The sequence below is a fragment of the Nesoenas mayeri genome (genome assembly GCF_963082525.1).
Source record: "Nesoenas mayeri genome assembly, chromosome: 1".
Lineage (NCBI taxonomy): Eukaryota > Metazoa > Chordata > Aves > Columbiformes > Columbidae > Nesoenas > Nesoenas mayeri.
The window spans coordinates 190,063,783-190,207,961 of record NC_137541.1 but is presented as its reverse complement, the minus strand read 5'-3'; the positions used below and the strand labels follow the sequence as shown (position 1 = coordinate 190,207,961).

At 40.3% G+C, this 144,179-nt stretch overlaps 2 protein-coding genes across 3 annotated transcripts; one reads left to right on the top strand and one right to left on the bottom strand.

The window, feature by feature from the left end:
- Positions 1 to 27,908: 27,908 nt before the first annotated feature.
- Positions 27,909 to 50,567, bottom strand: HSPH1 (heat shock protein family H (Hsp110) member 1). Of its 2 annotated transcripts, XM_080353884.1 has the most exons (18): positions 50,278 to 50,567; positions 49,440 to 49,497; positions 46,416 to 46,556; positions 44,812 to 44,934; positions 43,529 to 43,628; positions 40,337 to 40,470; positions 39,603 to 39,847; positions 38,466 to 38,694; positions 37,450 to 37,556; positions 35,963 to 36,096; positions 33,638 to 33,843; positions 32,706 to 32,837; positions 31,815 to 31,952; positions 31,499 to 31,624; positions 30,885 to 30,992; positions 30,672 to 30,791; positions 29,275 to 29,436; positions 27,909 to 28,774 (listed from the first exon to the last, which is right to left on the bottom strand). In XM_080353884.1, exons 1-18 carry the CDS (start codon positions 50,382 to 50,384, stop codon positions 28,574 to 28,576), a joined length of 2,571 nt encoding a protein of 856 aa, XP_080210010.1. In that variant the 5' UTR covers positions 50,385 to 50,567; the 3' UTR covers positions 27,909 to 28,573. The 2 variants fall into 2 exon arrangements, with proteins under 2 accessions (XP_080210010.1, XP_080210011.1); XM_080353885.1 differs by lacking the exon at positions 32,706 to 32,837.
- A 17,235-nt stretch (positions 50,568 to 67,802) lies between these two features.
- B3GLCT (beta 3-glucosyltransferase) lies at positions 67,803 to 129,479 on the top strand. The gene is made up of 16 exons (XM_080363267.1): positions 67,803 to 67,990; positions 76,365 to 76,426; positions 79,542 to 79,581; positions 86,320 to 86,429; positions 99,099 to 99,175; positions 102,627 to 102,738; positions 108,057 to 108,193; positions 109,523 to 109,586; positions 114,250 to 114,381; positions 115,330 to 115,399; positions 120,612 to 120,725; positions 122,080 to 122,179; positions 123,159 to 123,278; positions 125,350 to 125,494; positions 128,841 to 129,021; positions 129,271 to 129,479. The coding sequence occupies exons 1-15, from the start codon at positions 67,903 to 67,905 to the stop codon at positions 129,006 to 129,008; spliced, it is 1,539 nt and encodes a 512-aa protein (XP_080219393.1). The 5' UTR covers positions 67,803 to 67,902; the 3' UTR covers positions 129,009 to 129,021; positions 129,271 to 129,479.
- The last annotated feature ends 14,700 nt before the right edge of the window (positions 129,480 to 144,179 follow it).

Sequence of the window (144,179 nt, the reverse complement as noted above, 5' to 3'; positions counted from 1 at the left end):
TAATTCTCACTGCTGCAAAAGATAACAAAAAAATCTCAGTAATGCATGAACCACACACCCGCTGACTATTTCAAGCTCGGCTATGTTGACAAGCCATGACATTGTGCTGCAGGATGGTCTCATGGGTGACCTGGAACACCACACCTGCCATATGGACTGCTGCTCCATAACACAATTTCAGAAGGATGCTCACAGGCAAGATTTATTGGAGGCAGGGACCATGTTCTGCCAGTTGTAATCTCTGCTCAAGCATGTGTTAGTGATTTTTTTTTTCTTTTTTCTTTTTTTTTTCCTGCATGCTGGAGCCTGGAAGAAACAAGTTGTTTTCTGATTATAGGGATAAGAGCTACACACACGTTGTTCTCAGTTACACAGTGTGTTTGATTACTAACATTGTGGAAATGGCAGACTCTTCTTCTGGCAAGCCCAATTCTTTTCTGCAATTTCACAGCATGAACGTTGTTGTCACTTGAAAATGACTTTTTCAAGACTGTGTTTTATACCACAGTTTTCTTCTTCCCTGAAATCATCTTTCTACTGTGTTTTTCACAGATGCAACTAGAGCATGTGCTGGAAAGCTCCAACCAGGGCATCACTCAGTTGCTTTCAGTATAAAGCATGTTCCTGTTCAGAGGAGCTGCTGTGATAGGCAGGAGCCCTGACTCTGGAGCAGGTTCCCACTGAGCAAGTGACTCTGCAAACCCAGAAAGTGCGAAGTTACACCATGAGAGTTTACAGCTGCAGTATACATAATAGGTGTATACAAAGTACGTGAGTACACAAAGTCTGTATAATATGGGAAAGGAGGAGATATAAATAAGGCTATCTTATTGAACACGGCAGAGGGTGTTCTTGGCACATGGGCAGACTATTAATTTTGGTCAAGTTTTTTAAGCGGTTTGTAAAGCTGTGCATTAAGATGTGAGTTCTTTGGACATACTGATCCTTTTTTTTGTGCTTGTGCTGTGAGGCCACAGTTGCTAATAACTGGAAAGAAGAGCAAGGAAGTAGCTCTATGGGTGATAAGAGGGAGCTTTCCTCCCATGGGAAGGGTGTTAAAGAGGAAGTAGTTGAATGAAGAGAGCTGGTATCTGAGTAAAGGCTGCAGTTCAATATTCGATATTATTGTGTTTGGGGCCTCCCAGTTCAAAAGAGCTATGGAACAACTGGAGGAAGTCCAGCAGAGGGTTACCAAGGTGGTTGGGTCCTAGGGCACATAACCCAGGAGGAGAGCTTGAAGGACCTGAGCTGGTTTACTCTGGAGAAGTGGAGGCTAAGGGCTGATTTAGCAGCTGCCTAATACTGCCTACAATTGCCTAAAGGGCTCCTGCAAAAACCTCGGAGTCATATTCTTCTTGGTAATGCCAAACAATAAAAGCAGGACCATGACTTGTGGCCTGGGAGTTTTAGGTAGGAGATAAAAGTTTAACAGGAGGGTAAACTTTGTGCTGGAGCATTACCCAGAAAAGGAGATCCCTATCCTTGGAGATTTTCAAGGCTTGACTAGACAATGCCAAGGCAGGCCTGATCTGGTTTTGGTAATAGTCTTGTTTAGAGCAGGAGTTTGGACTAGAGACATCCAGAAGTCCCTTCTAGCCAACATGTCCATAACTGCAGCCACACTCTGCTTGCATCCAGAGATTCAAAATAACTTTGCTGACAAACACGGCCACTGTACAGCAGAACCCACTGCTGATGTAGGGAGTGAACTGCCTCACCATCACCTTCCCAAAGGGTGTCTTCTGGTTTTCTATCTCTTTTCTTGGATTACCTCTCTACTGCCAAATAAACGAAGGGTAGGAACCAAGCCACATATTCTCCTGCAACTGGCTCTGGCAGGGGCTGGCCAAAATGCATGGGCCACTGGCCACAGGACATTCTACACCTCAGAGCACTGTGGCTTGGCTAGGAATCCTCAGGCTGCAAGCTGCATCTCCTTCTGCCAAAAGCTTCACAAAAGCAGCCCAAGAGGATGGCTCTCACCTCCCTGAATGGCTGTCAAAGGGGTAACTCCCTCGGGTTCATGGTAAATGTATCAGAGAGTACAAGTGCTCAGCATCACTTCAATCCTGTGAAGAGCCTCTGGAAGGGAAAGGTGTGTTGAACACTGCAGTGTGCCACCCTCAGATTCTAAAATATCTCTCCTGGGAATAGGATATGGCAAAGAGGACGCAGACAGCCCTGCACAGAGCTTTTAGTAGCAGCGGAAATACCTATTCGACCACCAATGTGGAAAAAACCCTGTTTATGGCATGCTGAATTACATGGCTAGCTGTTCAGGTAGAAGGCAGAGTATGAGCCAGATAAAATCAAATCTGAGTGGACATACAATTCAGACTTCTGATAGTCCTAGCTACTGGCCCTGCAACAGGCAGATCTGATCTGGCAGAGAAATCAAGCCTTTCATCTTCATAGGCTGAGCTGCCCAAACACAAGTTTGCTGCTCAGGCAAATTATTCCCAGACACCTGCCTGCACCAGCCGGGCCACAGGCTGACAGTGAACCTCACCAAGTGTGGAGCAGAGGGAAAACTTATTTTCCCGGCAGAGCTCAGCCTCCAGGTGATGGAGGAGAAAACACAAGAATGTGTAGGTGGGAAGTAACAATTTGAGAAAGAGAAATTGGGAAGCTGAAGCCTACAGAACTGCGTGAAGTAAAGAAAATCTAATGTGATGTGAAACCTCTGGCAGTAGATGCAGATAGATAGGCATGGGATAAACACAAGATTCAATTAACTAGAGGAAATTTCTGTCCATGAACAGTGGATGATTCATCTTCTCAGTAGGTCTGGGTCTCTGAGAGGACGGGGCAACATGAACTGCTTCTCAGGGAATGACAATGCTGAGGCTGTGTGCGGGGCCTGAGTATGCACAGTGTGAATAACAGATTTCCACAAGCACCACCACTCTGAATAAAGAAACACCTTCTCTCTCATCAGTCAGTTATTTATTCACTTCCAGAAAGGCAGGATGGGGGGAGAGAGAGACTAACAGCAGGTATTGGTATTCAAGAGCAGGATTAGAATTTTAATCTCTGTCTGCTACATGGGAGGAAAAATTCTCAATATAAATGCTAAGTATTTCACACTCTTATTGTGATGGCTGCATGAATATGCATTGTTGTTGCTGGCGTGGGGACTGTCTGGTCGTCCTTTGTCTTTGCCACAGTCTGAGTGTGTAAGAGGGAGGTGTGAGGAAGCCAGCCAGCAACTCCACATGAGGGCACTGGCAAGAGAAGCAACCGAGGCTGGGATGGCTATAACAGGAGGTTAAAATAGAGTTAAAGTCACGTCTAGCTGAGATCTCCCAGTGCAGGGGAAATTCCTCTCCCTGCCCATGTTTTGGCAAATGGGAACCCGGGGCTCACCCTCTTCCTCTCCCGTTCCATGCTGTGGTGGGGACAAAAAGGGGAAGCCAGCTAGAGGTCCCTGATAACAGGAGCAGCAGCTGGAGCTACCAGGGCTGGGCTCTCCAGTCACTCGGAGATGGTTGTACAGCCCTGCAGGGACCACCTGCAGGGCAGGGGAGAGCTTGTAGCAGACTTGCATCGTGTCCAGTATTGCCCCTCTTTCCTCCTGCTCTCCTCAGCTCTCTTCCCATTTGCTGCTCACACATCTGCCTTACTTGTAGAATTTGCTCAGCATCCAGTTCACTCAATTAGATCCCAGCTCTGAACTGATCCCTTGCTGATGCCATCAGGAGTATGTATACTGATAACAAAACAAAGCGCTGCTCTGTCCCACCACTTACAATCTCAGAACCTTATTGATTACTGCTGCTAAAGGAGCATTATTTATGTGGTAAATTATTGTTGAAGGCAGCTCTGTGAAGATCTGAAAGTGTTGTCTGTCATTCTGTTGAATGAATAATAGTACGTGGAGCAGAAACATCGTTTCTCCCTAATCTGAAGAAAGGGAGGAGAAAACTAGAAAAAGGTACTTTCCTTGGATGACTGTAAAGGTACAGAAAATATTTTGTTTTTCCATAACCAAATTTGTTTTACTAGGAACTATATAGAAATTAAAGAACATAGTGAGCTCCCAGCAGCTATCACGAGAAGATACTTAGCTTGCAATGAGGAGACAAAAGAATTAAAAATAGGATGCTCCCTTCAAAGTTAGTGTTGATTTCTCATTGTCTTCAGCAGGTGGAGAAAAGATTTTTATTTAGAGAATATGTATAAATGGGATCATGTTTGCATAGATACAGCAAACAGTGCATTTATTTAAGAAAATAATCTGAAACAAAAAGAAGTGTCTGCTAATTAATTCAGAGCTGTCTCTCCTAGAAGCATGCACTCCAGGCACATAGACAGTCCACTGGACAGCATTACTGTGACTGTAACTAATAGCGCTGTGGGTGACTTTTTTCTTTAACACCTGCTTTCTTTCGTTGCTTTGCAATGTTGAACAACAAATGACTCTTGAAGAACATCAGAGGCTGAATTCTGAATTTCAGGTATGGGTTTTCCAGCTAATTGGTTCTCTATACATGTGCATGGGAACAAATGCCCTGAGTGGTGCAAGGGCAACGTTCCCAGTGCCTGGATCCACTGAGGTCAGCAGGACTGTGCCAAGCCCTTGTGAGAGATGCAGCCCCTCAGCTGGAGGGATCTCTTTAACCAGCACGAGGTTTGGGCAGGGGCAGGAGAGTCTCCCCAGCACAGACCTGCTGCCCAGCCTGTGGTTGCTGGTGGCATGAGTGCTTTGCTGGTGATAAATGTACTCTCCTTCAGCCTGATTCTGTTATCTCACTCTGGAGGAGGAAGCAGCTTGGGAAGGGGAAGGGAAGAGGGATCTGTGCTCTGGGATCAGTCTCCAGCTGCTTTTGAGAGCTTGTGACAGGGAAGCAGCCACGAGCTGTCAGAAGGGAAGTATCTTTTCTGCTGGAGGAGGAAACCTGGTGCCTGCTTAGAACGGCAGATGTAGGCTGGGCAGCCCACACAAAGGAGGCTGCAGCACAGCAAGGGAGGCAGGACTATTTACTCACCCTCCAAAATGTTTGTAACGAGACAGCTAAATGCATCCCTTCTCCTGCTGCTGTTCATGAGACGACAGGCTGGAGTGGCTCCAGGGGATGCGGGTGGCAGGGAGCAGGAGTGAGTGAGGCCTTTGCCTCTGCTCCCGCCTGTTCTCCAGCTCAGGATGCTGATCCAGCAAGGCAGGGATAAAAAGAGCAGGTTTTTTAGGTTGACAAATCGCTTTCTGTGGAGTCACGGGTCCCGCTGCAGAGGGAGGTGTCTCTGCAGAGGAAGCACCTGCCAGCAGCACCCTGGGGGTGCTCTGCAGATGCTGCAAGATGTTGGCAGGAGGCTGCTGAGCAGGGCAGTGAAGCCATCAGAGCTCACAGAGGGGCAAAACTTCCTGGCTGGCTGGGTTCAAGCCTTGGAAATTGTGCTGTGACCCTTAAAATATTAAATAGACAGCCCTGGATCTAGATAACCCGACGTGATCAGACCTCCTGAAACTGGGCCACTGAGTTGTGGCTCAGACTGCCCTGATGGCCATGAGAGACAGCAAAGAAAGGAGGAGACAAGAGCTGTGTGAGGAGGTGACACGGGTCAGTCAGAGGGCAGGGCTGAAAAAAGGGGACACAGAGCTCTCCGGGCTTTTCCCCACTTTTTCCATGGGAGTCACTCTGTGGGCTGGACTCTGCAACAGGCAGACAACATAGAAGAGAGAGGAAATGAGGACCTGCATGGGAAAAAAAGTAGACCAGATCAGGGGACCAGGGAAAAGAGCAAGCCCAAGCAGCCGGAGAGGAGAAAGTGTCAGAGGTCAGGGAAGATGTGCAAGAAGGAAGGAAATCAGTCAAAATCAGACAGCAAGCTTTAGAGATGGCAAGAGAGAGGAAAAGCATGGACATGTTGATCACTTTCAGGTTAGAGTCTCCTGGCAAGTGCATTTTCACATTTTCAAAGCAGGGTCAGCAGCAGCAGAGCCACGGCTGCCATGGGGACACAGGCCAGCACTGCCAGACAGCTGGGGATGAGGCTTATTCACCAGCCACAGTGTGAAGGCCACTCTCTACCTTCTCCTGGCAAGCCCAGGGAGGCCAAAGGGGACATCTGTCTCTGCAGACGCTTCAGAGGAAATGCTGTCTTGCTGCCCCATCCACTGCCCAGCCAGATGGCAACCACCAGCTGTCTCCATCCTAGCGCCCTTGCCATCCTCTGCTGTCCGGACAGACAGCTCAAACATGTTATACCCTTCTCAAAACCAGGGAATAGATAATCAGGATGTCTTAATTTGACTCTGCAGCAAAAATCTTGATCCTCCAGGCCTGAGCACCTTTCAGATAGATTCACGTTGGCTCATCAGAAAGGAGTGATGGAGATCTCCATTATGGAGGCGACAAGAGGATCACTTTTGGGTATCCAGGAAAAACTGGCCCACAGTTGTCCTTGGTACACACAAGATCCATAATTTAACCTGATGCATAGCATTTTAAAAGCACTTTTCCATACTTACATAGATTTTTCACATGCTCCGAACTATGCTTTTCTCAACAATATATTTCTAAGGAGACTGAAATTACCATAATTTGTTTTGCAGTGCAGAGGAAGCCCTGGGCTTTTTTCCTGGCTTTTGTTTTTCTTTGTTGTTTAACAATAATTAAACCACTATATCCAGATGACTAAACAGTAACCAAACAGGTTTCCGTTTTATTAAATAGAATAGCCAGGCTGCAAAACATGTGCAATTTAAGCTCATTTATCATGGTTTGCTGGAGTCAGGTGACAGGATCGAGCCCAAGGTGCTAATGTGAAGCTAGATTTTCTCAGCTACTGGAATAATGAACTCTTGCTGCATTTAAGAAGATTGTTTGCATTGAGTAAAATCTGTAGGACTGTAGCATAACTCTGCAAACAAAACTGAACTATACTTGGGCCACATTAATTTTTGCTCAGTCATGATGCATTTGGCATTTTTATGTAAAATGAGCCTATAATTGGATTAATCTGATCCAAGGTTGCAAAAAACGTGTTATTACTGAACTTCTGATATTCAAACCAGTACAAAAACAAAGACTGAAAACCCTACTATTTCCAGCTGAGTTTAAATATGTTATGAAAATAAAGCATATTAATTCAGTTACTCTTCACGTAACATGTTCGTCTCAAAGTTTTGTCATACATTCAGCCATGAGCAAGTCGAAAATCTTTTAATGAAAACAGATTCTGCTGCAACAGGAAGAATTCAGTGGGTAAGTGTGTATGGGGGGCAGCTTCGAGGTTTTTGGTTTTTTTTCTCACTTGAAGAACAAATCTTTTAGCCAAGAACAGGAGTAGGAACAGCAGCCTTGGAAATTCATCAATAGGGTTTAGGTCATGGTTTACAGTTAATTAAAGAGATGAAGTATAAAATGAGATTCAAATTTTCACATTAAAATTCTTCTGGAAAACACACTTTTTCATTCTGTTTTAGACAAAAATTTTCTTGCTTCAGGATCCAAGCTTCCTTTTGAGTTTTGTACAAATTGAGCAAGAAGTCAGGAAAACAACCCTAATACTGTGCAAACTGACCCAAAGGTACTTCCCACACCAGTGTCCTTGCTCCTCTCCATGCCCAGCAATAAGCACGTGCTGGACACTCTCCCAAAAACCACCTGAGCCTCACCATGCCACTCCCAAATGTGGCCATATGTTGTGAAGACATGAGGGAAGGGTCAGCCCCACCAACAAAAAAGGGTATTGTAGAATAATTGATTTGCCACTGTTATAGGAGACAAGCAAGAGGCTCGTCCTGGGAGGGACCTGATGGCTCTTCATTCTCCATTACATGTCACAGGGTGCAATCTACACTGCCCTGAGTCTAGTGGGGGTCACATATTTGCCTTCCATCTCTGCAAGGTGTCTGATGTTCCTTGGAGACACCAGGTGGCAACCACACACAGAGCCCAGACCTGGTAGCACCACCTTGTCTTCTCATGAAGCATGGGGATGGCAACATCCTTGCTTGCTTTTTAGGAGAAGTTGATCAAGGAAAAGCCTAAGTGGGTATTGAATTTCATTGTCACGACACAGTACAACATGCTTCTCCTGGGGAGCGCATGAATGGTTCCTGCTTGTGCTGTTGTAACTCTCTGGCCTTGACAGCAATTAGAGTCTCGCATGATGTTTCTCCACAATGTCTTGTTGGATGTACAAAACTATATCATTAAATAGGTCACTTTGTCTTTCTTCATTATAATCTTAATTTTATTACTCTATCCACATTATGCACTTGGGTGTTTATTCAGCTTAAAGTCAGACACAAATGATAGTGTATGGGTGCATCCTGTCCTTGATGGTGAGTGAAGGTGAAATGTAGCTAATGCCTGCTGAGGATCTGCCTCCAAAATATTTGGCACTAAGAAATGCTCAGTACAAATTGGAGATGACACTGATTGACAAAGCCATGCAGTCACCAGCTCAGCCAGTAGCTCTAAAGCTTCCATGCTTCATGCATAGCCATCTACTGCTTTATACAGAGGATGGGGAAAATTGTGCTACATTTCCCAGAGAAAGGCATTTTGCCTTCTGCTGCAGGAATTAGGGGCTGTTCGCCTGAGGAAAGTGTTCGGTGAATAAGTTTAATCCCGCTGCCTTTCAAGTGCCAAAAAGCAGGGCTGGACCCAATGTGACAGAATGTCCCTGTTAACTACTGTGTAGCATATCAAGCAGCCTGCTGTTGCAATAAAATATTTACAACTAATCATTTTGTTAAGTGAAACAGGTACTTTAGGGTACCTTTTATAATTAACAAGTCACGTTCCAGTTAATTTTGCACAATGTTACACAGTTTATTACCAGCTACTACAATGATACATAATAAATATCTACAAACAACTGCCCATATTAAGCTGTAGCATTGCAAACAAAAGCAATTAAGCTCCTGGGAAACTTAGCATGATTTGTTTATAAGCAAATATAACCGTAGGAGTTTTGCCAAACTAAAGGTTGGTTTAGTGGGATGATAAAGCAATAAATCTGGGAAAGTATGAAGGTGTCATTGTGGAGCTACTGTGGTGGAGTGATGAGGATGGTCTAGCAGAGACTTTGACAAAGGCAGATTTTGTTGACCTATAATGTTTAAAGATACTGGGAGAGTCAAACTGGTGATGAGTTAGATGACCTGTATGCTGGCATTAGCATTAAATAATGGTTCGTGATCTAAGGCATTCTAAGTGGATTATGGCTACATGAACATACCTAGGAACTATCATTAAGTTGTCTAATTTGTAGAATAAAGACTAAAAGAAGATGCTTAAGGGGTTTGTGCTGAAGTGAAACCTCCAACACCTGTCATTCATTCATTCTGTTCTCAACAAGCCAGAGGTTCTGGATATAAGGAACTGTTAGAGATTCATTCTGATCTCACTAGAGAGCTGAGATATCACATTCTTAGTTCACTGACTTGATCACAGGAGTTCAATTACTACACAACTGACTCAAATCTCAAGGGGGTCAGATCCCAAAACTCTAGAGTGATGGTTCGAAATGTTCGTCTTTCTGCTCTGTCAAAGTGGGGACTCTCAAGGGTACCCAGATGATCACCTACCAGGTCGATAAGTTGTCTCAGTCCCTGGGGAATGTGCCTTAGATGGCCAATCTAAGGAGGAGAGTCTTCGACTACAACCCACTGCTCTGAGGAAGATCCACTCGTAGGGGGCTTCTGGCTGGCTCCATTTATACCCTGGTTGAATCTGAGCTGTGGTAATTTATGGTAGGTGTACAGAAACTTCTCTCACCCAAGGTGTTTCACTGGTCAAAGGTCCTGTCTGTCGACCAAGGGGTATATGCATGACCATAGTGTCCATGAACCTAGAAGTCGGGGGGAGAGCACATCTGCCACACCTGCCCTTCATCACTGCCTGGCAGAACAAGCATGGTGAGCAGGGGAGGATGAAGCCTGGTCTGGTGCACCTGAGCAGTCCTCTCTCCATCAGCTCCTCCTAATACAAACCCCAGTGCTTCCTGGGGAAGGACAGAGTGGGAAATTCCCCTCTGAAGCATACAGACACCTTTCGTCCCTGGAGCCACGAGTGCTGGCCTGGACAGTCCACGCAAAACCTGTGGCAGGGGGACAAGGTGCTGTGGAGACACCAATGCCATGGGGGTCAAGCCAAGGAAAGGCCAGGGACACTGCATGCCCACTGCCAGGAACATGCCCAAGCATTGGGTCCCAGAGCTGCTCACTGCAAATGTGGCATTTTCTGTGTTTGAATACAAAAGGCTGGGGCTGGCTCTGCTGGTTATTCAGAAACTGGCAATTCTCACGTATTCATTACTTCTATTGGTGCTCTGGGTTCAATTTTTGTAAATTGCTGAGCAGATTTGCAAATCCAATGCATGCCTTCAGCTCTCACTGGCTTGATTTCTCATCCTTTGGTAACTAACATCTACAACATGAATTAGCCATCTGCAAAATGCTGCCCTGCTGTATTTGTGCCAAACCCCCATACCCTTATTTGAGATCAGGAACTGAGGGGGGGAAGCGAGTCTGTGTCTACAATTTTCTTAAAACCCATTTCTTGGCCATTTCTTTTCTAAAGCTGTGTCAATATTTGGATCTTGTCCTCTGTAGGAATACTCCTAAGGTAAGCATTTATATTTTTAATATAATGCAAAACCAGGTGAGAAATGAAGGTCTTTAGTGATGCTCAGTTTGAACACTGGTAAAGTTATTGTGAATTTTGATGGTGTTTTACTTTCCTCTTTTTGCCCTATATTATCCTGGCCTGCCTGCAGGGTAGCTGATGTTCCCCAGACAGTCTAGCTCTGGTTAGGATGCCCCAGACAAGTTGTTCCATTTTTATGTTGCACCAGTTTCTTTGTGTTTGCCCTAAAACCAGAGGCAGCACAGACGAAGAGAGCAAAAATTCCTGTTTTCCCTTTGCATGCTGAAGCCAGCAGATGGTGCTTACCGCCTTTGCATGCTTCTCAGAGAAACCCTGCACTATCTGCTAGTTTATTTATGGTATTTAGCAGTGAACACTATAAGGCTCACAGCTACTTGTCAGTTTTCAGAGAGCTGAAGGATTGGGCTCTGAAAGCAAAACACATCCCACAGTGTTGACAGCTTTAAGATTTCAAACCCCTACGAGTGTGGTTGTTTTCATGGAATGTTTTCTCAAAATGCTGTTTTTCTACCATCATAATCATTTGGGGTTTTTTTGTTTAAAATTGGAGGGTGGGAAGAGGTGAGCAAGTCGTACCATCTCCTTGGACAGGTTTCAAAGTGAAGTTTGCAGAAGTGATCTGTACAAATCAGCTTATGCCTCTGTTGCGAGTTTGGTGAGGCCTGGGGAGCCTGTGTGACTTGGGATGATTTGCAGGGAGTACCGAGTACCATGTGCTTCCAGGAGGGATGCTCTGAGATCACTTCAGCCCAGAGGAAAAGGGTGGTGAGCTCTCAGAAAAGGACCTTCCCAGTCCATTCCCAGCAAAGGTAAGGCAGCGCTATCCACCCGCACTGCCACGGGGAGGAAGCCATCAGGTTCCCACATGTGCTTGGAGAGACCTTTACACCTTGAATTTTTTCCCAAGATGACTACAGCTGTTCTCTGTCCCAGTGTGACTTACAATGTGTCTGCTGCAAGATTCACAGAGACTGAGTTACACAGGTTAAAAAAAAACACAAAAAACAAAAAAATATATCAGACCTGCACTGTCATTTGGTGATGGAAAGTGTGAGCAGCAGTGTGCTGAGGATAAAAGATTCAGCCACACATTTACACCATTAACTTCCATGCAAAGACTTTACCTTGTTCTTATCTATTTACTTATGTGTTTCCTTTCTACAGACACAAAACCAGAACAGAAACTTGTCCACAGGCTGCACCTTCCTGTGAGCACATCTTTTATTCAGTATTATTCTTTTTCTCACTCTTGGTACCTGAATTATTATGACTTCGTTAAAGCAGTGATTTCTTCCTTCAGCCATGAGTCTACATATTTAGTAATAATTATCAATTTTGCTTAAAATCAGTAGGAATTTCTTCCAAGACGATGTGTGTCTGACCAGCTCTTCCTGCTTCCAGCCCCACCACAGTGTCGGTGCTGCCTGTATTTTTAGGAGTACCCTGAGATTTAAACTTGTCCTTTGATGATGGATGTAGAAGTAGCATTTCCTTTTTGTGTTCTTTTTGTGGGTTTATTTTTGATGGATTTCCTGATATGCAAGCATGGCTAGGCTTTCTACAGGGGAGGGCAATTTCTAAATCCATTGAGGCTGGTTAGAGAAGGTGGCAGCCTTGCACTGGGCTGATTTCCTGGCCACTCTTACCAGTTTTGGCATCTAAGCCAGAGGAGCGAGAGTTGCAAGGAACCTGTGCGGCTTGGTACTCTACTCCTGAAGCCTGGACCTACATCCTCATGTTTTTCTCCAAACAACCTTGTTTTCTCCTATCTGCATATTTACACTGGAAACTTGGTAAAATCTGAGAAATATCAGTGTTTTCTTGAGACTGCCAACTAGTTTTTTTACTTCACTGGAAATAATGTAAGATAAAAATCTCTGATGATTAATATCTGTATGATTGGATCATATGTGGGTAGTGCGAATCTAAATGATACAGGAGAAGAGTGTGTCTAGGCTTGAGCAGAAGAACCAGTGGGGGTGAGTCTGGCTCAGTCCAAGCCCTTACTGGGCGATTAGTGTATCTCAAATACCTGGAGATGATAGCCAAAGCATTAACACTTTGCATTATAGAGGTAATAACACAGAAGTAGACATATGGAATAACTTTTTAGTTCTCAGCTGTGTTCAGGAGTGCTGAGCACCAGCCCTTTGATCTATTTTTTTATCAATGACTTACTAAAAAGATATCAAAACCAAAAACTAAGTGGTTACTGAGGTATTACCAAGCTACTTAATTTTTGATTTAAGTGATGTGCAGGCTGATTAACTTCAGTCCTTAAATAACCAGTCTACAAGAAGAAGACTCGCATATTCTGTTCACTTTCTGTCTTGTTTCTGGGACCACAATGCAAGCACGGGTCTTGTTGGTCAAGGCAGAAGGTGCTGAGCAACTCCATGGCCTCATATTGGCAAAGCACACGCAGTTGCTAAACAGCAAGCTCCATGGGAGTTGTGCAAATGTGCTTCCTTTCTTTGATGGATTGAAGACATAGGAAAGTCTCTCAAATCTACTTTGCTCCCAAAGAACTGAATTGCAGAGCTCCTATTGATTTCAGTGAGAGAAAAAACCTCCTTCAAGGGTAAGTAAATAACTGTATTTCACTGATATAGAGATCAGCACTCACACAGCTTTGAAATGTGAAATGCTGAGCATCCCTGGCATCACGGTGAGCGCTGTGCTGCTTTGCTCCAGCGTGCGTTGTCATCCAGCCCAAACCTTCCCCCACCCACACTGCCTTCTTCTGCCCACAGGAGCAGAGCAAGAGGAGTCACGTCTTCTCCAGGTCACCTTGGGTTTCCATAGTGACTATTTGAATGTGATTGTCTTATCAATCAGAACCTCCTTTACTCCCATAAGCAACTATAAAGCCTTTTCTTGTTCCTATAGCAACCATCTTTAAACGCCTATATTTGTTTTCTCCAGGCTTAACTGAATTGTCGAAATAGTGCAAATTAACTGCTGGTGCAATATTTCTTATGTTTTTTCCCTTAAGCTATCCTTTTCTGTCATCCAGAACAACAGCTATGATGAGGCTACTGTCCTTTTGTTGAGTTACTTAGAGATCCTGTTTGCTGCCCGACCATGTGAGCAAAGCCTCTTAAAAATCGTTGCTTTCATGAGGAACACTGAAAACCTGAAACCTCTGGAGTTCAGTCTTTCCCTTTCAAATTCAGGCCCCTATGTCACGCTGTCCCCAGGCACTTAGAAGAAAAAAATGGTGCTGTTTTATTGTCCTAAATCACTTCTTGTAGCAGTATGCAAGAACAGCACCTTCCCTCTAGTAACCTCAACACAAAGTACAGTTGTTACTTAACAGTAACACTATGAGTTATTAAAATTTTTTATCAGTATAGTATGAAGAATGTGCACAAGGTTAATGGCTCATGTATATTGCAGACCCAGTAAATGTCAGGAAGGTGATTTTTCTTTCAGCCTAAATGTGGTAGCTGCAGACATGGCTGATATCACACTGTCCATAGTTTCCTTACACCAGACAGCAGGCAGACAGAGTTATCTAAATGAGCTGAGACTGGCACAACCACAACTACGCTTTTACTTCATGATCTGACTATAAATAAGCAATGCTTTTCAGTGCCACAAAGTTCACTTCTCCTAGGTAGTTAATAAGTGGACAATGTGCCTAATTCAGGTTTATAAAATTAGGAATAGGTAATTATTCTGCTTTGAAACTCCATGGCAGCATTTTCTGGGATCCTCTTGGTAGAAGTAGATAGCAGCCATATAATCAAAAGCCTGGAACACCTCTCCTATGAGGACAGGCTGAGAGAGTTGGGTTATTCAGCCTGGAGAAGAGAAGGCTCCGGGGAGACACTATTGTGGCCTCTCAGTACCTAAAAGGAGCCTATAAGAAAGATGGAGACAGACTTTTTAGCAGTGTGTGTTGTGATAGGACAAAGATTTAATGGTTTTAAACTAAAAGAGGGGAGATACAGGCTAGACATGAAGAAGAAATTTTTTACAATGGGGGTGGTGAAACACTGGAAAGGGTTTCACAGAGAGGTAGCAGAGGCCCCATCCCTGGAGACATTCAAGGCCAGGCTGGACGGGGCTCTGAGCAACCTGATCTAGTTGAAGATGTCCCTGCTCATCGCAGGGGTTGGACTAGATGAGCTTTGAAGGTCCCTTCCAAACCAAACTATTCTGTGATTCTATGATTCTGTGCAACTTCCAGGCTGCATGGAAAGGTAGTTGAAAGCGAAGAAAGGACCTGAACTCCATTTGTGGTGCTGGTCTTCCCCTGCATTAGGAAAACAATCTTGGGTTTAGAGCAAGATGATGGAACTGTTTGCATTTCTCTTAACTTCTGCCTTTTCTTAGGAATCATCACTTGTTTACTCCAATGTTTTAATTTGCTCCTTCTTGCCCAGAGCTGGCTCAGGTGCTGGCACAAAGCGTGTTTGTGGCTGTATGCAATGGAATGAGCAGCACAGGCAGTGACCTTATTAATGTTTATAAATATATAAAGGGTGAGTGCCATGAGGACGGAGCCAGGCTCTTCTCGTTGGCAAACAATGATAGGACAAGGGGCAATGGGATCAAGCTGGAACACAAGAGGTTCCACTTAAATTTGAGAAAAAACTTCTTCTCAGTGAGGGTGACAGACACTGGAACAGGCTGCCCAGGGGGGTTGTGGAGTCTCCTTCTCTGGAGACATTCAAGACCCACCTGGACATGTTCCTGTGCAACCTCACTTAGGCATTCCTGCTCCAGCAGGGGGATTGGACTAGATGATCTTTTGAGGTCCCTTCCAATCCAGAACATACTGTGATACTGTGATACTGTGATACACTGGCAAAGCTGCAGTCATTCCACCTTGCTCCTTAGGAAAAGAGTTGCTGACAGACTGGAATTGGTTCAAGGAAAGGTGAGAAAATAGCCAGGGGGCTGGGGTTGCGGTCACCTATTAGGGAAGAGCCAAAGAGCTTTGTGTCCATTAATGGAAAACTCAAGTAACTGTCATTGAGGATTAGGAAATCTTAGGGGTATGAGAGAAGGAATACATTGAGATTATAAAAAGGACAGGAGTTGACTGCTTCTACAATTAAAAAAGATGGAAATGTAGTGACTCAGGATCATTATGCTGAAGTCACAAAAGGTGGTTGGTGCTGCAGGGGCTTGGACCCCCCAGCTGCCCGGCTGTGGGAGGTTTCCATGTTTTTCTAAGGTGCCCCACTGGTGCTGCTCACGCTGAGCTGTCGGTGCAGGAGGAGAAGGGGCAGGGGAAGCCTTGAGGGGCAAGAGAGGGCAACTGGCCATGGGAACTCCTCAAGGAGAGCCAGGGGACACCGGGCGGTGTTCAGAGCCCACAAGGGACCAAAAGTGTTTGCATTAAATAAGAAACATTTTTAAAAATAAATGCTTGGCAGGAACACAGAGTGTTTTCAACAGGAGCTTGGCTGGAGCTGTTCCTTATCTCTAAGCTCCCAATCCCATAACAGTTTCTGTCCAAAGAGGTGCCCCCTGGATGAGCAGGGCCTTTCTCTTTGTGCAGGGTGCTGCCACATCACTATACACTCCCAATGCTCTTTCAAACCTGCTTAGAAACCTGCCAGGCTCTGCTCAGACAGGATGCCAGGAGCCCAGCTGACTTACAGTCTGCAGGGCAGGTGACAGCAGGCAAGGAGTGGCAGGGAAGCCACAGAGCAATATGAACTAGCAGGAAAAGTTGCTTTCTTTAAGCAAATGCTTGTGATATCTCTGCCTTCCTTTCAGTGAAGGGTTGTTGTTACTGGCTAAACCTTCCTCAGAAAACTTGCACAATTTTGTTGTCCAAAAAACAAGTGTTGATAGATTTGGGCACATTACAGTTGACTTCACTTAATAAGAAACTCACAGATGGATACTGCTTAACATTGAGCTGTTCTTGCCTAAATTTCAGCCGATGCACAGGCAAGCTCAGAAGCCATACAGCACCAATCATTTACCTCTAGATATCCGAAGAAGATGCTAAAACTTTTTCTGTGTCCACTGATAACATTGTTGAGGTCCATAGAGGCTACTGCTAAAATACTCCATATTTCCATAACATTCTGATTCTTTCTATGTACATTTGCTGAAATTGTCTAATTTCTGAATGTGTAACTCCTACATAATCTGTGCAAAGTAAACAGCATTGAAAGAACATTTACAAATCTGAAGTCAAATACTCAGTAACTGGGAAATGCCAGAGTCGATGCTATCTTTGTAGTTCTACCTTGTGTCCTTTCAGTGAAACACTCAGAAGCAGCAGGTCACTTCTTGCAGCACTTCCCACCTCCATTCCCAGCCAGGCTGAGCTTTTCTTCCTTTTCTTTTCCTCATGGATTTGGGATGCTGAGGACCAGAGCTGCTGGTTTTTGGCTTGCCCGAGGACAATCAGGGGTGAGCTCTCTGAAGGAGGGCATTTTGCATAGTGGTTTCCTCCCAAAGCCTGTGGTGGGGCAAGTGTGAGGCCTGTGAGAGCACAGCTCATTAAGGATTGCAGGAGTACCATAATGGGGGCAGATAGGGAGCACATTGCTTGCAAGAACGAAAAGTCACATTCTCCTTATCTTGGTTTTCAGAGCCACTGAAGCCCTGCATCTTTCTTTCCCCTGCATGGCTGGTGCATCAGGGAAGCGATGCAGAGCAGCTCCATGTGCTCCTGCATGCCCTGGGGCTCCCTCCCTCAGCAGCATGATGGAGTATAGGCTGTGCAGGTTTAACACCCCACTCCCTACACGGTGTGTAGGTGCTCATCCCAGTCATCTTCTCAGTAGCTGCCCCCAGGAACATGATTTTGTTATCTATGCTGCCCCCTCTCCTGCTCCCATGCCTGTCGCAGTGTGTGGGTCCAGAGCCTGTGGTGGGTTTTCCCTTGGGTGAATGACTCAAGTGGCAATAAGCACCAGCAGCTGTGCTGGATACTGCCCCAGCAGAGTCCCTCCGGGTTAGTCTGGTGGAACAGCAATCCAGCAGACTGGTGCCAGGGTTTGGCGTTGCACTCACTGGGCTCTTGTGTCCTGCAGGGTGGCCTCAGTGCTTCACCCTGGAACCACTTGACTTCCAGCCCTGAAGGCATCTGAGCATCTCCCACACAAATATGAGCAACTTCTGTAGGAGGGACTGTAGGTAATGACTAGATATTGGGTGAAAACACGGCTGCCAACACTACCGTCTCCATCACTCAATTGAAAGGGGGTGGCATGTGCTCTGAGCACAGTCACAGGGCAGGTCCTGCAAGTGAGGTGATAGTTGTCCTCTCCTGTGACTCCCACCAGCAGGCAGGGTGACACAGCCTGGACCTGGGATGCTGCGTGCATGCCCAGCAGTGGCTGCTCAAACACAGGTGCTGGGCATCCAGATCCAAGTTCACTCAAAGGGACTTTGAACTGAAGCACACTCAGTCTTGTCCTCTGGCCTCCACTGTACTGCTGGTGAGATATCTCAGATCTTGGTAAAAGGGAGCAGAGGACATGCCTTTGCCTTATTATTAAACAGAAAAGAAAGCTGGGGCATGAAGGTGGGGACAAAGGGTGGGAATTGAAGTGGGAAATTTGAGCTACTTTTCAGAGTTCAAACATCCTTTGTCTTTTTTTCTTTTCCTTTAAAGACAGCTGAAGTGTGGGATCTTGAAACACAAAAGCAGTTATTTGAGTTCACCAATGCTCAGGGAGAGGCAGAAACCACCTGTTTGACTTTTAATAGCAGTGGAAGAAGCTGTATTTGTTTTTATGCTTGTTACAGTTCTGCAGACATTATTGCTGGTGCACACAGCGGAGAGCGCGGTGTTTGAACCCAGAGCCAGGCTGGTTACAGGATGCAGAGACAGGCACCTGAAGATATGGAGTTACAACAAGTTGTGTATGCCTGCTCTGAAGAGGGGCAAGTGGTTTGCAAATTTCTGGAAGACTGGAAAATATTTAAAGGCCACAAATGAGAGTGGACTGCGCTTTTATTTTTATTTTTTCCCCGCAGAAGGAAAGCATTATGAGATCTGCAACTGCACCTATGCGGAGGTGAACAGGAGCAAGTAAGGTCTTCCCCGGCATCGTGTGAGCCTTGTCCCAGGGCCAGATGCATTGGGTGGGAGTTTATGCTGCAAGTAACCATGCTGTTCTGTGGGAAGTTCCTCCCCTGAGACGTTCCTCAGGGATTAGTCAGACTCATATGCTTCTGAAAGAAACGTGCTAATGGTTCTGGATGGAAGAGAACAAAAATAAATCTGAGCAGATCTGTAGTGCAAGCAGATGGAGCTGCCCAGCCTGAGCAAGCCGGCTCGGGCTGTCCATGGCTGGGTCTGCACACCTGCAGAGTGTGTGCAAGTCAGATGGTGTTCTAAAAAAATAAGTTTTCTGTGCCATTGCTCTGCTACATCATAGACAACACACAGGTGCTGTTTGTTGTATAGTGTCACACGTTAGTCAGAGCCTATTGCGCTAAGCATAGGACCAAGTATATTGACGAAATATTCGGTAGTTTCCATGAGGAAGAGTAATTGTAGAGTGGAAAATTATTACCATCCCATCCTTTTGGAGAGAAGTGGGTAAATTTGCCCATGTTTGAATATTTGAGCTAACCATGTGTAAATACCACATCTCTTTCTAATTTTGGAAAAGTATGTTGATAAATCAAAGAGTGCCCTGAATGTTCTTCAAGGTATATTGTGGCTAGACAGCAGAATTAATGTTTGCTTTGCAAGTAACAAGACTGCATCTAAAATACATTATCTATTAACATAAAATAATATGACATTGTTTTAAATGAAACCTGAGCTCAGTGTTTAGATCTTGGTAAAATAGTAGAACAGCAAAAATCACTTTACCATTACTAGAACCTGGTGTCTGGGCTTGTAACCAAAAATGTGCCCAAGATATACAAAGTCCTGGGGACCTTTTCACAGGGGAAGCCACTCACCCCCCTCCAGCCCCTTGGGGAAACACCCAGTTTCTTGGCTGTGAGCTCACTTTGGGAGCCGGGAGTAATTTCACTGAGGTCAGATTGACTCACCAGCTGAAAGAACCAGGTGTGTCTGTACATCTTTGCAGAAGCACCACAAGGTTTTATTGTTCTCTGAATGCAGTCTTGGATCATTCATTGTAAAAAAAATAATAAAAAAAAAAAAATCTGTATAAAGCGGCATTTGCCAGTGATCAGAGAAACATTCAGCTGCCTTTTTTGGAAAGCCAAATCAGGGTGGCAGTGGCAAAGGCTGGATTTGAAATGCGGAGAGGAAGTTCTCTTGTTACTGCTGCTGACCTGAAGGGCCTGCTCTTTCCTTACAACATCCAGGATTCCCTTCAGAGCCCCACAAATCCCACGAAGGAGATTTTCATCATTAAATGGTCACTTGTTGAAACCAAATGTATTGGCTTCAACAAACTGGGTAATGTTGGGATTTGGACTGAATAGTAAAAGAAAAAGCTTGCAATTAGCTGCTGGCTGTTCTGGGACGCTCCTCTTGCTTGCTCTCTCTTTAAAAGCAGTTATCCAAAACTGGGGGGGAAAGGTCAGAAATGTCTTTACCATCTGTGACATGGATTTTCCATTTTCTGGCCAGCTCCTTTTGCCAGTGGAGCCACGTAACTTGCACAGGGAAGACATTCCTGTCCCATGAGCACAGTGTGTCGAGGGCCAAGGAAGACAAACCTCTTCTAGCAGTGGCCAAACCAGCCTCTCCCTTGCTGGTCTCTTCGGTCCAGGACTCAGCAGATGAGCTCCATCATGCTCAGAAACCTCAGCTCTTTGGCAAGATGACATAGTAAGGAAAACACCTCCAGTCTGTATTTCAAATACATTCTTTCATAAGAGCAGTAAGTTATGGCAGAGGGTAAGTCAGCATACCACAACAGATAAATATGTGGTCTCGATTTAATTCAGGCAAATGAAATTTTCATGTTAAGCTGCTCACTTAATCTTAGTATTGCATGGTCCTCAGTCACTAGTTTTCATAAGGTCTAGAAGGAGAAGAGAAATAATCTAAAACCGGGGAGGGCTAGGCAGCTAAAACTGCATGGTTGTGAACTGAGGTGAGAGGTAGAAGCTTGCAGCAAGGTCAGGCTTATGTGTGTGGTCTGACCAAGCCAAAGAACCTGCTAAATGAAAGGGGAGGATTAACACTCTTTCTTTAATGGCCTTTCTCTGCTTCCATCCAGCCCTATAGCCACAAAAAGGTATCCTGTGTGATGGCTATCATGCACCGGCTCTCATCACCTCAGCTGGTTACAGAGGTGACACTGTAGTTCGGATCACGTTCTCCAGCTGCAACAACCACAAACTTCACTTGTAGTTTCCCACCGAGTGCACTGCAATTCTTAAATTCTCTTGAATTTAAGCAGGTTTACAGTGAACATACATATTTTTTTCCTTCTCTTTGCTTTCCCAACTGCAGCCACAAGCGGCACCCAAGCGGTATTTCTTCAGTCTTGCATGGCTGAGTGGGGATCTGGAGCAGCAACTCTCATTTCCAGAGGGCCTCAAGGTGGGGGTGAAAATCTTGATGTGGTGCATGTCCCAGCACGTGTCACAGCCCTGTGGTGTAGGGGGTAGTTTTTAAATTTATTTGTACAGTGATTTTTTTTTTTTTTTTAAGACTATGCTTGTGTTTTATTAATAAAACCATGAATCAGTTGTTTCCCAGTTTGCAGTTATAACTAATCTTCCCTCTCCCTCTACTTTTAATGTGTGAGCATGTATACGGAGTTTATTGATTTTCAACATCTTAAAACACATTCCTTAAATTGCCGATGGCACAATATGCCTCTCTCCTGCGTACTAAAATCTGTGAGACCTCTGGCTCTGGCCTGACACAGTGACCCATCCTATGGGAGAGCTCCAGTTTCCCCTGATACCAGGACTTGCTCTAATCCCTTTTAACTGGTTTAGGGTGTTTTGTTTTTTGTTTTTGTGTTTTTTTCCTGAAATGTGGATATTTTACTGATCCCTCCCTTTCTTTATATTAAAGTTTTGAATGAAAGCAATCATTTACTTAGAAGTCAAATACCCAGAGAATACTTGAGGTGAATAATAAAAATGACAAAGGCAGAACGTCACAAGAGCACTAGTAAATGAACACCTTGTAGGCATGATGATCAGTGGAGGAAGGTTTGGGATCACTGCTTGCAACTCTAATTTCATTCCCTGTGCGTTCCTCTCCCAACAGACTCACATTCCACCATTACTGACAAACGGTTTTGCCACCACTTGTTTTTCTGCAGGTTACAGTCCCCACAAACATGGTGTATGTCCATTAGAATGGCATATGCTACAGTATATTATCACGGACTTAAAGAGTAGCTAATCACACAACTGGCCTGGATGCCCATCTCTGTCTGGAGCATGGTGGCAGCTCCTCAGCACAGCCGTCACTGCCCACCAGCAGCTTCTCTGTGGGGCCCATGTGGATGGGTGTACATGCACAGACAGCAGCAAGGACGACGCTCTTTGCAACCCAGAGCAGGAGCCACCAGAATGTACATTATATGGATTGTATGTGATATGGATTGTTTCCTACCTAGAAAGGGTTGTATGTATGTACGTCTGAGCAAACACGATAAGCGAAAATAAGGATTTAAATGAGCAAAGTCCTGGCTGTGATTTCTAGTTATATTAAAAACCAAAACAATAAATCAAACAAATAAAAATCCCCTCTCCTCCCTCATGTTAATCTCTTCTCTCTTGTACATTCTTATAAATCTGTCCTTGGTATTGGAGTGCCTTGTTTTCAGCATGGCTAAGTTCACTCCTCTGCTGCATTTCAAGGAAAACAATTTAATGGCCCATTGGCTAAATGCTGACAACCCTACTTTGAAGTCAGTAGAAAGTAAGGACTGAGTAAAATCCCAGCAATGACTCTGGCAAACCACCCTGTGACACTCACATCCTTGCAGTTAGTGGGAGCTGTTTACCCACACAGGTCTGTTTTGCACTCCGTGTGAAAACTGTTTTAACATTTTGTTGCATTAAAGCAGCATTACTGAGGCATTTAGTTCTCATTTGTTGGGCTTTGTGTTTGGCCCTGCTCAAAGCTTTTCCTCCTTGCAATGTCATTCAGTGACACATTCTTTTCTGTTGATCTGTATCCATGTATTACCATGATTCATACAGGATATTACAGATTTATTCTTTATTTTGCTGTACAGATATATCATCAGTAAGCATACAGAAACACAGTTGTATTGTAAGTGTGGTCTTACGTAGCTCAGCTCAGGCTATGGAAATATCCACAAAGTACGCAGGTCTACAGCAGTTGCTTTTCAACAGTAATGTCATTAGGTTACTTAAAATAATTACTATCCTACTGGCAACAAGAGAAACCTCAGCTCTTTCCTCTGTATGGTCCAAAAGTCGCCAGCAGTGACCACTTCTCAAACCACATGAAAGGCTGTTCATGGTCCCATTTCTACTTCAACATCATTCAGATGTGTCTGACCCACCCTGGAGCCTCAGCCCCTCAACACAAGCAGCTGGGTCACAACATCAGCACTGGGCACAGTGCCACCACAGCTCCTCAGTCAGAGGCTGAGGTACCCCCAGCCCCTCGGTAGTCTGATCCCTCAATTCCCTTTCTATGTCTCTCTTTGGGGGATCCCTCCCCTCCCCATTCTCTGAAGCAGGATCCCAAGAGGAATGGTCATCTGTATGTTGAAGTCAATCTTCAAAGCCATCTGCCATTACTGACCACAGAGTTAACAATGGGCAGCACAAGTCAGTGATGCTGTCACAGGTTTCCTGGCAGGTACCTGTGTGCCGACATGCTGTCCTGCCTCTGCTTTGAGAGGTCAGAGGTGGTGGATGAGGAGAGTCCTGCTGTACTCATCTATAGCGTGCACGGCTCATCTCTGGGGTCTGGCTGGAGAACAGAGTTGAGCAAAAGGAACAGATGAGCACACAAATGGCACACAGCAGGTGCACAGGGAAGAAACACCTGCAGGAAGCAAAGGTGACCTTTCCTGATCACCCTACTGGTGGAGCCATGGGTGGGTGAGCCCCCAGGGCATAGATTCAGGGACTGGGTTTAGACCTATGCTCTTCCAACTTGCATCTTCTGTTTTAGTCTGCATCCGTATTTTAAATCACTACAGGTTGCATTTAAGTGACAGGATGTGGTTTCTTTATTCCACAGGGAATATCTTTAGGCTTTTTCTGTTTTCCCATATACATCCTACATTCCAAGGAGGAAGAGGATGGTCAAACAATATTTAAAATTTACTTCCTTCAGCTGGAAGAACAAGAGGCCAGCTTTTAAGACACTTCAAAATCTAAAATTGCCAATGTCAAGAGATTTTATTATACCTGTTATGCTTTCTTAAAAATTAATTTAAAAAATCTGCTTAAATCCTGTTTCTTCTATGCAGTTTTGTCTCCTTCACCACTTTTGAAAGTCAACTGAAAATTATCTGAATTAACATCCATTAAAATCAATACCAGTCTAGGGTACCAATCAAAGTCCATGAAATAAATAACACCTGACTTTGGAAGATTACCTAATCATGTATCTATTTATTTTTGGAATATTTTTCAAAGAGCTGTGCTGTGGCTTAATCATGGGGAGATGCAAAATACAGAAATACATGTGTAGGACACACACATTATCTGTACCAGAAGAGCAGACAGCCTGGCAATGAGGTGCTCAGTTGTAAGAGAGGAGTTAAAACCTCCACTCAAATTTAGTAACTCACCTGGCAATCTCATACCCACACCTACAGAGTTAAGAGAACCAGTAGCCCAAATTCACATCATAAAGAGCGAGGAACCAAAGATCAGTCACAGCAATGCTTCAAGTCTCTACTTCCTTTATAGCTCATTTAAAACAGCGATACTTTTTTCTGAGCTTTGTTACATGTGTGTTTGACCCTGCTTTCTGCTCCTGCTCCCCCAGAAGCTCGCTCAAGACTTCCTACCACCTTCACAGCTGGTATGGCCCTGAGCTTAGAGGCGAGTCCTCCTTGTGCGCCTCTTCACAGCTACCTTCCTTCTGACCAGGCTGAACATCAGGAGGTTTCCACCTCAGCCTCCTGGAAACACCCCTATGAAATACTGACAGACCTGCAAAGCCTGCCCATTCCCCTAATGCTCAGAGGGGGATCTTCTATCCTGCAGGTCCTCAACTCAGACCAGCACCTCAAAGCTCGAGGGAAACCTGTGCCTGAGCAGCAGCAGCTCTTGTCTGTGCAATGGGCAACAGGTCTTCAGTGCCTGCACTCGGTCCCCTCCAGTGAAACAGGCGATGGAAACAAGGTGGTTGCACCGAGGACATGGCTTTGCATTTCCTACAATGGGCTAAGGAACACGAGGATGAAATTCAGCATGAGATGTATTAGACTATCATCTCATAAATGAAAACTTCATTACACATGCAGCAAGTGCATTTGGTATTTCAGAGAGATTATCTTATTTAGGCTCTATCATTTTAATCACATACATTCACAAAGTAAAACCTATTGCAAAAATGAGAAACGCAGTGAATAATAAAAGGAACATTTCACTGAGGAGCAAGACACCTGACCAAGTGTTAAAATGTATAATTTGAACTTTAACAGTGGTCAGTCTATGCACTGTTTTTCCATCAAAACATTCTACATCAAACCTTTACAAGAGAGGTTATATAATAGATAAAAGTAAATTTAAGATTTTCACCTTTTAAAAGAAGTTATTTTGTTGTTTTCCTTTTGTGGTTCTAAGCTCTTACTGGCTTAAAATACTTCATAAATTTATTACAAAAATGATTTCTCAGACTATGCATAATTTCACAATTTTTAGTTCAACTAAATCTTTCAAAAATGGCAAGGTAAAATACAACAGTTCTAGTAACTCGTGTATTTTATGCAAGTTTGAATCATCTTAGATTCAGAATTACAGAAAGACTGAATTTCAGGCAATTTGATGTGTGTTGTGAGCTTATAAACTTTATTTCACAAATCTGTTACGTAGGTAAGATAATAGCACTTAAAGAATATGGAACTAAAGTTAATAATGACTCCATAAGGCAATCTGTGTAAGTGCTTTTTGACCATTTTCCAGTCACATCCTTAAACATTTTTAGTGGGGATTTGACCTCCTTGTATACATCACACAGATTTCTGGATAAGAAATAAATGTTCATATTTGACACTTTCCTTGGATCTTTGAAAAGAGTCCAAAGACTATCAGAACACAGCTTGAGAAAACCATAACTCAAAATAAAAATACATGGAATACTGATGTAAGTTCTCCCTATTAGTAATGCCACTAAAGTAAAACAGTTGTAAAGACTTAGATAAAATTGGGAACCCTGAGAAGTGCATTGTAAGTAGATGTAAAGACTTAACACACACTATCCAAAAGAATTTCCAAAGCTTGTTTTAGAGTAATCAAATTCTCTTTTTTCAGGAAAGGAAAAAAAATACAAACTTTTGTGCAATATTTAGTCAGTAACACAGTAAGGCCACTGCACCCCCACACCAGTAAGATTAAAGGGTCCAGCAATCCATGCCTGGCACTGCTGAGTGTTGTTCTTCTGGTAGTTGCAGCATGAAGGAAACTGCCATCCTGAGCATCCTCACCCCCCTACGGCTGATGCCAAGATCAAAGTGGAAACACACGACTTTCACATGTGTCTGGTAAACGGGAAATTAGAAAGCAAGAGATTCATTAAGCTGGGGGGAGGAAGAGAAGTTGAATCACCAGTCTGTAGATTTGTGCTTTCATTTCCCTGTACCTCAGCTTAAAGCACAAGCACTGTAAGAATTAAAGTAAGCCATTTAATAGTAATGGAATTAATCACTTACCACACCATTAGCTGCTATGAAATAGTTAACGTTCTAGAAATCTGAATTTTAAAAGACTTGTCTGCTCTCAGTGCAGATTTCTTTTATGAAGGTTCATTAGAGGAAAATTAGAGCAGTACCTTCTGCAGAGGTAACTGAACAATCCATCACTCCAGAGCCAGCAAAGCTGCTTTTTGTAGATCTAGGACTAGATGTTCAGACAGAACTCTACTTTAAATGCCTCTATGAAGTTTTACTCTAATCAGGCTAAGCTTCCTGCTATGGCATCCAACTGATTTTGCAATATAAGCTCCTATCTTTTATGGTACTGGAACCAGAATTTCCATCTCAGCAATACTCTAAGCAAGCAATAGTCTGTCACAGAAACTTAACCCTTGATGCTACCAATCTACCAGGACCAACACAGAGTACTCTTCCACACACCAAACATGGCTTTGAATTCTAGTCTGAATTCCCCTTCTTTAGGTCTAGGAAAAGGATGGGGCACAATCAAAGTATTCTTTGTGTTGCCTACTGTACACAACTGTCTAATGTACCAGAGGTAAAGAACACACAGCTCAAAGCAGCCAATAACAAGGATCTCCAGTTTGTTAATCCAGTTTATTAGTCCATGCAGAAAGTTGGGCACTACTGTAGGGAGCTGCACACACTGCAGTATTGTTCATGCCCCTGGCTGTGAGACTTAGGGTGCTACCAAAAGCCCCAACTAGAAGAAACACACTTGCCAGGAGTAGGATTAGTTTGCCCTAGAAAGCACCAGTCTTCTCTCAAATGTGTACCCCCTCTTCAGTAGCTCTAGTGGGACTAATTTCGCTTTTCTCCTTTTGGTTTTGTTGTTGCAGACTGCATACTGCTGGAGTCACACCAGCTCTTAGATTAAAATAACCAACTCTGCACTTAGTGACAATGATCTTACATATCTGGTATCACAACCTTATATACAGGGTCTATATGCTTCCAAGGAAAATCCTTCCCTCAGTATTTCAGGTGCCAAAGCAGAGTATATAAACATTCTTTCAGCACCCTCCAAGTATCTAAAAATAAGCTTCTTCAATAGACTACAGAGATTTACTTGAGAGAAATTCTTAGTTTTTAAAAACTTTACCATGGTCTAAGCAGAACCATGTGCTCAGCAGAACAGGCTGAAGTCTCAGTTTTACCATTCAGTTTTGGCTGTAACAAGAGGCTGCAAAGCCTGGCCTAAGCATTCAATCAGGTTTAAACATCTGATTCTGAAATGCAAATTGTCTCTAAAACACAGGGTTCTGTGTGTTACAAGTTTTGTTCTAAGCCTTACCATCTATGAAGTTTCCAGGTTCTTTCAGGTGTGTACAGCCCTCAGGGTAAAGGAAAGAAAGAGGCATAAACTTGTTAAGCCACTTGGTTACTTTCAACTCACTGCACAACTGTTCTAAGTGTTCGAGTTTTAAGCCTTTTTACAACTCTTCGCACAGGAACACAAAGCAACAGCCTGTCACAAACCATGAAAAAGGCAACACCAGAAATATTGAAAACAGCTAAACCCAACAAGTCAGGAGATATCAGTAAAGTGAACTTTATTTTAAAGCTCATTAAAAAGCTTCACAATAACACTAACAGAATTAGCATTTCCTTCATTTTATGTACCCCACATGAAAAATGTATTGTTTAGCAAGAGATGAAACGTAAGCGTTTCTGCATGCTACTAACACATTTCACCATCTTATTATCTGATAAGCACTTTGGACTGCAATAATCAAAAACCTTAGAAGAGAAGGGTTTCTTCTGGAAAGTCCTTATGAACGGGACAGACACCAGCTTTTTATTGACATACCCAATTAGATGTCCAGACAAAAGAAAACTACCTTGGCATCTACAAATGCCTACGAAGGTTTTGATTACAATCTTTTGAAGGAGCAGTATATTTCAGATCAAAGGCTTCTTCTCATCTTTAGTGATGCAAAAGGTTAACATACTGCACAGAAGCTTAGTATGAACTCACAATTCCACAGGAATCTGAAAGTTACCAAGGCAATTTTCCTTTTAGGATAGTCAAGACCAACACTATTACTATTCTTCCTCCCATAACACAACATATCCCAGACAAGTTTTAAGAAAAAAATATAAATAGCTCCCAAAACAATGCATTCCCACCCTCCATCACATACGACACAAAAATATCTTCTGTCACGGGATGAAATAACTTGCTGCAAATGCAGTGGTTTAGTCCAAGTCCATGCTAATGGTGTTTTGATCACTTGGATGACATTCGCCATTTTGTTGAGGCATTTCAGAACTTTTGTCATCTTCTCCCATGTCTTCAGTTTTATAATCAGCCCGTTCATGTAGTGGGTTTTCTTCCTTAGGAGAGTCAACTTTTGGTTTTGGCTGTGTCACAACAGGCTCACAGACATTGATTAACTCCTAAAAGAAAGGGAAAAGATGTGGTCAGAATATATACATTAAGGAACTATCAGCTTCATTAGTGTGAAGAGTCCCATGCCCAAAAGACCATTTGAAACTTGCTTCTGTATTTGTTTCTCCAGTCCAGACTGACAAGTACTTATCGTATCCTGAAACAGATTAACTGGTCTAGTTTCTGAAGTTCTGTGGCAAAGCTCTTCAACTCAGTATTTTGGATCTCACATAGGTGTTTTTCAAGACTATTCTATGCCTACCAGTAACATTGAAAAACAACCCAAATTTTTAAGGTGACTGAAAGACAAAATGTCAGTAAGCTCCACAGAATTACATACACTATAGTACAGCTCCTCTGCTTTCTACTGATTCTCCTTCTGTCCAGACTTCCTAACCACCCTTTAAGAACACTGGAGTGGCAAGATGAAACTGGAGGAGAGAGAAATGGACAGCTACCAGTCTAGCTTTAGCACCAGCCTCTAAAATTAGTTTCTTATGGTGCTTACCTGTAGCTTTGCCTTAATTTCACTTGAATGCACAGCTGGATCTTGATCTAAGCTCTTCTTAGCCTGTGCACTCACAGCATTATTCATCCACTCTACCACTTCACCAACACACTTCTCTACTTTCATCATTTCCATTTCATCGATGTGGATATATTTCTCATCCTGCCCAAATACAAACATTTCCTATTAGTTAATTATTTAAAGTTTACTGTCAAGTTATGTCAACAAGAGTATCCTGATTATTTACAACTTACAATCTTTACCAACTTTCAAAATAAATAGAAGTTGGCAACAAGCCAGATCTGTTATAGTAAGAGACAAGAAATATGTCAAAATAAAGCTTCCTTTGCCCAATTATCAAACAAGAAACTTAGTTCACAGAAGAAACAGAAGTTTCACAAACAGGTCATGCAATATAATATAACATTATTAACAGGGTTGATAAAAAAAAACCAAAACACATTCCCTTCCCTTCTGGAGAGTCTTACATGGGCTCAAAGTAGTTTAGACAGTGCCATGCCACATACACAGAAATGGGAAGGATCAGTTGTTAAACTATAGGAGCATCCCCTATAGTGCTGCAGTTACGCAATTAACTGGTATCAGGAGAAGGATCTAACCAGCAACACAATCTATGATTTTAGTTAAGAATTGTAAATATGGATTCACGTCTCAGATGTACTATTTTCAATTATGCTAGTTATTCCAAGACTCTGTAATAATACTAAAGGACTTAATGATAAATTTATAATCTATAGCTGTGAGGACATAATTGTTTCTGATGCAAGTTTCAATCTCAAACTGAACTAGCTTTAGTATTGTGAGCTGACCTACGAAAACTCATTAAGTTGAAACTCAAGGATTAAATTTGCAGAAGGCAGAGATGCATATCAAAGTAATCTTCAAATATCAATGGCAAAGAACCCCACAAACAACAAAAACCAAACCAAAAGAAACCACAACCAACCAAGCCCCCCCAACCAAAAAAAAAACCCCATAAAAACCCCACAAACGCTGATACAGAATAAAAACCCCTAGATGTTTATCCTGAGTAGCTTTTACACTAATGCTTCTCACCATGGCACACTTGTTCCCAAAGAACTGGAAGAAGAACACACTTCTAGAGATGTCAGATTACCATTTAAAAGGTCAAGAATTAGACCACAGTCTAACCATCGTTCGTTATAAAAATGTACTTTTTGGCCTGCAAACCCCCAGAAGTATCAAGTATCTGAAGATATAACACACTAGGCAATACTGAGCACTGGGAAACATTTGTGGTGTTAAATTTGTGACCTATATAACATGCAGCTCATCTGAAAGTGAATTTGAGGCCTCTGACAGCTGGTGAGCCTCAGTGAAACACTATGTGGTAAAGGTACTTTGAGGCCACTTACTTTATTCCTGAATTCCCCAGCTATTGTAGCATAATACTGGAGCCTGTGTCCCAGTTCTTCTAACAGCTTTGGTCGTTCTTCTGCTTCTTGATAGCGCATTTGAATTGGAGTACCTAGTTTCTAGAAAAAGCAATTCCTATGTGTTATGTGATTCATTAACATGGCTTTGTGTCATTTGGAAATTTTGCAATTTGAGCATACTAACAAACCTACCTTTAAATCCTCCAATTTGTCTACATACACCTGCTTAGCTTCATCCTCACCCTCTTCATACAGCCAGCCTTCTGTTTCTGTCAGGAGCGCAGAGAATCCTTGCAGATCCTATGTATCGATATAATTCAAACATTTTGATGTCAAACATCAAAATATGCACCAATTGACTGTGTTTGTCTTGCAGTAACAGGACATTGGTAAATACCATTAATTCTTAGCTTCCTAAATAAAAATTGCATATTTACTGCAGCTTTTGCCTAATCAAATCAATGAAACCACACCAGCTTCTGAACCTGGAAACACACACATCTACAATATCATCCCTTATAGCCTTTTGGCCTTGAATAGGCTAATGCCTGCGGTGCAGCAACGCAGCTTCTCCTATTTACTGACACTATTTGAAATCAAAACTTTACTCCATTTGCAACAAAATTTATTTTCAGGGATATAAACTATTTGCTAAGCCTGAACCTAATTCTACATCAGTCCAAGCCATCATTCAAATAAGTCACAGTTCTCAGCTATTTCCAGGATGGCTGCAAGAAAACTTGACAAAGGAATACAGAATATTTGATATCAGTATTTTCAGAGAAGTTCCAGAAACCACTACCTACCTTTTCACAAACAAACTTTTCATATGGTCCTGACAACTTGTCTCTGAACTCATACACATATTCCTCCACTGCATTCTTCGCATCATTTCTTTCTTTCTCCAGTTTGTCCTGCATAATCATCTTTCCCTGCATAACCACAGAAAATATTTTAATTACAAAAAATACTTATGTTCAAACACATTCTACAAAGCACAGCTCCTGTAAAACACAGTCCACACTCCAGGGTTACAGTCAAAGATCAGAAGTTGCCTTTAAAACCAAACAAATGGTTAATAACTGCAATTAAGAAAGCAGCCTAAACCACACTCTAACTCACCTCTGTTTCAATATACATATTGAGGAGATCTTTTCCTAACTGCCAAACCAAGTTAGCTTCAATAGGGAGTTCCACATTCTTCACTTTTATCTTGGGTTTTTTAGCTTCTGGGGGCTGATCACTTTTCTTCTCATTTGTCTAAGTTGGAGAGAAGAAAAATAAGATTATTTTCCTGACTTCCTTCTGATGAAGTAGAACTATGATGAAAGAAACATTCACAGGAGGAACAAGCAGAGATTTTCTGTGTCTTTTTCAGATTCTTCAAAATACACTTGAGGCACTTTCCCTTCAGGGATTCCACTTGCTATCCTAGTGTGCTTACGGTCTATTTCATGGGCAATTACTGAGCTACAGGAAGGACTTTTCTCAGATATATGGTGTATTTGCAGGTTTTCCAGAAGTGCCCATCTGTAGCTTTGTCAGCATCATCAGTGAAGTGCAATGTCAAGATCTTAACCCAAAACATTTTTCATCTTATACAAATGAAAGAGTAAACTGCCAGCAGTATCATGCAGGCATATGTTTTTCAGATAGATATATATTTCCTCTTAGGTTTATGAATTCCTGATCCCAGCTTCTCTGAGCAGGCCTAATAAGCTTGGCCTCTAACAGCTCTTGAACAAAAGATGTTATGTTTGCAACATAAATTAGCTGTACAATACAGCATAAAGACAGGGAAGTGGTAGAGAGAGACTTCTTGCAGGAATTCTGTTGCAGACTCTTTACAGAAATCATCCTGAGATCTACATGTTATTTCTCACAATAGAAAAGGTATCAAAGTGAAAAAGGTTCCAAGCACCAAGTTCCTTAATTTTTCCTGGAATATGTTACCATTTTAAATGTCACCATTATAGAGCATAACATTTTCAACAGAGTTAAAGGGTCACTCACTTTCTTGACATCTGGGATTTTGTTTTCTTCAGAGGGAGGTTCTGATGAAGGGGGAGACTGTGACGTTTGCTGACCATCAGTTTGTACCTGGGACTGTGTTCCAGCCTCACTGTTCTCTTGCTGGATATTTTTCTGAAATGAAAGCCCAGGCACAAAGGATGTAGAAGGCATGTGCACTTGTATTTAATAAAAGTTATAGGGCACTTCACTTCTGACGCACGTACTGTACAAAGTGCCCTACAAAGCATTCTGTGCACACGCAGAAACACACATGCTTTAACTAATGGAGATACACACTAGGTGCAAGTTCAAAAGGATTTAGTAAAAATGCTACCAGTGCCAGGCTTGCAGCATAATACTCGTATGTGTGTGTGCGCACTACCACTTTCTCTTACAAAAAGTGGCTCTTAATTTGAGTCATAGCTTTTAAGCTTCTTTTCCCCCCTCAGAAAACTATGAAAACATCAAGTCCACCATAACAATGCTGCACTATTCCCCAGTGTTCTGCTCCCATTCAATGGTAGCGATTCCCCTTCCAGCTTTCCATTCCACAAAAAGTTCATAAATTTTACTAATGCAACGGATTACACACAAATCCTTTTCACAAAGAGCACAGATGACTAATAATCCAAACCAAGTTTTCCTATTTGGAACACTCGGACAACAATGGCAGCTGCACACAACCCCACCCTCACACAACCCACCTGCTGCCATTTGGAACTTTTCCCAACAATTGATTTTGAAGTACACATACTTCCACAATAGTACTAATTTTCTCCTGTTCTTACAAAGACATTTCCTGACAGCTACACACATCTTGAAATTAACCTAATTTTGCTTCCTTAGAAGCAGCTATTTTTCTTCCAGAGTATGTAACAGCAGAACACACTTTCATCAGTAAGGACATCCACACACAAGAAAAGTCAACTTACATCACTTGAGTTTTCAATAGGCCTCTGGTCCTGAGATTCCACTTCAGTCTCAACACTGACATCTTCAGTCTCATCACTTTTAACTGGTTCTACCATGGATGCAGTGGACACACTGAAAATACCATGAGTATTGACACGGACTTTCACTTTGACTTTAGACTTCTCTCCATCTTTCTGGGCTGCCACATTCTGGATAACATACCTACCTAAACACAAAAGAATCAATATCACACAGTGGAATTAAATAGATAATATTTCAGAACCAGGAAAACACCTCCCTCTTTCATAGGGGATACATTTTCTAAATATTTGATGAAGCTTCTGTGCTCATCTCATGGTGCCCAAAGTGAATGCTACAAAAAACAAAGAGTATGCTGCTTTTCAGCCAACTCCCCCTTACAAAAGGGAGAACATTTATTCTCATCTCAGGTAGGTTCACCTGCCACTAGTAATACACAGTAAATACAAGAAGTTCACTCCCCCTTACTTGTGCTGCTATTAGTGAGGTGAAAAAACCCACACAAATATTTGGAGTAATGCCAAAGTTAAGTGGTATATCTTAATACAAGTTATTGCCCAACACAGAAACAGTATTTCTAGAAGTGTTCTTTTCAGCTTCTAATATCTATGTAAGCCTGCTCCTGCCTTTTACTCTAGGGCAGAACATAATTGTTTTGTATTAGTAACTCCTATAATACTTGAAACAAGCTTTGTGAAAGTAAGGAACAGACGGACGACTAGTTAATAGTATATGAAGAATCAGATCTCCTTGACAGTAAGAGCAGACATTTTTCCTGCCTACTACATGGTTATTTATATATCACCAAAACAGTGACCTGGAGATTACTATGCTCATATAGCTGCAAAGTACAAGTGCACTGATTTTATCACAGACTGGATGTACACATGCTCACACACACCATTCCCTCCTCAGTAGATCTAAATCACAGGCTTTTACCTGCTTACTTTACAGGGTACAGAATGTAATCCCCCTTGCTTCTAAATCCACTAATACTGGAGTTGGGACTTGTCCTTTTTTTTTTTGCAGTCTTACCAGAACCATTGCCTCACCTATTAGGACTTTTAACAACTCTGTCCTGAGCAAAGAGTTAATTGGTGAGCTGAAAACAGTCTGATTTTCAGTTCAGTTCTTAACAGTTTCCAGAACAGCATTTAAACACCTTCTTGTTTCTTAACACCAGATCGCACTATCAGTCTTTATGGTAAGAGTTAACCTGAAAGGCAGCCTGCTCGTTCTGTATCTACAAAATATTATGCTGGTTTCTAAGACACATGGTATTTAAACTTTGTGACTATGTAAGAACCACAATTTGCTTTGAAGCAGAGAAAATAACTGATGTTTTCATTTAGAATAATAGGTTTTGGTAATTTTGCAGTGCATTAGGTACTAGCTGAAATACTAGTAAATCAATGGAGGTGATTTTGCCCCATATATTCTCCCACTCATTTAAAAAACATTTATAAAGCTTATCTTTAACACTACAGTTCTGTTGACAGTGTATTTTAAGTGCATTGTTAACCAACAGGAGAGGTGTGTGGTCCAGTACTTAACCAAGATTTGTCATTTCTTTACCACTCTGAAAAAAAAAGAAAGTTGAGCTTTCTAACAAAACCAAGCAATTACTTCACAACTACTAATAGCTTTGCATGTAATATTAAGATAAACATACACCAGTTAATTATATGCTTAGAACTAAGAGTAATTAATTGGCCCATCTTTACCATCACAATCTTCTTCTAACTAACCACACTAAGTTCTTTTTAAGTGTCAACACTGTCAATGTTGTAACTTGTTGAAAAGGATGAAAGAGCTGCTTATGAATGTTACCTAGCAAATTTAAATCAATAGCGTAGTTCTGTAGCTGCCACTATTTCAGGTTGTCTTGATTAAAACTTACCCAGCATTATGTCAAATCCAGAAAGTACCGGAAAAAACAACTAGTCACTCAAGGTGTGTTTATATGCAGGATGTATTTTTCAAGTATTACTAGTTTGCTTTAGCGATAAGCAGAAAAAAAAAGATTTTAAAAGCTAAAAAGTTATCGTTTGCAGCGATAACTCTATTCTAGTCCTGGGTATTCAGCTATAGTTTCCCCTTATTTCTTCTTCATCGGATGGAAGCAACTTTAGAAGCTAGAAAAGAAACTCTCCAAATTCAGTCACCTATGTAACCGGAGAATTCAAAACCCAGCCCTCCAGACACAAAACACTAAATATGCTATATAACCATACTGTAATACAGTTACAGAACTGATTTAAGACCAAATGATGTGAGGCAACACCATTTCTAGGACTACTACTTACCAATTTTTGACTCAGGATATGGGACTCCATTGGCATCAGAATAAAAAGCTTCTAACTCAAATGGACCTTTCCTATAGAATGTAAGAACCTTGGAGAAAGGTGCTGGGTGATTTCTGCTGAACACCTCATGAACCCTATAATTAAGAGAAAAAAATACCACTTTTAGTAGAGTATTTGAGCCCAAAAACTTTGATCGAAGATCAGAACTCTTCCAAGAAACATCATCATATTTTGACACCTTTACCCTTCTGAGCAATTCCAAGAAGGATACTTCACTACTGTACTGTATGGAAAAAAATATTACTGTTGTGTACTGTAATGGGAAATTGTCCTATTCCACAAGCAAATAAGTTTAGATGTAGGTGGCAATTCAGTGACAGACTATCAGCAGACCTCCAAAATTTGTTTCCTGCAAAGACATCACTCTGAGCTTAGAACAGCATAATGTAAATCATAATTTGCACCCTTCATCCAATAGTCTCAAAAGGCTAATTATAGCCATCAACTCCTTCCTCATTTACTTTCTGTGGCTTAGTTGAGAACTCTGACACCAAATTATTATTCATTTTTTGATATGACAAAGACAACCAGCTTTATTTTATGTTCTTCCTCTAGGGTCTGTCTGCTATTATGCCAGTCTGACTCTAATTTCCAAGTGAGTTCTGTCTCCTAATAATTGAAGGATGTCATCTGAAAATCTAAATGGGAGAAAATAAGAGTGCCACCTAGAATGTGAACCAACAGGTTTCTCTCAGAAGGATCTGACAGAACAATTATGTTCTGCATCTCCACAGAAGACAGTCAAAAAAGAAAAGGCTGAATTATAAGTATGAGAAAGGTATGAACAGGTCCCTGTAGAACTCCTAACTTCTCAAAAAGTTAACTCAGACCTCTTTACATCCTAGACAGCAATTGCATTTCCTACAGGCATAGCAATAGCTAAAAGCAGAGGTCCAAATCTTAAATTTATTGCAATTACAGTTTCTTATCTTGAAAATTTTAAGAGTTAAATCCTTGCTTCTGTTTCCAGCCAGAAAAGTATCATCCATGCAAGCTAACAATATTTACATAGTGCATAATGTTCCTACAAGAATCCAGAGAGGTGTTAGGAACATCTTGAGTAAAAAGAATCCAGCAAGGAAAGCGGGATTAGGATCCAACAGCTGTTCTAGTTCATTTTGTATCCCAAAACCTGACAAGCAGACAAAGGCAATGCAAGACAAGATACTGGTTGGTAGCTCATTCAATCACTTTTTTTTTTTTCCCATCTCTTTTTTTTTTTTTTTTTTTTTAAACGTATGAGGAGTTACAGTTAAAATTTCAACACATGCCTCTACACAATCTCCATTGTCAACTATCTCTGGTACATGGCCTACGGGTTTTCTGCACCAGAATGTCAAGTTCCTAATTTAAATGCAACCAAGATCATCATCCTTGAATTATGAAGGCAAATATAGTTTCACTGAACTGTAGTGAGAGGTACCTACCCTTCAGTGTCCTCTGCTTCTGTGTTCCACAATAGAGATATTGCAAAAGGTGTAGCATCTGTCACAGAGAACTCTCTCACTTTAAAAGCCGGAGAAAGAATTGCACACTAAACAAAAGCAGACACACAAAGTTGGTTAACTGCTCTGCTCTACCCACACAGAACAGCTAAACATCTTCAAACAAGAAAAAGAACTGTGTTTGCTTTGGTAAGTTGCTTGATTTCAGTGGAATATGATATGAACAAAGAAATCTCATGCAGAAGTGTTTATACCCTTTAGGTTAGCAGGACTTTTGGCCTTTTTCTTACCATAGCTTGTAAAAAAGGGTAACAGTCTAAATGAATACCAGGACTGTAAATAATTGGGAGTTCTGTGTTACTTGGTCATAAAAGCAGCAGTGTTTATCTCACAGAGCCTGCTTCTTTCCCTGGAGACAACTGATTGCTAATGATAGAAAGCAATTAATGAGATGAGGTAAAGAAACAAGTCAAAGAGGGGGTGAAATAAGACAATAAGGAGAAAAGGAAGAAGGCAGTGGTTTGCTTGTAAAAAATAGCTCACTAGTTGGAAACTGTAAAATGGGGGAAGATGCAAAAGAAGTGTGTTTCACACTGATGGAAAGTTGGATATCAGAAAATGCAAACCTGCAGTGTTTTGGGCTTTTCACAGATAACTTCTCATACACTTGGTTGATTAAAAATCTCTTCCCTCAGCTTCACAAGAACTTAAATTTTTCTTATTAAAGACACCTAGATCTTGTTCTTCAGAAGATAAGAGTGGACTGCTTACATAATACACACAGCATCAGCACCTTTGAGTAAAGTACTGCACTGCAGAGGAGCACTCCGGACTTTTTAAACAGCACAAGTCCATAAAAAGACCCAGTAAACATGTATGTTCCCTTGTGTGCTTTAAAATTTACCACTTCTGCCATTTCTCATAACTGCTTGGCTAATTCTTCAAAAAAGTGTTCTCAAGGAACATTCTAAATTTAACAAGTGTTGCCAGTACCATACCTGCAGAGCACAGCCCCTAGCTATGGCTTCATCCGCATTCAGTGTTGTACTAATATCTTTGCCAAAGAATTTAGCAATCCTCTCTTTAACAGCAGGAATGCGGGTTGCTCCTCCTACAATCTCTACAGCAGTGACATCTTCCACTTTCAGTTGTGTTTGTTCCATTAATGAAAGCAGAGGCACTTCTATCCTTTGTAGCAAGTCAGCACACAGTTCTTCAAATTGTGACCTAAGGAAAGAAATTAATTAACCAATGAAGGCCTGTCCAACCCCTAAGATTTCTTGGTATTCTTGTTTCCAAACTGATGCTGATCGGGTCTGTTAACTACACTGCAAAGACACTTAAAGCTAAACCCATGTGAACAGGCTGAAGTGACAACCATACACAAGGCAGAAGATGAAGAGCTGCTTACAGATTTTCCTACGCTGCTATCAATGTAGTTTTGTAAGATAAAGGTATTGTTTGAGCAAGTGCTACATATGTGCCTCTCAGCATAGGTTACACATAAGAAAACACTGATACTTCCTTTATAATGAAAAACTATTGCCTAAATACTGGAGGGAAGAAAAAACAAATGCACACCCCTCTCTTGGCAGTAGTTACAGGACTAACAGTGACTACAATTAAGTTGTGGTTGTGCATGTGTGCGAGAGAGAGAAACACACACACAGAACTTCATTTACACTCAGGACATAATCAAGTCATCTCCCATAAGCACCATTTCTGTCCTCTTATTTCTCTGCCAATATCCACAGTTACAATAAGAGCAGAAAAAAGGAACGGAGTTTCAGTTGTTGCTATCTTGAGAGCAGTATGGGATTTAGGTTACCTAAAATATGCAGGAGGCCTAAATATGCAGCCAACCCCCCTGGGTCTGGTTTGCATGCATCAACCTATGGTTTTAAGAATGTGTCATTCTCCAAGCTTCTTATGCATGATTATTACACTGAAACATTGTTCAGTTAGCTGAATATTACATTTCACAGCCTTAGTTATTCTAGCATTATAAAAAAGCCATAGCTATTCAGCACTTGTGCTTAATTTTAGCACAGAAAGTTTATTTCAAACATGGAAAGAAATACTTGTTTTAAGAAATACGACCACCAAGGCAACTGCCTGTCTTGCATAGAACTCACCTGTTCATTTTTCCAGATACATCAGTATCATTCATGAAACACTCAATATTTAGGGGAATGTCTGTGCTATTTGAACTCATTAGTTTCTTCAGCTTCTCACATTCCTGATACAGACGAAGAAGAGCTCGAACTTTCGTTTTTGGATCCAGTTTGTACTTTGCCTTTATTTCTGCACAAAAGTAATCTACTAGCTTTCCATCAAAGTTTCTTCCGCCCAGGAAAGGGTCAAATGCTGTGCCAAGTACCTGGTTTGAAAGAACACAATTACTCAGTCTTACCCCCAGTAAAAATCAAATGGAATAGCAGTCCTCCCATGTCAGCCAGCCTTCGCTTCAAAAAGGCTGGGGACAACTTGGCCTATCTTAATGCACACGATTAAGTACTTTAATTAACCATATCAGCCAAGAATTGCTCTTCATTTTTAACAGTGAAAGTAAGACTAAATAACTAGGTGACAATCCTAAACATTCAAAATTTTAATACACACACATTTAGATAAAATATTTTAAATTATAGCAGTTGTGTATCTTACATTGGTGGACTACAAGGAATTTACACAACCTCTATTTGAAACCATCCTAATGAAATGAAGGACACTGAAAAATCTTCACCTTTTGATTTGTTGCCTCTTCCCATGCATTAAATGATTTCAGAATTTTCAAAACAAGGAAAGTTTACAGGCTATTTGACCATAATGTCTCAGAAGCCCTTTTATTTTCATTTTATCTTACTACCTTAAGTTTACTCTTGTTGAATGCACAGGCTGATACTTGAAATGCAGAATGTCCCATATCAACAAACACAACTATCCGTGGCTTCTCTTCAGGAGCTGGAAGGTCTTGTTTATAAATTCCATAATTCAGAGCCACTGTAAAAAAAGTATCAGATATTATCAGTGCAGTGTCTAAGTAGTTTCCAATTGCATGCCATCACAACCCTGTGACTATTAAGCTACAGGATCAAGTGCAGCAAAACAAATCCAGACATACACCTATGCAAGGTCTTACCTACATGGAACATATGTTGCAGGATTTGAATGGCAAATCATCCTTCCTCAGTCATGTATATACTCTTTAAATGGGCAAGCACGCAAAACTAAGTAGCAATAGCCCTGTTTGGGGTTTCCTACTTTGTTCTGTTTATTAACAACTCTTTTTTTCCTTTGCATAGTAATCAATAACACAGAGCATCTTTATAACAAAACCTAAACTCAGTTTCATATTTTCAAAGGGTATCTCCAAGACACAAAGGTTGTGTCTGAAATTTGCATAAATGGTCTGCAGAGGTTGCAAAAGGGAATAATCACATACTATACAGAGTATCAGGAAGGGACAGTTTATGAAATCCATCAAACGTGTAAAACAGAAGCCAGTGTGGCATGTAAACACTGGATAATGAAGTCAAAGGACAGAACACGGTTTTGCAGCAGCAGCAATTCTGGATGGACAGCAGTGTTAAAGCTAGCAGGAGGCTGATGCAGTAATTGAACATAAATAAAACCCTAGAGAGTCTTGGCTACATGGTTGTGTAGGGAAGGCTGAGATTTTGGCACAAGATAGAACGTGCAAGAATATACATTTGCATATGATGAAAAAAAATCCCCAAATGAAGATAACAGCCAGGCTACCAGACAGATTGTCAGGAAAGAGCATTAGAGAAGGTGGTAAGGAAGGCTGGGAATACATGCTCTGAAGAGAAATGTTTTACAGTCACACTGACATTCTCTCACTTGAGGAGCAAAGGACATCAGCTCCCTCTCTCACATCAAAAGCAGACCATCTGGAACAAGGACAGTCAAGTTTCCCACTGATCAGAGAGCTGAGATTTATGGGTTCCAGTGTCTAATAAAGTTCACCTGCAGCTGGTACACTCATTCTCATCTGCATGGATTCTTTGGGGTCTATAAAAACCCAATACCAACATTCAATCCCTCCCACTAGCAGTCATTAAGAGGTATAATTTAAAATAGAATATCTGTTTCACAAAACATATCTGTTATATCCTCAAGATCTAGATTTGACTTAAATTGTGTATTAGAGTGTTCTTTCACATAACATTTGTATTTTTGAGCAGACTGAATATGTTGGCCTTGTTTCCAAGCTAAAAATAAATTTATGAACAAATCTTGATAAATCGCAGCAGCATTTGTCTCTTGTTAAAAAAAAATAAAACTATTTTTCTTTTCTGCCCCACTGTATCTCAGGACCCCTTCCTAAAGATATAGTAAAAGTTTCTTACATTGAAAATATTAGAAAAACTTCAACACTACCCATTCACTTTGCAAGGTAATGAAAGAAAACTTGAAACACTGTGTGCTACACAGTAATGAAATGCTATTGGTGCTGCTAAGGGGATGAAAGAGCTTTCTGCTTTTCTGAGGGCTGTTCATTCCAAAGGCAAAACTTCTAAAGATCCTTGCTAAAAAGTCCTGAAAAACTCTCAGGGCTGTTGCATGGCCAAAGACTGGGCTGATGTGTTCTGCCAAATAAACAAAAAGGAAGTGATAATGCTTTTAGTTGCCTTATATCACATCACCCCATCATGAGAGGTCATTTCTGAATTGGGTGTGAAGTGTTTACTCCTGCTTCAGTACAGAAAGGGGTTGGAAAGGTACTCTTTTGACTGCTAAGGTTGGAAAGTGCACTTTTTTTGAGTGCTAAACTAACTTTTTTCTCTATGGATATAAATTTTCTTCATAAGCATTCTGAAAATTGAATTTGAAAGTTAAAAAGAGAGGGTCAGATGTTTGCCCTTCTTCCTCCTCTCTCCACAGTCACCCTAGAGGTGTTTAAGCCCTGTTAACTCTGAAGAAAACAGACAAATTGTACCTACCATGGGGTCCACAGTCAGTTCAAGAATTCACACTATCACATGTTCTCTGAAGCACTCTTTGCAGAGAATTAAGCTAAAGCTAGGTGACAGAAACATGCACCTATGGATTTTGCAATGATGCAGTCAGATTTGCTCTTCACTAGGTGCAAATACATCGTATTCAATGTAAAGATTGTAATACTGATGAAATCAATACATCTACTAGAAATCCTATACATTACTATGTAGACACTCATCTGAAAACAATTCTGGAAAAACACTTTAAGATACCACTCCATCAATGCATATTTAGATTACTCCTTAAAATAAATAAAATAGAAAATACAAAAGTATGAATCCAGCTGGTGTACACCATAAATGCTTATATAGAACATTCTTCTAAAGTTAACTCTTTCCTACTTATCTAACTACTGTGGGCAGTGGGAGCAGAAAAGTAATTGTCTTCTGGTACAGACCTCTACTTCCAACTTCCTAGGCCTTCCCCTAGGAAACCAACACTAGTTATTATGCTTCTTAAAACCACAGAACAAAGGCTCTATCAGCAAATGCAAACAGAAAAATGCAGGAAGACAGGGTAAGAATGCTTGTTTCAGGAAAGACCAGATAAATTCTTGGTTCTGCCAATGTGTTTTTAGAGTTCTGAACAGGTTAGCAAACGGGATTGCCTTTTTTTGTGTGTGTATTTCAAAACCACAATTACACTGACAAAAGCCTTGGAAATCAATAAGCATTGACATTTAATCAAAGACCTTCCTTTAAGAGTGCCTGAAGCCCACAACTGTTCATCATAAGGTTTCTTCCTTATGGAAAAATTTTACTTCCTCTGGACAGCAAACTAAATGGGCAAGTAGTCCAGGCACATGTGGCAACTCCTAAGTACGTACTCAGGTAGATAACTATCACTAAAGCTTCATCTCTTCTACCCTTTCACACAAAAGACATTAAAATGAAAGACTGTAAATCAAGAGAAGAGCAACAAGTTTTCAGATGTTGAAGTCTCATGTCTGATTTTTCAAGTCAGCCCTGCTTCTTAGAGTAACTAAACGCACTATCACATCTTTCATTTGCAGAAACTGCTATTTTACCCCACTTACCTGCTGTCATGTCATTCATTAATCTAAGACAATTTAATCCAACAATCTGAGCTGCATCCAGAACAGACCTCCTTTCAGCATCTGTGAAAAATGATGGAACCTAAACAAAACAGGCAAGAATGGGAAGTTACTTTCAGAAAATGTGACATCACGCTGTTTATTTGAAAGTCTTCATTTTAAAATTGCATCTATTTCTCCTCTTCGAGGAATACACTTGCTCACTACAAGTCTTTTCATATGCAGCTACTGTACTGAATAGGCACTTCATATATTCTACTGAATCAAGCTGAGATGGAATTAAATGAGCAGCTAGTTTACATGAGGACACACTAGCAAGAAACAAATCAGTTTATTTGTATACAGATGCTAGAAATATTAATTACTAGTGCAAAATACAAAACTGGGTATTACAGAGACAGACGGAATAACATTTAGTCAGAACTTGTGGATGTATTCCTGCCCAAGAAAGTGAACAGGGGAAAAAGTAACATAATATTACAGACGTGAGAGATATAAATAACTAAGAGATAATGAATAAGGAGAATGTTTTGGCCAAAATGACTTCCAGAAAGAAGTGGTAAGAGATTCTGAAGGAATATTTTGTTGAAAATTTGCTACAGATCTCTAGCACTGGTGTTAGACGATGACCTCTGATCCTCAGGGACAAAAACTACACCATTAGAAGACACTAACTTTCCAGGTATCAACTAAAAAACAAACTTTATTAATAACAGAACTAAATTTTCCTAGATGCAACATGAGACAGAATTGTTCCAAGAGTCATTGAGAACACAGAGGCAGATGTTATTTTATACTCATGCTTTGCAATGGAATGACTGTTCTTCATCTGAGGTCATTTTCTGTGCAGTCACAAGTTGGGAAAAAAAAATTAACTTACTGAGAGTATGAACATAAGACAGAAACTAAGATTTTCAGCTGCCAGAGGGCAAACTTTGATAAACAAAGGTGTCTTTAATGAGTAATTAGTGTGCTTAGTCATAGAAACAAGCTGCAGCAGAAGGGTACATTCCTGGATCCCAGAAATACTCTGGGTCTGAAAGTTCAGATATCACCAAGAAAATAAGTTCACAAAGTGGGTCAGGGTCTGGAATACGGAAGCAGCCCTGGGATTTCTTTAAGTCAAAAGCTCTAAAGCTAGTTAAGATTAATCCCTTTGTAAGTGCTTTTGCCATGTTCTTTTTCACTCTACATGAATAGAAACAAAATGCCCTCAATAACTGAAGTTAAAAGACATCATGTTCCTGTGCACTACAATTACTTACAGAAATAACACAGTCTGTTACTGGCTTTTTCAGGTTACTTTCTGCAGTCTCCTTCAATTTAGTCAATAACATTGCTGAAATCTGTTCCACACTGAAGATATGCTCCTCATCCATGTACATGACCTGGACAGAAGAAACAGGTAGAATAATTCCATTCTTTCAAATGGAGGAAAAATTACTTTAAATGTTTTCTGATACACTGCTAACTAATACTCTGTCAATCATGACATGCTTAATTATTTCATTATGGTACTTCACTTTACAATTTGATTTCCCAGTTGAGTGCCTACAGAAGCAATAATCCCATTTTCACAGCCTTAAAACATCAAGAACCATATGAACTCTATAGAGGAAGGAAATGGCTAGAAAGTGATTTAAAAAGTGACACAAGTCTAAAATGTGACTAAAGCTAGACATGCTCACATAGCATTATGAAAAAAAAAGCTAAACACACCCATCAATTTCCAAACTGCTGCCAATTGCAAAGAAGTCCAGAATGACTTGCAGACTATTACTGCAAGGTTAAGATGAAGCTCAGCAAACAGTTTGTTTGTTGCTCCCTTACCAAGAAATGTTACTTACTGAATCAATTCTCAAAACTTTTTAGCAACAGTTAAGTAGAAAAAAAAATACTCATTTGCTCTCCAAACTGTCTGAGAACGAAGAAGAAATACCAAGTAGCACTGTTCTCCCAATACTAGACCTTCTCATATAGTAAAAGACCACGCAATTAAAAGAAAACTTTAATTTCTGTCTGAATTTATTCATTACCCTCACAAGTCACAAACAGCATAAGAAAAAGCATCCCCTCTTTTGTAAAGCTTGACTACTTTTCCAGACAGAATTCTTTCTAGTGTACAATCTCTTCTGTAATCTATTCATTACCTAGGCCTGATCTATACTGAAGTTTTGAGACATTAGTTCAAGGTTCAAGAGTAACAAACTAAACCAAGCTAGAGTCTTCATTAGTGAAGCAGCACGATCTTTTATGCCAGCAAGGCTTCATTATCAGTATTTTCATATACTTCTGCAAATGAATACAATGTTATTAACTGCACCTATTCTAGGAAAAGCTGACATTGTATCAGAAAATTCTTTGATATGTAAGGAAGAGTCAGTCTGCAATGTGGCTCAAAATAAGTTTGCACATCTGTAGCAAGTAACGGATAAACACGTCCTTCATTTATAGCAATTACTCTAAAGAAAAGTTGCTGCTACTTTATAAGGAATTTGTAATCACGTAATTAGACTGCTGCAATGCATTCCACACAAGAGTGACAGAAAGGTTAATGCTTTGAAGGAAAACCATATGACCCCATAATTATCTTAGCAGCTTTTCTGCAGCAATGTTTGAGCTGGATGTGCAATTTGCCAACAGGGAAGCTCACATTTCAGCAATTACTCACAAATGAACCTTAATTTGATAGTTAACATCCACTATTTAAAGATGAAGCTGTCTATTCATAGAAGGGCTCTTCTTTAACAGAAAAGTTAATGGAAACCTTTAAAATAATCAAATTAAACCCATATTTTCATGACGAGGTGCTGAAATGTAAACTTTCAAATTTAGCTATGAACCCCTAAAAGATACACTGCAAATTTACCTTTACTCCAACTCCACCGTTCTTCATAGGAACCAAATCATAGCTCAACTTTTCTTTTTCCTTCTGAACAAAAGGATCATTAAATGCACGGCCATGGAATCTCTTGAAGTTAGATACCGTGTTGTGGGCATGAGTAATTTGCTGTAAAGAAATACAGGATATTTAGAAATCCACTCTTACTCAGCCTGTAATGTTCAGTGCTGCTCTGTATGCTCCCAAGCATCAGTCAAGTTCTAAAACAACTCCTCACTCACTTGTCACATCTGTTTCTGTAACACCTTTGTATCACCTCGTTACTGCAGAAGACTGTATGAGTCACAGACCACTAAGCATTATAAGGATTATACAAGTATCTCTAAAACCTTGAAGTAAACAGGTAGAGCAATAACAGGATCTGTAGGGCCTGCTACTTTACACACCTAATTTAGGCACAAGTAAAACAATAAAAGACAGGAGCCAGCTTCATAAGTAGTTACAATGCTTGCGAACTGGCACTTCAATTCCAGCCAGCTCACCTCCAGCTGTTCACTTCAAACCCCATTACACTATCTGCAAACAACTGGTTTTGCAGTTAAGTTTCAAGCTGACAAGTCTCCCCATAGATTTCAATACCCAGCATTTTTTTCCCCCTGAACTACTTTTAAACGATGTAATTTCCCTGTTCATGTTTACCTAGCAGCCACTCAAACTCTGGCACTAGACCAAAGAAGGGTACAGTCCATAGACAACAGCAGGAAACATGATGCTCTTTTTTTGGTAACAATGTCAGCCTAAAGTACAAGCTGAGCTACAGTGCAAGCTCCCCACAGAACCAACTGACCTAGAGAAAGCATTTCTTTATCAGGAATCCAATGGAGAATGAAAATTATACAACCAGACGGGCCTAGAAGAGATACTGAAAGTATCTTGAAGTAGAATGAATTCTCTTCTCTTGGAGAGAAACCATAGAAGTGTGGTGTTCTCTCCAGAACAGATTTAAACAGGCACCAACAGATTGCATAATATAATAACTCGGATGACAAGCATACTGAGGAAGATTTCTAGCATTCACTACCCTCAAAGGAAAGCACCAGTTTCTTATTGCATGCAAAATTTTCCATAATCGAATTGAAGAATTTGAGCTACATCTTATCTTAGAAAACTATGCAACTATGACAGTTCTCCAACAGAAAAGATCCCTGACAAAGCAGCAGGCCATACCCATACTATTAAGCAGTAACTTTCAGAAAGCTGTGTGCGTGGAGAGAAAGATGTCACACACAAGTTCCCTACTAGGAATCATCCTTGGTTTATTCTAATTGCCAAACAGCGCTCAGTATGAGTTAGTTCAGGTCAAAAATCATGCCAGGAACAATTCCAGTACTTTAATGCAATAGAGTATTTAGGTTCCTGTGTCCAGCTTCAGAGTATTTGAAGGCTACGTAATTCACAGCTCTAATGTAGAAGAACATGGAAGCAAAAATTATTAACACGCAGTAGGCAGAGAAGCACACTCTGATAGCTTTTACAGCCTAATTTAGAATTAACCTAAGAGCCTTTTCTAAGAAAACAATCTTAAGATATTTTTAGAGTAATTGTATGCCATTAGGTCTGTAGCATGTTTTAATATCTTCCTGCTTAGTCACAATCAAGAAAGCTGAAATTTATGGTCTGTTAATTAACATACTGCTCTCATCTCCAATGCTATAAGACCTGCCTAAAGGAAACAAATTCTCTGTAAATCTGCTCCAACAGCAGCTCCTCAAGTGTTAAAGAGATGAGCTCTCTCACACACACAACCACATTGTTGAAGTCACTATAGGATGATCAGGGGGGTGGAGGAGGGGTTCGTTTGTTTTTAAAATAAAGTCATTCAAATGAAAGTTCTACTCCTTGATTTAAATAGCTACCACACCCTAGGACACTGAAAAAATATAACTCTAGTTGTCCATGTCAAGAAACTACTTCATTTACAAAAGCAACATGATTCACATCTCAGGTGGTCAGCCAAACTGGACCACTGGCAGCAAGCAAGTACACAGGATTCAGGTCACTTGCTGTTTTCAGTATCAATACATTTCAATACACTGATGAATCACACTACTTTCCAACTCACAATAATGGAAGCAGTCAAATAAACAAAAGCAATGCTAAAACCAAACATAAGAAAAAACCCACAAAAATATGTATTTACTTAATCACTCCACCTGTATCTGTAACCACCTTAATCACTTAAGCTGTATCTGAAAGCGTGTATGTGCTTATGAACATGTAATCTAACATATTTCCTCAGCTGTCCAAAATTAAGAGCTATGACACTGGCATAAAAGTCTCCTTTAGTGCTCTCTCCATGGAAACCTTCTGCAGCCCTTTTACTACATGGAGGCCCCATGCCCTGCTCCTCCGGCAGCAGTTATGTAACAATCCACAATATGATACCATACCTGAGGATTTATTTAGCTGCTACATCTAGTTATCCTAACATTTGTCAGAATTAAGCTCTCCTTTTAAATAGAAAAATACTACTTTAAGGAAGAAAACATTCAATCTTTCAGAGCATCTCTATTAAAAAACCCCAACAAAGTAAGAACTTATACCTTCAAAAACACAGGCATACAACTTTTCAGTGAAATCAAACATATTGAGCTATCTAAATAGCTTTAAGAATTTGAGTGAAGACTCTTCCTTTGCATCTCATTTTAAGAAACTATACACAGCATTTGAAGTGCTTTCCTTCAAGTGTAAGGAAAATCCTACATACAAGCACTATGAAAAAAAATCCCCCAATGACCTTAACTTGTCAGAAAAGGAACATGTTCAACTGGAAAACATTAGCATTAATGAAAGAGAGCAGTAGCATTCTAACAAAACCAACATATACTGCATTTATCTGAAGGAAGCACGGCAGAATAATGCAGCATTTCTAAACGAAAAGATGTAACAAGGAAAATTAAGTTTTTTGGGTTTAACTACAGCTCTTTTCACACTCACTGGTACTTGAACACTTCGCACTGGCCAATTCACAAATGCCAGGAAACGACCTACCTGGTTTTTAGCCGAGACACCAATAGCTCTGTTTTTTGATCCAAATGAAACCACCGATCTGAAAGAACAACAGGCTAATTAACTCAGTGCTACAAACAACCGTGACTGAGGACTGTCACAGAAACATTTTCTGCAACTGCGAGTAAAACACCAAAGTCTTTCTGTTGAAATGCCGTCCTTCCAACTTGCTGTAAAACACTACAATAAGACTCTTATCCATTTTAACGTCTTGGCTCGAATCCAGGACTTTTCACAACGGTTTATCCAAGCAGTTAAACACGATGATCACAATTAAGATCTCCCATCCAGACTACATCCTACCTGTCAGTGTTCGGCTGCTCGTAACTTTACAACGAACTCCTGCTTTGAGCCCAAGGCTTTCTATATCTGACTACAGACTACCGCTCCAGAGCAGCTCTAAGAGCCCACGCGAGCACAAAGGCGCGGGGGGGTGTCCCATTTAACGCGGGGTGTCCCATTTAAGCCAGGCTGCCCCGTCGGGGATCCACCAGGCAGCGGCCGGCTCTCCCAGCCAGACGCGCAGCCGAGAAACCCGCACCGCAGGCCGGCCACACGTGCAGGTCGGTGCCGCCGGACACGCTCCGGCCCCGGCTCGGGGGATCCACAGAGCGGAGCGCCGACCGGCGCAGCCTCTCCGCCGCCGAGCGCCTGACCCCAGCCCGCCCCGCAGCCTCTCGAGGGTCCGTCAGAAGGCGGCGAGTGCCGGGGACCACGCAGCCGACATCCCCTTCACCCACCCGCTTCCAGTGCCTTCCGGCCCGGACCCTCCGCCGGCCGCTAACCAGGACCCGCCGCGCCCCCCGCACTCCTCACTCACGGCGTGCACCGGTCGCTGAACTCGTTGGCGACGGTCTCGATGCCGCCGGCCCGCGCCACGGCGATGTAGCAGCTCTGGAAGCCCAGGTCAAAGCCCACCACGGCCATGGCCCCACGGCCCGGGGGAGGGGAGGCCCCCGCCCTGCCCCGGCTCGCTCCCGGCGCTGCGGCCGCCGGCCCCGGTGCTGCGCGCGGCGGCCCCGTGCGCAGGCGGGAGGGAGGAGAGAGAAGCCGGCGCCGCCGCTTTAAATATGACAATGAGACGAAGTTTCCAGAAACTGCGGCAACCACTCACCGGCTCCACGTGCGGCTTCCGCTTCCGCCTTCGGCGGCGTTCTCGAACAATTCCTGCCAATCAGCGGCGCCGAGGCTCGGTGACGTAAGCCGTTCTCATGGCGACCGGGGACGCCGCCGCCTCCGCCAAGGGAAGAGGCGGGGGCGGGGTGCGCCGGCCGGTGTCAGAGCCGGCGGGGCAGGGGCGGGGCCGCACGGGGAAGGCGGCGGGGGCGGGAAGCGCGCGTAGGCGGTGTCTCGCGCCCGGCTCTTGGTGGCGGTTAAACGGCTTCCCCGCGCGGCGGGGAGCGAGTTCTGGCGCTGCTTCCTCCGCACGTCCCCCTGCTCCCGTCGCCTTCCTTTCCCGGCTCTTTCGCTCGCAGCCTCCCCTGTGCTTCTCCGTTGGTCGCTGCTGCGGTGGCCATAGGGCTTTCTGCCCGCCCGAGAGCGGAGGCTGTGCGGAGAGCTCTGCTGTTGCTCTCTGACGAGATGGGCGCTGGGGGGGTGACTGAGCGCCGGAGCGCTGCTGAAGCGCTACAAATGGCGGTACGCGCCTGTGGCGGCTGGTGTGCCGGCAGCGGGACGGAGCCAGCCTGGGGCTGGCGGGGAAGGGCTCCAGGCGTGGAGGCCGGGGCTCCAGCTCTGCTCTTCAGCTTGTGTTTTGTTGAGCCCACATATGTGAGAAAATGGAAGATAAGCAGCTCTCTGTGGCAACACAGTATCACAGTATCACAGTATGTTCTGGATTGGAAGGGACCTCAAAAGATCATCTAGTCCAATCCCCCTGCTGGAGCAGGAACGCCTAAGTGAGGTTGCACAGGAACATGTCCAGGTGGGTCTTGAATGTCTCCAGAGAAGGAGACTCCACAACCCCCCTGGGCAGCCTGTTCCAGTGCTCTGTCACCCTTACTGAGAAGAAGTTTTTTCTCAAATTTAAGTGGAACCTCTTGTGTTCCAGCTTGATCCCATTGCCCCTTGTCCTATCATTGTTTGCCAACGAGAAGAGCCTAGCTCCATCCTCATGGCACTCACCTTTTATACATTTATAAACATTAATAAGGTCACCCCTCAGTCTCCTCTTCTCCAAACTAAAGAGACCCAGCTCCCTCAGCCTTTCCTCATAAGGGAGATGCTCCACTCCCTTAATCATCTTGGTTGCCCTACGCTGGACCCTCTCCAGCAGTTCCTTGTCCTTCTTGAACTGAGGGGCCCAGAACTGGACACAATATTCCAGATGGGGTCTCACCAGGGCAGAGTAGAGGGGAAGGAGGACCTCTCTCGATCTACTAACCACCCCCCTTCTAATACATCCCAGGATGCCATTGGCCTTCCTGGCCACAAGGGCACAGTGCTGGCTCATGGTCATCCTGTTGTCCACCAGGATCCCCAGGTCCCTTTCCCCTACACTGCTCTCTAATATGTAATTTCCCAACCTATACTGGAACCTGGAGTTGTTCCTGCCCAGATGCAGGACTCTACACTTTTCCTTGTTAAATTTCATTAGGTTATTCCCCGCCCAACTCTCCAGCCTGTCTAGGTCTCGCTGGATGGCAGCACAGCCTTCTGGCGTGTCAGCCACTCCTCCCAGCTTAGTGTCATCAGCAAACTTGCTGATAGTACACTCTATTCCCTCGTCTAAGTCGTTAATGAATATATTGAATAATACTGGCCCCAGTACTGACCCCTGAGGTACTCCACTAGATACTAGTCTCCAACTAGACTCCGCACCATTGACTACCACTCTCTGGCTTCTCTCCTTAAGCCAGTTTGTAACCCACCTCACTACTCTATTGTCTAGACCACACCTCTGCAACTTAGCAACTAGGATGCTGTGGGAGACTGTGTCAAAGGCTTTACTGAAGTCAAGGTCAACCTTATTCTAATACACTGGGAACCTTTCGGTTGAGTCGACTGTCAACATTGTTACAGGTGTCTCCCCACTGTGCTGTTGGGGTGCTCTTAGGGCTAGCAAAAAGTAATGGAACAGGTTAAATATATTAGTACTACAGATCACTTGCTCTCCCCAAAGATGACTTTTCTCTCTGTGTCCAGTGCCACAATCCACTATAAAATAAATGTCCCATTTCCTCCTGTCTAGCTGTTTGTTTAGGACCTGATCCTCTGCTACAGGCAGGACTTAACCTCCTGCAGTCCGTGTGCACGCATGGCAGTACATAGATCTCGATTGTGGTTGTCAGTGGTTCATCTGTTAGATGCTGCCCTTCTGGTCCTGGCTGCTACAAAGGACAGGGAAGGACAGCATTCAGAGTCCTGAGTGTCCCTGTGTGGAAGTGGCAAAATGTCAGGATTTTGCCCCTACTCCCTTTCTAGATACTGTGCTCTAGCAATGTATCTCCACTAAAGCTTTGTTTCAGAGTTGAGTAGATTCAGCTTTGTGTTGGATCTTTACTCCTAATGAGTATATTGAGGGAGGAATTGCTTGCCTCTTTCAGAGGAGCCATGTAGCTGAAAAATCCATTGAGACTGTTACTAGCTGAGGATGTAACTTCTAACTGCAGAATAAGCTGACAGGTTGGCCAGACACTAAGGTGTATGTTGATGAGGTTTCCTGTTCCTACTTGTTGTGGTAAATACTCCTGATAATGCACTTCCAATTTAAAATGAGGAGGTAGACTTCTTTAAAGTATTTAGGTGCTTAAATATCCTGCTTTTTATTGGGTGTTAACTGAAATGCTCAAAATTCCTCTGCTGCCTTCATGAGTGTCCAAAGTCTTTGCATCCTGGATAATACTCTAGAAGGTAAAAATCCAGTCCCTTTGTTACCGGTTCATCTTTACATCAGCTGTCACCCTATCCGACAAGAAGCTGAGTGCCTAGTATTTTCAGTGATTGTTTCAAAAGCCCTGCTGTGGCAAATGATAAACATACAGAATACACACTAGTTTAAGTGTCACCATAGATGATAAAAGTAGATACCAAACATTCCTTTTGCTTTTTCTCCTTTACTGCAAATTGTTTATCCTTGAATAGAAACAAGAAAAACTTGACTGTTTGCCCAGATTTGCAGCTGGTCTCTAAAGGGAGAAAAATGTTAAGCTCAGAATTGGAAGTTACTTTGGCACCATCTGTCTGGTAGCGCCAACACTACAGTGTTGTGCAGCGCAGTGGTTGAGCTATGGCTTCTGTGAACTGAGATCCCAGTACAGGAGTAAATTTTTTCTTACTTGGCCTAGAGAAGAAGCTTGTATTGATAGTGACTGGCTCTCTGTGAGGTGAATTCCCACTGTGGAACTGTAAATGGTGTTGAGGGAAGGGGAGGAGTAGAGGGGAGATAAGAACTGCTGAGGTTAGTAATAGTGGTAAGGTGATTGCTCAAGATGTCCCAAAGGCTGGGCCTGGGGCAGCTGAAACAGTGGTAAGGGTCATTCTGAAAGAGGAGCCAGGGCTGTGTGTTACCAGCTGGACACCTTGTGGCTGTGGACACAGCCTATGTACAAGTATTTTGTGGAGAAACAAGTTTGACCATTACAATGTGAATAACAACCCCCTGTTTTTCATCACTGATGAAAGCCAACAAATAGAAGATCAAAGGGCTCGCAATAAATAATTATGATGTTGATTGGCTAAGGTTAACACACTGGTGAGGCCTGGCAGCGAGAAGGTTTGCATCTATCTGGCTAGACTGCTACTCTGGATAGAGCCAGCAGTGTTGGAATCATTAAAACTGTAATTAAACGAGGGTTGTAGAGATGAGATGATACACTTTATTTAGCAAGTCAAGGAAAAACAAACAAACAACTCTTGGTTCTTTCTCCCCATGATGTGGAGACTCTGGGTGTTGCTCCTTTCTGAACTAGAGATAGTATGGGTTACATAGGGACAGTTAACTGTCTCGTATGGGGGGTGGGGAAAACTGTAACTGAGTGTAAACTGCTGGGGTTCACTTGTGTTGGAAAGCTTGTGAGTTTAGGAACTGAGAATAACTGCTGCCATTGCCCTTGATAGAGGTATCAGCCTATGCTGGGTGGTCATGTGGAAAGACATGCTGGCCTGATAAGAAATTTCAGTTAATGTTCTCCTTGGTACCTGCCAAGTAGTCTGGGATCTTAATGCTGCTGGGAAGGGAAGAGGAAGGTTCTGCTGTTCCTGCTTTCTCATTCTTCAGTGGGATATTGGATTCTTATACATGGATGCTCTATTTCAACCTCTCTGGTTTTGCAATGCACCAACTATTGCAGCTTGTTACCACAATATAATGATTGACCCATATTTTTCAACTTTTTAAGATTGCCTTGCAATTAGGATGGGTGTTGCTAAGTCTACTTCTGGGTGTTGCTATTCTGTCTATTTACCTGTTTAGCTTATGGTAAATAAAGACATGGTTTTGTGACCAAAAATAAAAGTATCTGTTGTGGATTTTCCTTTTATTCCTCAGCGTGTATGGGGAGTTCAGCTGTGTAGGTGCTCTTATTGTCTGTGACAGTAAAGGGCTTCTTTAAACATGTCCACATTCTGACTTAGAGAAAAGAGCAGTCTGGCTTTCATCAGTGCAAGCAATGCTTTAAAATGGTAGCTGCTCAGGCCTTTAAAGAATTATTTTAATGATTGGTACTGGATGTTCTGTGTTGTGGCCTCTACCAGAGCATTAAGAAGGGTGTTAAGAAACTGAATTTGACCGTTACCTCATCTGCTAAACCAATCCTAATGTGGGTACATTGTCATGGGGTCTGGAGGTACAATGACATTAGTGTCTATCCAGGGAATATTACCATTATAAAACATGACCTAAGTGAACTAAGGAGGACTGGCAAATGTCCCTGTGGAACGCCAGACATCACAGAACATAACAGAGGAATCGAGCACTTAGCATTTCTGCTGTGTTGCCAGGGGCCCAAGCAGAGAGGTACAGGAGCTCCACTGGGACAGTAGAGGCAGCATTCTTTGTACATAATCTTCATATTTTATTTAAAACAGAAAACATCAAAGTCCACCTGGCATAGGCAGGCAACATCTAGATGTTGCATTACAAGTAAATAGGTGTCTCTCTCATTTTTCTGGGGACTTTAAATATGTTTTCACTTTCCATTTGTGGGTTGAGCTGTGTTCCAGCCCATGCTGATGTTCTAATCTCTTTGGAGGTTGCCTATGCCAGCTTTACTGCAGTTGGTCCTTGTGAAAGTGCATGATGGGCATGCTGGTCAGTCTGAGTTTCTGCACCATTTCTGTCTCTCATCATTTGAGAAGGCCTTTAATGCAAACCTAATAAGATTAGGGTTCATTCGTTCTTGGGTTCCAGGACAAGTTTTAAAGGGTAAAGGGCATTTGAGATCATTGCTTATTGCAAATGAAGACGGACGTTCCTATCAAATCGTGTGTCTCTGGAAATATGAATTAATTCACTAAATAGCTCCGGTAGTCTCACCCTTGCTGTGTGGTGGTGTACTGCAGCTCTTTATTTTATACACTATTTTTTATATCATTATGTTGCCACAATATGATATTTACTTTCATGTATATAAACAATTTGTAAATCAAATTAAAAACAGGATAGTAATAAGGAAAATAATAAGAAATGCCAAATGTTTATTCAACTATATGGTGCAATGGGTAACACATTATGCTTGTAAAATAGATAATATTTTCATTTGACCTTTTTTGGTCTTCTGTATAGAAAGTGTTAATGATGATGTGTTACAGTATTCTCTCTGTTAATACCTCTATCCGCATACTTATCCTGGAGAAACAAAGAATGAGGAGGATATGCCACCAACACAGTCGTGTAAGCAGTCTGAAGCATAGCAACCAAGGAGCACTGCTTTCTGAAGGTTTGACAACTGAGCTGTATTGTTCAGAGCATCCCTACTGGGTGGAATATCCACTTTAAACAAAATGCATGGCCTCTTGGGTAAGGCGAATAAACATCACTTGATAGATTTTTTTTTTTTTGCATGTTTCTTGATAAAAGCCTCAGCACTTGGCAAATTTTAATGTGATTCTTCATGGCTCTGCCCACATTTCAGCACGCTTTAATACACTGCATAGCATGGATCTGAATCCCAGAGTAACCAAAGGGGTGATGCTTTATCTTCCTGACACTCTGAATATAACTCTTAACCCAAAAGTAACTTTTCAGTCTGAATACAAGTATGTCCTTATTCTGTGGTTTACCTTTTTTTTTTTTTCTTTAGTTTTCACACTTGTGAATAGATCTATTTGCTTATAAAACATGAATCAAGATGGAGTAGGCTTGGCTTTTGAGGTTAACATGAATTCCTCAGAAATTGTAACTGTGAATGGTTGCTTTGATTTCTAGTAAACTACCACTACTGTCTGATATTGATTAAGCATTCTTTGGATTTAGAAAAACACAAAATTATGACTGAATCTAAATAATGCAGAGGTGGGGAAGATAAAAGTTTCAGTGCCAAGTTTATTGTAATCTTCTTAGTTCCGTTCACTTAGATGTACAGATATTTTCATCCTTTCACTTAAGCAACTGGATTGTCCTACTGGAAAATGTGAAGATTTTAGGAAGAAGAACACTTAAATTTTATTTACTTTGTATTTAATAAACTTAGTACAGCAAGATAAGTGTAGCATAAATGCTTTAAGATACAAAATTATGGAGTTCAGGAACAAACGAATAATGCTAAACCTTAATCTCAAAGACTTTAACTTGAGTAATTATGTGTTTATAAGTGTTTATAATTCCCTCGTAACCTTTTTTTCCCTGTTGCTTTGACACAACAAGTGTTTTGAATATCAGACAATAGGATTATGGCACAAAACAAATTTAACACAGGTGACTAGCTGCACATCACTAATTGGAAGGAGTGAAGAGTTGAACATTTTTTAAGTAAATATAGAATTAGATTGCATAAACTCTACATAAGTTCAATTAATAAAATAAATGCACTTGTAAAAGCAAAAAGATTGCAAAATAGGAGACAGTCTGGATTAAAAAAAAATGCAAACCATCTGGCAATATGCTGCCAAGTCATTATGTATCATTTATATGACTTGCTGCTAATTAGATGTGCACGGATTATGCAGACTCCTTGTGCTTTCAGTGTTGGTAGAATGTTTTAAAACTAACACTTGCAATATTAGTATGACATGTACTTGTTATGAATTTCTGACAGTAATCCAAGCCATTTTTCTCTCTAGAAAATATCCAAAACACTTCAAGGACTGTTCAAATTTTGCCTTATGTAAAAAAAAAAAAAAAAAAATCAGTATCCTCTGTACAGACACCAAGAAATTAATTTCTTTCTCTTTCCTACTGACTTACTGAAAATATACTGACTGAGCAATTAGGCCTGAACGGTACGAAAAGGTAACTAACTATATATATGTATGTATATATATATATATATACACACACATTATAGCTTATAGTAAACTTGCTTTGAAAGAGCATGTAATACATCTTTTAAATGTGTGTGTGCGTGGTGTTTTGCTGATGCATATACAAGTCCACCACTTAAGTATTTTTTTCTAAGAAGAGATATAGGTGTGTTTTTTCTCTGCTTGTGTTGCCATAAAGTCAACAGTTGCCACAAATGGAATACTATAAAAGTTATACTTTGAGTGTTTATAGTGTGTCTATATCTATACTTAGTATAAATTAACTATTAGAAATGTATGACTGTCTTATACATTCTGCCACAGAACTCTATTAATAAAATGTATTTTGAGAATTTAAAACTTCAAACTGTCTTCATGTGAAAGCTACAAAAAGCTTTTGGGTAGAATATCAAATATTGAAAGTTAAAAATTGACAGGGTGAGTAATTACTCTAACAGATCAAATTGCTCCCTTCTCAAGAAATGTCTCAAAGGTACATACAAAACGATGCTAATTGTTCTTTTGAAGGAAAAGAAATTTAATATGCTTGACTAAGAAATACTATGTGTATTCTGGAAATTAAGGGCCTATGAAGGGAGCTTTTTTCTATATTAGATGACCATAAGATTCAGTTACGAGTATGGTAAAAATAAGGCAGCACAAACCCACGGTTGTATAAAGGACTAACAAGTGGGAAGAAAGAAGTAATACTCGAAAAACTAGCAGAACTTTGTACTACATGGATATAGATGACAACACAAGACTACTTTTAGTGATGTGGATGCTTGTGTAAACATAAGTGTTAATACCTGTGTGTAGCTTATTGTATTGACAGATTATTTGGAAGAGCTGAAAATAGTTCAAAGAACTGGCAGCATGTTTTATAGTGTAGAAAGCATGTTCTGCAAAGTGGTATAAATAACCCATTTTTTTTATTTACTTATAGACTTAGAATTATTTGTACAAGAAAGAGGCATATGCTTATCAGAGCATTTTTTTTTTTAATTTAGACATAGTCACACAATGTTCCTCTAATAAAAGGTTGAAAGCAAGGTTCAAACCAAAAATGAGATACATGTATTTAACAGTGATTGTCATTAATGATCTCCTGGTAAACATTTCCAATATGATAAAACTTGTTTGATTTCTTTGTAGTTATGGATGGTTGCCTTTCTAAAAAGTTACCGTCCTTTGAATATTGTTTAGATTCAAGGCTTTGTGAATGAAAACTGGATTGTCATGCAGGGACACTTGATTTTAGTAGTGTCATAGTACAGTCCATGCACTGCTTGGAATATGTTGAAGACTGATTCCTATGAGAGGGCCCAAAAAGTGAGAAACTAAAATAATGTGCACCTTGTAGGAAAATGCTGGTAAATGTGTTTTGACAACTTGTCTGTATTTACCCAACGTATGCTAATATCCATTTTACAGAGAATTCAAGCTGAAACTAAAGAAATATGAAATATTTCCCTGTTTGGAAATGTACCACATCTGTTAATCTTATGTCTGAGCCAAGCCTTGGCATACAGGTATGTTTACTAATAGGCATTACATACAGCCTGTTGGTTGGGTTTTTTTCTTTGCTTGGTCTTGTATAACTTGTAGACATTGGGTGGCACCATTGCCTCACATAAGCCACCACATAGATGCCTTCTAGCTTAAGTCTTACAGTGTTGGCTCAGCTCCTTTTTTTCCTTTAGCATAACTATATAAGGTAAGTCAAAAAGCAAAACTACTAGCTGGCTCTCTTTTTTATTTTTTTTCTTTTCTTTTTTAGCTTGATTTCAAGTAATCATCTTGCTTTAAATGGCAATGGATTTTTGACTAAGAACTGGTGTTGCTTAGTTTAAGGAACTGTTGTTTGATTTCAAGTGCTGATCTACATACAGATCTTCTGTGAAGCTCTTGACTGAAATAGAAAGACATTCTTTGCTGCCAGTCTGCTTTCTCGTGCCCCAGCCGGCCTGTAGTGAAGCTGTGCACTAATGTAAAAAACAGGAATCACACCTGTGTGTTTTATTGTGTTAAATAAAACTTCAATTTTAAATGATTTTTTAATTACGAGCTGATTTACATCAGTGACATGGCTGCCATACTGGATACCATTATATGTTTCTGTAAATGCAAAATACCCTCTAAGTTTACTTTTAAGATGTATTTAGATCTTTTTTATTTGGATCTGGATCTCCTTGCTGGCATGTACAAAATTTGTTCCCAATCAGGAGACGTTTGAGTGCCACTTTCAAATTTAATGTATTACTGTTATAAAAACATATGATAGGTATCTCTTTTAGCTACTGATAACATTTTTGTAGGTTTCATTAAATTTAGTGTACATTTTCTATTCTTCTCTTTACCATCTCAGGATAATAGACTGACCTAGGGTAGGAAAGATTTTTTGAGGTCATCTGGTCCAATGCCCAGCTCTAAGCAGGGCAACGTCTGAAGTTGCTCAAGCTGCTGTCCATGAAGTTCTGACTGTCTCCAGGGATGGAGATTCTTCAGCCTCTTAGAGCAAACTTGTCTCAGTATCTAATCTGTGACTTTTTTGTTATATTCATTTAGAATTTCCCTTACTGCAACTTGTGAATGCTTATTCTCTTGCTGTGCACTTACTGAGAAGAATCTCTACCTTTCCCTCTATAGGTAATTGCTGGCAGCAATTAGATTCCCCTTTAGTTTTGTGGTTTTTTTTTTCCCATCTGTCTTGAACAAACTCAGTTACCTTGGACCTGCCTGGTACACCACATGTTCCAAGTCCTTAACCAACTTGGTGGCTGTCCAGAGGATTTGCTCCTGTTTGACAATCTCTCTTGTGCTGTTGGGCCCAAACTTGTACAGAGTACCGCAGGTGCTGCCTTCAAGTAGTAAGTAGAGGGTATTAGTCACTTATTTTGGCCTGCTGATTATGCTATTAATAATAGAGCCTGTTGTGTAGCTGTCCATCACCATCTCAAAATGGCACTGCTTTCTAGTACTCAGCACCAGGACTCCCAGGCTTCTTCCAACAAAGCTGCCTCTTAGCCAGCCAGTCCCCAGCTTGTTGGTATTATATGAGATTATCCTGACCCAGCTGCAGAATTTTGTTTGTTTTTTTGAACATCATAATGTTTCTGTCAGCCCATGTTTAAAGCTTGTCAGGGGGCTTTTGAAGGCTAGCCCTGCCCTCTGGGTTTTTGACTGTCCCCCCATAGCTTGGTGGCATCTGCAAACATGCTGAAGGTGTCCACCCCAGAAATTGTTCGGACAGTAATAAAAAGGCCAGCAGCTTCCTGTATAGTCCAGACCTGTTGGTGCGAAGGCAACTGCTGTATTTTATCACTTTATCAGGTAGCTTCAGATATCAGGGCAGAATGTAATACTATGGCATTGTTATCAGAAGCCTTTTGAGATCTATGAGGTTTGCACTCCTGTTTTTCTAGGCTATATCAGTAAATGTTCCTGGCTGATGATGGCCATGAGATGATTCTTCAAATCACTGGCCTTCTGTTAATCAGTCCGCGCAACTCACTGGCTTTTTGACGCCCGACGTGCTGGGATGCTGTGAGAGTATCCATGTTCCAAAGCTACTCCTACAGTAATGGCTTTGCTATTTCTAATCTCAACTAGAGATGCGATGTCTCTCAACTGCTATTAAGATAAGAACAAAGTATTGATGATACATAACATGGCTACAAAGGTTTATGGAAACACAGATGACAAAATGAGAAAACAATGCCTAATCTAGTTATATTAAAAGAAAATGCAGAGACTTACCAGCTAGTGAGCATTTTCCAACCCTACTTGTTCAGGGCCATGAATCAATGAAAGCTGGTTCACAAGAGAGCTATTTCAGCTGAAGAACCTAGCTCTTATATTTCTGCCATTGCTTGGAGTGTTGGGATTACTGGCATGAAAAGCTATAAAACAGACATAGCCCAAAGTCTTTGGTGTTTATAGTGTGTCTATATCTATGCTTAGTATAAATGAACTATTAGAAATGTATGACTGTCTTATACATTCTGCCACAGAATTCCATCTTACAGGATGGAATTTTCCAGGATCTAAAATCTAGTTCAGGTGTTGCACATTGTTTGAACATATCTGCATGTTACTGTGACTACTTGTCTCTTCTATTACCAAGGATTATTTTAATAATAATAATAATAGTAATAAATAATGTTCTTGTTGTTGTTGTTTTTTACTGTCAAGTTGGGATGTCATAATTACTTTTGCGTTGGTTTCTGAACTGTCACAGTTTACAGTGCATCTGTAATAAGGTAAAACAAAGTATGTGGAAGCCATTTGTGAGATACAGGACATCTTGAGAGAGTAATCCCAACAGCTGATTGGGTTAGTCAGTGCTTGAGGAATCCCATTACTTACAGCCTATCATAACAGCAGAAAAGTTAGAAGCAAATTCATAGGACGTTATTTGACTATCGACTCTGGTGTTCCTTGAGCAGTTTACCTTGTTTTGATCCCTGCCATTATGAATTAGTACACAGTGGAGAAGGGTAGGTGATTCTTTATACCACTATTAAAAGCAGAGGAAAGCAGGCAATATGGCCACTAAGCTCTTTAAAATATATGGAAGCATTCTATTCCTACATGGTTTTGTTCAACTAAATCCCTTGCTGTTCATCTATACTTTCACTTTCAGCTACCAAGGTAATATTTTCATATATTGATAAAAAGACTCTCAGGTAGTTTAGGACTAATGTTTTGTATTTTCAGATAGCTACGCTTCAGTAGGGAAAAAATAAAGAGCTCAGATACGCTTGGTAGAGGCAATTCTGTGTCAGATGGAAGCAGCAGGAGACACAACGGGAAAGAGTATCAAGTCTGACAGTTCTTTAGGCAAGCTGTTCATTTGACCAAAGGAGTGGGCAATATGCCCTTGGCTTATAATTGAGACTGAAAAGTTTCAGTCCTTTGCATCTGCCTTTAAGAAGTATTACCCTTGTTTCTCCTTGACTGTGTGCAGTACAAAGACAGAAGCGTAAATCATCTTCCTCTCATCACCTGACAGTAGCAAGAAATCAAAATAATGTATTTCCCCCATAGTTTTAATCTGGCAGCTATTTTTCTGCAGGTACTGATTCTGAAAAAAGTTCATACTATAGCTTTTCAGGAATGTTGTACTAAAAATAATTCATAACTGAATCTTCCATCAGTATCATACAGGATTAAATAATTTCAGTCAGTTCTGAACATAGATAAATTTCTAATAAAATTATTTTATTTCAAAAGTAATCTCATAAAGTAAAATTGGAGACAACACTGAGCTTCCCAAAGTGGAAAAGGAAGGAGAAAGTCTAAACTCAGACTATGCTGTGGTCTACCTACAAGGCTTGACTGGAGTGCTGATCTCCGTCAGTGGTTTGGTTATTGGGTCTACAGCATGTGTGTGTTTTGATACTGCAACTTTATCAATTCTTCTGAGCAAGACAGGGCAAGTCCTAGGCCAAGTGGCCGTGACCGAATTATGTCTACAGTGCTCAGGGCTTTCCCCATTACTGTGGAGTTCTCCTGAGGAAAGCTATTTAGAGTGGAACAAGTAGGACAAGGGAGTGTAGTTAAGAGCTGAGCAATGCAGACTATCAGAGTTCCCCTGCTCAAGGTCCCTGCCTACCATTTGACAAATGTAGATGTGCTCCCAGGGTATTAGCTGGGCATTGTGGTATTATTAACGGAATGGAACTATCGTTGAATTACTGTCTTGAGTTGCTGAAAGCTGAGAAACTCTGTTTCCAGATGCATGTTGTGATTCAAAAACTAGTTGTATGATTCTGAACTCATTTGGATTGGTTTTGTTGATTTCTGTAGGACTAGTCATAGCTTAAAGTTATACCCCTGCTTATGTAACTTGCTGAGCAGGACAGAGAGGTCAAACAGCAGCAGCTTGTGGAAGAGCTGGAACAGAACTCAACTTGTGTGATTAACAGGCCTGTGTCTGCTGAGAAGGCCTTTCCGTCCCATCCATTGCAAGAAACCATACAAGTACGCTGTCATTCCTGGATTAGTTCAACATTTTTCAAACGGCTAATATAACAAAGTAGTTCCAGTCAAGTTCTTTAACGCAATGATTGCCATTGTGTCTGGTTCATAATTTCTCTCTTCTTCTCCCACATTATAGTCCTTCTATATGAACAGATGACAGAGCCTGTGAGGAGTATCCTGCATCACTGCTGGGCTGCCTGCATGGAAGGGCAAACCACTCTTGAACTACATGCTAGCCTGGCCAGCCTGAAGTGGACACTGTGGTCATCTGCCTCCGAGCTTCTCCCACTGTTCCCTTTGACATGGTGATCTCAGCATTCTGTTCTGGGCTAGAAAGGTTGGCTGTCCCTTGGTTTATGTAAAGGGATGGGTGAGTAACACATTAGCCCAAATGGCGCGGTTGGCATACAAGTAGGGTTTTTGTATATAATGTGGAAGTTTATGCTTGGTAAAATAGAAACACTTGCCAGATCTTCAAGCTTTTTTGTCCATTGGGACTCCAGATTAATTTACTTCTTGTAGACATTTAATTCATGAAAATGTTAAAATAGTGACACTGGATCTATGAAAAGGTGTAAGGACTTAATTTTACCACATGAATGGTCCTGTTGACTCTAATTGCTTATGCACAGAAAGTGTTTTCAGGACCAAAATCTTTGAGAAGTTGTCCCCATTCAAATCACTGACAATTTTCAGTTGGTGAACTATTTCTCTGTTTCTCACATCCAGTTGCCAAGCTGAAGTAAAGCAGCAAAGCTTCCACAAATTGGTAAGAAAAAACAACCTCAGAAATTCTACAAGTCTTATAACCCCACAGCTTATAATTCAATACTTAATGTTATTAACTAAGACATAGTAACTTGGATGCAAAATTGCTGTGACATACATTCTGTTATAAATATTTCAAACGACATAGTAATTTATTATTTTGTTTTATTCCCGCCCACCCCCCCCCCCCCCCCCCCCCCCCCCGAAAGTCCACGTTTGCTTTCCATTCTGGAAAAAATGCTGTTTTTTTGTTTTTTTCTAAAAAATATCACTTCTGATGAATAATTAATGTTAAATGTTTACTTGTATTTAATATCTGTAGAAGATATCCTACCAGGACAAAATAAATTTGATATTCATAACTTTCTGTATATATATATAGCTGACAGGATTTCTCTGTATTTGCAGCCCCTCTTTTTAAATCTGAGAGGTGGGACAGCAGCAATGCTACATTTGTATTATATATGAATGTAAGATATATATAATACTATAAGGAAAGGAAGCTTGGTGGTGTTCTGAACCTCTCTGTTTGTTAGCAGAAAATTCATTATTTTCATCCTTCCTGAGACAGAAATTCTCAATGGGGTAGTTAGAACAACAAACAAACACAATCTGAGTTTGTATGTAGATTAGAATTCAAGAAAAAGATTTATTTCCTCCTTCCTCCTCCCAGCCCCAAATATAAGATTTGAAAACATTTAAGTGCTTTTTTACTTCACAGCTGGAGAACATTAGGTTTCATGGTAGTGTTCTAGGGAGGTTGTTACAATAAAATTTCTCTTATATTTGTGAGAAGCCAAAACATAGATTACATTTCAGCCAAACATTGGTTTTGTTGTTGTTTTGTTGTTGTTTTCCTTACTGACTTGCTGCATGGGGAAACATTTGAACATTAATATATCTTAACCATTTTGAAAGTGAGAAGTCTTATGTTTATCCTAGCTGTTGTGGGCATGATCTTTGTGACATGAATACTTACAGAAACCAACATGGAACAGAGAAGTGGGAGAAAGGACAGGAAACATTGCTGAAACTTTTAAGGAAATACAAGCAAAAGCAGATAATGCAGATATACATGTTATGCAGAACGATTCACACCTTTTATATTGTTATAGAAATGGAAGGATAGCACTTTTTTTTTTTTTTCCTGGTAATGAGCACACTCATAGGATCAGAGAGAGAAGCATAGTATGAAGGTTTCTACTTAATTTGCATCAGAATTATTATTCTTGAGGCAGTAACCTCATAGTGAATCAGAATGTCATAAAAAGGAAGTTGCTCTGTAAGGCAAATAACAAGCTGTGGTTGCTCACACTTGTGTCCCATTTTCCCTCTCTCTTCAACCCCCTGCAATGCAAGGTGGGTAGCAAATACATAAGAAAAGTCTAAAAGCCCAAGGAAGTCTGGCTAATATATCTAATATATTTCTCTTGAGATAGTGTCAAAGGAAAATGTGAAGTCTGCTACCAAGTTACAGTGATAAAGATGTTCTTGCCTGAACTTGCAGTGAGAACATTTATCACTGTGAAAAGATTTCAGTTCATCTTCAAAATCACCTCTCTGGCATGCTTCAGGTACCCTGTTATAACCTCTTGATCTGTCAGGAAAAGAATGCAGTAGATCTAAAAAGCTGCAGAGTTTTGGGGGAAGGTCCAAGTTGGGTCCTATGCTATTGGCCATAGTGGATTAAAAATATGGCAAGTTTATGGCTGACATTGCACCATTTGTCTCCAGTGAGATCAGCGTGTACTGAATGGTTGGGTTGGTAGGAAGGCACTATGAGGAAAATAGTTGAAGGGAAAATATGTACATATAGACCTGGCCTTATGTGTACCCAGTGTGTAAGGAATCATTACCTGGGCACCAATTGCTACGCTCAAAATCGTGCTTCCAGGCCAGGAGGAAGCATGCCTTATGTGTAAGTAAAGCCAGGAATTTCTTGTTACTGATGTTGAAATGTGAAGAATCTAACTATTATTAATACAGATCTAATTGCTACAGAAAAAGAAAGAATGATAGTGCAGTGAAAAATTTATACACACGGCTGGGTTTCTACTGCTTTTCCTGCTGACCTTTCTGTGGCTCCCCTGGGTCTGGAGGTTGACAGTTTCATTCTGGGGTGTACGGGAGGTGTTCCAGCAAGCTGTTGGCTTGTGGAGTCCTTCACTGGGACAAACCTGATATTCATGTGGGTGGTTTCTTCTTCCTTGCTCCAGGATCCACATGGGGTCGTGTTTTTTTGCTAGCAAGTTTTTATATTTTGATCTTTCTTGGTTGGTCTGCAGCTGTGTTACATCCAGTTTTACTGTCTTTATGGTGCCATTTACACGTTAGATACCACTTTGTTCCCCATGTTGCCCCTAAAACCCGTTTTGTGCAGTTCCAGGTCTGCATTTCTTTAACTGTGTGCGAGTTGTTGGCAGCTGTGGAGTCTTCAGTGCCCAAGTTGTGGCCTGCTGGTGTCCCATGCCTGTACTCTGGCTGGCACCTCATGTCTCCACGCCTGGTTACACAGGTAGTTAGGAAATGGCTGGCTGGAGGTGCAATGTGCTCTTTTGGGGTAATGGTTTGTGAGGGTTGTTTTAGAGTTGTACTTGTCTGCTTGTTATGGCAGACCAGGTTCCTGTCAGAGTGTTGGATATCACTTAAATGACAATATTTAAAGTTGTTTGTGAGAGGAGGATAAAGCTAATAACTAAAGAAAAAAAACCCTCTTTTTGTCTAAATTGGACAACCTAGAAATGTCATTGGAGGACTTCCAGTGGAGTTAATAATTTAGCATTAAGAATTAAAGATATTGCTGATTGGTTTTGATAACAGCCACTGGATGATCAATAATGGATACAGACAGCCACGCTTACCGGGATTATTAGGGGTTGGATGTTTAGTCCATAACTGTATACAGGGCTGTAGGACCTCCGGGTGCCCCCGGGGAGCTTACTGCGCCGACGGCCGGCCCGAGAGGGCTGGGAGCCGCGGTCCCGGGCTGCGGCGGTCCCGGGCGGCCGGAGCCGGCGGGCAGGCGGGGGCCGCAGGGTGCCGCCTCTCCCGCTGCCGCCCGCCAGAGGGCGCCGCGGCCCCGCTCCGCCCCCGCCTCCCGCCGGCGCTGGCGCCCGGTCCTGCCGGGCCCTGGCGGGGAGGGCGGGAGGAGGGAGGGGAGAAGGGCGGGCTGGCGGCACCGCCACCGGCCGGAGGCCGCTCGCCCGCGCTCCTGCGGCAGAGGCGGGCAGCCGGGCGCACCGTGTCCCTTCTCCTCCTCCCCCCGCCGTGCGCCTCGGCGGCCCTCGCCAAGATGTCTCGGGAGCGCGGCTGCAACCGCTGGCTCCTTCTCGCTGCGTGCGCCCATCTCTTCTTCCTTGTCCCGCCGCTCCGCACCTGGGGTGAGTGCCCGGGCCGGGCCGGGACGCCATGGCGAGGTGAAGGGGGGACACCGGGACGTTCGGCCGCTCCGCGGAGGTGACGAGGGGAGGAGGGCACGGGACAGCCGGAGAGCTTGGGGGGGCGCCGGAGTCGCTGCCGCTTCGTCACCCGCTGTCCCGCCCCGGAGGGGAAGCGGGGGGAGGCAGGACGTGCCCCTTCCCCCGAAGTTTGTTGCGGTTCTGGGCTGGAGAGCGGACGGGGCAGCGCGGGCCGAGCCGGTTCGGGCTCGTGTTTGAAATAGCGCCTCGCTGACTGTTGCCAAGGGGCGGTGGAACGGGAATACCGCCTGGTTAAAGCCTCAGCACGGAGGAAAAAGAATTACCTATTTCTTAGTACATTTTAGAGACGCTTTCAATGTGTCTGAGCAGGTGGGAGATTAAAAGGGAAGGGTTAGTAGTATGTTAGCAGTCGGATTGCTACAAGCTCTTGGAGTTTCGAGTTGCTGTGAGTGTGAGAGACAAATGTTTACATCTGTTATGTTTTTCATTATTTCTGTTCCTCAGTGTTTCCATCTCTGTCAGTGTAGGCTTGTCAGTTTGTTCTGAACCTTTGGATTTAATGCTCTTCCACTAGCATGGCTTGCAGATCAGAATTCTGCAGGGGAGACCTGATACAAACCAATCCTATTTTCCGCAAAGTGAGACTCTGCTGTCTTGATTTTTCTCCTGTAAAACACTTTTCCTTTCACCTGTGCATTTTGGTTTTTGGAGGAGTCTTCATACTTTACTGCTCTGCCCAAAGCTGTATTTCATTCTCTTTGGGATGAGTAGATTTGCTCCAGTGCTTCAGTGAGGAATTAAATAGCACCTGTAACCTCAAACGGATTGTAGTCACGGTCAGAGAACAGCAGCTTTATTCTTCCCCATGTTTGTATGTATATTTATTTTACATACATACATACCTACATACATACGTCCAGAAATGGAAAAAATGGGTCACTGCTTGTGCAGTTACCTCTTGTTTAGTAGGTCTTGATTAATCCTTGTATAGAATTCATTCATCTGAAGCTTATTGCAATGTCATAGCTTTATTGTAGTTTTTAAAATATCCTTTTGTCATGAAGTCTTTTCTTACATAAATATCCTATGCATTGAGATGGCCCGGATAGTAAGTTTGCAAAACACTCAGATATGCTCTTGGAAAATGGAAATAATTTGTATTGCATTTCACAGGAGAAAACACCTTGTCTATTGGTAGTTCAGTAATTTCATGAATTCTGGCTTGATGGTGGCGGCTTGCAGAATGGGAAAACATATTCAGATTATTTTGTTTGGTCTAACTTCTAGACAGAAGGAATAATGATGATGCTTTTCTTCTGTTTTTATTTGCTTGCTTTTTATAAAGACAGGGGTGTACACAGCACTCATTTAGACATTTCAGTGGTTCACAGTGGTGTTTTCAGCTGACTTCTTCCAATATGTGCCATTAGCTTAAAGGAATTTAGTAAAGAAATAAAATGAGTTGCTTTTTTTTAATGAAAAGCTTCAGATGCTGGAAATTTGCTTTTATCACCCCCTCCTCCACCTCTTCCCTGCTCTCTCCTCATTTTGGGTTAATAAATTTCTAAGTCTTCATTCTTACCTAGCTAGATCAAAGTCTTTGATGCTGGTAGGGTAGCAACAATGAAGAAATGTTATAAAACCCTGCATAAAAATACGTGAAACTAAATTATTTTGTTTGCTAGTGCTCTCAGGCTGTCTTATTATGGAAGATCCTGTCTCTTTGACTGACAGTGTTGGTGCAGATTTTCTCTGGAATCATATAAATCTATAGAATCTTATGTTATTGGAAAACTTGGGAGGGGGTGAAAACCCAGCCAAACCAAAAATGGGCCTTTCATTAAATGAAAATACAAAGAAATTGTATGTTAAATATTTTGTCTATTGTGTATGGCATAATCAGTAGCTTCTGTTATTTGAAGTCATGGTTTTGCCATACATAAGTCATAGACTCGTAACTTTTATGTAGATTGTTCAAACTGACCCACAGTCTAGTGGGGTGATTGGAATGACCCTGGGGTCAGTGAGCCTGGAATCAAATCATGAAGAGGAAGATAACAGAAGTGTGGCCTTTCTGCCTCAAATGGATTTTCTCTATGAAACTGGAAGAATTAACTCCTCAGTTATTAACCTCCTTTGCATTTAAAGGACATATAATTATAAACATTTGGAAGTTGTTTGCACTCAAAAGACTTCAACTGAAGAAGGGAATACTTCTACATTTTTAATGTGGTATTATATCATTGTATATATTTATACAGTATACTGTGTTTTAATACTACAGTATTTACACCCATTTTCCTAATAGTTTGTTGGGATGTATTCCTGCAGTTCAGTTGCTGAACAATGAAAAGAAACTATTAAGATTTACTTTCTAGTATTATAAGCCAGTTTATTTACTCACCAAAATTTTAATGGAAGTAATGGAATACTTGAGAATAATCAATAGGAATTGAAGCTGCTTATATTACATTATCTGATTAAATTTCCAGGTTTTGAATGGACCCAGAAATGTTGTCTAGCTTTTTCAGTGGATTTTAGTGCTGCTTTCAAAAGAAACAAATATAAGATTGATTAAAATAAAGAGCTTTGAAGTATTTCTGAAATTTCTTTCCTTTTCTTATTTATCCTTATTTCTTGAGCATTTAGCAGAAGCAGGGGAGGACTGGCAATTGACACGTTCAGCCTCTGTCTGCTTGTGCCAAATGATGTGAATAGCTACATGTGTTAACAAACTTGAGTACACAATGCATTAAATAATGAAGTGACAAATACAAAATTAAAGGTTGCATTTAATATAGTGCCTTGCTGGGGTTTTTTTCGGCTTTCGACAGCTTTGTTTGCAAAAAAATGTGCACTTAATCACTCTAAACGTTTTTGGTTACTGGGGTGCCACAGTTTGAACTGTTACCAGCCAGTCAGTTTCTTCTTGCAATATATTTTCTCTGTGCTTTATGGTAAGTCAGTGTTCCACCTGAGCAGTGCTTGCATTGCATCAAGAAACTCAAAGGGACTGAAGGAGGTTGTGGAGTCAGCAAAGGCATCTCTAGCTCGTGACTGATGTGTGTCTTGGGGGAGTTCTCTACTGAAGAAATCTGTTGCAGTTGTCTGAATTAATCATCACGTTTGGGCATGAAAAGTGACTGTTTTGTTATAGTAGCATCTGATAGCTCCCAGACATAGGTCATGCTTCTTTGTGCTTGTGTACTTCATACACAACAAAAATATATTCTTGCCACAAAGAGTTTCTACCTGTGTTGTACAACTGATCTGGTCATGACCTGCATGTGCTAGACGTTTTCTATCTGTGGCCCATTCCTGGGCACACCTTCTTCAGAAGCTCTTGGAAGGGAATAGTGGATGCAGGAATTAATCTTAGAGATGTCCACTTGCACCCAGGCACTGTATTTCCTACCTGCCCTGTGGCCCCTTTGTTGGTAAGTCATATGCCAGCTAGATTTACCACATTCTTCCTGTGCTGCCCTTTTCCCAGCAGATCCTTAGAAGATGATATTTATTGCCAAGTGGGGAGGTCAGGTTGCTTAGCCAGAGCAGTCTTGGTCATATGTTAGTAAGACTTGAATTTACCACACAAGTGCATCCCAGTTTACTCCTGAAGACTGCTTTTCGCATATCAACTTCTATGTGCATAAGAGGTTTGCTAATCAGGTAGTAGAGGGGCCATGGTGTATTTGTGGTGTGTCATGCTAAAATGAATAGAGTCTGTGTGAGTGAAAAGCTCAGTTACTGTTGGGTGAAGACTCTTGAGGCTTTTTTGTGATGTCTTCAGGGGTCTGCTAGTCAGTTCAGTGAATGGTTCTTCAGTAGTTCAAAAATAAATGGAGCAGTTCTTCTCATTAATATGTATTATCTGGAAAAAGTCATCCTGGAATATTTAATGTAAAAGATACAGAGTAATTTTAATATATTTATTTGTTGGAAAAAAGGGGAGGCTGCATGTCCAAAATCACTAGAAAGAATAATAATGGTATATAGTGAGACTTAAACTTTCATCACAGATATTGGTTTGTTTAATGAATTATGTGTGTGAGTATTGAAGTTGCACTGTATATCAGGGCAGCTGCAACAAAAGTAATTTTTAGCCAGGCATATTTGGTCTACTCCTGTCCTCACCAGTACAGAGAGATTGATATGGGAGGTGGTCTGGGAGAGCTGGTTGATTTTCAAGGTTCACCCTCTGCAAGCTCAAGAATGGTCCGTCCGCACATGCAGGAAGGCAAGCAAAGATGGCAGGAGGCCCACATGCATGAACAAGGAGCTCCTGACAAAACTAAGACATAAAAAAGAAGCACACAGGGGATGGAAAGAGGGTCACGTCACCCCAAGAGTAATATGGAGACACTGAGAGTGCAGGTATGGCATTAGGAAAGCCAGAGCCCATCTGGAGTTGAATCTGGCAAGGGATTACAACTTGTGAAAGGCAAGAAAAACGGCTTCTACAGGTGTATCAGCAGCAAAAGGGAGACTATAGAGAATGTGGGCCTGCTTCTGAGTGAGGGGAGTGACATGGTTCAAAGAAGGACATGAAAGAGGGCGAGGAAATCAAACCTTTGCTTTGCCTTTGTCTGTACTGTGAGACTGACCTTCAGCAGTCCCAGGCCACTGAAACTCATGGGAAAGTCTGGGGCAAGGAAGAGTTGCTCTCACAGGAGGAGGACCAGTTTAGGGAGCATTTAAACAAAACTGGATATACAGAAGTCCACAGGACCTGATGGGAGATACCCACAAATGCTGATGGAGCTTGATGATGTCAGTGCAAGGCTACTCTTGATAATCTTTGAAAGGGTGAGATTCCTGAAGACTAGAAGAGAGCAAATGTCACCCCTGTCTTCAGGGAGGGCAAGGAAGAAAATCTGGGGCAGCTATAAGTTGGCCAGTGTCACCTCAGTCCATGTGAAGGTGGTGGGTGAAATAATCGTGGACACCATTGTCAAACAAGGAAGGACAAGACGAATGTATGAAGGACAAGAAGGTGACTGGGAGTAGTCAACATGTTTTTATGAAGGACAATCATGCTTGGCCAGCCCAAAAGTCATCTTTGAGATGACTGTCTTTGTGAATGTGGGGAAAGCAGTGGGTGTTATCTCAGCTTTAGCAAGGAGTTCAGTGTTGTCTCCTATAATGTCATACACAAACTGATGAAGTATGGCCTAGGTATATGGACAGTGAGCTGGATAGAAAACTGTCTGACTTGCTGGGCTGATCGACTCTGATCAGTGGTGTGGTGCATTCCAGGGACTGATAATGACTCCAGTAGTGTTTAGGCTCTTCATTAGTGACTTGGACAGTGGGACAAAGTGCACCCTCAGCAAGTTTGCAGAGGATACAAAATGATCTGGAGGGGCTGATGCACCATCTGGTTGTGGTACCATTCAGAGGGACCTCAGAGGCTGGAAAAATGGGTAAACGTGAAACCTGGAAAACTGAGTTCAGCAGAGGGAAATGCCAAGTCCTGCTCCTGGTGAGGAGTCACCCCATGCACCAGTGCATGGTGGATGCACGCTGTCTGGAAAGCAGCTTTTCAGAGAAAGACCTGAGGGTCCTGGTGGGCAACAAATTGATCATGAACCAGCAGTGTGCCATTGTGACAAACATGGCTGGCAGCCTCCTGGGCTGCATTAGGAAGACTGTTTCCAGCAGGTCAAGGGAGGTGATCTTTCCTCTCTACTTGGCAGTAGTGAGACACACCTGGGTGTTGTGTCCAGGTCTGGGCTCCCCAGTACAAGGGAGACATGGACTAGCAAAGGACCATGAAGATTATTAATAGATTGGAGCACCTGACACATGAGGAGAGGCTGAAGGAGCTGGGGCTGTTCAGCCCGGAGAAGAGCTGGGAGGTTCTTACAAATGTGTTAAATACCTGTTGAGGGGCATTAAAGAAGACAGAGCCAGACTCTCTGGTGCCTAACAGGACATGACATTTGACAGAAACTAAAATACAGGAAATTCTATTTAAACATAAAAAGTACTTACCCCCCCACCCCTCAAGAGTAATAGAACACAGGAATTGTAGAATAGTTTGGGTTGGAAGGGACCTTCAGAGGACATCCCCCCTGCAATGAGCAGGGACATCGTCAACTAGATCACGTTGCTCAGAGCCCCATTCAGCCTGGCCTTGAATGTCTCCAGGGATGGGGCATCTACCACCTCTCTGAGCAACCTAGGCCAGTGTTTCACCATCCTCATTGTAAAAAAATTTTCTTCTTCATGTCTAGCCTGAATCTCTGCTCCTTTAGTTTAGAACCACTACCCCTTGTCCTATCAGTTTAAAACCATTACCCTTTGTCCTATCAAGGGGACAAGGTTACTTGGAGAGTTTGTGGAGTCTCTGTCCTAGGAAATACTCGGAACCTGACTAGGCAAGGTCCTGAGTGTCCTGCTTTGTAGGGAGTTTCACTAGATGATCTTCAGGGATCCTTTTCAACCTCAACAATTCTGTGGTTCTGTAATATGAAGATGAAACAGGTTGTTAAAATAGTTCCCTGAAGAGCTCTCAAAGACGTTGTATGAAATAAGTCCTTTTTTTTCCAGATTATTTTGAGTATTGTTTGATTTTTTTCAAGGATCATGTGCATTAATATTTTATAAATCTTAGAAGCAGTGCGGCATGATTGAATGTTATGGCGAGAGAAGCAGCATCTCTTGTCAGTCACAGTTGTCTCGGGTCTTGTGTTGCTTATTTCTCAGCTGAATATTAAAAACTGAAAGCCATGAAAATTCTGCTTGCATTCAGATCTGTGAATAAGTTGAATTTATGAGGTGATAGTTTTTCAGGTTAATACTATGTAATTAGTACATTTCCTGGAATGTGGGTGTTTTGTGTTGATCTTGTAATTCAGATTGTGTCACATAGATGTGGATCTGGTTTGTGTAGCGGAAGATGCTCCTTATCTGGAGCTCTAAGTATTGTTATGTTGCAAGAGAAGGAAGAAAATCATCAGAACATGCTGTCAGCAAGGGATATTATAGGCAAATCGAGGTATTCTCTAGGCACTTTGAAACTAGAAGCACAAGACATTTACTCAAAGACAAGATTGAGGGGACATTCCTGCTGTGTTCTTCTTCCTGGCTAAATGCCTTATTGAAATGTGGCTGTGGTCAACAAGAGTCTACTGTGTGAGAATGATTTTGGGATGTCTGCACCTAGTGAAGTGATTTGAGATTCAGGTTGTCAGGACCTGAGATGTCATTGTGAAACGCAGCTCCTAGACACTTGATGAAATTTGGTCTCGAGTTGAAAGCACAGAAGTACAGGTAGTCAGAGATGGAGCACCACAGGCTTTGGAATCTTGTCTTCTTGCTTTCCTGCATTCCAGCTTTCTAGCATGTCAAAGTAATTGACGTTTGCTAGCAATTCACTTTGAAATCAATATCAAGCAATAGCTAATTTAAACCTGTGGTGAGACACTCCACTTGAATCTATTGATTTTTTTTTTTCTGCCTCAGTTTTTAAGAAAACCATCTATTTGACCATTATGAGTAGTGTCTTGAGTTCTTTCCAAATTATGGCAATTTACTTGCATTTGCATCTCTTTAGTACCTCTCAGAAAAAGTCTTCTTAGGAAGAATCTTAGGAAGGCTTTCTTATGTTAAATCGATCAACTTGTACAAATGAGCAACCTGAGACAAAATGATTAGATGACTACATCAACAAGAAACAAACAAACCAACCTATTTTATTTTCTTATTACAAACTGGAAGTTTATGCATAGGATTTAAGATAATGCTAGGCATGTGCAAATAAGCTCTTTGGGGTCTCTGTTCGTTTTGTAAACACTTTTTTGGGTCTCTTGTACATTAAGAAGTTTGACCATTGCTCAAAGATGGCATTCAAAGCGTATGACAGCCATCTTCAAGTTTGATATAAACTTCTGTCAGCTGCTTTCAGTGTCTGTGGTTGCAAGTGAAGCTTTGGTAACCCCAGCTTTGACCTGCAGATAGAGTGGAATACAGGTCTCCCATGTGATAGCACATTATGGTGTTGTCAAGTGAACTGCTGGACTGAACAGATCAGCAGATCAGCTCTTTTTTTTTTCTCTTTTTTTTTTTTTTTTTTAAATGAGATTTACTTGCCTTGAAGCCAAGATAAATTGGCTTCCCATCAAAGAGTGATGTTTTCAGCAATGTACAGGAATAGAATTGTCAGGCAGCAAATGTGTAAGAACGGACTGTCTTATGTTCATGAAGATCATTACCAATATAGTATAATTTAATGTGAAAATGTACCTAAATGTTTTTTTTTTCTTTTGCTGCAGAGCTTTGCAAGCATGAAAATGAGTTCACATAATATTAAAAAGTCTGCTTTTTCTTTCAGCTTTTGCTGTAAGTGTAGTTCCTGAAGGTGCAGAAGATGAGACTGAACTACCAGTGCTGCAGGTAATAAATTTTAATTGCCGAGTAGGAACATTTTACAGACATTATAAAATCATCTAGAAGAGATCAGAGTAGAAAGCCTAACATCTGTGACATTGATTGTTTTGATCATTGACTTCAATGGTACTAAAAGTCAAATGGTGTCGTTTTTTGTCGCATATAAGAGGCATTTAATGGGACACAAGTTGCATGTAGCACTGCTGTGTCAGTATTACTAGGCTTTTATTTTATCCTATGGATTCTTAAAATAAACTTGTTCTTAGCACTTTTGATTTATTTTGTATGCTGGATTTCCTGGTTTATGTTGACATTGTATTAAGAGAATCAGGTTTTTTTTGGGTTTTGTTATATTCTTTTTCCCAGGATCAGCTGAAGAGTGCATTAGAAACTTTTAGTGAAAAAAAACCCCAAAACTTGTCCATTTTGCATAGTTTCTACAAGTTGATAGTGTTATTGTTGTTGAGTACATAACCTTTATTAGTTCAGAGACAGGTTTTCCTTTCCTCTTGGTGTTGCTAAATATATAATACATTGGGAGAGAAATGGCTGCCTCTTTGCTAAATTAGCATTATTACATATTGCTACCCAAGTCACAGCTCAAGTAAAGCTTGCATATGAAATTTCAGATTAGCGGATTAGAAGAACTAATGGTCAGAGCTCATCCTCCCTCTAAACAGCATGAGGGGTGTTAGATGTGTATGAATGTATGTCTTTTAACAGACTTCTACCTACCAGGTTTTTATATGTATATATTTGTAACAGATATTTGTGTATGCATAAAAGAGGGAGGAAAATAAAATGTTCTGGAATGAATCAAGAGTTAGAATATATAACTGCTAATTAGATCTAGTGATCTCACATCAAATGCAATGGAAGTATGATTAGAGATCAGTGTTTCTAATAATTTTGGGGGTTGATGATGATTGCTGTGTCTATAATAATTTTCATAAATGAAAAAGATGCCTATTGCAAACTGCTGATCTGCTGCAGTGTGTCTGGGAGACTAGGTAATGTCATTCTGTTTTCATTATTTATAAGTTGCTGTTTGTCAAATTCCATTACTGTCTCTATCCAGCTGCTTAATGTTATCATTCTTATATATGATATAATTTGTGAAGGCTTTTCTGCTATGTTAGAGTTTCAAAACTTTCCCTCAGATGAACTCTTCAGGCCAAAATCCTGGGATGTAACGGGCAACAATTGTTTTGTTCTGTGTTTTAATAAAGATAGGTGTAAAATATGGCTGCTTCATCATGCTGTGTACTACAAAACACATACTTTTTTGTTTGTATAGAAAATTAATCTTCCCATGTTGTTTATGATACAAGTTGTCTTAGAATGTGGTGTGTATTACACTATAGGATGGTAGCACTGTGTATAGTCATCAGAGTAACTTGGTCTTATAAGAATTTTTTTAAACTATATTGACCAAGTCAAAAAAAAGGGTCATAAGCAAGCATGCAAAGCAGTCATTCTTGAAAAGGTTTTACAGCTGGCTACCAAGGAAGTTGGAGCTTCTACATTTCAGTGTAAAAGTCAGATCTGGAAAGAGGGAGAGATCGTCTAATGTGAGTAAGACTGAAAGGATTAGATGTATCATGGAGTCAAAGAATCATTTTGGTTGGAAAAGATCTTTAAGATCATCGAGTCCAACCATAAACCTAGCGTGACCAAGTCCACCACTAAACTATGTCCCTAATAACCTTATATATGTTTCTTTTAAACACCTCCAGGGATGGTGACTCATCTACTTCCCTGGGCAGCCTGTTCCAATGCCTGACAACCTTTGGATGAAGAATTTTTGCCTAATATCCAGTCTAAATCTCCACTGGTGTAACTAGAGGCCATTTGCTCTCATCCCATCATTTTCTACTTGGGAGAAGAGCCCAATACCCTCCATGTTAAAACCTCCTTTCAGGTAGTTGTAGACAGTGATAAGGTCTCTCCTCAGTCTCCTTTTCTCCAGGCTGAACAGCCCCAGTTCCCTCAGCTGCTCCTCATAAGGCCTGTGCTCCAGACCCCTCACCAGCTTCATTGCCCTTCTCTGAACTTGCTCCAGCACCAAAATGTCATGTAGTGAGGGGCCAAAAACTGATATGATATTTAAATAAAGGGCGAGGGAAATGTATTTATAAATAGGGATTGTCACAGGGGTAGAAAAACTATATATAAGCTTATTACAGAGGAATGCCTTGTATGGCGCTTCTGTCTGAAGGTCTTAAAACACTTGTACCAAGATAAATCCTACAATGTCCTTACACAATTAGTAAGGGTGATCTTGATTTTACATGTGGAGAAGCCAAAGCACTGAGATGCTATTACCAGGGAGAAATTCTGCAATAAGTAAAGGCTCTGTTTTCCTTCCTACTATTTTTGTAGGGAGTACAGAGCTATTTCTTCAGTCCTGTCTCTCTACCAGTGAGCAGTTCTTAAACACCTTTCCACCCAGCCTCTGTTATTTAGAAGAAATTTAATATGCTCCTAAGATATATTTATTTGTATGTTTTGGTTTTATGTTTAGCAATGCAAATGCAGTGTCACTGTTGCCTGTTCCTCAGCACTCTCTTAAAGTTCCATCACAAATGTGTGTGATACCTGAGTAAATCCCAGCGAAGTCATGTTATGTACAACATCTTTTTCATATTTATTCGTCTTGCTTTCGAGTCTTCCTTTAAGAACCGTATTTCAATAGAAGCTTGATAGTGGATCAAATGAGTAAGAGTGTGTTGGGTTTTTTTTTACACACTGGACAGGTATGATTGTATTAAAGTTCCATATGCCAAACTTGTGCTCAGGAGATACATATTTAAAAATAAAAAAGACACTGTTAGTATTAATTTAAAGTGCTCTGGCATAAATAGAGTAATGGAAAAGTTTTTGTTTTTTAAAAATTAATTCTTTTAATGTCTTCTAAATAATAGTATACAAACATGTGGAGTATCTCTTTCAGTTCTCAATGATCAAAAACTTTTTGTTTTAGCTTTTTTATTAGTTCTTAAGTTAAAACTTCTACATGTGCATTTACAATCTGCTGAATGCTTTGACTCCCTGTGTTTCTTTATAGAAATATTTGAGTTTTTGCCTGTATCCTTATTTTGCCTTTTCTCCTTTCTTCCAGAAGTCTGAAAAAAGTGGAGCAATTAGCAAAATAGGGAGAGGTAAGTAGTGAATAGTGTGTATTTGGTTTTGCTTGTGGCTGCCTTTTTAGTATAAATGAAATGTGATTATGCTTTGGAAAGTGTCTGTGGGAGTGAACAGTGTCTAAATGCTCAACAACATTGTTAATTGCTGATTCCTAAATACTTCATATTTTTTTCTTCGCTCATGTACTCTCATCAGACAGAAGCTTCTCAGTCTTTGTATTTGCAATTCATGTAGTTAAGTGTTTTTCTGAAGATGTGCACTTGCACTATGAAACTGCTGCATTGCTTTTTGTAGTACATAGCATTTTAAAATGAAATTTCATGATACTTGGTAGCAGTTCTTGTAAAAACTTAAAATGAAACTGAATTTTACCCTTCTGCTAGGCTCTCATGATACTTGTAATAACTAGGGTTATTATAAATTACTTGTAACAACTTGTAATAACTTTGTAATATCTGGAAACAAGTATTTTAAAAACATGTCAAACATTAATAGGGTACTGAGTGGTAAAATACGTTTTCACTGGACACGTGAGGTAAATTATGTGAATAAAAATTCTGCAAACTTTTCGCTCTTCTGGAAGCAATTCTGATGTCCTTTGAGCAAAAAGTTTACAGAGCTGAGAGAAGGACTTGCAGTCTCTGCACTGTGACCTAGTGCTGCCTCTGCTGTACTAGAGCAGTTCAGTTCCTAAAGCAGCCTCCACTGTTGTGGTGCTTCTCCTCTTCTCAACCCTGAGCGCTTGGGGCTGCTGGTTCTGAAAACAACCAGCTTGACCCTGTTTCTATTGCAGCGGTTTCTGAGTGCTTGTGGCTTCATTCTGACATGGAAGCTGAACACTGGGAAGATTTAGCATGCTTTTAATGGAGTTGCTAACAGGACTGTGAATGGTACTGAGAAGATCAGATTTTGGGTTGTTTGTTGCCTTTTTTTGGAGTTAGTTACAAGCTCTGTCCCTAGGAAAGATAACCAGTTCTGTGGAAATCAATTAAGTCCCTTGTCCCATTTATCTCCACCCTTTACCACTGAAAGGTCGGGACCTGTCTATAGAAGCTTCATTACTCTGTGTCCCTGTTGCCCCATCCTTACCTGTTGTCAAACAAACCTCGTTTCCTCTTTGTGTTCTTTCATCTCTCTCTGTGCCATCTCATAGCGCAGCCAGGTGCTGGTTGCTGCTTTTATCACTCCCAGCAGACCTGCTGTGTCTCACTTTCATAGAACACCCAGGGAGCCACTGACAGACTGTTTTTTTTTTTTGCTTTTGACAGCACTCAGTTTTCATAAGTTTTAATATAATCTCATTACTTAGGAAAGTTATATTTAGGAATTTCACAATGGTACTTTAGTGATACAACCACCATCTGTCATCTATTGTTTGTTTCAGTAGGAGATCACTTTAAAGCAGACAAACATATTTTATGCAGCAGGTAGCAAAATTTAGAAATGTGCTGCTGCAGGACACTGTGCAAGCAAACCATACCAGCAGTTTCAAGAGGAGACAAGTCCATAAATGTATGGTGAGATAAATAGGCAGCAATGTATCTTCTGGCATTTCCTAATACAATAGTTGTGGATGCTGTGAGAGTATGAGGAACACTGGAGAAAGTGAAGGTTTTGTGCTGTCCCAAAATAGCGTTTCCTGTTGCTACTATTGAAGATAATGTGTTGGACTGGATAGACAATTGGTCTGATTATAGAATCATAGAATAGTTTGCATTGGAAGGGACCTTTAAAGGTAATATGCCATTTCTTGTGTTCTGTATCTTTTTTTAAACAAGATTATGCCTCTCCTTAGGGAAGATTTTTTTTTGAAGTCTCTTTTAACACATTTCTGTTGGAAGGACTTGAAACAGAATAAAGTTCTCGATGGTTCATAGTTCCTGTGATTCTTTTTTTTCATTCTTCTTTCTCAGAATGTTATACAAGAAAATTCTTTCACCTTTATAAATAAGCTGTACCTTTGTACCCAGGAAGCAAAGTTACCAGCTATAGTTTGCCTTTCAGAGTTTTAAGTGATCTTTTAAGTGCCCATCCCATGCCTTTGAAGACAGTTATCGACCTCTTGATATCCCAGTCACTGGGAAGAAAAGTGTAATACAGAGAAGACTGAACTTGACGTTCTCATGATTGCTTTGTCTACCCAGAATGTGGTGTGGCTTTCTGGGTTGGTTGGTGTACATAGAGTTTCAGGCATGGATGTGTTATAGTCCAGCCAAAAAATCAGTGATGTGACTTAACAATGGTGGGTCATCATTGCCACACCATAGCAAAACGTCTTGCCCTTCATGTGGATGTGTAGATACTCTATTGGTGAGTGTATTTGTTCCTGAATGGTAAACTATATTGTTAACCAACAGTGGTTTCAGCTTTTAGAATATTTGAGTAACAAAAGCAAATATTTTCTTGAAGTGAGGCACCAGCTGTTTCAGGCCAGTGTACTGTGGTTTCACCACCTTTTGAAACTCAAGGAAGCATTGAGCTTGGGAGTGCAAGTTCTCTAGATTCCTTCTGCAGTCTGTGGAAAGAGAGGGGCACTTCCAGAGGGTGACTGAGATCCAGAAAGATCCCAATAACTTTGTATAAACACATTTACAAATTATTAGGGTGAGAAAAGACTCGTCTCTATTTTCAACTGTGGAAGCTTTATACTAGTCTACTAAAATCTAGTCAAACCATAAGGACTGAAAGATCCTCATCTGGAGTCTCAGGTTGATTTTAGAGTTGGCATCCCTGGAGACATTCAAGGCCAGGCTGGACAGGGTTCTGAGGAACCTGATCTAGTTGAAGATGTCCCTGCTCATTGCAGGGCGGTTGGACTAGATGAGCTTTGAAGGTCTCTTCCAACATAAACTATTCTATGATTCTACAAAAGTAGGGGAGGGCCTAAAGAATATGCAAGTGGCCTAATTTTTTTAAGCCCAAATTGGAAGCTGGGTTTTCTGACCTACACAGTAGAGCCTCCAGTTTGTGAGTTAAAGCACCAATTTAGATTTTGTCTGGGTAAATAATGAGACATTTTGTACTTTCTCACTGGAATGAAAACCCTATTTTCATTATGCAATATTACATTTAGTCTTAATTTTATTTCCATCATTTCTTAGGAAAAAAAAACCCAAACAAATAGAAGAGGAGTTAGGTTTAAGCACCATTGACAGAGCTGCAAAGGTGTCAGTGACGTTCTTTTACCTATTAGAGGCCAGTGGTTAGACTGCAGGTGCTATGCAGTGCACATAGGTCAGACTGCATCCTAGTTGTTTTAAAATCATAGTTTTCATTTTTGTGAAAATGGTTTGGACCATGTCACATACTCCAGGAAATTTATAAATCATCCTGGAATTCTCTCTTTTCTGTTGATGCCTGTTCTACGTTTTAATAATGCTTTTAAACATTCAGTGAGCCAGAGACATAGTTCTGAATGCCCACTGATTCAGGAGAGTTGGGTAATTAGGAAGGTCAGGCATCATTTTCACCCTTCTCCATTTCTAGAACAATAAGAGAGGAGAGGGAAGACCCACCTCAGAATATATTTGCAACCTGGAAATTAAAAGACTGACTTAGAATGCCAAAGACCTACATCCAGGTTGAAACTATGCCACAGACGAGAATTTGGGTTTCTTTTATCCTGGGTGAATGCTTTATCCTCTTACTACCAGAGAATAAAGCAGAAATGTTTTTTTGCCAGAAACACACATTACTGTTACTGGCTATTTAAAAGCTTATTAAGGCTCCATTCTGTTTTACAACAAGACACGGTGGTGATAAGATTCAGGAAGTTTCAGCATTCCTGTTTCTCAACTTCTTTTTTTTTTTTTAATATTATTTTTTTAATGAACTTGCAGTATCTTTCCAAACAAGGAGCATTCAGGATTGTTGAAGATATTTTCCAGATATGGAAATGTCTTAGGAAAATAAGACAACAAGAGAAATAAAGTAAATCATGAGCTCTTCTGGATATTAATCTTCCAAAATACTCCATTCTTTGCCTTGCTTGGTTGACTATTTCTCAACTTGAGAAACAATTTAGGTGTTTAAAATTTTACATACTTTCTGTTGACATTTTAATATGCTGAATATTTCTTTTAATGGACTATTTTAAAGTGTCTATAGCAGAGGAAACTATTGCCATTGGATTAAAGCAGTAACACCAATGTAGTTATTAGAGTATTCCTAGAAAGTATTATATTGTGGGATATCACAGCTGTTGTTAAATGTACCATGAGTGAAAATGAACCTAATTTGGATGCTTTCACATCTGTAAATGTACCGATACTAAAACAGTAATTATATAAAGCAATATAGTTTTTGCTTTTTATCTCTGGGAATATTTTCGATGCTGTGCATGTAGTTTTGGCCCTTTGACTCTCACTAGCATCATTGAAGTGTCAATTTTCACACTAAGTTTAATTTTTGCACAGGAAATCAAGCAAATTTTGAGTTAGAAAGCAAATGGCTGCTATTCAGACATTTTTATCAGGGGAGGCTGGGGGGTGTTGAAGCAGTTTGGTGGGTGGGTCAGAGCATGAAGTAATGCTGCACGGGAAAATGGGAAATCAGAACTGCTATCTCTGTTAGTGTTTGCACCATCTCCACAACTTTATCACCAGAAACCTCAAACAATTTGACGTTTTCAGAGCTTGTCTTGGTCAATAAGCTAATAAATTGAGGGAAAAGAGTATTGGGGGGAAGTAGAAAAACATTTGACTGCAGCTTTGAGCTGTCATAGGTCTAAATTAACAAGTAACTGACCAGAGGAACAAGGGAATGTAGTTGATGGTCAGGTCTTGGATATGGCAATCTTCTCATAATCTCAGCAAGATGTTTGGGGTTAATGCTCTTTTTTGCCACTGTTTTTCCTGTGATCCTTCTTCAGGTGCTCAGTTTTACTCTTTTTTTCTTGAGATTATTACTTTCCTTCAGTGGACGTTTATCCTCCATCTTTGTTCTCCTGTTCTTCACTCATTCTACTCTATTTGCCAAGTTAGCGTTTTTAACCTAGAGGTCAAGATTTCGATGTGAGACTGGGATCTCTTAAGTTGACTTGATCTACAGTGCAATAATATACATTTAAAAAAATAAGTATTGCATGATGTAATACTTGAATTCATACTGCAGTGAAACCGCAGATGCAGAATGTTGAAATACTGCTCTGTCATTGGGATGTTTGTCTTCACAAAGATGATGTTTGTAGTAAAATCTGGCAGCTTTCAGTCAGTTGTGACTCCCTGGATTTTCTCTGCTGAACTTTTGTCCTGGTCTGTCTTCAATTTGACAGCTCCTGTATCTCACTCAAAGTTTTATTTCAATGGAATACCAGTAACTGTTCTCAGAAAGCTCTCTTAGAGGTTTTATCTTTAATATCCCTGTCAGGTTTCATAATATTGCTAATGATGGTGGTCTTGAAGTTCCGCTTTTCTGAAATGTGACTCCTACGTTTTTGTTGTTGTTCTGTTGTGCACTTTGTTCTTTCTCCACATTTTTGTCATTCTGTACAGATCCCATGGGACTTAGTCTCTGGTTTCTCTGCTTTTGGTACTGTCTTGGAGTGATGTCACCCTTGGACATTAACTCCGCAGCCTTTTCTGTGCTGTCTCCTCCTTGAATTAACTAGAATTCATTATCTCTTACGCCTGATCTGTCACCTTGAGTGACAGAATTTAAATGCAGTTCTCAACCCGTGTCCACCCTCCCCACAAGTCATCTGCTACCTCCTTGAACACTGAACATCATTACTGTTATTTTTGTTGTTTAGCCAGTGATTGGTGAGTCGCTCGTACTTTTTCAGTTACTATAACAAGTTTCCTCATCTGCACACTTTCCACACAGTACCTGCCTTTCCTGGCAAACCCAACAGATACTCTAGTATAACGTCTCCTCGTTTTATACGTTTATATGTTGGGTGGGTTATACAGCATAGGTCAAACTTGGTAAGAATTCTGAAGAGGGCATCTGTCCTCTCCCCTTCATTTTACCTTCTCATCCTGTGCTGCGTTCTGCTTCTGAACAGGATCAAATCTGCCTGTTTTTTCCAGCCTTCAAAGTACTGGAATCTGTCTATGTGCAGCTATTCCATGGCACGAACCTTCATCATCTACTTGTATTTTTTTAATAAGCTTTTTGTGTGTGTCCATAAATGTCTGCAAAGCTACTTCATTATTTTCTTTTAAACTTCTCACAGTCTCCTCTCCAGTTGAAAGTTCTTAAATATTGTGCCTTTAGACACTGTGAAGAACATTGGAGGTGTCAATGCTGTCCCATCAGATTAAAGTGTTGCCTCATTGTTCTCATGTAGATCTCTGTCCATCTGATGTGTGTTTCTGGGTAGTGTAAGAAGCTCTTTATTGAGGGAGCATCTTTTCCATTTCATGTTCATTCATTGCCTAGTGAGAGGAGATGGCTGGTCTATGGCTTACACCTTTTAACTCTGGTAATAATGAGTGGTAGTGTATTGGAGAACAAGGAACTTCATGGATGTGGCTACAGTTAACTGTGGGCATAAATGTACTTTTTTTTGTTGCTGCAGATCTCCCAGTTATGTCGTACTTTCTATGCATTAATCCTCGAAAGGGCTAGTTTGGATTTTTTCGGTCTGTTAAATTATGCCTTTTTGTTATTTCATTAAATATTCGTATAACTAAAGAAATAGCTTGCTGTGTAGTAGACTCCCCCCCACACACCTGGGTTCTCAGCAGCTTTGGAGCAAAACTGAAAATAACCTCTTTTGTCTTTAAATCTTCTTATTTTCTGATTGACAGAATTAAAAGAAATTATATTTGTCATCCAGAGTCAAAGCAATTCTTTTCATTCCAAGAGAGCAGAAGATCTAAAAAGAGATATTTTAAAACAGGCTGCAGATCTTGGAAAGGTATGTTTAGATAATATAGATTGCACCTTGTCATGTATGTTTTTACTGCATTTTACTAAAAATATCATTTTCTATTGTGCCTTTTTTGGATCTGTTTTATTCATTTTGTTAATTGCCTTCTATGTGGTTACAAGGATACTGTTTCAGTGGGTGTTTACTGATTGTATGCTGTGATGTATCACCAGATAATTTTAATTTGAACTATCTACCTTTTTGTATAATAATTGGCTTTTTTTGGACAGCATTTGATGTAAGAGTGGTAACAAGAAAGACTTGTGCATTTGCTATTTTTATATGCTACTTTTATGAATTGAAAAACAGAATAATCTAAGCACTACTCAGGATAATTTTTAGGTGAGTATTTTATTTTAGCGGAGCAAATGAAGATTCGGTAATGTAGATTTTGTCAGAATTTCGTTGCACAACTGTAGCATTGTGGCAGTAGAGCAGCAAAGTACGTGGATATTAAAATCCTAACGCAGGATTCCCTATTTCCTACAGCAATAGCCTCTGTGGCCCAGGTGGGTGTCAGGCCCCCTGGTGCAGTTCGGTCCCTGGTCACCCCTTGTTCCTCTGCCACCCATCGCAGAACGAGCCCTTTGCGCTCTAATACCAAATGTTACTTGTAAAGCTTTAGCTGAGAGAGGAGAGGTTTTTAAGAGACTTACATTGAAGGTTAAGTTTTCTTTGTGTTTAATAAAAAGAACAAAGTAAGAGGCAGACTTCCCCTGATGTGAAATAGCTTGTTGTGAGACCTATTTTTCAATTCTACGTTCTTTGTTGTAAAGGAAAAAGAAGTCTGATTTAAATTGTCATATGTATCTTGGCCTTGGAGTGTCTAAAATCAGCTTCCTGGGCGTTTTAGGCTTTATTTATCCAATCTTATAAAACTTTTTATAATTAAATCTGTGCTAAATACAATTTTTAATCCCTTAATGAAATCAGTCATGTGAACAGACTTTGTTCTGCGGACTTCTGCTCCTTCGTGGTCCTCTTTGGGATTTGGGCAAGTGTTCAGATACAGTGTGTGGAGAGGGGATTATGACTTCAGTTGTTAAAAGCATGGATTTTAGTTGAGTTTTGAAATGGATGTTGCAAAACAGGAACGATGAAAAGATCAATAAATGGAAGTGTAAATAATTTCTGTGAGGCAGGAATATAGGCATGTTTTATGATAGAGAATTAACATTTTTTTTTAACAATCAGAGTTGTGCCTGTGACTCCTTCTGCCTTGAGCAAACTGAACTGGCAAACTGAAGTTTGCATTTTTCATCAAAAAGAATATGAGTGAAATTATTACTTTCAGGCAAATGAAGGTAAATCTGTGTATTTTAAAGGACAACTGCTGTACAGGGACAAAGGATTGAATCAACTGAATGATCAGGTTCATTTGCCTGTTGTCACAGGATGAAATGATAGATATTTAGTCCATCAAGATTCATTAGTTATTATATTCCTGTTTTAAAATGGCAAGTGGAAGCCAGCTGTTAGATTTGTGTTATTGAATGAAACTAGAATATCTGCATTGCTTTAAAATTAAATAATTCACATTCATATTTATGTTACATTGACCTTTATAAGTAATTTGTCCATTTGTCTTCTTTTACAGCATACATAGAACATTTTTTTCTGCGAAACTAATCTATAATTCAAGTCGTCAGTAGATGTCAGTATTGAGTTCATGGTTAAAAGCTTATTCCATAGCAATTTATTGAATATTAACCAAAACCTGTAATTACAGTAACCAACAGCTAGAACACAGCAATGAAGAAAATTCCTTAAGATTCTGAGATTTCTGCGTTTAAGTAGCTGTGCAAACTAGACCTTCCTAAGAGACACCAGATAAGAAAAAGGAAGCTGTCACAGTGTGAAATGATAATATTTGGGGCTGTTCCCGTTCTAACTTATTAAAAAAAATGAAAATCAGGATTATGTTTTGGGGTATTATATTTAATATTACAAAACAGGTCAAATATGAGTTTTGAGAATTTTTTTTTTTGCATGAAATACAGTTTTAGATGCGGTTAATTCTATTTAATTGCCTGGGATCATGACATTGTTTTGAACACAAAGGACTGTTTGTTTCTTTATGAAAACTGGTCTAGTAGAGTAAATGCCTTTTTTTTGTTGTTCTGAGGGTTCTTATATTGAACATGCTCAGCCAGTTGGTAATGCTCAAAGAACTTTTTCCTGAACAGTCTAAAGATTAAGTGGTGTCCTGTGTACATTAACCAGAGGAAATACAGCAAATTAGTAGTATTCATTGTAGAGTTTAAAAAAACATAGAATCGTTTTGGTTCGAAAAGACCCGTAAGATCATAAAGTCCAATCATTAACCTAACACCGCCAAGTCCACCACTAAACCATGTCCCTAAGAACCTCATCTATGTGTCTTTCAAACACCTTTGAGGATGGCGACTCCACCACTTCCCTGGGCAGCCTGTTCCAATGCCTGACAATCCTTCCCATGAGGAATGTAAGAATATGATTTTAAGACTAATACCTTGGAGTACTGGAAGATGAAAATTAGTATCACATACTTCCATATGAATCATAGATGATGTGAAGTATGACCTCTGTTTTATAGCAGCATTGTAACTATAATTTGCAGTATTTTTACTATTAGGCTTACTTTGTTTTGAGCAAAATCCATCTCATCAAAATAAAGTTTCACAGATTTAAACTTTCCCTACATATAAAGGGGAATATTGCTCATTTGTGAGTTTGAGGACTATTACTGTAGTGATTATTAACATCAGTTGAAAAGAAACAAGTACAGTCAAAAGTATGGAACTGTACATAGAAAATATCCATATCGTGTTGCTTTACAGAATCACAGAATCACAGAGTCGACTGGGTTGGAAAAGACCTCAGAGATCATCGAGTCCAACCCTTGGTCCAACTCTAGTCTGTTTACTAGATCATGGCACTAAGTGCCAAGTCCAATCTCAGTTTAAAAACCTCCAGGGACGGTGAGTCCACCACCTCCATGGGTACTTGCTTTAGTTAACCTCTTCATTCAATTTTCATAATATTATTTCTTTGTCAATCTCCCAATTTCCAGTTTGGCTAATGTGAAAATAGTTGACAAATATTAGGAGAAGCCTTTCTTGTTTATTTAAAACAATTTTGCAGAATCCTGTTTCCTGAAGCACAGCACAGCAGGAATAAAAATGATCAGAAACCCAGCTGCTCTGTGCCTCAGAAGTTCAGTCTCTTTGTTATATTACAGGATCAAGCTTACAGAAGGTTCTATTTTTCTGCTTCCAACAAACATTGATTTTAAGTCACTATCCTAGCTGCTGCATCTGTAAGGTTGAAAAGCCTCTTGGTGCCTGTCTCAGCGTTATTTTATTGTGTCATTAGAGTCATGGCCACAATATCATTTGCCAAAGTGCCGGCTGTTGTTGAGCATGGTGTATGTGCTTTAAAAATCTGCTATTTTTAATTGCCTAGGCTGTATTGGTGGCAGCATCACACTACTTCAATAATATGGAACATTTCTTTGTTAAAGTGATGGAGAGGGAAGAAAAAGTATAATTAGCTTGCTTGAATTTTGATGTATATATGTTAAGCCATCACCATATTCCTATGTGAAATGATCAGTCTCCAAATCGTTCCTGCTCATGTTTTGGCCATCTGTGAGACTACTTTTCAGGGAATTTCTAGTCTGTATCTTTTTTTTTTTCTTAATTTGCCAGCGGGACATGTGTTCCTTTTCTGGTCGAATTAATGTTTTCTGAAGTTCTCCCTAGCTCTACTTCCACATCTGATTTCAGATGCTGGAGTGAAGCTACCTGAAGTTCTGTTGTCCAAAAGCCTCCTTAAATATTCCTCTGTTATTGTCTGAAACTATTCCCACAACGAATTCTGGCATCCATATTTCATCTGAAAGAGATTTTGAAATACTATCAGGCTATGATTGAAACGATTTTTCTTGGTCCGTAGCAGTAGTTGCCTTATTTTATTCCTTGTTAGATATATTCCACAAATGAACAGATTACATTCCTTTTCCGGATCTACAACAAGCTGTACAGCTAAAATTTCCCAGTGGTTCTGAGTCTTGGAGAAGGTCTGAACTGTTCTGCATTTTACCCCTACTGTGAAACTCACATGCATGTTAATAGTATTGTGGTTATAAAATCTAGTGCAAGGATTTCCCATTCACTGCAACAAAGCTGTTAAAACAGATCTGTATATTTAGAAAAGCTATTAATAGACTTAATTTGCTGGAGACCTTTTGAAATCAATACCATAAATCCGTAATCCACAATCCATAATATTTCCGTTGCTTCAGTTTCTAGATTTCTTGCTCAAATTGTAGATTTTAATCTGAAAACCCCAGAGCAAACCCTTTCCCTCCTGTAGTGGTTTCCCATGACACAGAAGCTGCTTCCACCAGAGACTAATCAGATGGTTCATTTTTGGATCTTGCAGTTTTAATAAGGTTTAACTGATTATATATAAGCAAAGTGTTGGGCTACATTCTGTCCTGTCCCTCCATCTCTGTGTCTACAACATTTCTTCTTACAGCTAGGTTTTCCACAATATCAAGATCAACCCTATATTTTAAAATTAGAACAGTTATGTTTTATACATAATTTTAAATCTTTCTATTTTCCAGTGTTACTAGATCTAGTGTCTTTTTTTTTTTTTGGTAAAATGTTAGTGTGCAGTCTGTTTTCTTCCTGGCAACAACTTTGTTTTCTTCTGCAAGGATTCGTTCATGTCAAATAAATCCTGTAGCCTCACAAAATGTGCCTATCACCTTAGTTCTTACAATGCTTATTCCTCAAGATGTAAGAGTTTATCTTGCCAGGCAGTGGACAGTCTTTTTGACTTGAGTTATGAAAAACATGGCTCTTTGGCATGTCTTCTCCATTAGCTTTCCATCGTTATTCCCTCTTTTTAGAACAAAGGTCAGATGCCAGTCTATACCGGAGCTGTTGGGGAAGATACTGTTGTGTCATCTGTGATATCAATCTTGTCCGCCACTGCTGGGCCTAGGCCTTGCTCGTCTGTGACTGATCAGCAGGACTCGTTCCACCACAAAATGCTGAATCTGGCACACGACAAGGAAGAGAGTGTGTGAAGGTTTCTTGCTGAGGTTCAAAGTCCTGCACTTCTCTGTGTTGAGGGCAGAGACACTGGTGGCGCACCTGGAGCGTCTGGTGCTCACTCTGTGTCAAAGAAGTCGAGTCTCTGCAGGGGGTACTTCATGGACTCAAGAAATCAGAGTAATTGGGGAACGTGGTACTGCAGTGAAAGGAAGAAGTTCCAGCCTCCTGAAACCACACAAATCCTTGTCCAAAAGTTTTGAGTATCAATAGTACCCAGTGTGTGTTGCTCTTGTGATGCTTTCTTCTGTCTGTATTGCTTGAGTCAGATGATAGTAACAGCAACTATTAAAAGCCCTGGATCATCTCTGGTTTATTAATTGAAAATTCTGGAAAGATGATTTCTTTGTCCTTTTCTTTGTCCCCCCCCGCCTCAGACAATATTTTGTATTTGGAGAATGAACACCTAAATACTGCCATACTAATTGAATTTTCTCCTAAACTTGCATACTTGTGTCTTGCATAATTTGGATTTCTTGCTTAAAAGACAGAAATAAAATTAATGGATTAATTGGGTATTTCAGACTTGCTCTCATATTCAGATGTCTTTATAAAGTTTAGATGGACCTTCATTTTATCCAGCCTTTCTTCTCTCCCCCTTGGCTTTTGTTTTTCCCGACTTCTATTTGTAACATAATCCCAAACTTTCATGTTTATACTTATCTTCCAAATCTGTCCATAAAACTTCACTAATTTGGGTAGAGTTTGCAGTATAAAAACCTTGTCTTTAATAAGTGCATGCATGTAGGCATTCAGTGCATGAAGTTTGTATTTCCCCATCCTTACTCATATTAACATCTGCATTTGTTTATTTTCTGATGTATCACTTATTCTGCTTACATACATTTTCTGATATCAGTATATTCTTGGTCATTTTCTGTCCTGTTGAATCCATGGTTGTCTTCATAATGCTTAGTTTCTTTTAGGATTTGAGTTTTAAAATGCAACTGCTTGTTTTGGGGCCTCAGTATTTGAGTGCTCTCTTCTGAAATGCTTCTAAACTCTGATCTGTTGAAGGGTGAGATGCCTCTAAGTTCTGAAAAATCAAATATTTTTAAAGTTTTTCATGAAAAGTGTACAAAATTACTATCTAGTTTTGAAAATGTTATTTCAGAGTTGTCTTGAGTCTCTTCAAAGTCATCTTGCAGGACTTTGCAGATTTGACTGGCTTGTGTTTTACCTTTGTTTTCCTCCATCTCTTCTGTTGTCTTTTGATTTTAATTGCTTGATCTATGACTTTCTGATATGCCCTTGCTTCTCATTCTGCAAACGTACTAGGATCCTTTTGGCAATTACTAGGCTTTATTATCAGCAAAATCAATATGTAGCCCATTAACTTTTGAGACTGTAAAAGGTACCTGCACTGTAAGGCTAGAAGGTGAATATGATTATTTTCCCACCATAGATATTCAGTAGATTTCAAGGAATTGGTAGAAGTTGAACTATTCTGCACTAATGAGATCTAGGGGAGGAAAAAAGAAAATTAAAGGCACAATAAATTGGTGAGAACTTTTATAATGATTAAGTTTCTTCCTCCAAAGGTACATGTTTTAATTAGCAAGTTCAAAGTCTTAGTTTTCAAAATTCAGGCTGCTGCTCAAACTAAATATGGGACTGACATTAAATCCGTGTATTTTATTAAATCGTGGTTAACTGAAAGTATACTTTCAGATGTGCCATAATGATTATTTGGACTGCTTGTACATTGGCAAGTAGCATGGTGCCATAGGAGGAAACACGTAGAGCAGTGCAGTTGTCGTTGAGAAGCTTGCACTGGTGTTACACAAGGGTTTAAAAGGTTTTACTTTAAACTAGTTCTGATTTGGTTTTATGAACTGGAGGTCTGTTACCTGTTGCAGCACATCCTGTGGTTTGGTTCTGTCCCAAAAGAATACAGTTTGTGCACTCTACGATGCAAGATAATGTGGTGGGTAGGAAATAATGCACAAAAATGGACTAACTTAGAATAAATATATGAGGCAGTGTTAGGAAGCAGTAGGAGCTATTTTTGGTCAAGATCTAAATCTTGCAATTAGGTTTGAAGTTTATTTGGTAAGTCTTTTTTCTACATGTTAAGATTTATGATAATAATTTTTAAATAGGTCAACACCTCTGAATGTTGTTCACATCTCATTGATTACAAGAATTACATTGATTGCAAGATGACATTGATTTCAGTTTGTGAAGTCAGGAGTTCACAACTCTCAGCAAGCACCAATCGATACCAACTGAAGACCCTAGACTTGATTTTGATCTTTGAAACAGGTAGCCTAATCTAGAGTAAAACAGATGAAATTAGAAGTATTTTACGCTTTTTGCATAATGGGGGGAAAGGAGGTGTTATTTGTTTGTTTCATTTGTTGATGAACCTATAATTTGAACTTTTTTTTTTTTAGTTTAGTAGTTTCTTGAGTCTTCTCATGTCCTGATCATTTGAATTATGATTTGCTCATGTTTTAATCAACACAATTGGAGGCAATTTTGTTGATGCCAATGCATTTTCTGCTCTTGATAATGGAAAACATAGGTACATTTGTAAATTCCTTGTATGACTGTTTTTCATTTTGCTGCAGGACATTTATTTGTACCAGTAGCTGAGGAAGATCTTGTGGTGTCACATCAACATAATGCAAACCAAATTAACACTGATTTCTACAGACCACAAGTGAATTATTTCTGGATCACAAAAACCTGACTGGACTTTTTACTGGTTTCCAAATTGTGGGATCTCTGGGCAGCATATTAGCAATGGGCAACATGGTAATGTGCAATATGCATGCTGACATTTAGTCCCACTATTGTTAAAGAACAGCCCAATAAAATTAAAAAAAAAAAAAACAGTGGGTACCAGCATCTCTCCTACATGAAAAAGTTACATCAATGATAATTATAGGGTTTTGAGACAGAAATATATTGTAGTAGAAAGCTTTCTTTTTGATGATGAAATGGTTTATTGCATAAGGATTAATATCCCAGCTAACTGCCTAAAAACTCCCATCTGATACAAATACTTACTGCAGCTGTTTTCCCAGGCAATGAGCTGTTGGATCGAGCATGTGAGCACTCAGGGGTCAGTGCTTTGCTTGTGCATTCAATAGTTTTTCTGGCAGCTGTGTTCTGAGGATTTCACTATAATGTACAGTAGTAAAAAAGGAATACAATTACTTCCTTTTCAATAAAACCCTTTTTTTTTTTGCCTCTTATCTGAACTTATAGTCAGGAACATTTCAAATCACTTCCTGAAGTTGCAGTTATTACCTCCATGTGACTGGGCGAATGCTTCCATATTTTCTTTAATGTAAGATTGTTTGATGACAGACTTAAGCACAGCATCTTGCTCTGGATTTATGAAAGCGGGATACTGCTGTGGCCTCTCCCTGAACCCTTTGAAATTGCACGTAATATATTAAGAAAACTCAGCTCATTTTTAAAATTATAAGCAGGCATCTGAGAGTAGAACAGAAGCAGAGACTCTCCCTAACAGAAATTAGTAGATTATTACTTCAGGCTTCCTGAGGAGCAAGAGACTCCAAAAAGTCTGTTTATTGGATATTATGCTTCATTTGCAATGCATTTTTTGTTGTTGTTTTTTAAACAGCTTAAAGGAGAAATAGAGCAAAGGTTTTAAAGGTCATAACCATCTTGGAGAAGCTCCCAAATAACAGACTTATTAAACAGAAGCGAAGTACTTTTGTTACAATTGTATTGCAAAATAGTGTTTTAAGTCATTCATGGGTTTCATTTGAAGGGGTATATTGGAATAATGTTTTGCCCTGGATTCTTGGACTTATGCTCTGATAAACATTGATACTTCTGTCTATAAGCCATTAAAATATTTTAATATTTAAAATTATTTGAACATGTATTGTAGTTTTCGTTGTTTTAGAGAATTGTTAGAATATGGAGGAAAGGTAGCGTACAGTGTAGTATTTGGCGGTGGCAGTTCCTAGCACATGGTTTGACCCACTGTGTTTAGAGGTGGGAGATTTGCTCTTTCTGTCATGTATAAATCCTTCAAGGTGTCTACAGAAGTGGCGCGTTTTGGAAAATAAAGCTGTAGGGAGACTTCATTGTGTATCCCACAACCCTCCTTTGTCAAAGCCGTCAGAACAGATGACTGGCAGAGCTTGGCTTAGTTAACCTCCCAACGAGAGGGCTGAAAGGAGGATACATATGCTAGCTCTGAATGTGTTTTGGGGATTAATTTCTGAAAATAAGAGAGTGGGGAAAATGTTGTAAAGTGCTTGTAGAGCATGTAGAGCAACAGCTAGGAAAGCATTTCTGATTCTGGAACTGTGCAATTCAACAACAGTATCTATTATTATTATTAACTGCTTGTATCTCTGTCCAGTTCCTATTGTACCTGAAATATGTGGTCATATACGAATACTGGTATATAACTGCAGGGTTTGTATGCTTGTAAAAACAAATATTCTTGTAAAGACAGAGGTTTTGTCCTTTTATCTTCCTGTCTGCAATCCTGTAAGCAAACATTTTTACTGCTATGCTTTACCATGAAGTGGTTACGTTTTAGTGAAATACCAGATGTTGAGCATACTGTTACTAAGATTTGCCACTTCCACAAAAAACCTCTGGACTTCTTTGGTTTTGCAATAAATTGAAAATAATAAGAAACATATTTGATAGATTGGCTTGAACTAGAACTATAAATCAGAACCTCTGATATTTTAGACGCAGGTGAATATCCTGTTCCAAATCAGTTTTGGCGTTGTTTCTTTTCAATTTGGAACGTTCATAATAGCACAAATATTTTTAAAAACGGTAGATCATAATTTTTTTATAGAGTTGATGCACTCCTGAGAGACATATTCTTTAGAGTGGTAGAGATGTTTTCTTTAGTGGATGAAGTTTGGATGTTTTATGTATGACTAGGTGCTATGCTTAACTGCCCTTAAAAAGGATTTAAAGTAAACTTGACAGAGTCAGCAAGCAGTGTGAACTTTTGTCTTATAGCCTTTCTTAAAGGAGAAATTATTTTTGTGTTTAAATGAGAATCTTGTGTTAATGGAATTGGCTCATATTCATGAGCAGCATTCATTAAACAAAAATGTTCGGCATATGCATGGTGTAAGTGGAAAGGACTTAGATCCTGGAGAGGTCAAGATGGTTTGTCTTAGGAGCTGCTGAAGCCAGCACCCTGACCAAGGGGAGGCTACTGCAGCTCCATGTCCCCAGGTACAGCCAGGGGTGAGGCTGAGCATGTGTTCCCAGCAGGCACGTACGCAGCACAAAACATATACACACAATACGTGAACATATGTATGTGATCTTCCATGTAGATCAACATGGGCAAAAACCACAGCACTCGCACCAATACAAACTGTATCAGCCACGTTTCGCTGCTCTGACTGATCAGGATGAAAGTCTGGTTGTGGAATATGTGTTCATAAATATACGTACCTATAATATGGATGTTCCAGTAGCTGGTCTGTGCCACTCAGTCTATGCAGTCACTGGTCCTTGTGGTCTCTGCAGTTGCCAGCACGTTGAGCTGGCTGTGCAGCTCGTGGCTCCCTGCAGTTGCTGGTGCTCAGCCCTGCTCCTGCACACACGTGCACACTATGAAACCTGCCAGTATCTTTAGACACTCAGTGCATCCAGTGGCTGACCCCTAGGCCCCCTCATCTCCCTGTTGCCTCAGGCATAGACACACACATGCAAATGGGTCTTTCTTGTACTGGTGCAGATTTATACCCTACCAGGAGCTGATCCTTGCACCTCAGAGGTTGTCCTGTAGCTGGGACCTCCTGGTTCCTCTGGTAGCCAACTGTCAGGCCTCTGGGTCTCTCCAGTGTCTGCCCAGACTTGGGGCTGCTCTGATACCTGGCTCACAAGCCTCTTCTGCTCTTAGTCCAGCTTGATGCTCATGAGCAATTACACACGTTGACACCCCCACACACAATGTGCATCCACCCCACTCTCCACAGTTTCTGTCAGTACAGACGTGCACACTGTGACTCGTGGTCCCTCTCAAACCTCCAAATACACACAGACACGCATCTTCCTGCCCAGGAGTTAGAAATGGAATTAAGGGGGAGGCAGGACAGACTGCAGTGGTCAGTGCAGGGCATGGCCAGACAAACATCTTGGCCAGCAATCTGTTTCAAGTGACCAGCCCCCTTTTTCTTCTGTATTTATCGATACAGAAGATACCAAATTATCACTCCTCTTCAAACCACTCAGATCCCTCTTTTCCTGGCCTTTAATCTTCCTCTAAGCATCTCATAATGCAGTTTTGTGCTGTCTCAAAATTCTCTTCCCCTGGATCTCATAATGAATCCCATGCCCCTGTAGACAGTAACCCCTGTCAGGTGAGCAGGGACCCTCTCCTTTCCCTTTAGCTGGGGGTGCCACAGCTGGACAGGCTGATGTGGAGGTACCAAGCTGGCGGAGCTGGGTCAGGGTGTTCTGTGTTTTCCAATGGCATTATTGGGGTTCCTCCTGTTACTGTTCCTCTGTGCTGCTTTGTGGTTATGGAGACGAGCCTTTAACCACCTAACCGCAACAGTTTGTGGGATCATTTACCTGCTGGTAAAGTAATTTGTGTTGAAGTGCATTAACACCACCAGTGCTTTATTAGGTTAATTGTAGTGGGCTGAACTTGGATGATGGGGAAGTTTATATAAACTGTTTGGAAGGGTAGGTTTTTCTGGCAGGAAGATTTCTACAATTACCTAACCTAGAGGATTTAAACATTTGTCAGGTGGTTGAGATCCTAATGATGCTGCAATAGAGAACTGTACTTGTGAAAAGAATAGGTATTTAATCAATGGAATAAGATACTGGCTATATACTATGGGATATATATCTCTCTTCCACGTTCTACATGTATGAACTAGTGAGTAAATGATGCAGTTTGATTTATCAGAGGGCCATATTTAAAGGGTGTTTGCTTGGGAACTTGCCCAGAATGAAAGCTTGTCCGCTAAACCCCTGGATCAAGTAAGAAAAGGGCAAAGAAATTTCTAGAAAGATTTTGCTTTGTAGGAAGCTTCTTTGATTTTTCAGTAAGAAAAAATGTTAACTCCTCATTTTGATTTGTGCATAAACCTAGGGGTTTTTGTCATAATGTTGGTGTGATGGTTCAAAGCTTAAATCAGCAAAGGGTGTTGGAACTCTCATGTAAGTGCTGTGTGATGTGATTGTCAATGGAAGCCTTTGTAGAATACCCTATGCTATTTGTAAGTCTTTCTTTACAGTATGGGATTTGATGATACAGTAAAGCAATTAATGATATATTACTTAATTGATTACTTGGAACCTATACAAAACATTTCACTTGAAGTGTATTAGTTTTATATCTATTGGAGAATGAAGAAATCATTAGTTAGAACAAGCACTTTCCCTATACTGCAGATCACCTTGTTTTGTACCATCGTAAGTCATCTGTTCTGTAGGGCTGTTTGCCAGTAGAAAACAATGAAGAGCTAAGTAGTCATTCCAGAGTAATTTTTTTTAAGATTAGTTGGCGTTTAGGAAGGAAAGTGCATATAATTCAAATTTAATGGAAATATTTTTATTTTTCTTAAAGGAATTACCTACGGTTCTGCTTACTCATCAAATGGATGGGCATAAAGGTGCATGGACAATATTACCATTAATGAGAGAGTAAGTGTAATGAACACTGGTTATTTTCAGATTTTTTGCAGCAAAGCATATAGATACTAATTACTCGAGCCTCTTTTTCAGAAGCAGAAGTTGTTGAATGAGTTGCAACCTGATCTCTTCACTTTCTTACTATTCTTTTTTTAGTTTTCCAAAGCAATTTTCTGTGAAATTTCATTAAATCAGAGAAAGCTATTTTAAATAAAAAAGCAAGAATAGTATGATGTAACTGAGCAACTACCTTCAAAACGTGGGTTCTAAAATTATTAAGGAAGTAAACAAGTCAAAAGAAATACCATTTTAAAATGTGTATTTTTGTATTTGGTCCCCACTTCTCACAGTGTAAGTTGTGAGGTATTTCAGAACTTTTGACCTTTCAGATTACTTGGCTGAATTAAGTGGATAAATTGTTTGGGTTTTTTTTAAATAGATCATAATACTTGTTTGAGGTTTCTATCTTTTACTTCTTGTACTGTTTCTAGAAGGTGTATGCCTCTGTAGTGAAAAAAATATACGTTTCAATATCTTTTTAGAAGCTCTGATGGCCAGTTTTCGTCTTGGTATGGTCAGAGAAGACAGGTAATCTCAAATATCTTTGCCTCTTGGCTTACGCAGGCAGCTCCAAGGAAGACAGGCTGCATATACATGGCAGTATGTCGCAAACTGTTAGGAAGCAGCGATTCCTCTTTCAGAAAGTCCCAAAACTCCGTAGTACTGAAGACTATCCTTTGCCTAAAATTTGCATTTGAAACTCATGCCAGAGGCTCTGCAGCCTCTTGAGGTTTAATTTAGTTAATGTAATTTATTAGAGCTCCTTAAAAGGATATTTTTTGTTTTGGCTTGAGGTTTTTGCATCAGACTGGTTACAGGACAGGATGCTTTTCTTTCTTCTGCTTTCCATTGCTTTCTCCATGAGTAGAAACATGAAAAGAGCGCTTGTATAGTAGCTATCTTTGACACACATGTAAACTGAAAAGAAGTAAAAGGAAAATTAAAGTAAATTGAAAATCTGGAAGATGATGTTGCAACTATCAATCATCTTTGTTTTTCCTTCTTAGCTCCTGTCCCAATGACCTAGTGAATGACCTCTTCTGAATTGTTTATATCTCGGTGACAGGGTTTACAGATACAGCTCTTACGAGACAGCAAAACCCAGAAGCAAAAATAGAAATGCTAGTTTCTGATAAATGCTAGTTTCTTCTGATAAAGCAGAAGAAAATTCTTCAGAAATCAGGAGAGGAATCTTTAAGTAGAGGATTTCCATCTCAAAGAGAATTCTGAAATAGGAAGGTCATTGTGTCTACTATTTCCCTTACCACTTCTGTCAGAATGAAGACATGGAGTAGTTTAGAAGTATGTAGGTGTTGAAAGGCTTGTGCTTTTTAGTTTTTTCAATGGACAGAAGAGGAGGAAGGGAGGTTAAGGGAACAGCCCATTCTGCAGCAGCTGATGATGCTAAGAATTGTGATACAAGATGCATTCTTGTCTGAAAACTGCTTTCAGAAGAATGGCTTCCCTCACTCCTGTGGTTGTCAGCATTTTTCAGTAGGCCTCTAAACAGTTATGACAATTCTTAATTTTCAGTTCTTGGGCACAGTTTAACTTGGACAAAATACTTCAGTTCAGAAGATGTGAGAAGATGTGATCGTGAGACATCAATGGAGGTCATACAACACAGTACCCCTACTGTGTCCAGAAGGCCCACTGCATTTCTTCTCAGAAACCACATTCATTAAGCAGAGAAGAAATCCCTTTTTTAAATTATTATCCTGAAACTGGATTTTACCTGGATATCTCCAGTGGCTCCTTATAAACTGAGCTCCAAATTTCTATGCTGTGAGATCTACATAAGACTCTCTTCAAGCCTCAAAACTTAGCCTTGGAAATAATTTTTTTTGTCCATCAATAGCTAGATGAACAGATCATTCTTTTTGTGGACTTGTAGGTGCTATATTCACAAGACACGGTAATTCTTTTAGTGTAGATCATTCTAGTGTTTTTCTCCTTGCCCTTCACCCACCTGTTTTCATGTAAATCCACATATTTCTCCTGAAGTTCTAGCTCGGCACTAAAGTGTGAGAGAAAAGCCTTCAGTCTTCACAGGGTGTTGAATATAATAAATATTAAAAAATATAAGGGTATCTGATACCCTTTATTTGTTTGGCAAGTTTTAGAAGAAACAGCTGAGACGTGTCTTTCCCAGCTGTTTGTATCCCATTCACTTGCCTGAATGGCAGAGAGTTGCCCAGATTTCAGCATTGTGTAGGCAACATATATGCTTTTATGAAGGAAAAGAATGGATTGTCTGGCAACTATAGTTTAGCAGAGAGAGTATCATAAGTAGAGGGCCGTGAATAATCAAATACCATTGCAAGACATGGAGGAAAGGAAGCTTTATAGGAAGAGAGCTTGTCCCAGATGGAAAAAAAGACTGAACTAGTTTAGCACCTGTCAGCCATCTGATACTTCTAGCCTGTAATCTGAAGACCTGCAGATACAGATATCACATTTTCCAGCATAAGTATTTCTCAGATATTGGGTTTGTGTTTTTGCAGGGGTTTTTTTGTTTGTTTTTTAGTTTGGAGGTTTTTTGGTAAATATTGTTCCCTAAAACATAAATGATCCTATTATCCTTTTTCACTTATTTTTGCTGACTTAACATTTCTGCTTTTCATTTTCATTGCTGATTTTATCAATAGGCAATGCAATGTGATGTTTATAGGTGCTAATTTCCTTCTCCCTCTCCTCAGATGATTTCTGTAATTAAATCAACATAAAAGCTATTCAAAGGAAACTGGACAAGTAAAGATTAGCTTTTTTTTTCCATTAGGCTGTCATGAATTCATAAGGGTTTGTTTTGTTAAGTAGTGGAAGAATTAATCTGGGAGGAATAGAGAAATAAGGAATAAGAATTTTCTGAAGGAGTCAGGAAACCTGCATTGAGATGAGCGTTAGCTTTGAGGAAGGTATGGGAGTCCTTTCAGCCTCTATGGTTTCACTGTACTGAAAAAGCTAATTAAGGTTTTAGGTTGCAGACAATGATTATGATTAGTGTTGAACAGCTGTGAGAACATCTGTGTCATTCAGCATTTGCATGACTGTTACAAATGTGTCAGGTGCCAAACAATGGGGCTCCTTGGAAGAAAGTTAAGGTACCTTAAACTACTGTCTGTAAACTTCTGAATTCATATGTGGTTATACCTGTAGTACCTATACATTTCCTGAGTGGACATTCTTTATTTATCTCCATTCTGTTCTTTATGGAATAACTTATGAATACTATATTAATACACTGTAGTCCTTTGATGTATAATTATAAGTTAGTAGCAAAAGCTTCTGTTTCTGTGTAACTGAGTAACTCATTGCAAAGTACTTATATTTGGGGGATATGGTTTGAATAACTCATTATGTTCATAGGCCAGTTTATTAATAAAAGGTTAATTTCTTTTGTTAGCTTTTCTGTTACCTATGGTAGGAACTCCTCATGGATTTTCTTCTGTGAAGAAGATACAAGAGTACAAGTAGTAAAGCTGCTAGAAGCACTTGGAAGATTTGATGCATCTAAGGTAAAATAAAAATTTAGATGTTTAACTTTCTTTTGAATGTGCTTGAATAGGTTTTTAGGTGAAATATGGAATCATTTAAAGCCCCAAATTATAAATACAGAACTTTAAAATTCCACTGTTTCTGTGGTCCAGAATTTAATTTTGTAACCCTGGCTGGATGGCTCATAGATCCAAACATTGGAAAAGATGTATCCAGACAGCTTAAAACAGGGATAGATTTCTGTTGCTGAGGCTGAAAGTGAGCAAGATATTTAACATGAAGCAGTATGAGTGCCTGTCGGGCTGTTGAGGAACTGTTAAAATTCAGCGGAGAAAAAATTCCTTGTGTGGATGGCCTAAAGTGATGTAGCATCAATAAGAAGATGAATATAGTCTGGTGTGTGGTCCAGTCTCCCTATTTTCCTGTCTGTAATCAGTTCTGATTTTCATCAGACAAAATGACTGATGTTTGTTTGACTGTCTCTGAACTAATACAGTAGTGTATTTTATTTGCATTCTGTTTCTGAACTGTCTTGGTGATAAGACAGTTTTCTTTACGTGCTGGAAAAGAAACAACACTGCAAGACTTGCAAAGCAAAAGGAAAATGCAGTCACCAAGGAACAAAGGAAATTTAGCAATGCAACTGACCTGGAAGCTGTTTGTGTTTAGAATTCTCACTGTTCAGAAAAAAAAATCAGGTCCTTTTCCTGGAATAAAAGAAGCCAAAATCTCCTGTTCAAATACATTTTGCCTCTTTATTGTTACCTTGATGGGGTATTGAACTCTGCTTCAGTTTTCACTTTAGTATATTTACTTCTTTTGCAGGTACATGGCCCTGTTGTTTCACGCCATTGTTTTCTAAAATGGTGATAATAATAATTCAGAGATCTTATATTTTTAAACACTCTGTCTTCAAAATGGCTCAATGAATATATTTAGCCCTTTGGAATATCCATTTATTTCTGTTCCAGAAACACCTTCTCCTAATTGATCTTCTCAGCATAAAACCAAGAATTTTTGTTCTAGAGGCTGCCCTTATGCCAATTTTAATCTCTCCTTTGCATTACATATGAATTGTATTACAATAACAAATTTAAGTTCCAACCTGCATTAAAAGGAAAATTAGTTAGTTTAGCAGTCCATAACTGATTCCTTATATACAGTAGTAGTCCATCAGTCCCAAAATTTAAGATGAGTTAGACCAGAACGAGCTCATTCATTATTCATTTTAACGTATCAGCAGTCTGCGTAACAAAAAACTGGTATACATAAATCACAATAAAAGGTCTACACAGGGCATATTAATAGTTGATTAATCTGCAGCTTTTCAATCTGGATATGTAGAGATTAGTAACAGAACTGTTGAGTCTGATATGAGTGTAATATTGAGTGAAAACAGATGTGTGAAAGCATCATAAGAGACTGTGGAGAAATGTTAAGAGAACGACCTGCACTGGTAACCAAAGACATTACTGACTGCAGGAAAACTAAAAAACAGTGAGGAATTTATATAAAGAGGATTTATATAAAGACCTCAAGGCCAGCACTCAGATGGTGAATTAAGTCTGAACATCAGGATACACTTTGGTACTGTGAGGGTGACCAAGCACTGGCACAGGTTGTCCAAAGAGGTTTTGGACTCTCCATCCTTGGAGGTAACTCACAAACTGTGTGAGCATGGTCCTGGGCAGCCTGCTTCATAGGTGGCCCTGCTTGAGCAGGGGAAGTTAGACCAGATGATCCCCAGAGGTCCCTTCCAACCTCAACCCCTCTGTGCTTTAACAGCAGATTGATTCAACCTGTGCTTTCATAATGGAAGATAGCAGCAGTGTGGGCCGCTCCTCTTCCTGTCATCCCAAAAGGATGATTAACTACAGTCCCCAAGATATACAGAACGAGTAAACCAAGCTGATAGGCAGCAATGACTTGGTAGCTGTTGATACCGAAAAGATACAAAAGATGTGTCTAAAGAACAGCTTGTCTTTGAGAATCACAAGAAATCATAAGATGTTATAATAAGACAGTGAGGATGTGACAGATGAATCTCCTGTCCTCTGTATCAGACACAGGTCTTGAACAGATGCATTCAGCATACTCGTGGTATTTGTGAGTGGATACACGGGTGAGTGGGTAGAATCAACTTGATGAGCAAGTTGGGTAAGGTCACCTCTGCCCTCCCTAAGTCTGGTATTGATTTTTGTTGTATTACATTCCTTTAGCTATCAGTTTGAAGTGTTCTAAATACTGTGGTCTACTAGAGGTAGGTGATTTTTGCCATTTTTGAAGCACAATATTTTAACTGATCCTGTGGATGGTAGTTATCCATAATGCAATAAGTCACATTCTTGTTTTTCAAATCCACATCTTTGCCTACATGAAATTTGATTACCATCATTCCTTAAGTTTCTTCACAAGCTCCTTTGCATATAACTAATTTAATCTTGTAAAGCCAGCCTGCACAGATTGTCTTGTCTTACATATCAGTGCAGTGAATAAACAATGTTATGACCAAATAAGCTTGGAGAGTATTGGCTGTAACCTGGAATGCCTTCACTGTGATTTGTGGCTTAATATTGCCAGAAATAATATTATCTGAAAGCCTGAGGAGGTATATGTATAGGTTTAATTTTCTATGTTTCATAGAGAAAGGAAGTTAAGGGTGGGTGGGTTTTTTTTTAATCCATAGATTGCTTTGCTGTAAAAATTAACCTGCAAAATTAGGACGTGTAAAGATCATTTTTTGCTCTGTAACATAACAACACTGAGGTCCAGAAGAAAATTGTCTGCAGATGGTACTGTCATATTGAAATGTTACTATTTATTAACTATTTATGTAACAAAATAGTGTGCTTGGGTTTCTGAACATTTTGATGCCTTGGAGGCCCTAAAAGAGTTAAAAAATGTTGTGCACAAATGAGTCTAAAGAATTATTTTATATTCTTTCAAGGCAGTCATCTTTCTGCATGAATATTATTATGCTTGCTCACTTTATTTGCTTTTTAATCCTTCCAGTGAACACTGCTGAATCCTTCCAGTAAAGGAAGGTGAAAACGGGGTCTGTTGTGGTTGAAAGTGTAAGCGAGAGCTTCCATAGTGTAGTGCTTATCATGTTTGCCTAACAGGCAAAAGGTACCAGGTAGAAATGCAGTTTTATTGAACCACTGGAACAGGCTCCCCAGGGAGGTGTCACGGCCCCAAGCCCAACAGTGTTCAGGAAGAGACTGGACAGTACCCTCAGACACATGGTGTGAACTGTGGGGTTGTCATGTGCAGGGACAGGAGCTGGACTGGATGATCCTTGTGGGTCCTTCCAACTCAGGACATTCTGTGGTTCTGTGAAAATATATATCAAAGGCTGAGTAAGTAGGTATCAGGTAGCAGCTCCTATGAAGGAGGTTAAAATGGTAGGAAAAAATCTCCACCCTTACCTTCTCCATATACTGGGTAGTGTCAGCTTGACTTCAGCTGTTTCTTCAGCAGATCCCTGAACAGCCACCTCTCAGCATCAGGAGGCACATGGGGATTGTGGGAGCAAATGAGTTTTCAGCATTTGTGCTACCTGAAGAAATCACTAGTCAAATACGAGATATATTCAGTTTAGTTTTATGGAGAGTAGCTGATCAAAGCGAAGGGGAGAAATGTGCACAGTTAGTGAAGAATGCACTCAGCGCCTCACACACACGTACATACATGAACACTTGCGTCAGTCCCTCAGGCAGTCAGGGTTCCTGGCAGGGGTGGCATCCCGTATCTTTGACTCATGGTTGCTGATACAGGTCCTGGCTATCCCTGCAGAGATGGGGTTCTTGTAGCAGGCAGCACCTCATAGCTGTGACTCACTGTGTGTGGCAAGACAAGCATCCCCAGTAGCTCTGGGGTTGCCGGGCTGAATGTCCTCTGGGGCAGCCACACTTGTGCACTCCTGCTGGGCTCAGCCCCCCGGTTTGGGCTGGAGACGTCTCCTGGTACATACAGACCTCTCTGCTGCTGTGTGCTGGATGCACACTGGTCCAACCTCACTCATTCCTCCTCATCGACTGTGGCGAGCTGAATGATTTAGCTCAGTCTATATAGCAATATCTGTTTGGAGTTAGAAAGATGGCAACTGAGAATCAAGATAGTCTTGAGTTTGGACCTTTTGCTTGAATATTTTCTATTTTGTCCTGAATTTTGTGTAACTTAATTATTTACCTTGTGTGAGCTGTGCTAATGCCTTGAAGGAATTTTTCATTGTTGCTGATTGCTGCCCCTGTAAAAGAGGGGAAAAATAAAATATGGCAGGGAGTATGGAGAAAGAGAATCTTTTGTGAAAAAACAGTTGCCCTAACCTTGAATCTGTTTTAGTGATGAATTTGTAAATTGTCAGGAAAAAGAAAAGCCTGAGTTACTGTCATGATGCAAAGAACTTCTCACTTTAAAGATTCAATATAACCATTAAGGTGATTCAAAGTTCTGATTAATGATTTGTACTGTAGGCCTGAAAAATCAGTTTATATATTTTTAAAAAACTATATGTATGCACATTCTTTTTTCCCTTCATTACAGTCCTTATTCTGCAAAAAACTGAGGGTAGACTTATTTTATATCTATTCTAAACAGAAAGATTAAAACAACTGACAGTAAGTTAAAGAAGTATTTAAGTCAGTAAATTATTTTCATATATAGCAGAGTCAGCAGTAAGTTCTTAAACGCTGTTATTAAAACCTCTAATGATAATGCTGCAACTTAATTTTTTGCTTTACAAATGCATACTTGGGACTTTCTTCATTTATTTGTTTTGGAGATCAAGGTATTTAAAATCTATTTCCATTTTATGTTCCTTAGTGTAAAAGAGGCTAGACAGATGGGAATTCTAAGTGGATATGTATGTAGTTCCTCAGTGCAATGCTTTTGAGTGTCTTGTCTGGTCAGTCACCAGCTTGGGCAGTCAAACACTGGAGCAGGTTGCCCAGAGAGGTTGTGAAGCATATTCAGAACATGACAGAGTCCTGGGCAACCTGCTCTGGGCTTGGGCTAGACAAACTCATTTTCACCGAGGGCCACATCAGACAATCTCAAGAGGCCCCTTCCAACCTGAACCCTTCTATGATTTTGGGATTGAGTGCTCTTTGGAATCCAGGGCATATGCTGGAGTTTGAAAATACGATGTGTATTTGAAATCAGAGAACTGCCTTTAGTTTCGTTTCTTACCAAGTTCAATTTTTGTCCGGATCATTGTGAACAATACACTTCCCTTGTTTTTGTTTTCAGGTTTGCTTTATTCAGCATGAATGCAGTCATCATCTTCACTAAAAGGATGCTGTAGATGAACAAAACTGTTTCCTATATTCCTTTACAGGAGTGGTTTTTAGGAAAAGCATTATATGATGAAGAATCTACAATAATTCACCATTATGCCTTTGCTGAAAATCCTACAGTCTTTAAATTTCCAGATTTTGCTGCTGGTTGGGCACTTAGCATTCCACTTGTTAACAAGTAAGAACTGAATTTTTAATCACTTCTTGTTTATTGGTAGTAATTGAGAATGCTTAATTTATACAGTTTTTCTAGATACTAATCAATATTATTTTAATGAGTTATGATTTCATATGGATTAATACTTTCCATTAAATATTAAGGTGTTCCTGCAGCACAGCTGAAGGTCTTATTGCAGATCATGTAGATAAGATACGCAAAGTTGAATTTTAATTTTGAGCTGTGTTTGAATTGAAGCCGCTGGTTGCAGCCTAACTGTGACAGACAGCTGGGAATGAACTCAGTGGTTCTCTGCTGGGTTTTACTTAGAGCCCACACTGAGCTCTTGATGCTGCCACCTGTGGTACCAGCATCCATCCCAATACCTGGATGTCTGCTTTAGTTTGAGGATCTGAGGTGCGTAGCAAGACATTCAACCAGGCACAGTGATGTACAGCAAGCTCTGGCTGTGCCTGCAGAGCCTTGTGCTACCACTATAAACGTAGCCAGAAAATACTTCTTTGATAAAATTACCTTTCTTCTTTATTCTATGCATTCCAAGCATAGTTAAACACTTAAGAATTCATTAGTAGACAAGGGTACAGAAGTAGATTTGCTGTGCATGTGATTTATTTTGCTTCACTCTTCCTATCTAAAAGTTAACGTCACGTCAGCTAGTTAATGGTTGACCCGTACTAGTTGTTCAACTAGTTCAATGCAATCTCTTGTCATGTTAAAAATGTAATCTCCCTCAGCAGTTCTATTCCTGGATCTTAGAGTGACTGCATTGCCCTTCAGAAGTGTTTCTCACACTATAGAAACAACCTAGATGTTTATTTCAGATTAGATGCTCAGCTTTTAAATGATATCTGAAAAGTTCATAGATTTCAGAAGTTGAATGTATCTTGCTGTAGCAAGGATTGATGTTCTCATAAATTGAAGGTGCCTAAATACTCTGCTTTAGAATGCACAACAAGCGAATATTGTCTGAAGTTTGAGATGCTGATCAATATTGAGCTTCAAACACACTGTTGCTTTTATTCTGTTGAAAATGTTACACCGGACTCTTCATGTACCCCGGATGCTAATTTCTTCCTGGTCAGGAAGAATCTATCAAAATATGTGTGCTGAAAACTAATATTAACATTATCGTACTATGCTCAGATATTTTAAAAAAATAGATATGAAAAAGAACTATAAGTTGGTTCTTGAGGCAATAAATACAATACTGTGATTTTTTTTTTCCCTTGCAAGATGGTCAATAATACCAGCCACACTGCTGCATACACTAGTGATTGATTTTTTTTAGTATGATTTTTTTAGTAATTTTCTTCATCTTTAATTGAATAGGCTTGCGAAGAAGTTGAAAAGTGAACCGCTCAAGTCAGACTTTACAATAGATTTAAAGCATGAGGTAAGCAGTGTTGTGATGAAAGAAGAAATAGTCTCAAATCTATATGTTTGAATGGTGATAAATGATAATGAAAATATTTTTTCTTAGATGTTGCTAAAACGTTTGACTGCAATAGCATGTTTAATTTCTTTCCCTTCCTTTAGAATATTGCAATACCTTAAAACTATATTTCAAGCATAGGAGAATTCATGAATAAAATTGCATTCATATATGAAGACATAGGTGATTGTTTACAGTACAGTATCTGCTAAGGCTTGCCTTATAAAATAAGAGAGAGACATCAAAGTCATGAAGCATAAGCTGATGTGAACAGTGTCTCAGATATGAGCCGGCCTCGCTCACTTTCTAAATCAGACTCTAGGAGCTAAATATGATGTAGTTTAGATTAAATACTCTGAGGAACCGAACTGTTGTGTGAACAATCAACTCTGCAACTTGCAGCATGGAAGTCTGGGATTTTTCATTTTTTGCCTTTGTTTTGCAGCAGTTTTAACAGGTACCCACTAGGTCTTTCAGAGGATAAGTGAGTTGACCGAAAGGAACATGGGAAGAAAGGAGAGGAGGGATCTGAAAGAGTATCAGTGCTGCTTTTTCTGAAGCTTTTTTGTTCTTTCTGTCTTCAAAATGCACAGCCAGGGTTTTGTACTGTCACCAAGGTGAACTTCTGAACCAGGGTGGAAGGGGAGGATGAATCTGGAGTAACTTGCTGATTTTGGCTTGACAGTTCGAATGATGTTGAATTCATTTATTTGTTTTTGTTAATCCTGAAAGTCAGCTGTTTAAAAACAAACAAACAAAACACAAGCAAATGAAAAAAACCCAGAACAAAACAAAAAAAACCCAACCACTTAAAAATGCTACTGCTTTTCCAGATCTTTATTCTATGATGGTTATAAACCTTCTCATTTCCAACATAAATCTACAGGGTATTTATAGAGTATAAATGGGTAGCATATTTAAATGAATTTGGTTTTGTGCCAACAACACTATTCTTTCACATAGTTTCCCCTCCTTGACTGATATATTTCTCAAAAGCAATTGGACCCCTCTCAGCTTTTGTTTTGCTATGTGAAACGAGCCAACAAGCTGTTTCTTTCCTCTTGTTAATTTTTCTAAATGCAAGACCTTGGGCTTCATGCTGTTAATCTTCTCTTTGTAAGTTACCTCAAAGTCATTCATGTATTTCCAATATTCCAGTCTACCTCAGCACCGACAAAGCTTCTAAACGTAGTACCATTTAAAAAAAATCATTAGCAGACATTTCTTTTATGTGCCACAGATTGCTTAATGAAAGACAATTGATCACTCAACTGCAAAATGACTCCCATCCACTTCTTACTCTGTTAGTAGTTCTTTGTGTATGTTTCATTTCAAATTTATTGCCACTGATAACCTATTTCAGCCCTGTAGTTATTCTTTCTGCACAGTCTCATGTCTCCCTAGAGACAGTTCTTGTCTCCCTCATTTATTTTATAAATCACCATCTTCTGCTTCTCAAATCATTGTACCTCGATGTCCTTGTTTGAATCAAGATTGACAACAAATCAAAGCATATAATCTGTGATCTTTAACGATTGTGTAATGTTTAAATTTATGAAGGATGATAAACGTTTGAAGAAATGTTCAATTTGACAGAGTCCTAATGACATGTGCATCTAGTTTTTTGTATTTTATTATGCTCTGTATCGGGTTTTTTTCACCTCACTACTTTCCAGGTCCCTATTTCTTATATCCTTACCATGTCTATCACCTTCCATCTGGAAGGCCTATCTTGCAAATACGGTCAGACTTTTTGTAACTGCACTGATGCTTATTGAAAACTGGAAGTGCATATCTGACATTAGATTTGAACTTAAACTAAGACTATTTTTTGTCTTTTTATTGTAAATACATTTCTGTTGTTTTAGGAACAATCTGTCATCATGTTCTGTAACTCAAAAAGGCACTCTAACCTCACCTCTGAAATAGGATAGCTTCACACCATTCTAAGGCTTTCTATTGAAGCTTCATTACTCAGTGGGAGATATTAGCATAGTTTCATAAATAATTCATATTAAGTTACAATTGTTAAGGATTTTTTACGCTACAGGAGCATTGGCTCCTTATTGGTTCATATGATAGGCGTTAATTCTGAATAGCTGACTTCTGAACTAATACAATCTTAAGATGTACTGGAAGCTCTTTAGAAATCGCATCCCTTGCTGTTATGTCATCTTCCAGCTACAAGGCAGGGTGAAGAACAATTTATGTCCCATAATGTGAATGTGATGACAAGGCACAAAGATAACCTTGTGGATGTATGTATGCTTATTGGCTGTTCCTTAACGCCAGCATGTCTGTGTTATGTGTCACTGCCACACTCCTCTACTCGAGGCACTATCAATATATTTCATAGAAACGCTGTCATTAGAGGGAAAAGGGTTAATTCAGTGCTGGTTTCTAACACTTGAGTGGACTGGAGTGGTTCTGCTGGGATGGAGCTACTCATGCATTTTCTTCCCTGTAGTGTGACCTTTGCCTTTAGTACCTTGTTGAACTCATCTGTGATACTAAGATCTGTGTTTCCAGAAGCATTGCAAAAGCAGCAAATAAACAGAGCACTTAACAATGGTGAGGCTAAGAGAAATTAGAACTTGCAAACTACAAAACTCATTGTATGGAAAGAACCTGCAGCTGAGTTACAGCGGTTTAACAAGCCACTACCAGCTGAGCACTAGTAGGTGACTATGTGCCCAGAGCTCCCAGTCATCTGCATCTGCTCAATTACAAGGAAAAATACAGTAATTTAAACTCTTTTCAGTGCAATCAAACTAAGTGTTTTTATTTTGCAGTCGAAGTGGTCTAAGAGTGCATGTGTTGTTATGACAGCGCAGTTACAATCAGCAATTTGCCAAAATGTCATCAGTTGATTGTGTTCTGGTATGTGACTGTACCGTATCAAAAATCTTTCAGATCTGGAAACTTAAGTTTCAGAAATATGATTGTGTTCTCAATCCTGCTCCCAGTTATACCATGGCCTGTAACAAACTGGGACTTATATTTTATTCCCTCTGAGTTCCAGAAATGGCTGTGTGCAGGTAGTCGGGATTTCCTGAGGATGTTGAGACCTAAATGAGATGGGCAGGAATTTAATCATCTATAACTTAGAAGTCTGTAACTGATTTGGTGATTTGGGCTTGTCCAGACCATAGTTACTGCTCTTGGTTTGTGCCCAGTTCTTCCTGAACGCTGGGGAGGAGGAAATATTTTGTCCTCTTAATAACAGCTCAATGATTGCATTATTTTCTAAAAGAGGAGCTGAGTTCTGGTTGTGGCAGGGTTTAAAGCTAACACTTCCTAAGCAGGCATAAAACAGTGAAAAGGAGACTCCTTTTCTTTGCCTTTGCTGGGTGCTGGGTCTGGTCCCATATTGCAGTGAAGCATTTAGCTTGTTTTCCATGCAAGACTCAGTGGGAATTTGTGTGAATAACAAGGTACACAGGACCTAGAAGCTAGGCCTGGTTTTCCTCCCTTGGAGCAGTCCCGTTCCCCCTATGCAGTGCAGCCCGTCTCCCCTTCCCTACCCTGTCTTATTGGTTCCATGAATCTTACTTTTTGCACAGCAACTCAGTTTCATGAGGTAGCACAGAGAGTCCATGTGCCAGAGTATCTGTGGTTTGTTGGCGTGGACATGCTTTTGAAAACCAGAAGTTGTAACTTCTGAGTTGGGCAGAAGACAACCTAGAACCCAGATCTCCTACATCTTGAGCATAAGCTCAAACAGCTCGTGTCCAGAGATGCTTTCACATGTTCGGACGGTCCTCAGGGGACACAAAGCATTCAGAATCGGGAGCGTATGGCAGTGCAGCTGGGAAGCTCTGGATCCACATTCTTACTGAGATATTATTTTGTGCCTTTTAGATTTTTAAGAACTTTATTTTGTCCTTACAAGTTTCTGAACAGTTTTATAGGAAATGAAGTGAATCTTTTAAGTGGTCTGGGATAGGCACCTAGTGTAGAACTGTCCTGCCTGAACACTTGGCCTGGCAAAGTTATAGGCAGTGTAGAAGTATTGCAGTAGGAATGTTGGACAAATGTAAGTGTTCTTGATGTGTCATGAAGTACAGATTGAAATATTATTATTTTTATTATTAATTGAATGTAAATACAAAAAGGTTTTTTCTCTTCTTCAGACATCACTGATTTGCTTCTTCCTTTTTCTCTATAAATTTTGGCTGGCTTCTTGTTATAGCATTTACAATGGACAAGCGTCTACTATAAGATAGCACAGCATATCTATTCTATTGTCCTTCATTGTACTTTACAGACTCTCAGGGTTTCATTACTGATTTGGAGCATTTTGAATTGTTGTAAGAGAATGGGGTCTATTTTGAAAAGCTGAAAATTGCCACATAGAATGAAACAGGCTATTGCAAATTATCAAAATAATTTATAAAGAGCAATACAATAAGGATTTTTGTTTACTTTAAAAGAAGGTGGAAATATTTACTCTACCACTTCTTATAAAAGCTAAAGATGGGTTGTTTTGACATGATTAAATATATTAAACTAATTGTATAGGTATACAGCTTCAATTTTCCTGCTAAGGTTGTCCTGTAATATGATTTCTTTGTATGCCCTGAGCGTCTTTATCCAGTTTCACTACTGATTTCTATTTTGATAGATTGCCCTGTATATTTGGCAGAAAGGGGAAGGACCACATCTAACTCCAGTGCCTGAGTTCTGCACAGATGATGTGAACTCAGATAAGGTTGATCATTGTGCAACAACATTCAGTAACTTTCTGCCACTTTGTGTAAGTACCATATTTTAAATGCCACTTGCTTAGTAAATGTAAAACTCTTACTAAAATACATAATACTTAACTTCAAAAATCCCAAACCTTAAGAAAAAAAAAAATGTATAAGTTTAAAAAAAAGGTTGTTCTGGCATTTATCTGGTTTTGGATATACTTGCAGCCTTCTGTGGCACAGGATATTTCCTGGCAAACAAATATTTCATATGCTTTAATGAGTCTTTTTACTACCGTGTTTGAGCAGCTTGTGATCTATAAAGTATTTCTCCTTACATTTCTCTGAGATACTGTAGTATAGAGAATCTTTTTTCACAGATGGGAATTTAAAAGTGTTGAGGCTAAAAATAAAATGTAATACAGTATTTCATGCATTAAATTACAACCCATCTCTTCCATGTCTAGGAGAATACATTTATGATATTATGAGCTAACTGTTGCTAGAGGCCAGGAGAGCAAAATTCTAGGTGCCGAAAAGGAAAACAAATGAAAATGTTAAATGATTTTATTAAAATTGAGAAAATTCAAAGATTTATACTGTGCAGCATTTAAGTTTCTTTATCCAAGTATTATACAGTTCAACATGTTCTCATAGTGATTAATTTCAAAGAAATTTGAAAAAACAGTATTTTTCAGATGAATCATTCTTAGTTCCAGTTCTACTACTCATTCTCCTTGCCTAACGGTATGTGTTGTAGTTCACGTTAGAGTACTAGATCAATGGAAAAAGTATTTCACTAGTGTTATTTTAGGAATTTTAAACCTCCAGTGACCTTTTTTTCCAAGAGGCAAAAACGTACTTTCTACTGTATTACTCATACATTATTCTACTTGATATACTACACAAGAAAAGGCATTTTCTGTTTTGTTGTATGCATGGACATACATGTACTGTAACATGTTACACGCAAACCCTGCAATTTCATAATTTTTTTTGTTCTGTTCATATAGGGAGAGCCAGTGAAAAAGGAAGATGTCTTTGTTGCTGTAAAAACATGTCAGAAATTTCATGCAGACCGAAGTAAGTTGTTGGTTAATCAAGGTAGTATTATATTCTATGCAATATAGTTTATGAAATAAATATTTAAAAACTGAGCTGATATATGCTGTCTCTGTAGCTGTTTGGGACTAAGTGTTTGCAAAATCCACTGGGAAACATGAAAGCTGTGAAGTGTTGAAGATGAAAAGTTGTGGTTGCTTGATGTTTCATCATTAGTGGCTGGTTGGCAAAAATCTTTAAATTTAATACCTAAATTTAAATTATGCATGAAGTTAGCTTATATTATTGCAAATTGGAGTTGTTGCAATATTAAGTAACATAGCAGCTATAAATATCCTTCAGTGAGTTTCCCTGAGATAATCAGTTCAGTTCTATTCCTTGTACTAGCAGTGAGAATGGTGCAGCTGTCTGGTGGCTGATCTAGAAAGCTGATTAAGCTGAAGGCTCTCTCCCCACCTCCGTCCTTTTCTTCTGCCCTACACTCCAGTAGAATTTCGAACACCTTATGCTGCCATATTGCTTCTGGCTGTGGTCACCCTATGCAGTTGGATTTGCACAGGTGGCTGGAATGGGAAATTTTGTCTCTTATAGGAACCTGGTCATCTGTAGTACTTTATCCAGGCCATGGCCCACATCAAGAGTCCCCCAAGTGTCTGACACTATAGCGTGTTTCATCTGGAAACTGGAGTGTTAAACAAGTAATGACAGTCACCATGAAAATATGACCATGATACCCATGGTAAAATCAGCAACCAAAAAAAACTATCACAGCCCAACAAGTTATGTCCAGAGAGTACTAAGTTCCTTCACAGAGGCACAGAAAATAAAGGTGGAGACACTCAACTTCAGCTGGTACAGTGAGGCTCAGCTGAGGTAAACTTGGAAAGAAAAAGTTCCAAATCGGCTGATTCAACAGAAGACACTTTACCTACTTGGTGCCAGCTACTGGTCCATCCTAGTTCTAGACATTTTGTTTATAAGGAAATTAGGGAATGGATTTATTTCCAGGAGTTTGCTTGAATTTTGTATGCCCGTGAATACTCCACATACATAATATTGTCACCATTAGGCTTAATTTGTTCATAAACTTAATTTAAAGCCAATTTATTATTGGAAAAATAAATGAAGTAATGGCTAGTAGCTGTACCAAAGTTGTCACACTTGTCAGGGGACAGGATGAAGATAAAAACTCTGTTCTTAACTAAGTCCCCTTTGCTGATGCATCCAAAACTGTAGGTTCTGTCACTTCTGAATTTAGACTATTTGCCAGTTACTTTTTTTTTCTTCACAATAAGATTTATGGATTTTTTTTTTCCTTAATGCTACTGCACTCAATGAAGGCACATTTCTAGTATTTTAATGACCTAATCTTTAGGCTATCTCTGAAGTAGCTTTTGACAAAACAAAATTGACTGTCCTGTAATTGGAGTTCACTGAAGAGTTCTTTCTGGATCCATGTTAATTTTCTTACATCAAAATTAAAACAACAAAAAAACCTACCAAACCCTGAAAGTCAGAAAAGAACATAATGTATCAAAAAGATCGTGTAAACATCCTTCAAGAAACACGGGTTGAAGACTGAGGAAAATTCTTGAACTTTCCTCACAGCTTCCAGTGTTATGCAATAGAGGATAATCTTACTCAAGATTTTGAAAGATTAATGGATGCCAGCTTCAGAGAGCTCCTTTTACCTGGTAAGTCATTTTTTATTGTATGCCAAAGAACTATGTTACTTCAGCATTAAGGCTTGGAATTCAGTGTGCAAAAGCAGTTACATTTTACTTCAGAATATACTTCAGATACAATTCTCCTTATACACACTGTATATGGTTACATAAGAAAATTTAAAGACTGTGAACATGCGTCAAGGTTCTAGAAGTAGCACAAATAAAGTATAATTAAGAGCTTAGAGCTGACCCTTTGTAAGTATCTCTGTAGTGCAGTATTAAAACTTCCATGTGATCACAAGTATTAATACATATTGATAAATATATTCATGAACAGCTAGTCAGAAATTTCAAATATTTGTTCTTTGGAACATATGAGTCGTTAGAAATTACTAAGTATTGTGGGATTCAGTTCACAATAAATACCAGTCTGGATGGTGACACTTCAGTCAAAACAAGCAAGGACCAGAGAAAGACATTTTAGCTAATAGCCCCCTTTTTCAACCAATTAGCTGAGATGAGACTCAGGTCCTTGCTTCAGTGAACTTTTCTCCTTTATACAAAAAAGCGGAACTCCAGGACACGGTTGGCCCACTTGGCTGCCAGGGCACACTGTGGCAAACATCCTTTTTGTCTCCCAAAACTTGCTCCTCTGTGCTTCTTGGTCAGTGATGCATGGAAAGCACATTTGTGCAGGCAGAGCTGAAAACTGCCGCCAGCCAGGAGCCCTTCCAGGCACAGGCAGGTACCCCTGGGGAAATGGAGCCCAGGGAAGAGCAGAACTGGCTCCCGCTCCAAATTTGCAATGGGCAAGAGAGCCTAAGAGCATCATTGCACAAGTAGTGTCTTGGAGGTGCGAGAGCAGCAGACAAGAACCTCACCAAGATGGCCCAGAGGAGCTCTGACAAGGGCCTGTGCTCAGTGCTACAGAGGACAAGAAGCAAGCCCTAGGGGCCTCTCTTGGGGCCCACCCTGGGAGTCTAGAAAGCTTCTTCCCCTCAGATGTGGGGCATGAGGGCCACCTTCGTGGAACAGAAGCAGCAGGCCCCTAGCCAAAATGGCCCAAAGGAGCCCTGGCAAGACTGGATAATCTTAAGGGTCTCTTCCAGCCAAAATCATTCTATGATTCTATGACATGTGCTACTAGCCTGTTCATGGTCAGGTCATCCTCTTGGAGAGAAGTTCTAAGTTGTTTTGTGGGTTTGACCATCTTTTTCCTTGCACTTCAGTAGCCTTCATCCTTGATGTCTTTCTTGAAAGCAATGGCAGCTCTCTCAGCCTTTGTCTTGCCCCTGCTAGTCATCTTCTTCTCTAGGCCCTCCATGCCCCTAGTCAACTGCTTAGTCTTTGCCTTCATCACAGATGGGATTGTTCTTTCTTGAATCTGAGGAGTGAGACAGGTCTCTAGCAATACAGTTGAGTTCTCACCAGGTCTTTTGCACAATGCTTGCCTTTCCCTTCAGTCAGAGCTTCAGCTGGAATGGAGTGTGGGGGCCATAGAAACATACCATGGGATACAGCTTTTTTTCTGGTTCATGGATGCCGTGACATCCAGAATACGGTGTGAGTGAATGAACCTTTTGGAGAAGGCAGGAAGCCTACTTATTGTGAGCAATGTGTTTCTGCAATCTAAATTCAAAAGACCTGAGCATGAACTTCACTGTTTCATACATGACACTAAGCTGGGAGGAGTGGCTGACACGCCAGAAGGCTGTGCTGCCATCCAGCGAGACCTGGACAGGCTGGAGAGTTGGGCGGGGAATAACCTGATGAAATTTAACAAGGGAAAGTGTAGAGTCCTGCATCTGGGCAGGAACAACCCCAGGTTCCAGTATAGGTTGGGAAATTACATATTAGAGAGCAGTGTAGGGGAAAGGGACCTGGGGGTCCTGGTGGACAACAGGATGACCATGAGCCAGCACTGTGCCCTTGTGGCCAGGAAGGCCAATGGCAACCTGGGGTGTATTAGAAGGGGAGTGGTTAGTAGATCGAGAGAGGTTCTCCTTCCCCTCTACTCTGCCCTGGTGAGACCCCATCTGGAATATTGTGTCCAGTTCTGGGCCCCTCAGTTCCAGAAGGACAGGAAACTGCTGGAGAGAGTCCAACGTAGGGCAACCAAGATGATTAAGGGAGTGGAGCATCTCCCTTATGAGGAAAGGCTGAGGGAGGAAAGGCTGAGGGAGCTGGGTCTCTTTAGTTTGGAGAAGAGGAGACTGAGGGGTGACCTTATTAATGTTTATAAATATGTAAAGGGTGAGTGCCACGAGGATGGAGCCAGGCTCTTCTCGTTGGCAAACAATGATAGGACAAGGGGTAGTGGGATCAAGCTGGAACACAAGAGGTTCCACTTAAATTTGAGAAAAAAATTCTTCTCAGTGAGGGTAACAGAACACTGGAACAGGCTGCCCAGGGGGGTTGTGGAGTCTCCTTCTCTGGAGACATTCAAAACCTGCCTGGACATGTTCCTGTGTAACCTCATCTGGGTGTTCCTACTCCAGTGGGGGGATTGGACTGGATGATCTTTTGAGGTCCCTTCCAATCCCAAACATACTGTGATACATCAGATGGCATCAGGTGGAGCCTGAGAGATGCGTTCATGAGGCTTTCACCCATCAGTAGCCTGCTGGAGTCCAGCTCCACGCAGTCACAACCAGCAGATCCTGCTCTCCACCAGCTCATCTAAGTCCTGACCATTTATTTTTTTAAAATGGAAGAGATCATTGATTTTAATCTGATCGTTCTCTTCCGAACACCCTACAGATGTTTGACTTTTTTGTGTGTTACCCATAATTTACTCACTTCTGGATATAATTTAAACATTTAGAGCATCATTCTTAGAATTTTGTATGGTCAGTGTTAAATGTTTATGTCAAATGGAAAACTAATGAGAAAAGGATTGCTCTTGTACAGAAGCAGTAAGCAGTCTTGGTTTGAAAAGACTCTCCATGGGATAAAAATTGCTTGTGTGATATTTATAAATGTCCTTCTGAGGGAGTGAGTCTCCACAGACAGATGCTTTTGAGCATTAACATGACATTGCTGTCAGATATGCTGTCTAGAACACAAGTGTAACATTTCAAAAGGTGCATTTGGTCTGTTTCTGATTCAGAATATTTTACATGCTGTACAGTTGGATGTGCTGGTTTTAAAATATGACAGTTTCAGTATTGGAAGTATGATTGATCTCTGATAGTGTTCGTGCTGATGTGTGCTATAAAGTCTGCCACAGCAAGTGTAAACGTAACGAATACCATACCTTGGTTAGCATAAATGTAAACATCACATTTTCTGTGTAATATGAGTGAAATTATAGTAACTAAAAAAAATATATTGCTAGGTAAGTAAAATTTCCCTGACCGATTTTCATAAAAACGTAAAATCTTTTGTCTCTAACTATTGTAGGAAAGAAAAAAGAATGAACATTCAGAACCATGGCACTCTATTTGAAACAGCATTTTCATTACCATGCAAAGGAATATGTCAGTCAACAAGGTGCATAAATGCTTTGATCAGGTACTTATTTTAATCAAGTTACTTACGTTTCAATGTCAATGATTGTTTTGCAGTACCAGTTGTAAAGCAGACTTGGGAAAAAGAAGCTGCCCTTTTTGAATACTACAGTGACTATGCAGACACCGCCATTCCTACTATAGATTTAGGCATACCTAATACGGACAGAGGTGAGCTACTGACTCTTGTCAGTTTTGTACAAATAACTGTCTAGAGATGGATGTCTTAGGGCCGATATGTATATTTCATATTTAGCATATAATTTAGAAATTCTTTATTGCTATAGCACATTTGTGCTGCCTAAAGTAAAAAAAGTGCTTTTGCCACATAGGAAATGGATGGAGAAAACAGTTCACCCACATATGTAGAAAGTTCTTTGTAGTAGAAACCTAAATACTATGAGTATGAAAGCATGGTACACTGAAACACTCCAAAAGACAAAACTTGGTGTTGTTCCTTTGGGTAGGTGTAGTAACACTTCAGCTATTGACCATCTTGAGTAATATCATCAATAGTAGCAGAAGTCATTGATTTGTCAGAAGACCTCAGACAGTGCCAGCTGGTTACTGAGCATAAACTACTAATCATATGGTTTTTGAAGTATTATAGTACATGTTGGTGCCTAGTATGTCTTGAGTTAAGCACAAAACCTAAATGTTAAGATTAGAAGACCTTTTTATGACTAATAATGTGGTTTTAAAGTAATATCCTTTTTGTTTGAATAGAAAAAAGGGTATGAACATGATGGCTTCCATGAGTTCATTAACTTTAGGGTTTTTTCTTTCATTTGATCTATCGTTCTTAGGATTTTAGTCTCTGCTAGAGGTTATTGCCATCTGGATTAGAGGTGTCCAAGCCTGTTAGCTCTATCTGGCTCACTAGGTCAGTTGTCCAGATCTCCGGATTATTTCCAGCTGCCCTTTTTTTTTGTCCTCCAGAGGGTCTGTGAGATGCAGAGAGAAAACAGGCAGGGATTTCGGTTTGCCTGGGTGCAGTGGGACATGTGCAAATAGTGAGTGTTTTCAGGAGGCAGCAGAGCTGCTGAGCATATGGGGATGACCCATAAATTATGTGCTCAGTGGTTCTGGTCACACCAGGGGGAAGGGATCTTCCATTGCTACTGGTATTCTAAACTAAGCAAACTGTGCTGAGTTTGCTCTAATACTCATTCTGAACAAGGATATTTTACTTCTCAACTCCTAGTAAAGGGTGTTTTACCTCTCAGCTTCATTATAGTCTTATGATAAACGTTAAGGCCTTTCCTTGGACAAAGTTATTGGGACCTAAGTTGCTGGTGATCAGTACAGTAGATTAATGTAGACTTAAATATTTTTATATATGTGTGTGTGTATATATATATATATATATATGTTTATATATAAAATAATGGACCTGCCTGGTACATTATGAAATACTATGAAAATATCTTGGTGTATTTTATAGAACGTTTTTCTATCATGTTCTCCTTATTACAAAATCTCCTTTTATATAAATGTATATATTCTGTTATTTCTCTTCGTTTAGGTCACTGTGGGAAAACTTTTGCCATTTTGGAAAGGTTTTTGAATCATAGCTCTCCCAGAACCCCTTGGTTAGTCATAGTGGATGATGACACATTGATAAGGTATACATTGCAATACTTCAGGAATTACCACTGTTCATATTAATAGCAGTTTCAGCAATATTCATCTCTTCTATGTTTAAGGCATACATTTGTTTTATTAGTTAAGTAGCTGCGTATTCCTTTAAGGAAAAAAATTGTCACTTTCTATCAGTGTTCCTTGATTGATACTAAAAACAATGTGATCTTCTAACTTGATAGAAGCTATACATATTGGTGTTATTGTGTAATCATATCGTCTGAATGTGACCAAAATGATTCTATGATTACGCACTGTGATTCTTCACTGTAGGTGTGTCTGAGCTGATTGGGTTTAGTTATTTCCTAATACACTTTCTAAAATGTATTCTTCACATAAATGTGCCTGAAGCAAGGTGCCCCCAGGTAGGGTCAGTTGTCAGAGCCACTCAGAAGTGTTCAGGGACTTGCTTTTGTTAAAGAATTAGATCCCATGAACGTGAAAACTGGCACTGCAGTATGAGTTAAATAGGGCCCAGTGGTCAACCAGCAGGATCACGAACATGAGAATAAATGATTCAAGACAATACTTTACAATAAATCGTGTGACAGAAAAAGAATTTGGAAGAAGCCATAATTGTAGAATTGTAATATTCATATAACTATATCTGCCTTTTTGTTTTCAGTTCCTGGGGTGAGAAGATCATTTGCAAAGATCTTACCATTGTTTGGAAAAAAATAATTTTATGTTTTCTCTGAGTTTTCCTGAGCAGCTTTGCCTGCTTCTCCAGAAAAATATTTTAAGCTAATCAGTTAATCTTTCGGCCAAATTCGGTAGTCATATATCATAGTAAATAACTGATCATAAATGTCTGTTTAGAGTTTGTATCTCTGTTCTAGGTAGAACTGCTAAATTTCTGTTATCATTTTTGTGCTATTTGCTAGAATGCTATTTAGGCTAGCAATGTCTGTTTTAAGACGAATGTCTCCATGCTTATTTTTTTACTGGATTTTCATATTCTAGTATCTTCAGACTCCGGAAATTACTCAGCTGCTATGACCCAAATGAACCAGTGTTTCTTGGAGAGCGTTACGGTTACGGCTTGGGAACAGGAGGATATAGTTATATCACTGGCGGAGGAGGGTAATTTGTTTAAACTCCTACTGAGATCTACAGCAGTCCCTGCTTTGAATGCAAATATTTTGAATTACAACACAAATCAGTTTCAACAGAGGCAGTGATACTTCCTAGTATGATTAAAATGTAATGATGCTCAAAGACCCCAGTGTCCTCATGAGTTAGAAGTTGTGCAGCCTGTTGGGAACAGGTTGTAGAGCAAAGCAGTTGGTGCTGAGGATGATGGTCGTTCTGGCTCTGCTGGTCCTGTGCACTGAGTGCATATTATCAGTTATCAGCACCACACATTTTCCAGGTGTACATCATGCAGTCTTATTCCATCTAATAGAATTCATTCTGCATGTTCAGAGACCCTCTTACAGTGTGACTCGAAGTGTAGTAAGCAGATTATCACAATGCTCCTCTTGTTTTTGAACTTCACGTGATGATTTATGGAGAGGTAGCTGAGCAAGGAGTTTGATGTCGATGTCTTGGAAAATAGTTTCTCATAGAAAGAGATCATTGTGGGTTGATCTCTTGCATGAAACACAAGAGTTCCTATGATTGTATGCAAAATTTCATTTCAATTAATGTGTATATGGACTTTCAGGTTGGCTCATATTGCAGTAAGAACCATTTTAAGACTCTGATCCGTCCATCTTGTGTGTTTAAAGCAAGTAGTGTGGACATGCATAGTTGCATAAGATCTTGCTTAAGTGGGGTTTATGCTTGAGTTAAGAAATAAACTTTTTACTGGTGGTGGTATGTTTATGAGTTGCCAGTCTTATACTTCTATATGGTTTTAGGGTTTGTCTCTTAGTTTCTATTCTGTCACCTAGATGTGGAAGTTTGGGATTATTTTCATTCTCGAGTTTGAGCAGATAGAGGCACAGATCATCTGTCTTGCTCCATCCCCTAATTTTGAGAAGGTTTGCTCTAAGTGAAGAATTCTATATAACTGAGGGGATACAGTCCAGATAATCAACCAGCAAGTATTTTCCCCAAACATATGCAATTTACATCACACCTTCTGTGTAGAAACACTGTCTGGTCACAAGTCCCAACTATTTTTTGTTGTATTTTTTTTTCCAAGGCTCTAGCTTATTTTTCCTTCTTTCCTGTTTGATCTGAGTACTGAGATATAACTGAAGTTGTTTCAACTTCAAGGAGTTGTATACAGCTTCCTATTGTGCATGTATTCTTATGATATATGCAGTTTTCAAAGTTGCAGTGATCATCATGGAATATTTTACAACTTCAATCTGGCAATATTCTCAGGTCAGTTTTTTTGCCTCAGCATTCAGAACCTGTAGAAGTTTTGCCATGTCCCAGTGTCAAAGGATTATCACATAGTGAATGAACTCAAGAAGCCATGTAGCAATTTCAGAGTGTGAATCTTCTTAGTATAACTTGTAGTATCTAGAGTAGCCTGTATTCTGGTGAGACTGGGTGGCTTCAGAAAGGGCAACTATGAAACACTAGGTAAGAGTATATTCCATCAGCTGTTTAATTTAAGATATCATCATGTTTCTGGTCTATTTAAGGCTTATTTAAGTGATAATGATCTAACAGCTCCAGGCTTTGGTTGGTAATTAGATGAGCAAGAAAGTCAGAATGAACAGAAGAGCCTTGCAATGGCTTCAAGGAACATTTTTTTCCTTATGGAGGGAACTCGGTATAACAGGGGATTAAAGGAATGACAGTTCAGGTTTGGAGTTCTTTTCATTTAATTGCTACAGGATAACTAATGAGAATACATTTGAGTAAGATAGAAGAGAATATCCTTTTAAAGTGCTGGGCAAGGAGGAATTGTCAGCTGTGGCAAAAATCGTGGCTAGCCAAGTAATTGTTGGAATAGCAACAATTGGCATAATTGGTACAATTAATTTTGATTATATGAAGCAATTATCTTTCAGAAAATGCCTCTTGTACTACTTGTCAGTGCTGACTTCTCCAATTCTGAAACTTCAGACATGTTGCACCAGAGGGCTACATTTTGTCCTGCAGTTTCATATCGTTTAGCAATATTTATTATTTACAGTCATTTGGCTTCTCTAGTAGTTATTGTCTTATATGTTTCATTTGCTTTTTCATTCAGGATGGTTTTCAGCAGAACAGCTGTTCAGAAACTACTTGCTAGTAAATGCCGGTGTTACAGCATGGATGCGCCTGATGATATGGTCCTGGGGATGTGTTTCAGTGGCTTAGGAATCCCTATAACACATAGTCCACTCTTTCATCAGGTCAGAGAGTTATTTTTCCTGGTATTTAAAATATATTTTATTCTTTTAAGTATACACATAAACCAGGATTCATAAATATTGCAGACCCTATCAACATGTAATAACTATAACCAGGAGACTGCTGCTGTACTTTATTTCTCTCCAGAACAAGTTTGATCAAGGAAGTAAGAATATTCTCAAAGTGTGGATTACTGCAGTGCTTCAATAGTTTATAAGATATTTCAGTTATCCTGTAAGTACATTTTATAAAAAATGCAGTCAGAGGTGGGAACTTCGAAAAACTAATAGAATTGGGAGCTACATACTTTAAATATTTGTGATATGTGTGCTAAGAAAACAAAAAAACCTGGACGACAATACTATTTTATTCAGGTAATGGAGCACTGACTGTAAAATTTTTCAGTAAATTTATCTTCTCTACATCTCCAATTTTGCTATTGATTCAGTGTTTGCTATTCAGAAATATCTCATTAGTGAAGATGTAAAAGTATTCCTAAAACTGTTGCTTTTGTGAGGGATTCTAAAGAATGGTATAAATATGACGAATTGCCTTATGCTAGTACAAGGGAAAAAAGAGGTTACAAAACATAATTTCCTTGTATGTTCTCCATTTTGGGAGAAGTGAGTTGGAACAGATTTGAATCTTGTTTGTGTCTTCCAGAATATTTAACAATGCAAGTATAAGTGTCACAGTGGAAAACACAATTCATTGAGTCCCAGAGAGATTTGCTGCCTTGTAAACCAAATAAACACCTTCCTCCCATTGTATTAAAGAGAAGAAGCACTTACAATTTTTACCAAATAGTGCATTTTTTTTTTAATCAGCATTTCAATCAGTGTAGTGTTCCATGGTTTTCAGGTGTTAATCTAGTTTAAAAACTGGGAAAACCTGGATACGAACTGAGATTAATAGGCTATTTGAAAATTAGTAAATTGACATGTAATTCAAAGCAGCTGTCAGTGCAGGGGGGGAAGTTGCTATTTAAATTATCAGTTTTTCCTCTATTAAGATTTTCCTTCTGATTACATTTACTATTTGGAGAAATGGGAAGGCTGAGAATGCACTATTCAATATTTAAATTTCTTGTCCATATAAAAATAATTGATCTGTTTACTTTCCTGTTTTGTTTATCATTGCTTATTCCTCTCAGTGTAAGTATTAAAGAAAGCAAGTAACGCATCTTATAAAATTAACAGTTATTGAATACTTTGTGCTTCCAAGGTTGTTTTTAAAGAAAGAAACAAAAAACTCACCTGATTGAGAGCTGGAAAGAACAGAACTCATTTTACAGATTTGTAGGAAGGGCCCTTACACAACAGAACAAAGCACTTCCTTGAAATCCTTAAAGGTTGTGCATTTGATACCGAATCACTTTAAAAGTGAAATCTTAGAAGTTTGATTTTTCAACATAGAAAATTACACTTGAATTGTAATTCATCTTTACTGTTGCTTGTAAAAAATTCTAATTTAACATACCTTGAGTGAAAGTTAACCTGGAGGGGAAAACTACTGTAGAAAAATTGAGTGTGCTTATTCTGTGAATTGCACTATTATGCAACAAATAGTTTAAAAATGAGAAAATTAAAATTGGATTTTCTGTCAACCAGAAAATTATTTTTTAAAGACTTGACTGAAATACTGTGATGTACAGTGGTCCCTGAAGTACATAAATCCAAAATTGTACTATCTAGTATGAAACAAAAGCACAGATATCCTCATCCTTAGAGTGTCCGTGATGTGACAGCGTTTGCTTGCTCACACTGGTTTCCTGTTTGCTACATCCTGAGGTAGAGACATATTCTGTAACCTGTTCCAGAGGCTTTTGACATGATGAGACTCTTGAAGGGAACAGGAACCTTCTCACGTTGAGTAGCCCCAGGGTTGTGGTCTTAAAATACAAAATCTGGGCAATCGCAGTGTATTTGGCTCTTGTAGAAAACCAAGTACAAATTCTAACACCAAAAAAAGGCAAAAATTACAGTAACTGAACCCACAAAACATAAGGAAGAAGAAATTCAGGGAATTTATATCTTAAGGTCAACCACCTGTAAAGCAGTATGATTCTTAGCAAGCAACGTAATAAAAATTTTAGCTGTTAGAGCAGATTTTATTCTTCTAGGATCATCAAAACAGCAAAATTTTGTCTGTAGCTCAATATAAAGCTGATTGATTTTTTCACATGGTGAAAATCTTTGGTCTCAGATATCTAAAAACTGTCTCTATCCAAAGTAAATTCTTCAAGTTTTTGAAATCTAAGTATTCATTAAAGTTTTTTTTCAGAAGTGTTGAGGGCGGTAGGCTCCCTCTTGATTTCTCCAGGGGAATTTTTAAAAATATGCATTTGGTGGTCTAAGTATCAAAATTTAAAAGAAAAATACTACCACATATTCAGATTTCTTAATATCAAATGTTGTTGCCCAGGGTTATGGCTGTTTTGTATACAGAACTGCATGAAGAATGCAGCATGTAGGATTCATTTCTACCACTGTAAGTAGGTGAAGGGTGCAGTATTAAATCAGTTAGTAGCTTAAGCATCATATCACTGGTTCAGAATCCAAATTGCTCGATTTTCTTGCCGTGTTTTATATCTAGGAAAAAAAAGTGTGCCTTTCATACATTTCTCTTTACAGAAACTCTATTTACAATGGCAATATGTAGTTATTTTACCAGGGACCACTGCAGGTGTGGCTTTTTTATATGATGATGCACTTAAAGGCCATTAAACTGTCAGAGGAAATGAAACGCGCTTGGTGCATTAGGAAGTCAGCTGCATCATGTAGCTGTGGTGTTAATTCTGTCTCTTTTGATATAACCTGACGAAGAAGTGCAATGCAATTTTCCAGCACCACAATATTTCCCACCTTCAGTAATGTTTCTCCATCATAAAACTTCGTGTATTTCAGCTGCTTCTGGCATTATTAGGATCTGACAATCACAGTGGCAGTGCTGGCAACTCTCGTTTAGAGGAGGGGCAAGAGAATATTACTTAAAATCATTGTGTCATTATTGAACCAAAGCTGTATATTTGAAAAGAGGCAATACAAACTACACTGTTTATCACTTGCTTTCATAAATGGTGGCCATTTAATCCTGAGAAACAGGGCATATTGAATATCTGTGTGCTTCTTAGCATGATGACTGCAGTGTGAGTTGATGAGCTAAACTAATGCCTATCAGTTCATTTAGCAGAGTGATATAAAAACGCCCTTTGTTATCATCTCATGTATTTTGTCAGTGCCACATTTCTTTGTTATGATACAGAGGCCACTGAACAGTGATACTTTTGTTCTAAAATTATTCCTCCTCACTCAGTACTTGTCATTTTGGTTTATTCTTCCATTTTAGGCAAGGCCAATGGACTACCCAAAAGGCTACCTTTCTCACCAAATCCCAGTATCATTTCACAAGCATTGGAATATTGATCCAGTGAAGGTGTATTTCACGTGGCTGGCACCAAACGCAGAAGAGTCACTTGATGGAAAGAAAGTTGGATATAACAGAGAGGATTTATAAGCAGTAGAAGGATGTAAGTGTTGATTAATGTACTACAGATGAGAGATAGTCACTACTGTGATTTTTATGTTGTTCTCACGTTGTTCTTCTGTTCATGACATAGAAGGCAATGTTTTGTTCCTGTTGGTTACATTCCTTCAGAGCAATGGAAAGCAACAGCTAATTGACTTTTGGATTCTTTTTTTACACTTGGTTTCTTTTTAAAATGTTTTGGGGTTTTGTCTACCAATGAACTTGACACACATTTAAATGTCTCATACAGCTTCATCTGTGTTCTGGTTTGGACTTTGAGTCAGACAGCATCAATTTAAATTTCCTTCCTTCGTTCTGTGAAAAGCTGAAGCTGTGTATTTGGGAGCCTAATACTGAACGTGTGTTGAATGTCTGTTGACCATCACCTCTCATTGACCTGCAGACAACAGTTCTCTAAACAGATTCTTGATAACTCAGAGAGGAGACATGGTTTTGTTTCTGTGGCCAGGAGCAGGTTTCTGTGAAGGCTGTGTTCCTTTATACTCATTTCAGTTAGAAATATTGTAGTTTCTTGGGACAGGTGGACGAGACATGAACCACTGTTGTACCTTGTAAGTTTATTAGCGTTTGTGAGGATTGTCATGTTCAAACTGAGAATAAAAGGTTACACACAGGGATTTCTTACACGGCCACGGGAGGTCACTGTGGCTCTTTTAGAAACCTAAGTCACTGTGTATCTATTTGGCAACTATAAATGTGACTCTTAAGGATTTTTGCAGAACTAACACTTCAGTATTCCTGATGTGTGCATTTCAATAGTATATGGATGCCAGCTTTAAAAAGTTTGTAGTATTCCTAATTTATATCATCAAGATAAGTAATTTTATGCGTACAACATGTAAAGAGTGATTCATATTTAAAATGTTCTTGATTTTTTTTCTTTGAGTAATTCAGTTTTGTAAAAATGTTTGTACAAAAACTGGTTTTAGGATGTTCTAAACTAATTTTGATACTGTAAAACTGCTCCTTTTAAGATGACAGTATATGGCACTTGTCTGCTGTTATTTAACTTTGCTTGCTATATTGTAACCAAATACAGGGTCTTAAAGCCATATTGCTGGTGCAATTTGTGTTTTGTTTTTTTTGACTCAGTTAAAAATTGATTCCATTCCAAAAGTGATGCAATACTTGCTCTTAAATCAAAGTAGGGGAGCCGTTGATTCCTGTTTCAGTAAGAACTGAAGTTGTATAAACTTCTGTTGTTGAATGTAGCTTGTGGAATTTTAAGCATTTGAATAGCAAGCACATATAATAGATTCAAATTATAACCAAATAGGAGCAATCCATGTTATGTCTTTTTTATTTTTTCTTCCCACTATCAGTGCCTTAAACAGTAGACATTGTACTGATACTAGGACTATGGTCTCTAGTACCATGGGTGAATTGTTAATGATGTTTGCTGTTTAGAACTGTGAGAGCTGAAAGCTGAATAAAAGCATTCTTCTTTAACCTTTTGTGCCTTCTTCCTCTTTGCACACCGAGTACAGGATTATTTAAGCACCCATGTCATGATTTTATCACCTGAGTAGTATTCTATGGTCAGTTGTACTAAAAGGCAGTTTAAACATTTTTTGTTTTGTCATATTCTGTCCTGACATGCTTCCCCAGATTAATTTTCAAGTGTCTGGTTTTGTGCAAACAAAAAATGTTTTTGCAGTAGACATCTTGGCGCTATCACAAAATACATCATTATCAAGTTATCCAAATGTCTTGCAACATAGTCCAATCACTACCCACTTCAAACTAGTGATACTTTACATCTCCTTGTGCTCTGTGGAGCAGGGAATAGGTTGAGCAAAGACAACTCGCTTTGGGTCCATGCTGCGTTGCACTTGGAGGCTTCAGTCTTTTTTAGAGGTTGGGAGCCATCATCTCATTCACTGCTCGCTTACTTGGACTTTTGCTTCTGGCCTGACAAATGTGGTAGAAGCTGTGCTGAAGTCCATCTTTTCTCTTGCTGTTTACTCTGGGTTTTACTGCAAGGATTCTGGAGGTTTTAGTAAGTGTTAGACTTCCAATTCTCATCTCTGTAGTTTTGAAAGCAATGAATTTACTCAAATATTCTGCCCCCAAAACTCTGATCTTTGAGACATAACTAATGCTATGCAACCCTAGCAGCAACATGACAAAAGTGACCTTTTATTCCATTAACTAAAAAATTCAAGCAGAGGATCCCAGAGAGTTTCTGAAAACAAGATGTGAAGCCTTCTATATTAAATATAGTTTTAGTAGACTCAGCAAGGCTGTTAATATCTGAAATCTAAAGACAAAATTGTGTGTTAATGAGCCTGAACAATACTAATGCTTCTAAGGAAAATCAAGGGGATTATAAATGGTGAAATGTTAAAGCAAAGCAAAAGAAGGGGAATTCACAACTCACGTTTGTAACAGTCAGATTAAAACGGGACAGCAAAGGTGACTGACTGCTTGAAGTTCCCTTGTCTGGGACATTCCAGAATTATGGTGTGAAAATCTGGGAGTCATTAATGACTGTTTTTAATGTTTATAACATAGAAAATTGCCATGTATTAAGATATTTCTCTCATGACATTCTTTTGATAATTTGGGTGGTTGGTTAATCTGTTTTCAGGAGCCAAAAAGCAGTATTGAAATATAGGTGCCTTCAATATAGCAGGACATGTGAATGATGAGAGATTAAGTACTTGAGTCCCACGTGTGATTACAAATGAGAATGAGGGCTGTGAATCCATTTTGATTTCCCTACATCTGCAGAAGGCCCAGGCATGGAGAGACCCCAGAGGAACTCACCTTTTTCTCTTCCTGTGTGAGAAGGAAAATGAGCAGGAGTCGGGCAGCTTGCTACCAGGGTAACTTTCTTTTTTTGCAGGAAAACTTTTCCAGCAGGGTAACTTTCTTTTCATGTGGGAAAACTTTGCCCTAACAGCACTTCAATGACTGTTGCCTGGAGGGAGGAGTGCGGATGACTTTGTTTTCAGTTCCTTAGTTTGTCATGGTTCAGGACTTCTGTTATCATGGCTGGAATTAGAATATGTCTCAGCCAGAGGCCCAAGGCACCGTTCCGTTAGATGCCCAGAAAGTGGGACCAACCCTGGGAAGGGCTGCCACAACAGGCTGCTCGGAAGTGCCTCCAAAGCCAGTCATGACGCTTCTCTTTTCCCAAGATCTCCTAGGAATTGTGTTTGAGGACAAACTGATTCGAGGTCAATCTGCTCCGAAGTCTAACTAGAAATCTGTGGAAGGCAGCGCTAAACCTGGGGTCTTTCCAAACCCTGTGATTCAGAGGAGTAATTTATGTCTGTCCCTCATCTGGCTGACTTCCAGGGTCCTCAGGCAGAGCACCATAACTCAGCATGCCTCCACCTGGACAAAACAATTCTGTTTCCCATCTTCCTAATGTGGCAGAGCCATGCCATTTCTCTTGGCTTGAGAACAAGAAGAAGACAGAGCTCAGATCTAGCTGGGCTGAAATACTCCAGATAAGAAATTCATTGTCTCCCATCAGTATTAATCACACTCAGTCCCTGAGAGGACTTGAGCCAATGCTGTACTGGCTGCTTCTGGTAGCAAGCTGCCCGACTCCCTTGTATTTTATTGCCCTATGGGAGTGCCTGTCAGAGGTGTTTCTCAAGAAAATAGCACATTCCCACAGGCATTCAGAATCACAGAATAGCTCAGGTGCTTCTGGAGGTCCCCTGATCAAGCTTCCCTGTCCAAGCAGGGCCACCTACAGCAGGCTGCCCAGGACCATGTCCAGAGGGCTTTTTAATATCTCTAGGAATGTAGACCCACCACCTCTTGGGCCAACCTGTGCCAGTGTTGATCATCCTCGCAGTATAAAAGGGTTGTCCTATGTTTAATTGGACTTTACTGTGTTTCAGTTTGTGCCCGTTGTGTCTTCTCCTGTCACTGGGTATTACTGAGAAGACTTTGGCTCTATCTAATCTACACCTTTCCATCAGATACTTATTGATAAGATCTGCCCTGAGCCTTTGCCTCTGAGAAGTCTCTGAAGCTGCCTAACATGGGCTCAGATCCAATTTATTTTTACTTATTTGACAGGTTCTCTTTAACCTGGCAAGGTGACTCCAAGCAGTTTCCTCCAGAGCCTGTTTACAGGTTTGTAATAAGTGTCACAGTTGCCAGGCATTTGCTGCTTGGTGAGAGGCTGCTGAGAATAATTAGCACCAAGGGGAAAATGTCAAAGAGATTGAGGTGTAGCATTTATACAAAACGCTCCTGCTTTTTAGAGATTCTGTCAGCAGCAGCATGAAACCTCTGTGAGTCTCTGACCCCCAGGCTTCACCCCACCTACACAGCTGTGCAGAGCAAGTGCCCCCTGGAGTCCCAGTTCTCTTCCCCACGAGGCTGGTGCCGGCAGTGCTGGGAGCTGCGGAGCCACACGAGCTCCTCGGTGCCCCAGCACCCCACACCAGGACCTTTCTGCAGGATGGGTTATCTGCAGCTCACGTCCCTGTAGGAAGCTGCCCAGGCTGTCTGCATCGCTTACCTCACATCACTGCTCATCGCTGCTCTCCAGTTACCTCGTGTCACTGCTTGGTTTTGCCACCAGCCACTGTACCCAGCTCTCCAGATCTGCACATCAGGCCCCCAGTATCGATGATGAGTTATATGGCACGTTCCTCCTGCTGCCCTCATCTCACTCAAAATTAATTGGGCAGTTACCGCTGTGAATTGCAGCTTTTAAATCTTCTGCTTGTGAAGGAGAGTCTGTTTTCAATTAACCCTTTGCCCCCTTGCAGCGGTCATTACCGGCATTTAACATAAGGAGTTTATTGAAGCTCTCTCAGGGGTTACCTTGCTCAGACGCGGGAGGGGTCACACTGGAGGCACTGGGGAGGGATGGCTCAGTTCCTCCAGCTCCTCGCTTGCTCTGTGGCTTCCCTGGCACTCGGTGTGAAGTGGGTGAAGTGGTCCCCTCCTGCCAGCACGCAGGTGATCTGCTTGTAACAGCACATGCTTCATTGTGCCGGTTATTTGCTGGTGAGATTGAAGCTTCTCCACACCAGAGTCTCTTTACCAGTGCAAAGAATGGAAGAAAAGTGTTTGCTGCTGAGGCTAAGCAGAGGGCTCAAAGCATCTAAGGGCTTGGTACAGGCAGATATTTCCATTGATGTTCACAAGAAATTGCTTCCATACTGAAAAAAAACCAAAACCAAAACAAACAACAACAAAACAAACAAACAAACAAAACAACAAAAACAAAACGCAACTATATCTATTTCTCCAGTGATGGCCCCAATAAGACTTAAGAACCAGTTTCTATCTACAAAGCACTTCAGGTGCAGCAAAGCAGCTCAGTGCAGCCCCACCACCAAGTGCAGAGCACACCAGGACCAGCAAGCGAGAATTTGCTGCCCTCTTGCAAGGAGCTGCTCCCTGGTGGTGGCTTCGCAGGGCTCTGCCTCAGCCCTCAGAGGAATTACTGCTGCTGCTTTCAAGGAAGAGGAATTCACAGGCTGGGCTGATCAGAGGAAATTTTTTCACTGGAGTCATTTGAAGAGGCAATATAACTACGGGTTTTAGTCAGTTCTCAGGGATCTGACCTGGGGGTGATAGCTTGGAGAAGACAATCTTAAGCTGTTTCAACTTGTGAGATACGAATATTGTTTTCTGCAGTGTCTCTGACCCTCAGAAAAGTGCCCTCTTGTCCATTAAGTCCTCCTGAGTAGAGAAAAATTAATTATTAACTGCAGATTTCTTGGTAACCATGTTATATTCTCCTCTCCCACCTGTAAATAAATAAAACTCCAGACTTCAGTAGCAGTACTTGTGGAGCGTGTGCTCACAGAGAATTATAGATACGTGTACATTATGTATGTGTACATTTATAAGACCTATTTCAAAGACCTGTTAATCTCTCGAACCTCAGTGTTAATAGCTCTGAGGAACTTAGTCACCACCATTAAGATCCTATATTTACATCTCACTATCACTGGACTAGGAAATTATGGTACAATATAGGGGAGCATACGGTTAATGATTTTTACTGTCCTGTTTAATTTTCTCAGGTGTTCCTAATGCTTTTCTTGGCCAAATCCCTTTCTAAAGTGCCCTCTTCACTTGTGCTGAAATACCTCAAAGGGATCAAAGCATTAAAGCACAAGGCTTTAGACTGCAGAACTGCAGCTATTTTTGACTAAACTATTCAGATACTCGAGTACCCGTTAGTGAGAAGAGCCAGAAAAATGATCAGTCATGATGGTGTGGCAACGTTAGGCTTTTAGGCCTCTACTGGGGTTTACAGACAAGATGTTCCTGGACCTACTGGTAGTGATAGAATATGTTAAACCCATCCAGAACACCAAGCTTTCTGTTACCCAGGCATGTGGTGGTGACATCGCTACCTACAAGATGGGAAGTCATCTGACAGGGAGCCTGGGCACCCACCTCTAAGCTTTAAGCAGAAACCTTCTGTGCTACCTGGAGGTACTGGACTACATGGAGCAGCAGTGGTGTACAGGTCACTGTTGAAGATCTTCAATTTGGGGTTGAGTACTTACGTACAGAGGAGCAGCGTATAGACCCTAGGTCTTCCTCTCTCCTGGCCGAGAAGCTGCTGGATCTTTTGATCTAAAGGAAGGTGTGAGGCCCAGTCGCAGGAGACTGGCTGCAGTTGCCCAGCTTTCCTCTTGAGAAATGTTTAGCAAAGTTCTGGCTGTATCACTGTAGCCACAAAGCATCTCTCTGCAGCAGAGTCATTTATATCCCCTCTCACAGTGACTGGGAGACCAAAGGAAGTAACAGATGTGGTGTTCCATAGTAGATACTGGGCTTTTGTTCTCAGGCACTGTGAGTAATGTTGCAAGACTACCTTAATTCTTTCTTTTTAGAATTTATTTTTTAAAGCACTCTTTGTAATATTTCTCTTAGAAAGACTTCTGCACAAAAAGAAATAGCCTTATTTAGACAAATACAAATCATGTTTGAGCTGAGTCATCCCCTTCAGGGTACAATCAATTATTCAAGAAATACATATCTAAATGTTGCATAAGAGCTCTCTTCCTACTGAAATTATCAAATACATTTAAAATTTTATTAAGGAGGAGACAAACAGCTTCAAATAACTTTGCGAACTTCTAATTAGTTTCAAGATAATTTCAAAGCCAGTATAAAACATCCACGTGTAATTCAGCATACTGCTATGAGCTATATGTGCTCCCAGGCATGCAGAGCTCCCCAGACAAAATCATACCATAATCCCTGAATCCTTTACTACTGGATGCTGTATCACTGATGCCCTCACAGAAACCAGTGAGCTCACGTTGTTGATTTCTCTGGAAGCAGAACTGCCCCTGAGATCACCAGTGGTGACAGTGAGACCCGGTGAGCCCAGCCTGCAGCACCCCTGTCCTGCAGCACCCCTGTCCTGCAGCACCCTGTCCTGCAGCACCCCTGTCCTGCAGCACCCCTTTGTTTCCAGAACACACCTCATGCCTCAGACCTCTCCCCACCACCTCCATTTCGGAGCAGCAGCATCCTTCCCAGGCAGCAGTAGCCCAGAACTGATCCAAAACTGTGGTCTGATTCCAAACAAAACCAGGGTAAAACCTGAGTTTAAACACTTGCTTTAAGAGGTTATTGGGTAGAAAATTATGACAGTTTGTTTTTCCTAGAAACAAGAAGCAGGGATTTTAAACAATAAGCTGCTAAATAATAAATATTATAATCTTTGCTGGGAAAGTGTCTCAGATTATTTTCTTTATGAATAAGGAAGATAAAAAAGGAGATTTACTCACAGGCTAAAGAACGTAACGATTTTTTATTTCTCTTATTATTCGTCCTGGGTTGTCGATGAGGCCTGACAGACAGACACAGGTAAATGCTCTGTAAAAACAACAGGGATGAATTAACCTGGTGGGTTTTCTTCAGAGGCATGCTGCAAAGCTCTAGGTATTTCATCAGTCCTGCAGGGATAATTGCAAATCTGTCAGTTCCTCCTAAAACACGTCAAACTTTCACACAGCTTGGCTCTCGGAATAGCTGTTGCTTAATGAAGACTACTAGAAACTCTTTTCCGTGCAGTCTTAAATTTGACTGCCCTGCCAAAACAGTCACCTCTATTTCTTCCTTTCTTTCTCAATGCTCTTCTTCCCCCTCAAAGCTTGTTTTTTTGCCTAATGAACCTAACTTCCAAACAGACATTTAGCAGGAAGCCTGAGGGGACCTCAGTCATCACCCCACCCCAACTAGGCTGGTGTGCCTTTGGCATTGGCACAGACATCTTATTTAAACCAAGGCTACCTGTGAAACCGAAAATGCCCAGATCACCTCAGATGTATTCTCCTGCTCCTCCTGCTTGCCATTTTTGCCACTTTTTTCTTTGCATTGAGATATCAGCATATTGTATTACATTTTGTTTCCACAGGGGAGGCAGTTGTGCCATTGGCTGACAGGGATGATGCAAAGAAGCACCCCAGGTCCCCTGAGCGTCAGTGTTTCCACCGGTCCCTGCTGCACGGAATACTCTGAAAAAACCAAACCGTGGTATTTTCTTGCTTAGCAACACTCAGCCACCTTGGGCACTTGGCAGCACCTTTGCAAATCTGCCCTCTGCATTTTTAATAACCGGTCCCTTGCCTGATGCAAATACTGAATGCATTTAGGATTTGACCTGACAAATTAGGATTTGTTACTGTGAAGGAAGAATTATAAATGCCTGGTGAACACAGTCGAAGTGCAACAGCTTTATAGGAGGAAGCAGAGCTCAGGGCTACAAAACACTATGAAAAGGTGGGAGTTTTGCAGCCTGCAATAACCAATACACAGTTACTATTTTGTCTGTAATAAATGCTCTGCACCCACTACCTTTGAATGCTGCAGTGGTATCATTTCTCTACAAAACTGGGAGAAAATTCCGCATAGCCAGCGGGATTCCTTTTAACATCCTTTTCCCAGGAAATAAGCCCGGTTTGCTCTCTGCTGTGCCAGGCAGTAACCAGCTCAGAACACCAGGTGTCTGCTGTAACTCTGGAGTGCCAAAAGGACTGGACAACCCCATGGTCATTCTGCTCAGGCTGGAGCCTGCATCAGCCTGGCTTTACCTGGTGCCCACAGCAGCAGCTTTGGGGCACGGCAGGGACAAAGCTGGAGCTCATCCACCCTTTCCTTCATCCCTCAGCCTCCCCTGGAACCCGTGATAGCAGCAGCGCAGCCTGGGCAGAGGAGCTCGCTGTGTCTCACCGCAGCAGGTGGGTCCCACATGCAGCCAGGGCTCTGTCTGCCCACACAGCATTCACTGCAGGATCCCCACAGAGCCGGGCCTGGGAGAATAGTCAGTTTTCACCCATTCCCTCTCCCGTGCTCTGGTGACAACACTGCCCGTGACGTCTTCAGTGTATGAGGCACTGCCATTCATTGCTGGATAATTTATACCTCCCTCGTGGCTCTCCCCTTTTGCTGCACACCCCAAGCAGCACTAGAAGGATGTCAGACAGTCTTTACTGATTGGCTTCTTCCACTTAATCATGTAATTTCTAAAAATACCATCCAGCAAAATGCTTTACATTCTGCTGTTGGGTGCATCATTTAAGCCCCATGGCCTTCAGCAGGTGTTACAGAGGTTAGTAAAGATCTGGAGGTGGCCCTTAACATGTCAGTAAGCTATTAGAAATAATAGTTACATTTATACAGTCCTAAAATTACATTCTGCCTTTTGAAGGCAATGGCAAGGCTGATGTGGCCCTGGTGATAATGAGTTTGACACCCTGTCTTAGAGGACAATGGGATTTCAAACTGTGTTTAGTAAGAGGCAGTATTATAATAAACAGCTTCAACAAACAAACAAACAATGAAATATGGGTCTCCATTTTGTTTACCTTAGTTTTCTGGCCACTGGAATAATCTGTAACTTTGGAAAATATCCATTCGGTTAAAGTAAATTTTACTTCCATACATGATAGATGAGTCCTCAGTATTTGTTTGGTATAAATATATGTTTGCGTACATATATGTCAGCAGGGTAATTGCACATCTACTGTAAAAAAAGCTTTTCAATAAGGCTTTATTTATGAAAACCACATAGAAGCACTTTATATCACAAATTCATTTTGGCTGACAAATATATTTTAAATACTGGTCCTTACATCCTTACTCTTCTTTGCTAATAAATTTGAGGTTTGGGAATTGAGACAAATAGGATGTACATAAATGAAAACCTATATGATATAAAGTGTCAGCCACCAAGTCATAAAACTTAATGTGTTGAAACCCATTAGTGGTAATTCTAGCTATATCTGTCTGTCAGAAAGGAATAGATTAGAATACCTTAAAAGGCTAAGAAAAGACAAATATTTATCTTGATTTAAAGTCAGGATTCAAAGCTGAGGTGAATTGTTGCCTTCAAAGAAAGAAGGAAGGTGGATGGAAGCTGCAGCATCAGCTGGGTGGAAGGCAGGGCTGCCCCACGGTCTCATCTCACAGGATGCAGGTGAGGCTGTTTGCCATGGCGAGAGCTGGAACTGCCTGGTGGCCGACAACGAGCTGAAAGTGGGCTGGGAGGATGGCTTTGCTTTGAGAAGATGGTGGGTAGGGTGCCACCACAAAGGTGACAAGCTCAAAACCATCCCCTGGGCTTGTATTTGGGATCAAAGAGAGATATTGTCTGATTAGTTCATCTCATAGAGGTCATCCAAACTAAGGTTTTACTCAAATGGTGATTTCTGTGAATGTCATATTTGAACAAGCACTTTCCACCCTTAGCAAGAAAACAGGAACGAGCGCAGGGTCAGAACCCCTTGAGGAAGCTCTTGAAACCTTCTCTGTGCCTGCGGGTGCCTCTGCAAGCCAGCTTTATTTAAACTCCTTGGAGTTATTTATAAATGACCCTTTTATATCACATAATGGAGAGCAGGATACCTGTGACCTGGTGGTTTTGGGGTCTTTTTTCTCTCTGGATGCTGTTCAAGCTCTGGAGTGTGCTATGCAGTCCCTCTTAGGTTATGCAGCCAGCAGAGTCTTTCATGGGAATGAAGTGGATCTCAAAACAGTTACTCAGGTTTTCTGCTCATTTCAATAAATCTGAACAAGAGCAAGAGATGTCTGCTGATATTCTGTTGTCAGAAAAATTTTCATACCTTATTTAAGAGTCCAAGCTGGTAAGTCTATGACGATCTCTTAAAAAAATTAAACTTCCAATTATACTTTTGTTGTTGTTGTTGTTCAAAATCAGAGTTGACCAGAAAACTTTGATGAGAAACACATTTAAAGTTTTGTTTTTTTTTTTTCTAAAAACCCTTTTTTTCCTCAGGATTTTATTTTTTATTTTAATAGATTTGAAGTCATTCACAGTTTTCTATGACCTGTCATGCATTGTCTCGAGTCTGCAGGGTTTGAGAAGCCCTGGTTTGTTTTGCCTTGCCTTGCCTTGCCTTGCCTTGCCTTGCCTTGCCTTGCCTTGCCTTGCCTTGCCTTGCCTTGCCTTCCCTTCCCTTCCCTTCCCTTCCCTTCCCTTTCCTTCTTTCCTGTGATGGGACAGGATTTGTAGAAAATGGTTACATCCCATCAGACAGCACATGCTTCTTTCTGGATGTTACACAGCGTCCTGTGGAGGTCACAGCACCCTGAATTTGTTCCAAACTGTTGTTTATGGAGATCAGTCAGGTGATCACCAATCCTGGTCTGAAATTCCCATGAAGCAGTGGAAAATATCAAATGAACGTAGTGACAAGATCAGTTCAGTATGTCGGAACAAAGTATGCAGATTCTGCAAATGCTGAAGTGATTTATTCTGATATTCTTCAAAATGATACATCTCAACTTTTGGCGTAGCACGGGATGAAAAGCAGAGTTTCAAGGCCAGCCTGGCTGTTCTGGGCTCAGCTCAGCTCGGTGGAGCAGCGCATGGGGGACCATTGCTGCAACATCTCCACTTGCCTTTGCAGAGCAAACTGGAGCAAATTCAAACCTCTGAAGGTCGCTGAGCTTTTTCTCAGCACTCAGTTATCAGCTTCTGTGCTTTCATAGGGAGAACTGAGTTTATGATGCCTGTGCCTGACAGGGTGCTAAAAGTCTGTGCCTGGGGACGGTGGCACTGTACTTCAGCTTGTCTGGTGGCCATGCAAGAAACTGTGTCTCCCAGGACCCCTATAGGGACCAGCTCTTCTGCTTACTTGACTGACTGTTTAGCCTCAGTGCTCATTCAGAAAATGCAACAGAAATAGTTACAGGTTTTCAGTGAGGAGTTACCCAAATTCCAGTGCTTTGGGCATGCAAAACTGAACAGATTTGAGCCTTTGCTTTTTTTCAAAACAGGACCCAAAAGCTTCTTTCTGGAGCTTTCATCAGAATCATGTAAATGATACTTCTAGAGATTTGCCTAGTGCTTTTTTTCTGTTTTCTTACTTTTGATGGTGTGTGTCTCCGGTGCATTTTGCTCCGATACGCCACTGAGAATCACTCAGCTCACTGTGCCTGCATTATCATTACACTCGCAGAGGGAAACCCTGTGACTGAATGAATCAATATTGCATATGGCCTAATTCTAGGGAGGTGGATTTAATTAGTACAAGCCATCACTGACACGACATTTTCCCACCGTTAGGCCAAATATATCCAAAATTGTCATTGTCCAATGACTGGGACTCAGAGCATGTGGTAACAGTTTTCTCAGGTACTCAGAAAATTGAGCTGATCCAGCTGTTATGAGCCAGTGTGACTCTCAGTGGCAAAATTGCCAGGGCTGGACCAAACAGAGGGAAGTAAGGGGGAAAACTGAGTTTTGGACTGCAAACTGTCAAAGCCATTGGCCCACATCAGCATGATGCTTAGCTGTCTTAGTAGGTTAATGAGATCTTAAGCTTACATCTGCACAGACTTTTTTTGCAGGATGTGGTGCTTAGGATTTGTGGCTCTGTTATTCTTTGCATACAGTCATTACAGCAACGGCTGCTTTTAAATAATGCGTGTTTGCTTGCATGTTTTATGGGTTTCTTTTGAAGATGTCAGTCTCTCTTAAAGCAGTTGATAGAGGTGTGCAGAACAGAGCTTGACTGTTTCCCTCTAAGAAAAATCAAGGAAAAGGCCCTAAAGTTGTCTGAGACCTGCAAAGCCAGTGTTTGCTCCCTTGAGGTGGGCTGAACACAGCAAGGGAACACCAGGCAGAGGAGATCCTGATGCAGGACGTGTGCTGTCCTCCATCTGAACCAGAGCAATACTGAACACTGTCCTCAGCTTGCTTGTGTCCACCCGTTCCTGATGTCAGCATCATTGGCACATACGGGTTTTCATCAAAGACTGGGTGAGGAGAACTTTCTGTAAAATCACTTATTGGAAATATTGCCTAAAAGATGACAGTTTTAGTGCATTAACTTCATATTATCATTTTATAGAATGTCATATTATTGTAACATTATAGCTTCATATTATAAGGGAATAAATGGATAAGACTGACAAAACTCTAACACACTTGCTTTAGGATGTTTCCGTTTAATTAATGTATTCTTTGGTTTGAGTCCTGAGGCACTCCTTGGTACGTGCATGAAACAACTGGTTACTCTAAGTGAAGGAGATGCCAGTCCTATTTCTGCCTCAAAGCTAGGTGAAGCTTCAGAGCAGCCCATCCCAGACCTGGTGTCTCATGAAGAAGCCCCGTGGGGCAGGAGGTGGCCTTCAGGGCAGACAGATCAGGGTCAGGAGCCCAGTGTTTGAGTGTGTCGTTCGTCACTACTGCCCTGGAGTGGCACACAGCAGTTCAGCCTCGCACCCTGGCCACCCTGGAGATCACCACCACATGGTCCTACTGCAAACTGAAACCTGATTTGGAAATGATCCTACCTGGTGTTCATACACTGACTGCCTTCAGTGTTCAATTGCAGTACCTCTGTGTCCACATTTTCCCCGCCACTGCGCCAGAGAAGCAGTAAAATATGTGGAGTTATATTACTTGGAAGAGTCTCGCAGGAGTTCCTGTGCAGAGATTTCACAAATAAGCAGCTCTAGCATTACCCCCAAAAATCTCACTAAAGGCTATAAATCAACCCAAACAACATCCAGGGAACTATAACGGGTGTAAATTTAACCATGTCCATTGCCTGCAATGAGCTATGTGACAGCTCTTCACCCCTGGTGTGGAGGGCAGACATTCTACCCAAAAGGCACAGGATGAGCAGAGAGAAAAAGAAGGTTGGAGAGTGATTAGATCAAAACCTTTAATTCCATAACTGAGCACCAAGAGGAGGAAATGAGCTTTCTGAATCACATTAAAACATTATTCATGGAAGCCCAGGGCCGCCTTAACATGTAAAGCAGGAATAGCCTCTAGAATTTGTTTTTCTCTAAAATTGCCTGATAATTGATTCTCATCTGTGCGGGCTAAAAAAATTTCCACAGATTACTCACATTTGATTTAATTTGAATACATGTACTACCGCCGGCATGAATGCTAATTATCCTTGTACTCAGTTACTCAAATTAGGATCCTATGACTTGATCAAAGTGGATAACATGTATCAGAGAAAAGATGTTTATTTGTCTAAATCTACGGTCTTATTCACATACAGATAAGAGGGTATAGCAGGGGTTTGACCTTTGACAGGATGAGTGTGACCATGCTGCTATTTCAGAGCAATTAGCACTTTTCCTGCCTTGTGATGAAGGGAGTGAGACTGGCTGCTCTCCCATAGCAGGAGACGGCAAAGGGGCTGATAGAAGAGTTTTCATAGGACCTGACTGGGAGAAGGGAGATACACACATTCAGCTGCCCAAAGCAGGTCTTGTGTTCTTCCCTTCTTTTTCTCATGTCCCAGTCTCATTCATCACCCTTCCTCCCTAATCCTGAAACAGCATCCCAAAGAAAGGGAAAAGAGGTTGAGTGATGCAAGGGAGAGAGATCAGGAAAAAGAGCCCTAGAGAGGGTCTCCCTTTTTCTGAGGAAAAGGGCAGTTTTCTCAGCAATACAAAATAAAAAAATGTGCTGAGACAAGACAGAAGAAGGAAAACAAGAAATAATGAGAGGAAAAGCTACATTGGGGCTAGGTTAATGTAGGATGTGAAGACACAAACGCAGTCAGTGTGGCAATGAAGAAGAACCTGCTTGTTGTGGGGTGGAGGTGACTGATGAGATGGAGAAGGGTTAGAGGCAGGGAGCCAGGAGTGAAGACGCTTTAACCTTTGGTGTCCTGAGAGATATCAGAACCCCTC

Coding starts and splice junctions, on each gene's coding strand:
- HSPH1 (XM_080353884.1), bottom strand. CDS start 50,384: ATGGCCGTGGTGGGCTTTGACCTGGGCTTCCAGAGCTGCTACATCGCC. Junction 39,848..40,336: donor TCAACAAGAGTAAACTTAAG/GTAGTAAGATAA, acceptor CTTTCAAACCAG/GTACTTGGCACAGCATTTGA. Junction 29,437..30,671: donor CTGGGGAATTCAGGAATAAA/GTAAGTGGCCTC, acceptor GTATTTGGGCAG/GATGAGAAATATATCCACAT.
- B3GLCT (XM_080363267.1), top strand. CDS start 67,903: ATGTCTCGGGAGCGCGGCTGCAACCGCTGGCTCCTTCTCGCTGCGTGC. Junction 76,427..79,541: donor CTGAACTACCAGTGCTGCAG/GTAATAAATTTT, acceptor CCTTTCTTCCAG/AAGTCTGAAAAAAGTGGAGC. Junction 102,739..108,056: donor GAAGATTTGATGCATCTAAG/GTAAAATAAAAA, acceptor ATTCCTTTACAG/GAGTGGTTTTTAGGAAAAGC.